At 54.2% G+C, this 118,584-nt stretch overlaps 8 protein-coding genes across 17 annotated transcripts; 5 read left to right on the top strand and 3 right to left on the bottom strand.

Moving 5' to 3' along the window:
* Window positions 1-789: 789 nt before the first annotated feature.
* Window positions 790-6,976, bottom strand: OTOP3 (otopetrin 3). Its single transcript, XM_042865221.1, has 7 exons — window positions 6,848-6,976; window positions 6,207-6,616; window positions 5,178-5,314; window positions 4,558-4,616; window positions 3,872-3,990; window positions 2,769-3,697; window positions 790-2,085 (listed from the first exon to the last, which is right to left on the bottom strand). Exons 2-7 carry the CDS (start codon window positions 6,592-6,594, stop codon window positions 1,915-1,917), a joined length of 1,803 nt encoding a protein of 600 aa, XP_042721155.1. The 5' UTR covers window positions 6,595-6,616; window positions 6,848-6,976; the 3' UTR covers window positions 790-1,914.
* A 4,679-nt stretch (window positions 6,977-11,655) lies between these two features.
* Window positions 11,656-18,395, bottom strand: OTOP2 (otopetrin 2). 2 transcript variants are annotated; one of them, XM_042865189.1, is made up of 7 exons: window positions 18,157-18,395; window positions 17,152-17,574; window positions 16,178-16,314; window positions 15,872-15,930; window positions 15,106-15,239; window positions 13,813-14,702; window positions 11,656-13,106 (listed from the first exon to the last, which is right to left on the bottom strand). In XM_042865189.1, exons 2-7 carry the CDS (start codon window positions 17,549-17,551, stop codon window positions 12,936-12,938), a joined length of 1,791 nt encoding a protein of 596 aa, XP_042721123.1. In that variant the 5' UTR covers window positions 17,552-17,574; window positions 18,157-18,395; the 3' UTR covers window positions 11,656-12,935. The 2 variants fall into 2 exon arrangements, with proteins under 2 accessions (XP_042721123.1, XP_042721124.1); XM_042865190.1 differs by having other exon boundaries at window positions 17,152-17,571.
* An 843-nt stretch (window positions 18,396-19,238) lies between these two features.
* Window positions 19,239-28,203, top strand: USH1G (USH1 protein network component sans). 3 transcript variants are annotated; one of them, XR_006177770.1, is made up of 3 exons: window positions 19,239-21,170; window positions 25,921-27,266; window positions 27,875-28,203. XR_006177770.1 is itself a non-coding variant. In XM_042865180.1 (3 exons), exons 1-3 carry the CDS (start codon window positions 21,007-21,009, stop codon window positions 27,876-27,878), a joined length of 1,410 nt encoding a protein of 469 aa, XP_042721114.1. In that variant the 5' UTR covers window positions 19,239-21,006; the 3' UTR covers window positions 27,879-28,203. The 3 variants fall into 3 exon arrangements, 2 of the variants coding, with proteins under 2 accessions (XP_042721114.1, XP_042721113.1); XM_042865180.1 differs by having other exon boundaries at window positions 25,921-27,162; XM_042865179.1 differs by having other exon boundaries at window positions 25,921-28,203.
* An 11,267-nt stretch (window positions 28,204-39,470) lies between these two features.
* Window positions 39,471-43,631, top strand: FADS6 (fatty acid desaturase 6). Its single transcript, XM_042865220.1, has 6 exons — window positions 39,471-39,837; window positions 40,629-40,795; window positions 40,989-41,169; window positions 41,796-41,983; window positions 42,381-42,560; window positions 43,158-43,631. The coding sequence occupies exons 1-6, from the start codon at window positions 39,486-39,488 to the stop codon at window positions 43,305-43,307; spliced, it is 1,218 nt and encodes a 405-aa protein (XP_042721154.1). The 5' UTR covers window positions 39,471-39,485; the 3' UTR covers window positions 43,308-43,631.
* A 939-nt stretch (window positions 43,632-44,570) lies between these two features.
* FDXR (ferredoxin reductase) lies at window positions 44,571-54,062 on the top strand. The gene is made up of 12 exons (XM_042865004.1): window positions 44,571-44,610; window positions 44,979-45,076; window positions 46,531-46,626; window positions 48,182-48,304; window positions 48,418-48,531; window positions 48,846-48,947; window positions 50,014-50,121; window positions 50,337-50,421; window positions 51,071-51,255; window positions 51,570-51,741; window positions 52,218-52,391; window positions 53,099-54,062. Exons 1-12 carry the CDS (start codon window positions 44,571-44,573, stop codon window positions 53,227-53,229), a joined length of 1,428 nt encoding a protein of 475 aa, XP_042720938.1. The 3' UTR covers window positions 53,230-54,062.
* Window positions 54,063-55,641: 1,579 nt separating this feature from the next.
* Window positions 55,642-71,570, top strand: GRIN2C (glutamate ionotropic receptor NMDA type subunit 2C). Of its 3 annotated transcripts, XM_042865287.1 has the most exons (13): window positions 55,642-55,690; window positions 62,489-62,912; window positions 63,742-64,331; window positions 64,761-64,875; window positions 65,412-65,623; window positions 65,998-66,166; window positions 66,781-66,934; window positions 67,390-67,515; window positions 67,592-67,821; window positions 68,006-68,166; window positions 68,591-68,778; window positions 69,292-69,524; window positions 69,789-71,570. In XM_042865287.1, the coding sequence occupies exons 2-13, from the start codon at window positions 62,505-62,507 to the stop codon at window positions 71,091-71,093; spliced, it is 3,891 nt and encodes a 1,296-aa protein (XP_042721221.1). In that variant the 5' UTR covers window positions 55,642-55,690; window positions 62,489-62,504; the 3' UTR covers window positions 71,094-71,570. The 3 variants fall into 3 exon arrangements, with proteins under 3 accessions (XP_042721221.1, XP_042721220.1, XP_042721219.1); XM_042865286.1 differs by lacking the exon at window positions 55,642-55,690 and having other exon boundaries at window positions 60,259-62,912; window positions 66,001-66,166; XM_042865285.1 differs by lacking the exon at window positions 55,642-55,690 and having other exon boundaries at window positions 60,259-62,912.
* A 1,654-nt stretch (window positions 71,571-73,224) lies between these two features.
* On the bottom strand, window positions 73,225-114,023 carry TMEM104 (transmembrane protein 104). Of its 3 annotated transcripts, none has more exons than XM_042865194.1 (10): window positions 113,981-114,023; window positions 113,487-113,594; window positions 111,542-111,663; window positions 109,738-109,819; window positions 108,698-108,800; window positions 108,215-108,295; window positions 104,582-104,681; window positions 103,684-103,792; window positions 88,801-88,894; window positions 73,225-77,080 (listed from the first exon to the last, which is right to left on the bottom strand). In XM_042865194.1, exons 2-10 carry the CDS (start codon window positions 113,529-113,531, stop codon window positions 76,320-76,322), a joined length of 1,497 nt encoding a protein of 498 aa, XP_042721128.1. In that variant the 5' UTR covers window positions 113,532-113,594; window positions 113,981-114,023; the 3' UTR covers window positions 73,225-76,319. The 3 variants fall into 3 exon arrangements, with proteins under 3 accessions (XP_042721128.1, XP_042721127.1, XP_042721129.1); XM_042865193.1 differs by having other exon boundaries at window positions 113,943-114,000; XM_042865195.1 differs by having other exon boundaries at window positions 103,684-103,789; window positions 113,943-114,000.
* Window positions 114,024-114,220: 197 nt separating this feature from the next.
* Window positions 114,221-117,450, top strand: NAT9 (N-acetyltransferase 9 (putative)). Of its 3 annotated transcripts, none has more exons than XM_042865155.1 (7): window positions 114,221-114,439; window positions 114,954-115,063; window positions 116,100-116,240; window positions 116,475-116,534; window positions 116,712-116,806; window positions 116,894-117,061; window positions 117,163-117,450. In XM_042865155.1, exons 1-7 carry the CDS (start codon window positions 114,363-114,365, stop codon window positions 117,235-117,237), a joined length of 726 nt encoding a protein of 241 aa, XP_042721089.1. In that variant the 5' UTR covers window positions 114,221-114,362; the 3' UTR covers window positions 117,238-117,450. The 3 variants fall into 3 exon arrangements, with proteins under 3 accessions (XP_042721089.1, XP_042721090.1, XP_042721091.1); XM_042865156.1 differs by having other exon boundaries at window positions 114,222-114,439; window positions 116,894-117,048; window positions 117,163-117,253; XM_042865157.1 differs by lacking the exon at window positions 114,221-114,439 and adding an exon at window positions 114,457-114,583.
* Window positions 117,451-118,584: the final 1,134 nt, after the last annotated feature.

The raw sequence follows: 118,584 nt of genomic DNA, 5'->3' as shown, positions 1-118,584 counted from the left end.
TAATATTATGTCTCAGAGGGAAACCTCCCAAGCCACTGGGCTTGATGGAGGCTCAGTAACTTGAACAGAGTTTTAGCTATTGTGTCATTAAAAAAAAAAAAAAATCCAGGCTGTGAGTTTTCTCATGAAGTAAATCATTCCTTGTCCTCATGCTGTCAAAAACTAGGGAGTGGGTTTGAGACTTTTTTTGTGTCATTTGTAGGGGGCGGACCTTGGCATGCATCTCCTGTAGGTACAAATTGGAATGAGAATAATAATTAACTTTACTGGAGCCTAATTTATCCAGCTGTTATTTCTCATGCCATATTTCTGTTGACACAGGCCTAAGTCAGTGGGCAAAGTTCATGCTCATGAGGTCGTTCTCACTTTTAGTTTCGGAGAGTTTTTTCACTGCCCGAAAGCTGAGTTATCAGGAGGGCAGCATAATGTGGGCAGGAGTTTGTAGTTCTGTAGTTCTTGAGTAGGGTGAAAATAATGTTGCCAAAAATGCCCATAGCTCTGATCCTAAACCCACACTGTTTCTGGGACTGATTTACAGGCAATCTGAAGTAATAATGTGGATGCATTTTGCACTGCTACTTTGGCTGTGGGTGAAGGTTATGAAAGATCTCGATGGCAAAAAAATAGATTGACTGTAAACAAGGGCCTGCCCTTAAATCTTGTCTGACCTCTGAACGCTCTGTTGTTTTTTTGAGGCTGCTCTTTGGTGAATGAAGAACAGAGAAGAGATTTCACCAGACACACATAAGTTCTCAATCTGTCTTTATTTTCATTCATCAGAGTCTGTATTTAAGACCTGCAGAATTTAAGCCCCGTTGCTCTCCTAAGTGCTTTTCAAGCAGGCATCTTCTGTGGAGTGCATACAGCTGTTGGTCAGACACCACGTAACTGTAATCCTCTGTGTGGACCTTGTGAAATGCTTGTGGATGTGCAAAGCAGCTGTGGGGATAAGTGTTGGTGTGGAGGAGGCTTGGCAGTGGGTGCAGTGGGTCTTTCTTGAACTGGCTCTGCACATGAGGATGGGACCTTTGCTAGTGCAGAGGTGAGAGCATTGTAAGTAGCATCAAGTAAAGATCAGCCATTGCACTTCTGTGGCACTCCTTACTTGAGACCATGAGCGCCTGAAAGGGGAAATAGTGTTCATTTTCATCGAGGCAAAGTAATGTTATTGCTTCCATTTTCAGTAGTGGGAAAAAGTGCACTGAAATGGTGCAAACCTGCGGACCTGTCCTGCTCTTCAGTACTGAGAGCTGCAGGAGTGTGGTGTTGCAGGGCAGCAGAGTCCTACGAGATTAGCACAAGTTGGTATGCTGGATGTCAGCACCGGGAGCAAACAGAATTAACCTCTGCTGGCCATCGCAGCGACTACCAGCATCACGATCCATTTGGATGCTGCATGTACAAAGTGTACATTTGGTTCATTTGTGAATGAGTGTGGGTGTGCTGCTGGAGTGCCTGGTGCTGCTAGGGCCTTTCTGTGCTGCGGGGTGCAAGCTTTCTGTGCTGTGGTTGGCAGGCAGTGGTGAGGCTGTGGTGGTCCTTCACTGCATTTTGAACTTACATGCAGTGTAGGTCAGCCCTTGCTGCTCTTGCATTCTTTTATCAGCTGCTACTGAAATCTCCCAGATAAAAATCCCACTTTTTAGCATACAGCATCCACTGGCAGGTGCTGAGAAGTACCAGCATGTTTCTGTACAGCAGTAATGCAGCTTGTTAATGAGTTTTCATTCTGTTCTCTATGGAGAAAAAAAGCAGCAACACAAAACCACCTCCTTTTCTTTGGAAGCTCATGGAGATGTTGTGCAAGGAAAAGTCAAAACAGAAGCTGGAGAGAAAAGGCTGAAAACTTTCACGTGCATAGCAGCTGCTTACTGCATCTTTGCCCAGTCCCATCTCGCCGCAGCCTCCGTTGGCTCAGGCTGAGACGTACACCTCCAGGAGCCCCCCGACGGAGTGCATGCGGTAGAAGACGCTCAGTGGGAGGCCGAAGTTCACAATGGCAAACCAGGTGGAGTAGCCGTAAAATGACTTCTGCAGCCCGTTCTCAAACACGGGGTGAGCCCCAAACGTGGGCATGATCCACAGCTAAAGAGGCAAGGAAAACAAAACAACATCGCACACGTCAGGGGGTGGCAAACTTGCACTGTCATCTCAGTGCTGGCGCAAGGAATTGTAGGAATATCGCAAGAGCAGCGGAGGGGTTTCATTGTGTGGGAAGAAGAGGAGAGTTACACTGCTGACTCCTTGCTACAAGTCTAACGCTGTTAAATTCTTGGGACCCGAACACTAAGCTCACTCTGCCCCAGGCAGCTTCGTCTTTCCACGCAATTTCACTTGGCCAATTGCTTTCCCTTTCTTAAAGCTGCAGTGAAAATTGATGTTTATTGAAGATTCCGAAGTTTGCTTTATTGGGTGAGTTCCAATGCTGGAGACTTGATTAAGAGGGCTCACTGCTGGTACCTCATGTTTCCCCAGCTGTTTCATGAAGCACCATTAGTGAATCTGACAACTCCCTGGCTTTTAAGGATGTATTGGCTGCCTCCTTCCCATTCCCAGGAAGCCTTGCCATGTTTGAGGTAAAAGAGGGAGCCTGAAGTTCTGGGAATGGAGCATTAATGAAGCAGCAGCCTTGTCTCAACTCCCTAGAAAGAGGAATCCTAGTGGGCAAAACTTTCCTGTTCACAATGGCGGCCCAAAAGAAAGATGCACATCTGTCTTGGTATCGCAAGTTAGCAAAGCTGTGGTGTGGCAAAGAAAGCAGTACTTACTATGATGTTGCAAAGAACCAAGAAGAACGAGATCTCCTTTAATGCTTTCCTCTTCCAACTCAGGTGAGAGTAGGTGTGGATGTAGGACAGGGAAACTCTCCGGAACTCCTGCCCGAGCTCCAGCACGCTCACTCGCCTCTGCTCGTGGGCTTCACGGCTGTGCTCTTCGCTCACTTCTTCCTCCTTGCTGGGAGAGGTCTGTGAGTGCTCCTGATCACTGCTCGGTGTTGTCACCCCTTCACCAGGCAGCTCTGGGACTGCGGAAAGCTGCCCAGCATGTGTTGTGTGCTGGGCCTCTGCTGCTACGAATGGCTGCCGTTGGAGCCCGTCGATAATGAAGATGTTTTGGGTGATATACTGAAAGATGAGGAGGACGGAATGGGACAGGATGAGGCTGTTCAGCATGTCCCTGGGGTTGGTGGCCACAATGGCAACAATGGAGAAGTAGGACATGGCAATCTGGCCGAGGGCTGCTCCCATCAGCAGCACCACATCCAGGCTGCGGGTTGGGTTCTTCAGTGTGTCCAGCTCCCTTTTTTCCAAGGTGTGGATGATTGTCCCAATAATTGCAACCACGCACATCAGGGGCAGGAGCACAATGTAGTAGGAATAATACAACACGAAGACCTGGTAATTGGGAGCTGAGCCTGTGGCCTGGATCTGGTACATCATGAAGACGCAGATCCCAATGATTACGGCGGCAGCACCCAGCAGTGGCCCGAAGACCACTCCCTGGAGCTTGAATTTGGGCTTGACATGAGCAATGTGGTGGTGGCTGATGCGTCGCCCCACGTTCTTCCACATGACGTACAGCACAGAGCAGCAGATGAGGCAGTACTCGGTGTTGAAGGGATAGAGCAGGATGTATCCCTTCTGGAAGACTTTGCAGGTGGTGGTGTTTGGGCACGCACACGAGTCCGTCTCATTGCCTGGATGTAAGGAGAGGAAGGCAGCTATTAGGAGGAAGATGGTCAACATCCGATAATGGGGGAGCCTCAGAATTCTGAGGAGCTGCTTGTGCTGTCTGAATCACTGCGACTGAGGGCTGCTGTGCTCGCCGCGTCAGCTGAACACGAGCAGGGATGTGGGGAAAGGAGCCTTGCCTGCCAGGCGCTGCTCCACCTCTCGCAGCTGAGACTCGATCTCCATGTGGATGGAGTCATTGGTCACCGCCAGCAGCCAGAGCAGAAGGTTGGTGGCGATGGTCAGCATCAGCCCGCATCTGGAAGAGCAGAAAGGTGCTTTTATAGCCCTGTCTGTGGTGATGGTTTATGACCGGACTGTGTGAGCACATGCACTGCAGTGCCGCCCTTTGCTCCTTGCTTTCACGTGTAAGGATGTGCACAAACGTCGTGCTTTTGGCTCTGCACTGTGCGTGGGCAGTAGTGTATGGCTTTCCCATTTGTGGAGGAGCAGAGCAAGCTCGCTAGTGACACCAGCTTGGGCCTGGATGCAGCTGTGGGAAGGAAGGTGGGGGGACTCCCGGTGATGGGAGCAGGGCAGCCAACCCCATGGAGGAGTCATTTCATGAGCAGTGGGACGGTGTTTGGGAACGAGAGAGGAATGAGCTTTGTAGCAGATGGGGGTGTGAGTGCAAACCGAAGGGGAGAGCTGGAGTGGATGGAAGGAGGATGGGTCTGCTCTGATCGTAGCCCAGGTCTTGTTTGTGCCCTCTGGGTGAGGGCAGGTGAGGGTCTAGCAGAGATGAGGAGGATAACAAGCAGAGAGAAAGAGCTTCTTTAGAGAAGCAGGAAGATTCTTTCCCCCCCCCCCCCCCCCCTTCTCATACCTGGTGAGGTTGTGCTGAACTTGAATGCAGTCCTTAGAGTGATGCCATAAGAAAAACGCCTGCAGATCAATGACAAGTACAGTGTGAGGGGTGCAGCTGGCAGTGCTGCATGCGGGGGCAGGGATGGGCAGTGCAGAGCCATGTGGCCGCCTGGCAGGAGCTGTGTGTGTGCCTGGGCAGTGCTGGAACAAGTGCTGCCATCCTCACGTGGCTCCAGCATGCCTGTGCTTGCACCCATGGCAAAGGAGGGTGGGAATTCTGCCTGTGAGATGCTCCTGAACACAAAGGGTTTTGCTGGGGATGTATTTGCGTGCAGCGAGGCAGGTGCAAAGATATTCCTGGGATGTTTCCTCTTTGGTTTCCCTATTTTGTTGCTGTAAACCGAACACCTGGGTCCTGCAGTATGTCACTTAGTACCAGGTGACATCTTTCCAAATCGTTTTTGTCTCTCAATCTGGTATATCAGGTGTGCACGTGGTGTCATTTGAAATGGTATTTGCTACTTCAATGCCTATGAGAACACCCCGCTTGCTCTCACTTTCCTGAGCGTCCTCACTTCCCTCACCCCAGCAACAGAACAGAGAATGTGTGAGCTGCTAGGAAGGGAGAATGTGCATTACCTGCGTGGCAACAAACAGGATTTCAATGCTGGGGAACACGATTTCCACTTTGGATTTGCAGTTGATTTGAATGACGCTGAAGCCGATCTGAAAGACGTTCAGGAGGATGCTGAAAGTGCCAAACAGCAGCAGCGACCCTGGGCAAACAGCAAAAGCAGAAGTGAATAAACAGAGATGAGTTTGTGGAGCATCCAAGTGTGGATGGGGAGTGAGGACTCCTGGTTCTGAGCAGGGCTGCTGTCTGATTGGAGGCCTCCTGATTTTGAGACAAGGGGAGGAAGGGCAGCCTGGCTGCTGAGCCTGGCTTAAGGTGCTGGGACAGCACAAGATATTTCCTCTGGGAATGCTTGGACAGCAGGTGGGAATGGAGTTTTCAGCCTTTTCTGTGCGCTCTGGAGTGATGGAGGTAAGAGGGTGGCAGGTGATTGGTTTCTACCTCCTGAATACCCTGGGGAGAATGTGAGGCTGGGGCTCTGCAGCACCGCCCTGCAGAGGTTGGGACCCTTCTGCTGCTCCCCCCTTTTCTCTCTGACTATCTGCACAAGGTCTTTAGGCAGCTTTCAGCTTTCTTCCCTTCACTTCTCCACACTTAATTATGAAGGCTTGCACTAGTTAGAATCTTCCTAATAGAGGCAGCGTTGTTTAGAAAAGTGGCATCCCGCAAAGTGTGAGAAAGCTCCCAGGGAAGCCAATGTCACTCTGGGATGTGACTCAGAGAGCAGAAACCTCCCGCCATGCTGCTCTGTGAAAGGAGAGCAGCGCAGGGCTGCTGTGCTCGGATGCTGAGCTGAGGCTGTGCTTTGAGAAGGGACTGCAGTGTGGGGTTGCTCAGGAGGATGGAGGACAGCTGAGTTCAGGGCTCTCCTGGCTGCTCTGCTTCCTCCCTGTGGCTCAAGCTGTGCCCTGGAAAAGCCCTGACTCCATCTCCTGTGGCTCCATGCTCTTAGTGGCAAGGAAAGAACTTCTGTATTTTCCAAGAGCTGGGAAGAAAGGGAAAGGCATGGGATGATGAACTAAAGCAGGGTTTACCCCTAATCCACACTGGCCCGGCATGGGTGTCCCGGTAGAGCACAGCGTGCGGCTGCCGGCTGGTGCCCAGCAGGTAGTAGATAATCCAGCACAGGCACAAGACCTTGAGGATGGACAGCAGGATCCAGACGTCCGCCAGCGTGATGGCCACATGGTTGAAAATCATGCTGCTGATGAAAGCACTGCCCAGAAACACTACGTTCAGGGCCAGCAGCCCTGAGAACAGCTGCCCTGATTTCTGAGCCTGTCTGTCCCTCTGCTGCAGGGAGCAGTGCCGGTACAGCCACGACTTCTCATAGTGGATTGTGGAGGTGCCTGGAGGGGCTGAGGCCAACCTGCTGTTGCAGTGGTGGCAAGGCTTTTGCTTGGAGGCTTTGTTGCCTGGCATGGCTGGGCTCCCTGTGTGTCACCTGCAGAGAGAGGGGTTAAAGGGGAAGGAAGGTTATAGAGAGAGTTGAGTGAGCGGGGAAAATAGATCAGGGTTTAGCCCAGGTTTGAGGGACAGAGTCGTAGAGTAGTGGGAAGAAGGTCACATTGCCAAAAGATGTCAATAAACACAGGTGTTAAAAGAGGTATTTGATGACTGCCCCACCAGCACTGGGAGTTGCTGGGATCAGAGGTGCCAAGTTTCCCATCCTCACCTTTCACACTTCCACACACAGCCCCACGTTCAGGTTTCCTCCTCTCTGTTGCTCCAAGAGTTATAGATGGGAATGAAGAGCAAACTCAGACCTACTTTAGAATTCAGAGCTGTTTGGTTCTGACTGGTGGGGACAACCTCCTCCTTGTGCTTACAGGCTCCTTATATGGCTGCAGAAATCGTGACAGAGCTGACGAGGGGAATAAAGAGTATTTGTAAGTTTATCCAAGCTGCGAGGAAAAGACCCAGCCTGGCTTCCCAGGGGCTGAGAATAGAGCAGAGTTAACGTTTGGTTTTCTTTCTTTTTCTCCTTGAAGCACAGAGCGAAAAGCACAGAGCCATGAGCTGATCCAGAGCATTTTGAGGGGCTGGCTCAGATAAATGGCCACAGCCTGGAAGCTGTTCTGTGCAGTGCTGGGAAAGACCTCGCCAGATTTGCCCATGGCAGAGCGATCTCTGGCTGTGAGCAGCGGTGGGGCAGAGCTGCTTCCCCATGGGGTCAGGGTATGGGAGCTGCTTTTGCTTGGGGCTGCAGCTGTGCTGAAAGCACTGGGGATGCGTTGGGGTGGGAACTGTGTACAGTTGTCATGGGGCTTTGATGCAGAAGCTGTCTGAGAAGGGATTTAAATTTCCCTCTTCTTTAAATTTCCCTTTAAATGTTTCTCACTTCTTTCACACACACACCGAGATGCTGTTTGCCTTTGGTCCGCAGGGTTCAGTGCACTTCTAACGGAGATGGACCCTAAACCCTTCCCTCTTTGCCGCCCAGGCTCTCCTCCTGTTTAGCTCTCACACTAGCACAGAAGCAATGGCTCTCCCCTCTCCTACCCTGCTTTAGGGGCAGGAGAACCAGAAGGAAGCGCACCGCGGAGGTCCCAGTGCCCGGGCGGCGCTGTGCACAGCAGCTGCTCGCTGAGGCCCCGTGCCCTGACCCGTGTGCCGCTGTGAGCAGCCGGCTGTCCTTACCTCCAGCCGTGCTGCTGCGATGCTCTGTGCCTCTCCTGCCGGGCTGAGGTGCCGGCAGCGCTGCTCCCCGCTCAGTGCGGCCTCTGCTCCGAGACCATTGATTTTCTTTTTCCACCTTGTTTACTTTGGGTCTATTATTGTCATTACATTAATTAGTCAGCAAGACGCTCTCGTCTCTGACAAGGGCAGCCAATGGGAAACGGCTCCTTTATGCACCTGCTGAGTTGCCCCATGCCAGCAGCCTTGGCACAGGATGTGCCAACTGGTAAAACCACAAGCCACTGTGACTAATTCGTGCCATGGCTTCAGCAAATTCAAGGCTAATCTTGTGATGTGAGCTTGTTCTGGGCTACAGAGATGGGAGCACTTAACTTTGGCTAACATCCACTCGTGGTCCCCGCTCCTTTGTTTCCAGGTAGTTCTGAAGGTTTATCTCTGGTGTACCACTTCTTTGTGTGTTTACCCATGGCACAGGTACCCCAACTGCTCCAAAAGACAAAGTTTGTGGTCCAGCCAAAGTGTGGGGACTGCATCAACTTGAGGATTTTTGGCAGAGAGGTGGCTGCTTTGGGGGATGGCTCTGAGCTGTAAATGTTGATTCCAGATGCTCATGTGCAAACCCCCTGGGCTCAGCCATGCGTTGGGAATGCTCTGGGTCCGAGCTGTGCTGTCACTGTTCCCTCTCATGTCGCATTGATTTCTGGTTGGGATTTGTGGTGAGCTGATTGCTCTGGTTGTGCGGCTCAAAACAGCAGATTGACATTTCTGAGTGAGCCTGGCCTGATGTGAGGAGGGGCTGTCTGTGTCCCGGGATGAGCCCCCAGCAGCACCTTGCTTCCTGCAGCTGCCAAACATGTGAGCTGGGAGGCGAGAGCTGGGAAAAGCTTCCAAGAACCCAACAGCGGGTGGAGTGGGTGGGGGAGCACGGGTTATCGTGCGTCGGGATGTGACGAAAGGGATGGAAAACAAGAGCAAAAGGGGCCCACTTCTTCTAGGTGAGAACGCCCACAGGTGACGGAGCAGCCGTCAGCTGTGCCTCAGCTGTGCTGGTAAAGCGGTGGTGTTTAATGTCCAACCCAACCCTCGGCTCGTGGGGCAGAGCTGGGATGCTGTCATCTGAGAGGATTTTGGGACTCCCCACGGGGAGATGCCCCAAAGCATCAGCAGCTCCATCCCGCTGGGAGGAGCAAGGAAGCGCTGCTCCGCCGCTCCCTGAGCACCATCGGGCTGTCCTGGGCTGCTGGCTGCTTTTGTGACCCCAGCTGGGGGCTCTGTAGCGAACAGGGATCTCCCAAGAGCTATTTGCTGGGCTCTCTGTTGAGCAAAGCCGATGACTCGCGTGTGGGGCATTTGCAAATCTGGCTGTTTTTCAGTACTCATCAGCCTAAATTAAACTGAGCTGGGAAATGGAAGCCAGGAGTCTGTATCCTGGGGTGAGGAAGACTGGGTGAAATCAGAGGTTCTTCCATTAAAGAAGGGCCTGAAGGAAAACACCAGGGCTGGGAGTGTCCCTGCGGTTTTCTCCAACGGGGCTGTGCGTCAGGGCTACAAAGAGGAGCTGCACTTCAAAGCCTAGCGTGTCTTCTGGCTTTGGAGCCCAGGTTAGAGTCAGGGCTGTAGGTCTGATCACAGCTCCACGCTGAGCCGTCACAGGGGCAGAGAGAGGCAGTGGCTCAAGCTGTGCTGGGGGAGGTTCAGCTCGGCTGTTAGGAAATGCTGCTTGGAAAGAGTGGCAATGCAGTGGCACAGGGAGGGGGGGGAGTGCCCTGGGGGTGCTGAGCCTGCGGGGATGTGGCACCAGGGATGTGGGGGTGGTGGGCTGGGTGGCCTCGGAGGGCTCCTCCAACCCGAATGATTCTGCGATTCTCAGAATGGCAGGTGTTTCAATTAGATGTATTGAGCCAAGTTTAACAAGAGATGCAATTGTTAAGTAAGCACGAGCGGGGCGGAATGGGAAAGGATGAGTTGAGCTGACTGGGTCAGTCCCAGGCAGTTCCAATCACTGTGTGGGAGCAGCTGCCTTTACTGGGAAGCTGAGGGCAAGCAGCTGAATGCTATCAGTGATGTTTGCCCCTCTGCTATCAACAAGCTGCTTATTGGCGTTATCTGTGCGCTTAGCACTAACAGCATCCAGGCTGGGCCAAGCGGATCTGTAAACAGGAGCCAAGGAGGAAGGAGGTTGGTGCTCAGCGGCTGTGTTTGCCCAAGGGCTTTCTGAGGAATGCTGTGTGCCTTATGGCTCCTGGGCCAGCCCACACCCTTTCTCCTTTCCCTCTACTGATAACCGTGACAGTGACGTCTCCTGCAGGGCCGGTGGGTGAGCACCCGCTGGGGTCACCGTCAGAGCTGGGCAGGTTGAGCCCTTGAGCTGGTAATGCTCAGCACCGCGTTTTCCTCACTGGTTGTGTGGATCTTCCCCTGAATCCGGGTGCTCCTGGTGGGAGATTCAGCGTGGCTGCACCCCTGCAGAGCGCTGTCCTAGCCCTGCCCTGGCCCTGCTGTGCTCCTGCTGCAGGCCTGAGCCCCACTGCGTTCTGCAGCCCCATCCTCACCCCCTGCCCTGGGACTTCTGCCCGCATCCACTTCCAGCTCAATACAGCTGGAAGCAAGACAGCAATGATTAACTTGGATTCCTCCCCTGTCTCTGACACGCCTCAGAGCAAATCACCCCGATAAAAGACTTCTTTTTCCCCTAATAAAACAAAACTCGCCCTCAAATAACAGATGATTAAGAAGCAGAGGACAGAATGGAAAGCTGTGGCAGCACTGGGATGCTGACTCAGGTCGTTGCCCATGTCCTTTCCTATGACCTTCCCTGCTCTTTTTGGAGCAGCGCTTTCTGATTTCCTGCTCTTCGCTGTCTGTCTCCACGCAGGCCCCGCACTGACCTCGGGCTGCTGGATTTGTGTTGGTGGGTTCAGCTCCCACTAAACTCATGTGACATGAGAAGCCCTTTGAAGCCCTTTGCTTTCCTGCAGCTCTTCTATTTTTGCCACTTAGGCAGCCTCCTGGAGGAATGTCCTTCTCCCCATTCAGGTGCCTCAGTGTCCCCACCTCCAAGAGTGGAAGAAGGAGCCTACAGCGGTGCTTTCTGCAGGCATCTGTCCCAGGGACACAGGAGCAAAGGACAGAGCAGCTCTCGACTGATGGCATCCCTGCATTTCCAGGTACTGCATCAGGCTGTCTTCCAGAGACAGACGCTGCTGTGCCCAGGAGCTGCAGTGTGGGATGGAACAGTTTGCAGCATTCTCAGGGTTTTGTTTATCCCAGTGGGGTGTCCTGTGGTTGGGTGCTGTGGCTCCTGCTGCCCTGTCACCTTGCACCAATCGGGTTGGTCTTTTGAGGTCCCTTTTAACTCAAGCTGTTCTGTGGCTCTGTGACTGGGGGCTGCAGTGGATCTCCCCCTGCACCCGTTCAGCCCCAGCAGTTACTGGTGCCCAGGCTGAGGAACCTGAGGTGTGATGGAGGAAACCAGTTGTGCCCCCAAGGAGCAGAGCTGTGCTTGTAGGAGGTATTTCCCCTGAGCAGTGTGGGGTAAAGCAGCGTAAGGCTGTACGTAAGAGTGACGTCCGTGCACCACGTGCGTCTCATTCCTGACGTAACCTGTGGCTCCTGCAGCCAAAATCGAGAGAGTTTTTGTTTTAGGAAAGGTAATGTTTCTGGGCAGAGATTTTATCCTTACCAGGTCAATGCTGAAATAAGAGCCAGTCCGTGGGGCCGGGAGGGGCAGTGGGGCAGCTCCCAGGCCCATGGAGGGGAGGACCCACCTGAGGAGCTGCATCCAGGCAGTCCCTGGGCAGAGAAGTTAGGAAAACCACTCCGCTCAATGCCAGGTATCCCAAACTGCTTTTATTTTTTATTTTCTTTGACAGATGCGCACACACACACCTGTAGGAAAAGGCTCAATCTCTGCCATGGCTGGAGCACTCTTCATTTGAACGATAACCACGGATGTGCTGGGGTGCAGGCAAAGCACAGCACTGCCCTTGGGGCACACACCTCTCCAGGCAGTTTGTGCGCAGCCCCAGCTCTGCTTGGGCGCTGTGCAGTGCAGTGAGCCCATTCCTACCACCTGTAGCCCTGGGTCATGGAACAGGAGCTGAGGAACGGGGTCATCCCTGAGGTCCTTCCCAACCCAACCCATTCTGTGATGCCACGGTCCACAGGGAGCTGCAGGTGCCCAGAGGTGCATGCTGGGGCTGTGTGCATGGGCCCCAAATCTTGCAGGGCTGGAGGTGCATTGCAGTCCTACCTTGAGGGCACAGGAGGTGGAGGGGAAAGTGGTAGTGGTGGGATGATTTCTGCACTGCAGGGCACGGAGGGACCCTCCAGGAGTTGAGCATTACAGTGAACATTAATAAATAATTTTGCATACAAAAAGGTTCAGCTATTAAAAAAAAAATCATCTATTTAAAAAAGAAGAGAAGAAAAACAAACCTCTTCATCGTGCTCCCTCGCCCCTATGATCTTCACGGCTCTTGAGCACTGATTCAGGAAAATGAGGGGGAAAAGTGCCAGGACAGCCCTGTGCTCAGCCCTCCCATTTTGGTGCAGCCGTCAGCATCCCACCCTGCTGTGCTGGGGGGCTCAGGTAGGGACAGGAGAGGCAGAGGGCAGACAGAGTGTTCCCAGAGCCTTTGGTGGCAGCGGTGGTTTTTCACATCTGCGGGGCAGTGGGTGGCTTCTGACTGGCCGTACCAGAAGTGCACTGGTTTCCCCTTGCCGTTCGCTTCTGAGCTGACCCCTCTGCACAGGCAGTGACTGCCCGTGTGGCCAAACACTCCTGGGAAAGTAAAGCAGTGACGTGTGGGGTGAATGGGATCGAGGGAGGAACGTGATTCTCTGCGTGAACTGAGGGTAATTACCATCATCTTACTCTGTTCCTTCTTTTTTTTTCTTTTTTTCTTTAAGGTCTAAGAACTTCAAACACACTCACGTGCACATCCACACACACATAGCAAAAATAAAATCTGGAGCTACATTGAGATGATTTTCACTGACAGTTCAGAAATGCCCCGACACTGCAGGAGGACACGATTGAGGCAGCGGTGAGGAGCCCTCGGGACGTGGGGACGAAGGTGGGTGGGTTGAGGAGGTTCTCATCTTCCTTACGAGAGCGTTCATCAGGACATGATGCAGACCTCCAGCAAACTGGCCACTGCGTGCATTCGGTAGAAGATCCCAAAGGGCAGGCAAATGTCCACGATGGCCGGCCACATGGAATCACCATAGAAGTTCAGTTCTGTGTCATTGTCAAATTGGGGCCGGGCACCAAATGCTGGCATGATCCAGAGCTGTTCGAGAAATGGGAGAAGACCCTGCGGTGAGAAAGGCGTATAGCACAGCACGAACCTGCACTGACGGCTACTGAGAGGTGAGAACCGCCTGGGCCAGGAGCGCAGGTTGGCGTCAAGATCGGGTACGGTCTGCTGTCCCCAAAGAACTGCAATCTGTGCCTCGGACCGAGCGCCAAAGCCCTCGCTGTGGACGCGGCTGGGTGCGCTGCGCTCACAGGCAGCAGCTCCTTGGGTGGAGCAGGCAGGAGCGGGGCTGAGCTGGCAGCAGCTCTGTGTGCGCAGGCTTCCAGGCTGTGGGTATTGAGAAAAGCTGTGCTGCCTTTTCTCCAGAAAGCCCACACTTTACCTCAGGCTATTCTACATAGAAACATGGAACGGTTTGGGTTGGATGGGACCTTGATGACTGTTTGGTTTCAGCCCCCAAACTAGATGTTTTCTTTGGATCCACCCAACATCTTATATTCTTGTTGTCAAGGGGTGGCCTCTGCCAGCATAGCCTAAAACACCTGAACACCAGGGCAGCTGCTATTTTAAGCGATGAGGGAATTACAGCTGCCTGCTCTCACAGGTACAAACAAACCTGCTGCTTGTGTAGTAGAAGTGCAGAAAGGGCAGTTTTTGTATGGGCGCACGGATACTCCTCCTTCATGCTCGCTTCCCTCCTCCCCCACCCCGAGGAGCTCTTCTCTCTGCATGTACTCACTATGATGTTGCACAGCAGGAGGAACATGGAGATCTCCCTTAAGAGCTTCCTCTGCCAGTTTATCTTCTTGGGGGCCACGAGGGACCGCACGATGTCGGACGGATGGGTGCCCTCAGTGCTGGGGGCAGGGTTCGGTGCCGACGCGCTGCCACTGTCGGGCACCCGGAGGGACACTGCGTTGACGTTGACGAAGGTGAGACCGTAGAGCTCCTTCTGGTGAGAGCCGTGCTTGTGGTCCTCCTTGGGGGGCTGCCGATGAAGGCCTTCAATGATGAAGATGTTCTGGAAAGTGTGCTGGGCAATCATGAGGAGGGCGTAAGTGAGGTTGAGCGCGCTGATGGCGTCCCTTGGCGTGCTGGCCACGATGGCTACGATAGAGTAGTAAGAAATAGCGTACTGCCCCAGGGCAGCCCCCATCAGCAGCGCCACGTCCAGCGTCCGCGTTGGGTTCTTGTGCCGGTCCATGTCTCTCTTGTCGAAGCGGTAGATGACAGAGCCTCCAATGCAGACAAGGGACATCAGGCCCAGACAAACAATGTTGAAGATGTAGTACATGGTGAGCGCTTGGCTATTCTTGCTGGGCTCGGTGCTGGAATTTACTTGCACCTCATAAACGATAAAGACTCCCAAGCCGCCCACCAGAATGATGAGGCCCAGCACAATGCCCACAAAGAAGGTTCTTCGGAAGAGCTTGAACTTGAGGTGCTGGACGTGGTGGGAGTGGTGGTCTATAAAGCGCCCGACGTTCTTCCACATGACGTAAACCATGGCGGAGGCGAACAGGCTGTACTCGATGTTGAAGGGGTACAGCCAGAAGTAGCCGTTCTTGAAGACCTCGCAGATTTGGCTGTCGCAATTGCATGCTTCTGTTGAGCCACTTCTCATTCCCACTGAAAGAAAATGAAAGCACAGATGCAGCGGTGTTACAGCGGGAGCCAGCACTTGTTGGCAGCCCCAGAAAACCGAATACTTTGGGTCAGAGAAAACAAAGCCAGCAAAAGAATGTGACCGCTTTGGAAATGAGGACACATCTACTTCAGCTTTCTGGTATTTGTGTTTTTCCAAAGAAGCCAGATGGGCAGCAGGTTGGATCTTTCTTTCCCTCCTTTCTTCATTCCCATTCCACTTATCCAAACCCCTCCACCTTCCTGACTCTTCCATCTGTTTGTTAGGAAACGAACGTTATCACCTGGCTGCTAACATAGCAGCTCTAGATGGGCCTTCTGAAAATGGCTAAAACCTGATTTTCAGATCAATGCCTGGACCAGCTGGCTTCACAAATGAGGGAATTACCTTTCAGGAGCCACCTGTACAGCTCCTCCGTTGTATTTTTATTCAGCTTTGAATGCGCTTTGTGAACAGATTCATCTGTCACCGCTGACATCCACACCGCTAAGTTTGTGGTCAGAGTTAGCATCAAGCCACACCTGCAGAAAGAAGAGATGATGAGATCAAGGCCGTGGCTCTATGCCACATCTCTCCCATCCAAATAGAAGATGTGCACGCAGTCAGAGGGGCTGCAGGAACTGCCACAGGAGGTTTGTGGACGCTTTAGTGGTCAGGGCTGTAAAGCCCAAACTTCTCTTATGCTCCTCTCACTCTCTTCCTACCTTGTGTCCATCTTCACGAGAATTAGCAAAGCCCAAATCCTCTTGTTGCTTTTGAACAACAGAATGGATGAATAGGTTTGAGTTGGTCTCTGGTGTTGCAAAAGTGGACAAGATCTTATTTCTTGTTTAACCTGAGGCTTACCTACTGCATCTTTGTCTTTCCCAGGAAAGAAGAAGTCAGCTATGAAGGGTTTTACTTAGTGCTAATTATTTATTTCATGCTAATCTGTTTGAGTAACGTTCAAATCCTTGAACTGGATCCCAGCTCTGCTCAATCCATCGATCATAAGCCTCAACTGCTTGAGCCGGGACTTGGGGCCTGCTGGGTGCTCAGCAGGTTGAATTTGGGCAGATGGGAATTGTCCCCTTGTTGCCTCTCAGCTGCATGAGTGCAGGCACGAGGCCTGCAGAGACCTCCTTCCTCTGCATCAAAGAGCAGCAGTGCTCACCTGGTAACGTTCAGGTGTACGTGGACACAGTCTTTGGCAGAGATCCACAGGAAGTATGTCTGGCAAGGACAAGAGGAGAAACAAGAAAGCTTAGCTGCAAGAAAATCATCATTCTGAAGCAGGGATCTCTTTCACTTTGTGGCTGTTAGCCCATAGTCCTGCCCGTTTCGTATGCTGGCTGTTCTTTCCTTGCTCCTCCTGCCCATTGCCTCTGCTCTGCCCATGCCCAAACCCTACTCCCACCTCAGTTTTGAACTCTTCCTTTGGGGTTGGAGCGTCTTCCCTGGGGCAGATCAGCCATCTCACCTGTACAACCACGAATATTGCTTGCACAATGGGGTACATTATTTTGATTGCAGACAGGCAGCTGTAGAAGCTGGAGTAATATCCTATTTTGAACACATCCATGACGAGAGTGAAAATGGCAAATAGGATCAGACCTCCTGTAGAAGAACCAGAACCAAACAGAAGATGTTTGCATGCATAGGCTAATGCAGTTGGATGAAAGGAAGAGGATGAACTATTGCCATGGAGAGGCTTTATTTCTACCTCAGTTTTCCTTTCCCACCACCCAAGGCATCTTAGCACCTCACGTGAAGTATTTCTGGCTGGAAGGGATTTTGGAAAGTCATCCAAGTCATTTCTCTGCTCTGACTGGAGCTAACAGGACTTGCAAGTCTGGGGAGGAAACCTGGTATTATAAAGTACCAAGGGCCATCGTGGATAAAGCAAGACTGGGCAGCTGAGGATCTAGGAGCAGATGATACTACTGCCCCACACAGGGGAAGGAGGTTGTGTCCCTGCTGGTTGTTCCTTTGTGTAATATTTAAAGCTCACACGAACTGCTCATAGAACCATAGAATCATTAAGGTTGGAATTGACCTCTAAGATCATCAAGTCCAACCACTGACCCATCCCCACCATGCCTGCTAACCACATCCCTCAGTGCCACATCACCACGGTTCTTGACATGCTATAGCCTGGATATGCCATCTTCTCAATGCCTCCTGCACGGATTAAGGAGGAGAAGGATGTATTTTGTAAGTACACGTTGCTTGGAGATGAGCTATAATAGCTGTGCTCAAGGAAGTTTTATGGAGAAGACGTGATTCTTGGGCCTGACGAAACTATGTAAACGGTGAAATTAACTCAGTGCTGTGCTAAATTGGAGTTCCCCTGCTGGGAAATACATTCAAAACATTTCAAGAGGTTTGAATGAGCATTAGGTCATCTCTGACGCCTCGTGGTCTCACCTCCAGCCCTCATCCCCAAGGTCCTACCTCTCAGCCAGATGGGTCCAGCGTGGGAGTCTTTGCAGAGGATGGCATCTGGGCACCGGGAGGTGCTGATGAGGTAGAAGATAATCCATATGATGACTATCAGCATCATGACAGTCAGCAGGAAGAAGACATCATAATCGTGCACGGCAATTCTCTCAAAAGCCCCACTGCTCACCAGCGTGCAGGCCAGCAGGGCTAGGTGCACGGCCAGCAGGATGGAGAACATGCGGCCGCCCTTCTTCCACACCTCCTTGGAGCCTGGAGTGGAGGGCTGGTGGGGCTGCGGGCTGAGGGACATCGTCAGGTTGGAAGCCAGGCTGGCTTTGTCATCCTTGGATCCGCAGCCCATGGAGTCGGACCGTCTGATCTCACTGTCCTTCCGCGCAGGCTCTTCGGTCATGGTTCAGCTGAGGGGGAAAGCTGCTGGGAGGAGAGACCGTGAGCACGAGGTCACTTCATTTTGAACAGCCCAGGGCTGGACCAACATGAGACGTGGTATGAGGAGGAGAGAACGCGTCAGCGGAACGCGAAAGTCTGAGACAGAAGGAGCAAGAAGAGGAATGAGCTTATATTCAAACTGTTTCTTCCCGGTTCCCCTTGCTTAAGATGCTTTTGCATGGGCAGATAACAGGTCTGTTTAACAAAGTAATGCCTAATTTGCCATGCAACGTATATACTGATGTTTGTTGATGTAAGATACTGGAAAGACACCAGCAGAGCACTCCCAAGATCAAATATCCTGGGGCAAACGTCCAATGTGGTTTGACTTCTACATGCCAACCACTAAACGTTCTGAGAAAAATTGTCATGCTGGCTCAGGAGAAGGCCAGGGAAAGGTGAGAAAACCCCGGGAGCCTTCAGAACATCACTGTGGTTTGCAGCAGTTCCTGCAAGAGTGACGTGAGCCATCTCTGCCGGCCCTTTGTGCCAGGCTCAGCACCTCAATTCCCTGTGAAAAGCCTGAAACAAAGCAAAGCGACTGCTCAAACCGAGCATTGCACCGACCTGCTTTGCTGCCTGGAATCCAATCCCTGCTCTCGCTGGGCTGCTGGAGAGGTTTCCCTGTTGCTGCAGCTCGATCAGTCAAAGAATTTATACCCGCTGGGATGTCTCCGTGATTTATACCATGGCTGGAGCTGACAGCAGTGCTTCATGGACTTCTCAGGAAAACTCACACGATCCATTTTGGGCAATTGCTGGTTTTGGGGAAGTATGAGAGATGAGGAGATAAGAGTTATTTACCCGAGGAGGGCATGAGGTGAGAGCACTGCTGAGCGTGGCACGACCGCTCGGCCGCAGGGTCACGGCTGCCATACGCAGAGCAAAGCCACCAAACCAAGCAAATTTCACTGCAGCATCTCTCATCCCTCGAGAGAAGACACTTTAGGTGATGAACTTTTTGCTGACGGTGTTGGGCTTGGTGTTCTGGTTAACTAAGCATAGCAAACACTGTGCCTCACCCTGTGCCATTCCCGTCAGCATGCTCCCAGCCTGCCCTGCACAGGAATGTTTTTGAGGAAAAAGAAGACATTTGTGTTTGTATCTTTTCGTTGCCAAGGGCAGCTCGGTATCGTCCCACGACGCCCATGAGGAGGAAGGTTTAGCACCGAAGCGGAGCAGCGGGACGGGAATTTCCGCTCCCCTCCGCCGACGCGCCGCCTTTCAGGGTGGGCTCGCCTTTCGCTGCGCGCTGGGAGCTTTTCCTCTCCCATCTCAAGGAGAAACGAGCCCAGCACCCAAAGCAGCTGGGACGGGAGCAGGCTGGGGCGGGCGGAAGCCTCCAGTGGAGCTCCGCGTGCCTTTACAGTTACATTTCGCAGGCAGACGAGGAGACGCAGCGCACAGCGGCTTCCGTTCCTCGCTAAGGAAACCTCCCCGCCAGATTTCCTTTCCTGCCGCGGCGCACGCGGCGCTGCCGCCGCCCTGCTGCCACCCGCCGGCTGCCGCCGCACCCCGTGGCTGTGCCGAGCGGGGCCGTTCCCAGCGTGCAGCCCCCGGGGCGGCGCGGCGAGCGGGAGCTGCGCGCGGTGCGCTCTCCCTTCGGAAAGCGCGAAGGGGTCGGAGCCGAAGGCACCGCTTTGTCGCCGCGCCGTGGGCTGCCCACAGCTGGGACGGTGAGGTCCGACTCCTGGCTCCGTGTAGGACCGCCTAAAAATCGGCCGTGCGTGTGGACCCACTGGTGCGTTTTTTTGCTCGCATGACAGATGCGTTCACAGGAAGTGGGAAACTTTTGTAAGCAAAGATTGAAGGGTACGCGGCCTGCTGGAAAGTCCATTGAAATGCAGATGACTTTTCAGCTGCTTTCTACTGATCCCTGCTGGTTTCATCCCGGGACTCAATGCTAAGCAGCTGCTCATGAGATGCGCTGCCTCATGGCAAGAAAACCGCTGGCTGGCAGTCAGCAGTGGGGACCATTGGAGCATTTGCAGCTGGGCTGCCCGGAAGAGGGCAGGGAGCAGGAGGGGCTCGGGCAGCTCTGCGTGCACACTGTGCTCACCTTGTCCAGAGCCTCCGCACAGCACGTGGGCACTGCAGACTGCGCATAGAATCGGAGAATGGTTGAGAAGGACCACAACGATCATCTCGTTCCGACCCCTCTACCCCCGGCAGGGTCTCCAACCACCCTCCAGGGTCTCCAGCCACATCCACCCTGGCCTTGAACGCCTCCAGGGACAGTGCAGCATGCAAGGAGCTGCACTGACAGCGGAAACAGAGGAAGGAGCGTTTCCTGCCTTGGGCAACACTCTCGGTCTCCCGTGGGAGCCACCACAGAGCCTGGTAATAACAAGGGTAGCGAGTAATAGTGCAGGAATCATTAAATAACCTCAGTAATGAATTGCAGGCATTACTAGGCTGCTTTTCACCTGAAGGATCCCGGCAGCAAATAGCTGTGTGTGCGGTGCATCCGTGACGGATGGCTGAGCGGCAGAGGACCTGCGGGTGGGACTCAGCGCCGTCAGCCCAGGCTCAGTCACTGCACCTGGTGCTGCTCTGGGCTGCCCTCCCTTTCTCATCCCACTCCCAGCCCACCCTGTGCTATGCCTGGAGCCTGGCACGAGGCTGGCAAAGAACCCTGCTGCCATAGGGCACTATGGGGCTCCGCACAGAGAGGAGCAGGAAATTCCTCCTCCCTGATGGTGTGGCCCAGGGGTTAGGATTCACTGGGTGATACAATGCGCCGCCACAGCCACGTGCCTTGGGCAACATCCGGGCTCATCTTGGCACCTCCCAACAGCAGAGGGTGCCCCGGGCCTGGGAATCCTGTGAGAGCAGATTCCCTGGCACTGAGCAGCTCCCCACAGAAATTTGGTTCAGCATGAAAGGTGTTGGAGGACTCGTGTTGCCCCTCCAACATGTTGTGGCAGAGGTACTCAGACACAAGCAGGGATGGTTGTGGGGTCCCTCCATGTCCCTGCTGTGATGGAGCTGAGCTCTCACTGCTGCTTCATCAGCCCCTGCTGACAGTGTTAAGATCAGGTGCATGGGGTGTCAGGCAGGATTCAGCCCGCAACACCTTCTGCCTGCTCTGTTAGGAGACATTCAGTCCTGGCAAGCTGTCTCAGGATGACCCTGCATCCGCAGCACTTGGCTGAGCCTGGTGCAGCAGTGCTGCTTAACTGAAACTTCCACTGTGCTGCGGAGCCGGCGGAGGTGGATGTTTAGGACCCAGGGGAAGCCCTAGAGAGCGTGGCTGGGTTGGAAGGAGTCCCTGCCTCCCTGCCTGCGCTTCTCAGGTGTCCTGCTAAGGGCAGAGCTGCACGCGGTGACGGGGCCCTTCTGGCAGCTCCCCTTCCCCATGCCCACTCCCTGAGCCCCCTGTGCACCCATGTGCTCACCCGGGAATCGCTGCCCACCATGAATGACCAATACCACCGAGCGGCCCGGGACGGCTACCTGGACCTGCTGAAGGAAGCCACCAAGAAGGACCTGAACTCGCCGGACGAGGATGGCATGACCCCCACTCTGTGGGCCGCCTACCATGGCAACCTGGACGCCCTGCGCCTCATTGTCAGCAGAGGGTGAGTGCTGGCGGCACGGTTCCCCGCGGCAGAGTAGTGCGAACGGTGGCTTTCCCCTCCTGTGCAGTTGTCCTACAAAGTGATGGTTGCTGTCCATATCGCCTTCGCTCCTGTCCCCCACTTGTCGTTCTTCTCTCCTCGTTGCCCTTTTATGCCCGCTCTGGGTTTTCCCAGCTTCTTTGGCCCTGTAACCAGCCCTTTGCTCTGTAACTCCCAGGTAGGGCTGTGTCCCCCTCTGGGAGCCCTGAGTCAGGTCCTGTAAGGACAGGCAGAGCCAAAACATTGGCACGTTGGGTCACTGCCACAAAGCCAGCCCTTCTGAATGAGGGGACAGAAGCAACGAGTTCTCCTTCTGTCCCACAAAATGCTCTCGTGGAGGAGGGATGTGTGCTGTGCCAGCTGGCAGCGGGTGATGCTTGCCTGTCCTACCCAAAGCAGGGTCGGGTTGTGCCCCACCAGAGCCTGCTTTGCACCTGGAGCTCAGGAAACCGAGGAGCAGATGACCTGGGGGCAGGGTTGCTGGGGCTGCCAAGTCTGAGGGTTGCTGGTGTGGATGCACAGAGGGAGGGACTTGGTACCAGTAGGGCTTTGTGCTTTGGTGTAGGGGTGAAGCTGTGCAAGGTCTGTGCTACAGCAAGATGTGCTGCACCTGATTCATAGTACAGATAGATTCCTTCCTGTTCTCCCCTGTTCTCCCTCACTTTTCCTCCCTCACCTCCTCCAGGAGCACACGTCAGTATTCATTCTGCATAGCTTTGTGAACATCTCATCTGAAGGAATCTGTCAGCTCCCAGGATGGCACTTCCCTGCTTGCACCCACCCTGGGCTGTGTTTGCTCCCTTGTGTGTGATCAGCCACATCTCCGCTGTTCCTGCTTTGGCCTCAACATCTCCTGACGCTTTGGTCCATTTCAGCCCAAGGGCTGCGTCCACAGGCAGAGCTCTATCATACTCGACAGCCCTTCCATTATGAAGCATTTTCTCTTCAAATTCAGAGCCAGAAGGGCTGTGTACATCCATTTTGAGAAGTCCTGTGGTGCCCATCACAACAGAGGAAAGCTCAGGATGGAATGTCCGCTGGGGAGAGGCCAATGCTGTGCTCTGAGCATAGAACCAGGAGGGGATGCACTGGGCTACCACTGGGCTGGGCACATACTGCTGCTGAAAGGATTCTGAAGATGCTCTGACAGCCAGGAGCCTTGCTGGAGGACGGGTCCAAAGCCTGCCTGGTGCTGACCCACAGATCCGTGCCCTCGACCAAGCTCAAGGGTTACAGTCCTGCACAGGAGCCTCCTTTATAAATTCGCATTCAATTAAATCCTGATGGATGTGTCTGAGTGCAGCTCGGCTGCTGTTTAATTAATGGTCTAATATACATTTGCTGCTGACAGGGAAAATAGCACGGCGGAGGGATGGTGCCCTTTAGGTGATGGATGGCAAGGCAAAGCAGGCATCCTTCTCTACATGCCCAGCACCACGCACTGAGCAGCAAAGCCTCCTCACCCCTCCAACCTGTGCTGAGGAACAGAAAAAAGAACAGAAAAACTCCCAGGCAGGGGTCCTGGGGAGGGAAAATGGTGCAGAGCACGGGGAGATTTAGGATCTTGGGGGCTCCTGAGAGTGCCCAATGCCCCACACCAGTGCTGGGCAGTGGAGAGATGCTGCAGTGGACCGTTGCCTCAGCGTCGCTGCTGGAGGGGATGGGCAGAGGGGAGGACAGCAGTGCTCATCCTTCTTGTTAGCGACACAAAAAGCCTTTTTGTTCCTCCTGGCTGGGCTCCAGCGAAGGAAAAAAACCGCAATTAACACAATGGATGGGAAAAGAGGCTGGCTGGCATTTAGTGCTGCAGATTTTCAGAGGCGGTCATTCTTCAGCACGGTCTGTTGTGCACTGCTGTGGCAGTGATGGGCGTCAGTCCAGCTCCAGATCTCCAGGAGCTGAGGGGCTCTGCCAGGAGCATCTCCTTGGCTTGAGGCAGCCCACAGAGCTGCGGGTACGTCTTTCTGCTGTGGATCCACAGGCAGTGCCGTGCGTTGTGCCCGTGGCAGTGGGGGGCAGCCTGGGGGTGAGCGCAGGAATGGGGCGGAATGCAATCAGCGCCGCAGGCAGCCCTGAGCTGAACCTCACATGGAGCGTGTGGTGCTGGGTTGTGTGGAACCTGAACTCACTGGACAAAAGCTGAATCCCTGACTCAGCAAAGCTTACAGTGCGGCACCTCAGGCTCTGTGCTGGGTCCCAAGCTCATTTTCCGGCTCGCTTCTAAGCTTTGCTTACGTCATCGCCCTGAAGCTGCTTGGTTTTTCCTCAAGCCGTGAATGACTTTCTGCTCTCCCTACAAAACACCGTCACATGCTTTGCAGAACCCAGGCTTGCTCTGCGTCCCAGTCAGAGGCCCCACTCCTTCCCACACCTGAGTGTGCCGTGAGCCAGCCCCTTGCTATGGAGGAACTCTGCACATGTGGCCAGGGGAGGACGCGTGCAAGGGCCGGGTCCTGGGCTAATTGGGGTCCCAGGGGAGAAGTGGAAGGGGAAAACCGGCAGGAAGGGAGTGAGCGTGCGTGTCACGGGGAGAACGCGGTGACTCAGGAGATGCACACGTCCACCCAAGGAGCTCAATTAACAGCATTTTTAATAGCGATGATTATGGGAGTTGACTCAGCACTCAAAAACACTTTGAAGCTGAGATGCACTGTGCTTCACACCTGTTATTAAAATGTGTTCCCACTTAGTGGACCCTGCAGTCAGCATCTGCCGATGCGCAGTGCCCTGGAGGGGAAGTTTTGGGCAGTTGGGCACCCAGCGGGGGGAGGGCTCGTTATTATCCAGATCAAACACGTCTACTTTGCGAGTCAGCATTGCTCCTTCCTTGTTTTTAGTGCCTCTGGCAGACATGTATGGGACAAAGGGACCTAGGGATATAATTCTGCACTGTAAGTTTTGCTTTAGCCAGTGGAAATGTCCAGAGAAAGCTGGGTTTGGTGCTCTTTCCCCTCATTTATTCTCGGAGGCAATGAAAGGATGAGCAAAGTAAACCTTCAGACGTGAATTCCCCAGGAGCTTTCTGTCTTTGCTCTTTGCAACCAGGTGGATGTGAGAGATATGGTGAAGCATCCATGCAGCTTGCCTTGGGCGTCAAAGCCGATCCATCTGAGCCACTGCCGCCTGCCCATCCGAATCACAGATCCTCATATGTGTCCGGCCCCTCTCGTGCCCTTGGACTCCACCACCAGCCCCAGCAGTTCCAGTTTCGCTGGCTCTTTAATCCAGCTGCATCAATAATTTACTCCTCTCTTGCAAATCATCAAATATTTATCCTGCCCATGAATTTCCCAGCCTGAACATGTCACTACAGGGGTGGGAGGGAAAGCTGGGGAGTTACTGCTCCTGGGAGCTTGGTGTTGCTGCAGGACCTCTGCTGATGCCTTGATGGCTCACTCAGCCCCGCAGCCTCCCCATCCTCCTCCTCTCAACCCCCTCATCTTTGCAGCCTTTTCCTGCTTCTATGAGAGATGACAAAAGCTCTGAATGCATAAATCCTGTAGGGTTTGTGGGGCTCAGTTCCCTTACACAGCTCTGGGCCTTTTGACCAGCTGCTGCTTAACGGGGACCTTGCGGTGAAGGGACAGTGCTGGGTTCCTACAGAGCCCCTGGGCAAGGGCAGAGGGGAGTGGGGCAGGAGCTGCGTGGAGCCATTCAGCCTTCACAGGAAGCTTTGCCTTATCCATGCTCGTGAAGGAGAGTGCTCTGCTGACAGATACTGCTGGCTGCATATCATTAGCACACACGGTCGAGTGAAAGCTGGTGCCAGCAGTGGCATGAGCCATCTCTCGTTTCAGCTGATCATAGATACAGGGGAACGGCAGAAGGATGAAGGTCTCCCAAATCCTATTCGTGTTTGTCCCATCAAGGGAGGCAGGAGGTGTGGGCAAGTTGTGCCCCAGCAGCGCAGCTGGGACAGGGCACGATGTGGGAAGAGACATTCGTGGCTTTAATCACGTGTCCAACTCTTGAGGAGTGCAGAAACCTTATATGCACTTTCTCTGAAACTGGATTCTTAGGATGTGCTCATACCAACGTGCAATCGAAACCGCACGTGGTATGGCAACCCCCCCAGAAGCCCAACCTCAAGGCAGTGCCACAGCCTTGCCCTCGTCCCCTCCTGAAGTCGTGCCCTCTGCTGCTCTGGGTTCCCCTGGCACAGATAACACAGAGGTGCAAAGGTGCAGCGCGGCGTTCAGAGCCTGTGCTGAGGATGGGGTGGCCCTTTTGTGATGGTGTTCCTATTGGGGTGGGGTGACGTGGAGTCCCATTTCAGTTGCGGTGTACAGAGGGGCATTTTGGGATGTCTCTGTGCGATCGGAATGAAGATGGCATCTGAATAACGCCTAGTGGTATGCTTGAGGTTGGAAACTCTGAGACCTGAGCTGGAGTCAGCCTTTCATCTCAGTTCTGGGCTAATCAGAACCTGGCCTGTCTCGCTCCAAAAACTGGTTTGATGCAGGAACATGAACGTCCTGAGAGCTCAATTCAAGTCATAGGAATTACTGTAGGTTTGTCTGTCAGGCACATGATTCCATGGCATTGCACACCCCATCAAAAACTTAACACCCGGCTGTGGGAGATGAGAAAAAGATTCATTGTGCAGGTACTGCTTCGCCCCGCATGCCTTCAATATTTCATTCCTTAGGACATCTCCCAGCCGTCTGTCAGACGAGGCAGCATGCTAACACTTCTTTTCCTTGCTGTCTAGGGGGGATCCAGACAAATGTGACATCTGGGGGAATACTCCTCTTCACCTGGCGGCGGCCAATGGCCACCTGAACTGCCTTTCCTTCCTCATCTCCTTCGGGGCCAACATCTGGTGCCTGGACAATGACTACCACACCCCGCTGGACATGGCAGCCATGAAGGGGCACATGGAGTGCGTGCGCTACCTGGACTCCATCGCCGCGAAGCAAAGCAGCCTCAACCCCAAGCTGGTGAGCAAGCTGAAGGACAAGGCGTTCCGGGATGCCGAGCGGAGGATCAAGGACTGCGTGAAGCTGCAGAAGAAGCACCACGAAAGGATGGAGAAAAGATACAGAAAGGAAATGTTGGATAATTCAGACACCATGAGCTTCTCCAGCTATTCGAGTAGCACCTTAAGCAAGAAGTTCCAACACATGTCCACGGTGACCTCTCTGCCGTACTCACAAGCCACCATCCACAGCACAGCCAAGGGAAAGACGAAAATACAAAAGAAGCTGGAGAAGAAGAAGCAGGTGGACGGGACGTTCAAAATCTATGAGGACGGGAGGAAAAGCGTGCGGTCCCTGTCGGGCCTGCAGCTGGGGAACGACATCATGTTTGTGAAGCAGGGCACGTACGCCAGCCCCAAGGAGTGGAGTCGGCGGAACGTCCGGGACATGTTCCTCACTGACGAGGACACCGTCTCCCGTGCCATAAGCGACCCGGGCCTGCACACGGACTCGGCCCGCTCAGAAGTCAGCACCGACTCCGGCCACGAGTCGCTGTTCACCCGGCCCGGCTTGGGCACCATGGTGTTCCGGCGCAACTACGTCAGCAGCGGGCTCTTCGGGATCGGCCGCGAGGACGCCGGCGTGCCGGGGGAGGGCGACGCGGACGGGGCAGGAGTCAAACTGCGCAGCCGCCTGCAGCGCTCGCCAAGTCTCAACGACAGCATCGGCAGTGCCAACAGCCTGCAGGAGAGGAACGCGGAGGAGCTGCCCTGGGACGAGGTGGAGCTGGGCCTCGATGACGATGACGAACCGGACACCAGCCCCCTGGAGACCTTCCTGGCTTCCCTGCACATGTTTGAGTTCGTCTCCATCTTGAAGAAGGAAAAGATCGACTTGGAGGCCCTCATGCTGTGTTCGGACAATGACCTGAAGAGTATCAGCATCCCGTTGGGCCCCAGGAAAAAGATTGTGGATGCCATCCAGAGGAGACGGCAGACTCTGGAGAGGCCAGCCGTTATTGTAGACACTGAACTGTAAGTAGGAGATGGGGCCACTGAGCGATTAAACCTTTCAGCGGGTGGAGATTTGGATAATGTAAGGTCTGCTTTTCAACTCACTTGGAAAAGTAGGAGTCCAGGTAACCTCCATGCTTCTGTGTGTGAGCAAATTCCTGCTTGTGTGGAAATGATGAGAGTTCAGAGAGGTGGCAATAGCATTAGCTCATTACTCAACAGCCCTTGTGGCTGGGCAGGATGTGAAGTCCTTGCTTTGTTTCATAACCTTTATGAATGCAGACTGCTCTGTGGTCTGATTCTTCTGAGTCCCTTAGCTGGGATTTCCAACCACACTCACGCTTGCCTTGACTCTTCACCTTTGGAAAGAAGTAATGATGGTTCCCGGTGGGAGCGGGCTGAACGCACCGCCCAGTGCCATTGGCAGCCCTTCCCCAAGAGCTTCACATCTTCAGAGATCTTTGGAGATTGCATTATCTGGGTTGGAGATGTTACTTTATGGCCTTTCCAGAGTTTGTTTGGCTTGGTTTGAATGCATGCTTGCCATTGAGGTGAACTGAAGTTATTAGCATGGTGTCCCTGCTGTCACGTCTGCTGACACCACAACCACTGTGCTCCTTTTGCTTCCCATCCTTCACAAATCTGTGTGTTTCTTCCTCGTTTTTCTGGCTTCCAGCACAACTCAGTCTTGGACCTCCAGGGTGCTGACAGGCTTTTCTCTTTCCTTTTGCAGATAGCAGCAGCAGCATTTTATTGGTTTTTTTTCTTCGTTTTTTTTTTTTAATGAAACAAACACAGTTCTAAGTTGCCAGAAATCACAAGCCAGAGACTCTCTTCCTGGGGCAGCTGAAAGCTGCAGCCATCCCCATCCACCCCTGTGCCCTGCCTCCTGTTCCCCCATTCTGCTCCATCCGTGAGATGCTCCCAGCGGTACCCGATGGAGGATGGCTGCTGGGATGGGACCAGGCAGCTGCCACCCCCTCCCGCTCACCAGCGGAATGCGTGTGGGGCTGAGAACACACGAAGCCATGAAAGGAAGGAGCAGTATGATGGTATTTTCCAAGGGACCCAAAATAAACAATCACATCTGTTCTTTCTTGAGCAAGTGGTTGATTTGGGGCACTGGGTAGAGGAGCAGGGGGCTGTGGAGCTGCGTCTCTGGTTCTCGGTCGCTTCGGTCCATTGTTTGATGTTGTGGTTTGGAAGGAAGTTTTGGTTATGCTGGTTTGGGGCTGTTCAGCTTGAGAATTGCCAGCCCTGCTTTCTGCCAGTGGAGCTCAGTGTATCCGTGAGACTGACCTGTGCTGTGGGAAGCGTGATGATCTGAAATGAAGATTCTGTTTTGTTGGGCTGTTGCCTGTTGCAACATGGGCGATGTGTCTGTCCTGTCCTTGCAGGACAGGAGCTGAGCCTGGAATTTCATCCAGAACTTCCCAGGCCTGGGGACAGAACCTGTGGGCATCACAGCTGTGTGCAGCGGGGCCCGGTCCGAGCATCCTAATGCATGGCTGCTCAGCTCCCGGTGCCGCAGCTCCCTCTGCTGGGTCCGGCCCGGGAAGCGCGATGGGCCGCGCCGCGGAGACGTGGAGTGGCTGCTGTTGTCAGGCTGTAGGAACACAGATCCGCTCTCCCGACCTGGCTCTCCTCCAGAGAGCTGCTGGGAGGGCTGAGCTGAAGAGCGATGCGCCGCCGAGGGCCGAGGGACAGGCGGGTCCCAGGAAGCCCCAGGTTTGCCGTGCTCAGAGACCAACGTGGTCACCTCCACAACTGCAGAGACGGACCAAACCTGAGCGGTGACGCGGTCGCTCTCTGAGCTCTGCTGTGGTGTTTGGCCGTGGCTTCTCTATTTCCCACCGTGTCATTTCCCACAGCCCTGCAGGGCAGGGTGCTCCATGTCCCCCGATCCTGCAGCAGGCGGCTCACCCTGGGTGCCTGCATCCCGCAAGGCTGGGGATGGAGCTGAGCTTTGCTCATCCCTGGGATGCAGATATGTGGCTGTCCCCCTTCTCCTGGCACAGCCAGGCCCTGGCAGGTAAATCTCACCGCTATGAATTGCATCTCCTCTGTGACCAAGATCAACAAGCTCCTTTTGGAGTGGGTTCTTATGAAAGCAGGGTGGAGGCCAGGGCTGGCACACCCTGGAGAACACCCTTCCATACCCTCCCAAACAGAAACCCGGGCAGCAGGCGGGTTGTCCTGGCTCCATGCTGCCTGCAAGCAAACACCAGCCACCACAGCTGGGGTGACCAGACTCAGCCAGGAACCATGAATCCACATCTCTTTATGCCCTAAATGCCAGCCCTCCTTGTGCTGCTCTTCATGCTAAATTAGCAAAAACAAGTCCCTGTGTTTGGGCATGTGTTTCCCTACCCCAGTGGTGCAGAAGACGCAGCATCCCTAATTCCCGGGTACCAGGTACCACAGTGGAAACCAGGAAAGGCCGTGGGACGTCAAGTGGGTCCCGCAGCTGGAGGTGACCCCTGGAGGCCGGGCAGCACAGCGCTCAGCCCACGGCCCTGTGTTGTGCTCCACACCGGGAGCCCAGGCAGAGGGCGGCACTGGGGTCAGTGACCTGCCAGGCCAGCGTGCGCCATTGCACACCATTTGCTTAACAATTTCCTGCCCATCCTGCTGGGAATTCACTTCCTGGATGGACAGCTGAGTAACATGGTGTGCAGACGGGAGGGGACGGCCGGGATGGAGGCAGCACTGTGGGGGTCAACACAGAGCTCCCTCTGCACACGGCTTTGCTCCCATCAGAGCACAGGGCTGGATGTGGCCCCAAATGCCACCCCTGTTGCTGGGGCTGGGTTTGGCGCTGCAGGTGCTTGGGTTGCACCTGTGAGCATGAACACATTATTTTATTTATAAATTATTTTCTAGGTCTGCTTCACACAATTTGTAAATGCTGACATGGGTTCTCCCTCTGGGTGAGCTCCCCAGTAATGCTGTTACCAGATTGGTCTGGAGGAGCGCTGAGGAACGGCATGGAGCATCCTGGGGAAGTGGGGGCACAGCACTGGTGCAGAGCAATGTCTGCATCCCAGCACCTCTCGTGGCCAGAGTGGGGCTGACAGCACTGGTTGTAGGCGGGTGAGCCTGAACTTGCTGCCTTGCAGAGGAGAGCATGGGAACCCAGCCTGATCTGAGATTTTCAGCTTTGCTGTGGCAATGGCAGCGCATGTTTGCTCTGCAGCTGTGGAGTTGTGGTTGTGATCGCTTTTCAGTCCCCATGGTGACGGTACACAGCTCTTTCTGCAGAAGCATACGAGGCTGGTGGGGGTTGCAGGGAGTTCTTTAACATTTTAAGATGCACTTCAGCAGCAATTAGAAACAATTTTCCCCAGTGCAGCACACCAAGCTCCAACTTGCATGCGTTGCCTAGTGCCAGCAGGAAGAGCAGATCACCTCCCAGCTCTCCCTGTCCCCCATTGCAGTCCCTGGGACCCCTGCCTGCTCAGGGACCTGTGCCCTGGAGGAGGTGTAAGGATGGGTTGAGCTGGGTTCAGCACCCCTTTGCTTCCATCCCATTGTCTCACTGGAACCTGCCTGGTGCGGCCGCATTGCAGCCAAACCCGCTGTGTCTGTGGGGTGCTGCCCCAGCCAGCTCAGGCTGCATTTTGGGAATGCTGCCTCTGTGTGTCCCCATCCCGATGCACACGGGTGGCAGGCGCAGGAGAGAAATGCAGAGGAGAGTGGGGCAAAAACCCTGAATGGGGCAGAGGAAGGATCCTGGCTCCTATCCTAAGCACTGTGTTCAGCCTTTCCCAGACGACCCCAATCCTTGCCCCACTCCCAGTCCCCAACAGTGGCACCAAGTGCTCAGGCAGCCCCACAGCCTTATTGCAGCCCAGCTCCATGGCATGGAGGTTGGTCCTCCAGAACCCACCTCCCCACAGCAGGGGTCTCCGAGCACAAAGAATCTTTACAAGTCTGGAGGAAGAGCTGCAGCAAAGACTCCCAGATGGGAACAGGCATGAGGCGACCGCTCACTGTCTGAGCCGCTATGTCCAACCCCATCGCAGCTCAATAACAGAGCTAACGAGAGCCGCTGTCAACAAGTCCATAGCTCCCAACCTGCGCAGGGAAGGGCGAATGAAAGCGCCGTGCTCGAGGGACGGAGGAGGAGAAACCTGTTTCACTGACCTTGCTCCATCCCTGGCGTCCTGGCACTGCTGCGGCCGTGTCGAGGTGCGGGGCTGCGGGTGCGGGCAGCTCCGATGCCCTTAGGGGTGGCACTGGGGGCAGCAGGGCCGCATGGCCGGCGGTCGGGGATTTGAGGATGCGGGGCCACGAGGCGAGAGGGCGAGACCCCGATGGGCCGATGCTGCGCCTCGGCTGTGCCTTCGCCTGCCTGGGAGCCTCGCTCCACCCCTCAGCTGCTAATAAAGCCTCCGCCACACCGGTCCCTCCTTTGGCACTGACTCACCGGCTGACCCAGCCCAATCCCTTACCTGCCCTGCACCTCCATTTTCTGACCTACAAACCAGGGCTGATCCCCACCACTCTTACATAAGGGAGTCGGACACAAACCACACAGTGCTTTGCATCCCACGAGAGACCATCAGAAGGCCCGGGGGACGACAGCAGATGCCCAGCAGCAATGCCCTGAGCTCAGTCACTCATGCTAACACACGCATGGATCCTGAGCATGTGCTCCATGCATCCTGCACAGCCTCTTAGCGTGCAGTGAACTGGCTGCCCACTGGAGCTCCAGGCAAAGATCTGAACGGGGGTTTTCCGTATTGTTCATGGCTGGGAAGAGGAAGCGAGAGGATGGGTGCTGTTCTTGGCACTGCGTCCTACCCAATGCAGAACGCCTTTGCCCTCTGCCCCAGCACCCCTTAACCCATCTGTGTGGGTCTGGAAAACATGCAGGGGCTCAGGGTTTCCATGCTTGAGGAAGATTCCAGTTCAGTATCCCCATACCAAAATTTCTTAAATTAAAAATAGAAAAGAAATTTAATACTGAATTAAGGCATCCTTTCTTTTTCTTTTCTGCTTTCAGAAGACACCAGGGATGGCTGCTGTGTGTGTGCCCTGAGAGGGAGGACACCTTTCTCCTGTCCCAGTCTCATGCGCACCCCATGGAGGTGCATTTAGGGATCCTTAGGGTGTGGGACTGTGAGTGCCGGGCCCTGGGAGCTGCCATGGTGCCGGCGCAGGCAGGAGGCAGGAGCTGACCGGATGCCTTCTGATGTAAGAGGCTACACAGTGTAGGCAGAATATTGGCAGCAGCACCAGCGTGTGTGTGACTGCTGCTCTGGGACAGAGCCTGTGAGGGCTGAGCAGCCCCTGGGGCTCAGTCATACCCAGAGCCATCCCCAGAGGGACGCGTGGGATGACCAAAGAGTGGCTTTGGTGGGAGGTGTGGTGCTGCCCATGTCCCCAAGAGCCACTCCTGGGAGTAGCAGGTGTGGGGGACAGCAGGGTCCCGGCTGGGGGCTGGAGGCTCTGCTTTGAGCAAGGGGATGAGTGATGGCACAGAAGCATGAGCACAAGGCTGGGATGTGGCCCTGAGCCCCGCTCACAGCTCCAGGAAGGCATCCACACCTTGGCAAGCGGTCATCGCCTCCTGGCATGCAGGCAATAGATCAGCCCCAAGTATTCGAGGCAGGCAGCCCAGGGCATTACTCACCCAGCCCACGGCTTCACTTGGCTCCCTGGGCAGGAGCACGATGGGCTCAGTCTGCCTCGTCCTGGCCAGGACCAGTGCCATGACTGGGGACGTGTCCCCAGCGCAGACTGGTTTCACCCGTGTGTGACGTGGGTGCTGCGGGTGCCTCTGGGGAGGCTTTGGGCTGCTGGGGAGTGAGTGGGTCCTGGATCTGAGGGCTGAATGAAGGCACCATTTTAACCTTCCCCTGAATTACTGAGAATGGAGCAACACAGCATGAAGTGGGGGCACTGACAGTCTGGCGTCTGGGAGAAACAGAGGTCATGGGGATGGTGTTTGCAATAATGTGCAGCATTTGTCCTTCTGGATTTTATGGAAGCAGTTTTCTCATAATTTGAAGCTGATGGATAGATCCTGGGTGACACACTTGGCTTCCCTGGGGTGGTCCACGGCTCAGGAAAGCCACAGCTCCCTGAGCAGCCTGAGTCCTACATATTCACTTCCCATCACCTCCACAGTGTTCAGCGTCACCCCTTTTTCCAACAGAACTCACCCCTTAGTCACTGCCCTCGCAGCAAATCGCCCTGCTTCCCAAGGACATCACCTACGCCGTGCCGGAAGGCGATATTGTGCTGAGGGCCGGGGGCGGGCCGCGGGGCCGTTCCCAGAACTGCCGCTATCGGTAAAGCCCCTATCAGCTCCGTGCCGGACCCGTGTCCAGCTCCAGCTGGCTGCAGCCCAGCAGGGCCGCGGCCGTGCCTCAGCTCCGTGCTTACCGGCAGACGCGGTGTGCGGGGCGGCGCTGTGCCGATGTCCCCGTGTGAGCCGCAGTGCTTCGGGGCAGTGCCAGCCCGGTGACGCTCGCCCCGCCGGCACTGTGGGAGGTCGGGCTTATCTGCACCGCTTGGCTCATTGTTGATTGTTCTTTCTCCCATTCAGGAAGAAAGGAGCAAAAATTATCTGATGATTTTTTTCCCTGCTATTCAGTTCTCTCTTTCCACCGTCCAGCTGCCCCAGCGTTCGGGCTTGGTTCAGGGCCGAGCCTTCAAGCCCTTTCGCATACAGGTTCCTGCAGCCCCTTTCCCCCTGCGCCCTCCAGCTGGAAGACTCTCAAAATCCAAGGGTGAAGACCATTCAAGCCTGCTGCATTGCCGTGCTCCCATGGCATCGTATTGGCTGCGCTGTTGAGGTTGGTGTGGAGGTTGCGGTCCCCAGGGCTGGCATGGCAGCCAGCAATACCTGCTCCCGCCACCCACAGTGTAGCCCTAACCTGGTTTCTATTCTGAGCCCTGTTTCTTTTTCTGGGCCTCCTCCCTCTTTTGCTTTGCCCCACTTGGCCCTCCTGCAGCCAAGTGCTTGAGCATGGCAGCTGCAGCTGACCCCAATCCCAGCCGGCTCTGGATGAAGCCAGTGGTATAATCCAGCGACAGTGCTGCCTGGGTCAGAGTGGCTCCCAGTTCCTCAGGCTGGGATTAGCACACAGCAACTTGCATTGGCCTGCAACAGCTCTAGGGGGAAAGCTAGAGAACTGAGGCTAGGGAGAATGAGTGGCTTTGCAGCCCTAGTTGCAAAATCTAGCAGTTCTGTGTTCATGTATTCCTAGGAGCTACAAAACATGGGAGCTGGGATGTCTCCTTCATCCTGCACAGGGCTGGGCCTGCAGCCGAGGCTGCCCCACAGCTTCCTGCAGGCTCTGCCAGATGTTCCTGCGGAGTGCTGGGACCCAGAGCACCACTGCTCCAAAGCTGTCATTAGAATTGTCCCTGTTTTTCCAAGCTAACTGGTTGTATGGGTCTGGTCGTGCTGATGAAATCCCTGCCAGCCCGTGTGTGAGTTATCCCTATGGCTGGCAAAGTGCATCTGAGCACCCACATTAAACACAGCCAGCTCTGGTGGGCTGTCCCTGCCCCAAAATCTGGGCTGCTCCATGAAAAAGTGGGCTGGGAGCAGCTCAGCCCAATTCTCCCTTTTGCTGAGATGGACAAGTCTTGTAGGCTGTTGGCTGCATGCATCCCTGGGGCTGCCAGCAGGCAGAGCAGGGAGTTGACAGCAGCCCTCTCCCCCGCCCTGTTACCTCTACCGTTGCCTTTCTTTGGTGGCCGAAAGATGGAATTAAGGTACTGGCATGCGAGACCTGCCGAGACTGGGACACATTCTTGGAGCCTGGTGTGATCTGGGCAGCCCTTTGGCTCCCACCCAAATTTCCAGCCTGAAGGAATGACACAACGCCTTGGCTTTCCACCCCGGCCGGGCAGCTCGCTCCCTTCCAGGGACGGCCTCCGGGGCAAGATTACATCATGGCTGTGCATGCCCTTGCTTCCCCTCTGCCGGGTGGCACCTGGCTATGGCACCGGGCACTGCGTGCAGCTGAGGGTGGCACCAATCTGTGGCCGAGCACCGGTGCCCATCCCAGGTACAGAGACAACACCAAGCGGCTTCTTGTCCGACTGATAGCTGCACGTGTGGGCTGCTCCAGGAGAGCTGGGGGTGTCCCTGTAATGGGTGGGGAGATGTTCATGTTGCAGTTATTTCTGGTTTCGGTGAGAGTTCTGTGTGGCGTCTCATGATCCCATCCAGAGCAGAGATGGAGTCAAAGCAGAGATTCCGGTCAGGCCTTGGCTTATCTCTGTGTTATTGAGACTCAGCAAACACAGCGGTGCGGCCAGGAACTGCTGGGGACAAAGGCAGTGGGTGCCAGGCAGGACGCTGTTCTACGCCGTGTCCCTTCTGGTCTGTTGTGGCCTTGAGAAATAGCCTTGTAGGGTGGCACCAGGCTGTCCACAATGGCGGTGCTGGCTGTGCCATCCCAGACTCAAGAGTGCATCATATTTGGGTGCGTCCATCTGACACTTGGAGCTCTGTCCTGCAGGGTCTGCCTTGCCCGTGTCCCTCTGTTCCAGCAGGCTGGACATGCCCCTTGTTCCTAGACACAGCTGGCAGCCTCTGCAGTATGGAGTGGGAAAAGTGTCGTGTGGGCGGCTGTGTGCCATGCAGTGCCCGTGGGGAGATGTGTGTGGCATCCCATTAGCCTGGGGACTGGGAGAGTCAGGGCCGGGTAGTGCTGTGTTTGCATGAAAACTAGGCTTAGATTTGGGGATCTGCAGCACAGATGTCTCTCTGGTGTTGCCAAATGAGTGGTCGCCTCCCCATGATTCGCCCCAAATCTCTGCAACCAAATGGAGCTGGGGGGGCGGACCCAGGTTTCCCCCTTTTTATGGACGCAGCCGTGAGCTGGGCAGCACGGCTTCGTGGAGCGGGACGGATCCTGCCCTGAGCCCTGTGTTGGGTAACACCTTGCCATGCGATGACACCGGGGACCGAGGGGTGGGGGCAAGCAGTTTCGGTCGGGGCAACAGCAGAGGCACCCAAACTAATGATCACCTGCACCCTGAGCTGCTAAGTGGAGGAAGTCTGTGATTAGTTGACACCTCCAGCCAGGCTTTTGAAATTAAGCCGGCATGGAGCAGGGGGTGGATGACAGCTGCTTTATTCACAGCTGATATATAAAACGGAAAACACGGTCTGGGAATGGCATCAGGATGGTCTGGGAATGGCATCAGGATGGCCCAGGTAAGGCACCACGGCGTTTTGGTAACGGTGGCCGCAGGGGCAGGTGGTGAATGCACATCGAGTCCCTGGGAGCCATCTGGGCTGGGAAGGGACGAAGGGTTTGGGCGATTTCCACCAAACTGGTCCAATAACCGATTGTTTCACACCCAGCTCACGATTCCACTCCGCTTTGTCCCCGCTGTGTTGGGTTTTGTTCTCGCCACTGTCCCCACGCTGGATCTGAGGGACACGGGGACCACGACGGTGACAGCACGCGGCCACTTCCAGACGGCAGAGCGCCGACAGGAATCCTCCCACCGCTGCAGCGCCCGCGAGCGCCTCGTGTCGGCAGGCAGCTCGGCTGCCCGGGGTGGCGGCGGTTTGTTGGAGCGGAGCGCGCTGCCTCGGCGCGTCCTGGCGGCGCTGGGAGCACGAGGGCGAGTGAGCGACCCGGGCCAACCCTTCCCAGTGCTTTCCACCAAAGGAACACGGGTGTCCTCTGGGACAAGGGCGGCTGTGGAGCAGCCACAGATGCTCTCGCGGTACGGGGTGGCAGCCTCGCTCTCCTTTCTGGGGCCGCCTGCAGCCGAGTTTTGGCAAAATGACCGGCTGTGCAGACGTACAGTGGAGCTGTGACTCCCTCTGGTGCCTGCGCAGACACTTCTCAAGCAGCTTCAAGGATGTTTCTTCACACCGAGGGTGGAAGATTCGGGGTGCCCAGAGGGTGTTCGCAGCTCTGCTCCCCCAGCAGCCCTGTACAGAGCTGGGGGGGCACGGAGTGGGTCTGGGGGGGCCTGAGGTGAAGCTGAGCGCTGCCTGCAGGTGGAGCTCCGTGCCCCAGGCCGGGTCTCGGGGGGAGGTTTGGAAGTGAGATGGTGAACCCCGGAGTGGCTGCTCCTTGAGGACCAGGAGCAGCTCCCAGACAAATGATGGTGCATAGTCTCTGCCTGTTGGGAAGGGGATAATGGCAATTGACCCCTCGTTAAGCTGATTGCCCACATGTATTCAGCTTCGAAGCAGGGAGGAAACCCCATCCAAAGCCAGGTGTTAAATAAGGGAAGGACTGCAGGGAAAGCTGAGCTGTACTAATGGGGTAAGTGGAATAGAGATGAAGAATTTTGTCCCTCGGCGCAGCAATTGCTGCAGTTTTTGCTACAAACTCACTGCTCAGGCTGTGAAAGCCCCGTTTGGCTGAAGAAGGCTCTGCCCTGTGTGCTCGAGGGACCCTGTGCTGGTGATGTGCTGTCTGAGGTCAGTGGCAGCTTGCAGCTCGTTACTTCACAGCCGGGGATTACGCTGATCTCTGCTGTCCTGCTGTGTGCTGGAGGATTTGTGACTCTTTGCTGTGTTGTTTTATGGTTTGTTTGTTTTATTTTTTTCCTGCAAAATTGGAGGTGTTTGTTTCTGTGGTGGGAATGGGGGCATGTTATCCTTTGCTTTCATCCCTAAAATCTTGTTGGGGTCAGTGAGGCTGTGTGGCTTGGACGTACGTAGTGAAAGCAAGATGTAAACCAGGGTTCAGAAGTTCATTTTGAACATAAATCTTTACAGGGCAGTGAGGAAGCAGATATAGGCCTGCAAACTCCAAGTCCTGAACTGGAAATCCCCCTTTGTTGAGGTCAGACGCTGTCCTGGCTCCTGGGAAGGGGGGGAGGGAGAGCAGCTAAAGGAGCTGTGCCATTCAGGTGAGCTGCTCATCTCCCTCCTGAGCTGGGGAGCCCCATGCATACCTGGGGTCATTCATTAACTTGTTGGTGCCAATCAGTGCTGGTGCCCAGCAAATCCTTGCCGCAAACAGTCCGACCTCACCTGCCACCTCTCATTGCTCCTGGACCTGATGGTGATCCCCACCTCCAACATTGCCACAGGATCCGTGCTGCCCCATCCTGCAACTATGCGATGGTTCGCTGTGCTGCAGCTCACCTCTCGCCCTCTGGCATTGAGAGCAGCTTCTCACTGTGCTGCCACCGTCCTCTGGCGGTGACACCACGAGTGGGATGAACTCCTGTTCTGTTCCTCCGGTGATGAAGGCGTTGCTCAGTTGCCCACGGAGGCTTGCTGGGTCTCCGGATGCTGAGTTTCATTTAGTGACTCTGGAAACTCCTTCACAAAGTGAGCAGAGAGCACACTGCAGAGCTGCTAGATCTTCTCTCTCAGATTTTCCCTTTTGCAGCATGTGATTCTATTTTATTTATTTTTAATTATTCCATGTGTGACACGAATCCCCTGGAGCTCAGAACGTGGTGCAGTGCTGGGTGAGGCTCACCTCCCTGTGGGTCACTGCAGGGGTCGGCTGAGCCCAGAGCCCATCCCAGTTTGGGGCCATGGCAGCACAGCATCGGGTGCAGCAAAGCAGGTGTCGGTGCTGTGGGGTCTGGGGGGAGCAACGCCTTCTTGTTGAGACGGTGCAGCTTTTGGTGAGGAGAAATAAAGAATAAATTCCAGTGCTCCGAAGACGAAGTGATGGTTGATAGCCCTTCTCCATAGGGCTCAGGGGTCTGTGCACGTGTCCCAGAAGCTTTCAGTCCCTGTGATTTCTGGGAGACAGTGATGGAAGGGAGGAAGTTCTTACAAAACCCTTGGAAACAGCACGGAAAGGAGGGGGCTCCCGTGGGTGTCGGTGCCGCAGTAGAGGCACAGCCGTGCGGTTCGTTTCCTCCTCCGCAGCTCGCTGTTCCCCGGTTTTCTCCCATCTCCCCGCGATGGGCTCCGGAGGAAAGGAAGCCCTATCCCCTGTCCCAGATGCTCTGCCTGGGTTTTCTGGTGCTGTTGCTGGCTTTCGGCTCCTTTCTCTTCAGCATCCCCTCGCGCCTCTCCGTCACTTTCCCACCTTTATCCCGGCCCTCCCCGAAATGGGCAGCGCGGATTCCTGCGGTTGCTCATCTGCATTCAGCCTCCTCCCCGGCCGGCCCCGCTCCTCCCTCCCGCACCTCCGCGGCGTCGGGAAGAGCTGCGTGCGGGGCCGGCGCTGCGCCTCCGCGCCCTCCTCGGCTTCGGGGTTACGCGATCGTTATCGCTATTTTTTCCTTCCTCGCCCTTCCCCCTGTCCTTCAGCCGGCGCGGCGGAGCCTTGCGGCAGCGCTGGGGACTGAGGGACGCGGGGGACGAGGCCACCGCCGGGGCAGCGGGGCTCTGCGCTGAGCGTCGCTGCTGTGCGCCGGCCGCGCTCGGCGGGGAGATGCCTCTGGAGGATGGTGGTGCGGCCAGGCGGAGCGGGCGGCATCCCTGCGGCGTCACCGGCTGCGAGGGGACGCGGGACGCCCCGCACCGGGCCGAGCCGGCTCCCCGTGTCAGCGAGACGGAGGAGATGGTGGAGGATGAGGAGCTGTGGCCGGAGCGGGATGATGGAGATGTGACCTCTGGACGGGGAGAAGAGGCGTGCGGGGCCCTGCAGCGGGCGGGGAGTGGGGAAGCGCTGATGGCCGAGCTCTCAGAGAGAGTGCAGGAGGTGGTGCGGAGCAGCGGCTGGTGGGAGAGGCACGGCGTGGACATCTGCATCCTCAGCTGCAGTCTCCTAGCGCTGCCAGCAGGTAAGAATCCCCCTCTCCAATAGGGGTCCCGCTGCTTTCTCGCTGCTTTCACATTGGTGATGCTGAGAGCAAGGGAGTTTGTTTGTGTTGGAAGCCTATTAGCAGCCTGTCAAGCTGTAACAAAACTGCAGTAAACCCTTTACCCGGTGCTGGGGCATCCTGACCTCGCTGGAGACCTGCGCTGTGTAACAAAGGGGAACTGGGGTGGGAAGGAGCTGTGCTTGCCCAGCAGCTGGGCAGGGAAACCCGCGGGGTTTGGGTGTGAATGCCCTGAGCAACGGCGGGTGAGGGGGAGCTGGGCTGGGCTCACGGGGCTGATTCTGCTTTTGAACACCTGGGACTACTGAAATAATCACAGAACTGCCTTTGTCCCCAGAAATATCCTGTCCTAGATGAGTCTGTAAATCTGTGTAGGCACAAAACTGCCAGCAAGTCTGTCCAACATATAGAGCGCCGTGGTTTTCACAGTGGGTTGTTCTCTCTTGCACACATCCTGGGGTTCCTCTGGTTTGCTCCTGAAGCTGGGCAGTCAGGGTGTGTAGGTTCCCTTGCTGGGATGGGAACAGCTGGGTGCCTCCCTAGCCGTGTCTGCTGCCATCGCAGCTGGGAGCTCAGCCACAAAGGGTGCTGTGCAGGGATACTGACTGGCTCAGGCAGTTCAAATACCTGTAATTATGTCTGAAAAACAAGTTTAGGGCAGCAGTCAGTTGTTTTAGTGTGGCAACACCTCTCAGTCCTGACTGTGAGCGGAGAAGTGATGACTGAGCTCCTGCCCCGGGCTTTTTCCACAGGATTTCTATGCCTGCGTTCAGCCCACACCATCCCTTTCCTGGCAGGCGTCCTCACCCTCGGCGTGGGATATCACACCCTGGCTGTGAAGGGCAGCCACCTGGCCAGCCACAATGCCCTGACCAAGTCCAGGTCCTGGGGCAAAGTGTGGGCTGTCTTCTTCATTGAGGTGAGTGTGATTTGATGGCCCCCAAAAAACCCCATCATCACCTCGCCACTGAGCACTGGGAATATTGCCCATGGAAGGGGGTGAGTGGTGGGGATGGTTTCTGCTCCGAGAAGAAATTTCTCCTAATACCCAACCTGAACTTCCCATTGTGCAACTTGAGGCCGTTACCTCTCGACCTTTCTCTCTCACCCAGTTCTGCTCAGCATTCACTGCCGAGCAGGCCAGCTACAACCACGTGAAGCTCCACCATGGCTACACCAATGTCATTGGCCTGGGGGACTCCAGCACCTGGAAGCTGCCTTTCCTGAACCGCTACGTCTATTTGTTCATCGCGCCGCTCGCCGTGCCCATCATAACCCCCCTGGTTGCACTAGGTGTGTGCCTTGGGCTGGGATGCTGGGCATGCTGAGCTCACTCACACCTCTCCTTTCTGCTGATGCTCAGAAATGCTTTGATCAAGCACTGAAAGCTCTGACAAAAGCTCTCCTGAGCTTAAAGTGCCCCAGATTTGTTTCCCTTTAATTTGGGTATCTGGGCATAGCAAGGTTTGGGTGGGTGGGTCAGTGGTGTTCGATGTGTGCACAGGGGTGGGATGGGCACAAGGAGCAGACAGAGCAGTGACTTGGAAGAAATAACAGTGCCGAGAACTGACTGAGGGAGAAGAGCCCAGGAACTACTGACAGACTATTGGAGCACTGCCCCTGGGCAAAGCTGGAAGTGAAGGCAGCCACTGGGCACTGGAGATGAGTGTGCATCCAAATGTCATAGCTCGAGTGTCCCATCACCTCCCTTAATGCTGGGATGGGGTCCTGCCATGGGGACACCTCCAACCCCCAAAACAAGCGTTATCGTACGGTCATGAGGTTGGAAAACATCACTGAGACCATGAAGTCCAACCCCAATCCATGCCTGCTGAGCCACATCACTAAGTTTGGGAGAAAGGGAGACAAAGAGCGGATGGGCCACCACCATGTTCCAGTTCTTTCTCTCCCTGGCACAGACTTGCTGAGGAACGTGGAGATGAGGGCTGCTCTCCGCACTGTCTGCCTCATGTCGCTGGGGCTGTGCTGCCATTACTGCCTGCTGCGCCACGTCTCGGGCTTCCAGTCGCCGTGGTCTGCCCTGCTCTGCATGCTGCTCACCCGCTCTCTCCTGGCCCACCCCTACATCCACGTCAACATATTCCAGGTGGGAATGAAGCTCTAAGAGGTCCCAGTGGTGCTGGGCATCTGCCTGACCTTGCAGACTGTCATCAGCTCAGGTTGAGCAATCCTGGCTGTAATCTCCATTGTGCTGATGTAATGGGAGCACTGCAGGGGGAAAGGGGAAAGCCAGGGTGGTGGAGCAGGAAAGGCTGGGTGATGTCTCTCTGTGGCCCGTGGAGCTGGGGTGTTGGTCTGTTTTGCATATGGAGATGCAAATGGAGATGCAGCTCCTGGGCTGGAGAGAGGAGCCTGGCACAACAGCTTGGGGTTCTGCAGGGGCACAGGGCCTGAGGGTGGTAGACAGGTAGACACACAGGGCCTGCGTGTGCTGTGGGCTCACGGATAGGAGGGTGGAACGACCCAGTGTGCCTCTCCTGCAGCACATCGGCCTCCCCATGTTTGCAGCCGATCGGAAGCCCAAGCGCATTCAGCAGATGAGTCTGGGTGTGCTCAACCTGCCCCGCAATGCACTGCTCGACTGGTGCTTTGGCCACTCGCTCATCAGCTGCCATGTGGAGCACCACCTCTTCCCCAGCCTGTCTGACAACATGTGTCTCAAGGTGAGTCAGTCCCTGCCTCAGCGTGGTGTAGGGGTCCTCCTGCCTCTCCACGTGGGATGCATCTCAAGTACCGTGCAAACTGTTATGATTTCACCTGGGGTCCGTGCCGGGCTCCAATGGTTTTGGTTGTGCCCATCCTTGTTGCCTCAAGGGATGCATTGAAAATTTGGAATGCTGTCCTTGGCAGGAGGAGATTCAAAGGCTGGGATCTCCATCCCATAACACCTTATTTTCAATATCATTTATGGATGAGAATGAAGCTATTGTGAGGAGGCTGCAGTGAGGCAGTTCATGTCACACTGGGGTGGGTAGGAGCGGCCCCTCGTACCTCCCGCCCCCATCACACAGGCACGAGTGGGAGCATGTGGGGCCAACCCTCATGAAAAGCCTCGTTAAGGAATCCTAATTCTACAAAGGCACGTGCCAGGGGAACTCCCTGAATTGCTGCCATTGGATACCACCTTCCTCTTAATTTTCACAGCAAAGCTGTTGCAGCTGATGTGCCCTCCTGCATCCCACTGGGGATGGCTGCCTCCTCTGGGCAGGGCCGTGCTCTGGCCCAGCCTGCAAATGCAGAAAGTCCCTTTGTCTCCACAGATCAAACCTGTGGTGTCGCAGTACCTGAAGGAGAAGCGTCTGCCCTACAATGAGGACACCTATGGCTCCAGGCTCCAGCTCTTCCTGCAGAAGTATGAGGAGCTGATGGTCCATGCACCGCCCATCACAGAGCTGGTGGGCATCCAGTGAGCTGGGGCCGACTGGCTGCAGGAAACATTCCTCCCGGTGCCCTGGTGCTGAGCAGGGGGTCATGCCCCCCTGGAGCTGCTTATGGACAGAGTTCGGTTCTACCCGCACTGCTTTCATGCTTGGGAGGGTGAAGCAAAGCCCCATCGGCTGCGTCCTCGTTGGAAGCAGCAGGTGGCAGGGCTGTGTCATCGTGTGCTGCCAGGAGTTGTGGAAAGATGTGGGGGGGCAGGGGTTGTTACTGCCACTGTGCTTTACCTGGCTGGGATGGGGGAATCTGTCTCTTCTGGGAACATGGAATTGGCAAATTCAGCCCAAGGTGTTGAAGTGGATTTTTATTTCTGCTTTTTGTCATTGGAACAATTAATGTGGGGATCCCATGAGGAGGGCTGCAGGGCAGCTGTCCAGCCTGGTGGACAGTGCTGGGGATGCTTAGCTTCTGCTTACAAAGGAGATTCCTGGCCCTGTGCTCAGCACCCCTGCTTTCTGCCCCTTTTTGTGGGTGCTGTTACTATAGGGATTGGGACAATGATGCTGAAGGTACAAATGTCCTCTGAAGCTATGGGAAGCTGCTCTTCTCCATGCAACTGTGCAAAAGGAGCATGCAATGAAGCACAGGGCCAGCTGCCTGCCGCAGCAGGAACCAATTTCCAAGATGAGAAAGCATGTGGCTTTTACAACCCTTATTAAAACTAGCTTCTAGCGGTGAAATCGGCCTTAATTGCTTTTAAAAAGCCCTTTTAGTGCTTGTCTGTGTGCCTTGGCAGCTGTACAACCCATAAGTATCTTCTGTGCCCGGTGGTGGGCCGGGCAGTGGGGCTCCTGCTGCCCTGTGCGGGGGAATGAGGAGATGAAATGGTGGCTCTCCTGCGGCTGGAGCCTCCCTGTGCTGCCGCATCCTTTGCAGGGATGTTGTGTGTGCTCTGGGTTTGGTAGCACGGTCTCTATTGCACAGGAGGATGGTTTAATAACCCGTCTCTGAGCTCTCCTTCTCCTGGACGCCTTTGCAGCTCCTCTCTCTCGAAAATAAATAAAGAAATGCTATTCAGAATGGAAACTAACCGCGCTTCCCGCCCCGCCCGGGGTACCGTGGAGGCTTTACCCATAGAGAGGGCCGGCCAGAACGGCGCCGAGACCTCCCTTCCCTCCCTTCCTCTCTATGCCCCTTCCGGCCAGCCGCACACCTCCATTGGCTGTCCGCGCCGCGGGGGCGGGTTTATGCTAAGTACCGCCTCGGCATTGGTCGGCGGGGAGGCGGCAGTCGGGATGGGACCGGGCGGCGCGTGCTGGAGGGGCGGCTGGGCCGGTGAGGGGCGCAGGGCGGTGGGAAGCGGGGCTGCGGCATCGGGCTGCGGGGCGCCGGGAGCGCGGTGGAGGAGCCCGGGGAGCCACGTGCCTCGGTGGTCGCCGTGAGGGAGCGAGGCGGGGCGGGGCGAGGGGGCGGCTCCGAGAACGCCAAGGCCGCGGGGGGGGGGCGCGGCTGCGACCTCGGTGCGGTTCCTCGGGTGTGCGGGACCGAGGGACAGAGAACGCGGCCGCGGGCTGCACTCCGCTGCACTCCGCCACCGGCGAGGCGATCGATGGCGGCTCCCGCCCGCGCGGGTGCGTGCTGCGGGGTGGGGTGGGGAGCCGCGGGTCGGCCGGCCTCAGCCGCTCTGTCCCTTCTCCCCGCAGGACTCCGGCGCTGGCTGTCCTCGCGTGCCCCGGCCCCGAGGATCTGCGTGGTGGGCAGCGGCCCCGCGGGGTTTTACACGGCTCAGCACATCCTGAAGGTAGCGGGGCCGGGGCTGGGGCCGACGGAGGGGTCTGGGAGCTCCGGGGATGTGGGAGCGGTTCTGTGGGCACTTCTCGTTACTGCGGCTCGGAGCGGCCCTGGCCCTGCGGAGTCATCCTTTCTCTGTGGGGCTGGGACGGGCTGCGCTGCCCCTGGGTCATTTGGGCCAAAATACAGCCTGGCCCTGTTGCTGTGAGTTATGACCCGGTGATGCCAAAGGATGAAATGCCTCCCTATGAGGACGGTCTGAGAAAGCTGGGTCTGTTCAGCCTGGAGAAGGGAAGGCTCTGGGGACAACCGAGAGAGGCCTTCAGTATTTAAAAGGGGGCTATAGGAGAGGAGGCAGACACCTTAGCAGGGTCTGTTGTAACAGGACAAGGGAAAACGTTTTCAAACTAAAAGAGAGGAGAATTGGTTGGATATAAGGAACAGTTTTTTACAGTAAGGGTAGTGAGGCGCTGGCACAGGCTGCACAGAGAGGTGGTGGATGCTCTTTCCCTGAAGATGCCCACAGTCAGGCTGGAGGGGGCTCTGAGCAACCTGTTCAAGCTGTAGGTGTCCCTGCTGATTGCTTTGGGGTTGGAACAGATGAACTTTAAATGTCTCTTCCAAATGAAATGATTTAAGAGTTCTATGACTCTTCTAGAATCAAATAACCAGCAGAGATCTGATTTGTCTGGAGGTGTTGCTCACCAACGCAGGTGACGTTCCCTGCCTTTCTGACTCCTTCTCCACTTGAAGTGGGGCAGAAGGGTAATCCTTTGCCCTGCAGGTGTTAGTGCTTCAGCTGATCCCTGATGGGAAATGAGACTGTAATATAAAACTGATCTGCTGGTACTGACCAGAGGTACATCAGCTTAACCCCAGCATTAAACTGCTCTGTGATGTCTGTGATATGTTTTGGAAATTAGCTGTTGCTAAGCCTCAGGGACAAATTTCAGGGCTGCCTAATCTCCAGGAAGAAGCTGACTAAAAATAAAAGATAGCAAGAGCCTTACAGCAAAACATCTGCGTGAAGCTGTGGCCCAGACCTGGAGGTGACTCAGCTCAGGGTGCCCTCAGGCTCTTGGCACATCTTAGCCAGCACAGAGGGGGCTGTGTTTGGTGCCCTTTGTCCAGCAAGGCAGCCACGAGGTCAGCATAGAGGCAGGGCTGTGGGATGAGAGTGAGGAGAGAGCCCCAGAAAAGTACTGTTACTGGCTTTACATTCTCTGTTGCGTCTTGCAGTCTGAGCTGGCAGGAGCAGGTAATGACTTGTGTGTAAAGGACCTTTTTAAGAGTCTGGAACAGATGACTTCCCTTCTCTTCACCAGTTTCTGGCTACAGGATTTTTGTGCAGCATTCCCTCTTGCCCTGCATTTCCCCCAGCAGTGGGCGAGCAGTGTGTGTCCCTCCTGAGCTGCTGGGCTTCACGAGGCCTTTCCTCATTCCTTAACCTTCACTCTCCTTTAGCACCATGACCTGGCACAAGTGGACATCTATGAGAAGCTGCCTGTTCCATTTGGGCTCGTCCGTTTTGGAGTGGCACCGGATCACCCTGAAGTGAAGGTCAGTGCTGACTTCTTCCCTTGCCCACGTGTTGGAACGTGGTGGTGAGCGCAGGCCAGGCAGCTGGCCTCATGGCTCGCTATGATCAGGGGCTGCTGTGTTGAAGTACTCCTTCAGTGTCTTCAAAGCCTTAATCTCTTTGCCCATACTGAGGCTGTGGCCTGGAGATAGACAAGAACTGGCTTCAGGGCTCTGAATACAGGGTCAGAAACACTGTCTGTGTGATGGCAAGTGCTGCTCTGAGATTGGCTCCCTGCATTGGTGGGGCTGGCCTGCAACAACAGCAAGGAGCACTGGGCTGCATCAAAAGCAGTGTGGCCAGCAGGGCGGGGAGGTGATCTTGCCCCTCTGCTCTGTGCTGGTGGGGCCTCTTCTGTGAGGTGACCTGATAGCAGCCTGCAGTATCCAAAAGAAAGCTATAGGAAAGAAGGGGACAGACTCTTAAGCAGGATATGTGGTGATAGAACAAAGGGAAATGGTTTCAAGCTCAAAAAGAGTAGATTTAGGTTGGATGTAAGGAAAAAATCTTTTATGGCGAGGCTGGTGAGGCTCTGGAACAGGCTGCACAGAGATGTGGTGGATGCCAGAGCACTTTGTGCTGATGGATGTTCATCTATCCCGCAGTGCTGCAGCAGTGGCACTGACTGCTCCTCTTGTGCTCTGCCCTAGCCTGGGTGTGCTGAGACCTTACTTGGTGTCAGTGATTGGAAAAATGTGGATCTGCTGTGGGGATGATGGAGCTGGGATGTGGGTGCATACCTGAGTGAGGAGAAGTTGAATCAAGGAGCTCTTTTAAATCAGTCATTTTCCTTTGCCTTGCAGTGAGTGAGAATTGTGTGGAGAGATAGATGTTGTATCTGAGGTGGAGGTGGTTGCAGTGGGAGGACGAGGAGAACCAGACACAGCAATATTTTGTCATGGTTACCCCATTTAATCTCAGGAGATTGTCAGACCAAAATGCATGCGTTTTTTATCTGAAAAATGGGAGGTATGGATATAAAGTATGTACATGGTTTTGGGGTAACTGTTCATTCCGCTGTCTCTGTCTGCTTGTACCAGCAGTGGCTCTGCTGATCAGCCTCAGTCACTCAGAAGAAAGGACTTGGGCTGCTTCCTCCCTTGGTGTAGTGGCTTTCAGGAAGACTTGAAACCAGTAGGGTCGGGCAGGCAGCACCCTGAGTGGAAGGGGTTGTTTGACAGGGCTCCCTTGCAAGCCTCACCTTGTGAAGGGGCGTTCTCCTACAGCAGGCTTTACTCAGGGAGGGGCTGAGGGTATTAACATGGTCCCATCTCCTCCAGGTGGGTGCAAAAAGTCGGTTTTTGTTTCCACAGGGGGAGGTGGAAACTGTGCCAAGCTGCCTCTCTGTTTGTCTGACAGTGAGTTAGTTATCTGTGAGTGCTGACGGATAAGAGCCTCAGAATAACCAAATCAAAGACAGGGAGAAACGTTTCAAGGCCGAGAGGAATGGGGGCAGCGTCCTCCTGTGAGTGTGGACCTTGGACCAGCTGTGGTCTGAACATAATGTCGCTTGTTTGATCTGTTTGATCTTGGCAGAATGTGATCAACACGTTCACGCAGACTGCGCGTTCGGAGCGCTGTGCCTACTATGGCAATGTCACCGTGGGCAGGGACGTCACGGTGGGAGAGCTGCAGCAGGCGTACCATGCCGTGGTGCTGGTGAGTGAGGAGGGCGGCCGCGGGGTGTCCGGCAGAGCAATTGCCAGAAGGGCAGACTGGTGTTCCAGTGCTGAACCCTGCACGCGCCGGCTTTTCTGTGTCTGTGTTCCTAGAGTTACGGTGCTGAAGACAACCGGGTTTTGGGGATCCCAGGGGAAAACCTGTGTGGAGTTTACTCAGCCCGAGCCTTTGTGGGCTGGTACAACGGACTGCCTGAGAACCGGGGTGTGAGTACGGCCGTTTGTTTCCCTGCCTTTCCTTCCCGTGCTGTATCTGAACGCTGACATCCAGCTCCAGATTAAATCCTGGAAGGCCTGCCATTGCAAAAGATTAGCAAGAGCCACGTCAAATCCTTCTTAGATGGTAGAAATGTGAACAATTTGCACATCAGTGAGAGCATATTAACTGGCTCTGTAGGTTGGCAGTGTATTTTGGCCAGGACCCGCACAAGGGAATTTGGGTGGTAGGCATGGGTCCAGGGGGATGGATGTCATAGAGGCCTGGTGAGTTTGCTCATGGAAGGGCCTTTTGCTCCCTGCAGCTGAAGCCTGACCTAAGCTGTGAAACAGCGCTGATCCTGGGCCATGGCAACGTGGCTCTGGATGTCGCCCGCATCCTCCTTTCTCCACTGGATTTCCTCAGGGTGAGTTGGGGTGCCATGAAGGTGGGGAGTGGCCAAGAGATCTCTGCTGGGTGGGTGCTGGACTTCTCTGGTTTCAGCCAACTCTGAGGAGAGAGAGAGAGAGCTGTTTCTGCTGAGAATATACTTCCTGAGCCCTATTTGCCTTTGGGCTCTTTCACCAGGGAAAGCTGTTACCCCACAATCCATAAGGTATGAACAAAAGTATGGAGCCATTCTAGTGCCTAAAAAGTTGAGCTTTATTTCTTACAAGAATTAAAGGAGGAGCTCCTCGCTCTTTTCTGCCACCAAACCTTAGGCTTCTTCTGTTTGCTTCTTTTCCTGCTGTTGCTGTGGGCAGCAGCCAGGCTCCCGATGGCAGCACTGGAGACTCTGGTTGCTGTGTGCTGGTCCAAGCCAGTGGGCCTCTTCTGCTGCTGTGCTCCCCTACAGGCAGCTGGTGTGCTTTGGCTGCTGTGCACAGCTGTTGCCCCAGATGTTAGCAGCAAGGGCTCTCACTCCTGGAGAGCTGCCATGAGGTTGGTTACAGCTGTGCAGCAAGTTCCTGTATTAATGTCTAAATTAAAAAAAAAAACAAAAACAAAAAAGCCAACAATACAAATTGGAGGCTCTGGCAACGAGTAGCAGTTCTTTGTGTTTGTGCTTGGAGCTGCCTGGGTCAAGCAGGCATTGATTTAAGCAGTGTATTGTAGTGGGTTTCACTTAGGTGCCTGTATATCCTGAAATGGGAGATGACCCAACAAAACTATAAGCACTCCAAAATAAAGGTCACTGGAAGGCTTTGTTAGACCCGTGGTTAACCTGCATGTGGCGAGTGGCCGGGGGCAACCTCTTGAGGTGTTGGCTCATTGCCTCGCACGGTGTAGCCTCAGAGAGTTCAGTGATGAGGGTCTAGCTGTTCAAATAGCTTTGTGCAAAGGCAGATGAGTTGCTTTCCATCCTTGTCCAGGCTCTGTACGTACGGCCTGCTTTTCTGCTGATTTTTTTCACCTTCAGAGGCTGTGCCTTCCTCTTGCTCCCTCCAGATCTGACCTCATCCCACTCTCCTGTGTATGTCTTTGTCCTGCAGAAGACAGACATCACTGAGTGCTCCTTGGCAGCTCTAGCCTGCAGCAAGGTGAAGCGCGTGTGGTTGGCTGGGAGAAGGGGGCCTCTCCAAGTTGCTTTCACTATCAAGGTAAGGCTCTCTCTGGAGGGGGTGCTGGAGGGCAGTGTTCTCCTCAGAGTTGGACCCCAGGCTGCCCTTCTCCATTGGGGAGAGGCAGTCTGTCAATGGATGTGTGAGACACCCACTTCCTGCAGCCATTTGCTGGCTCCCGGTCTGGACTTGCCTAGGGCTGTTGGGTGGCATCTCTGCATCAGAGGTAACATCTCCCTGCCTGCAATTCCCAGGAGCTGCGGGAGATGATAAATCTGCCTGGTACCCAACCTGTCCTGAACCCCGCTGACTTCACAGGCCTCGAAAATGCTGTTAAAGGTGAGGAAAGTGTGTCGTGTTCCTCCAGACAGGGACTCACCTCGACAGACAAACATTCAAGAGTGTTCTGGAGGTGCTCAGAACGTGCATCAGAGAAATTCTTGTTGTGTGCATGGCATGTGAGAGGCAGGTGGTGTGGCTTGTTCTCAGAGTGATGGGAGGCCTCAGAGAGCAGGGAGCAGCCTATTTCTCTGTTTCCACAGCAGCATTGTTTCTTGGAATATAGTAGCTGTCTAAGTGATGAGGGCAGGAGGCTTGGGATGTCTGAGAGAGCCTTGCATAAGAGGTCTCAAGGCTTTTGATTTAAAAGCCTCCTGCAGAGTGAGAAAGAAAAAGCACTGAGCTCAGGGATGTCCAGAGACTTGCTCTTCTCCACAGGCTGCTGCCTCCGAGTGTCAGCAGGACAGCAGCATTACAAGCTTTGATTTGTGTGTCCCACTGGCCTCAAGCCTCAGGAGCTCTCCTGGTCACTTTGACTTCCCATTTGTCATCTCAAAGGCGCTGAACCCCCTGCTGCATGACGAACTCCAAATGGGCATTCACACATCACTGAGAACTGCCTTGATGTGGCCATGCCGTGTCCTCAGGGGCTTTGCTGACATTCCTTTCTGACCTGAAGGTCTCTCTCTTTCTCTCTCTCTCTTCTTAGATGCCCCCAGGCCCAGGAAACGACTGACTGAGCTGATGATCAAAACGGCCCTGGAGAAGCCCAGGGAGAAGGCAGCAGTCCCCCGGCAGTGGGGCTTGAAGTTCCAGCGTAGCCCCCAGGAGGTGCTGCCCACCGCCGATGGGACGCGGGTGAGGGGCGTCCGCATGGCCCTGACCCGCTTGGAGGTACGGCTGCAGGGTCCTCCTGGGTGCCAGACTGGCTGTAGCAGAGCTGGGGATGGAGCAGTACATCCCCGTAGCCCTTGGCAGCCGTTGTCTATAAGATGACTTCACAACCTCTCGCTGTTTGGAGAGGCTCATGGTGGCTGCCTTAGAAGCTGGTTCTACCACCAAGAGCCGCTCTGTTTTTAAAGCAGCTCTTTCCCATCGCTGCTGCAGAACGGCCTTTAGCAGTTTCCCTGAGGATGAAGGGTACCTGAAGTGTCTGTGTTCTTCGTCTGGTGACTGTCTTATCGTCAGCAGCCTCTTCCCTCTCTCAGGGCTTAGGTGACTCTGCCAAAGCTGTCCCCACTGGAGACGTGGAGGAGCTGGAGTGCGGGCTGGTGCTCAGCAGCATTGGCTACCGGAGCCTGCCCCTGGAGCCAGCGGTGCCTTTCGACGCCCAGCACGGCATTATCCCCAACAGCCTGGGCAGAGTGAGGGGTGTTCCAGGTCTGTACCACAGACGCCCCTGGATGTGTGTGGAGCGTGGCTGGTGTGCTGAGGGCTTTGAGTTGGGAAGCCTTGTTCACCGAGGGCACCAATACACGGCAGCTGTGCAGAAAACAGAAAATCAGCTCCTTCTGTCAGACTTAAAAACCCGTCCCAGTCCCAGCTAACATTAGAGGCGTGCAGTTTTTAGCAAACAGCTCTGAAGGACATGTGTTTTTTTTTGTTTTATTAGGCCTTGGAGTCTTGTTACTGAAGCCGTACAGCCCATTTGGCTGCTTGGTGCTAGTCTGGAGGTGCACAAGTTCCTGTGACAGCACTGTCAGAGCACTGTACTCTGTCCCCAAAGCAGGGGTGCATCGTGCTGCTGTCTGCAGCTTGATGTGACATCCAGAGCTGGGACAGGGCAAGAACCTGCATCCACGAGGGTCCGTGGTCCCATGCCAGACTGAGCCTGGCTGCTGTGTGTGCCCATGCAGGTCTGTACTGCAGTGGGTGGGTGAAGAGAGGACCTGTGGGAGTGATCATCACCACCATGAATGACAGCTTTGACACTGCCCAGTCTGTGCTGGAGGATCTCCAAGGGGGTGTGCTGGATGTGACCGTCTCCAGAGAAGGTTTTGGGGCTGTGGGTAGCATCCTGCGTAGTCGAGGTGAGTGTGTGTCAGCCTCTAGCAGCTAGCATGAAGTGTGGCGGAGACAGATCCTGGATCTGGGTATCCTGGGGCAGTGAGTCCAACGTGCCACCTTTGGGAGCCAAGCAGGGAAAGGGGTTGTGCTGCTATTTTGCCGTTCTGAAGTGCGGGGAGAGCAGGGCTTGGATTCTCAGAAAGTCAGTGTCGTTGCTATGGTTAATGACCACTTTCTGGGAAAGGCCATTAAAAGCAGCATGGGCCATGGACACAATGTCACTGTCAGTGGTGTAGACAGTGAGTTGTTGCTCTTGAATGGTTTTCCTAGCAATCCTTCCAGGCAAATTGGGGAAAAGATTAAAATGCCTGAGAGAGTCATTTACTGCTGCAGTGTTTAAAGGCATTCAATTAAAGTGTGTGTTTGCCTCTTAACTGTCTGAGGCTTAACAGTAACTGGAAGTGTTTTCTAAGTGTTTTGTCCCCTACGGTGATGCTGTGCTCACTGGTGTTATGGCTTGCAAAGGTCTGACTAATCAGATTTGACTGGAACCCGCATCTCTCTCCTCCTGGTGCTTGGAATTATTATTCGTGTGCGATGCTAAAGTCTGACGCCGTGTTGGAAAAGGGCAGGGTTTTCATGCACGTCAGGTCCCTGCTAATGGGGAGGTGAGGCTGAACTCATTTTCACTTGGTTGATGCCTCAGTCCTGTCTCTCACCATCACCCCAGGGATCCGTCCTGTTTCCTTCTCGGACTGGGAGAAGATAGATGCTGCCGAGGTGGCGAGAGGGAAAGCTGCTGGCAAACCCCGGGAGAAGATAGTAGATCCTCAGGAGATGCTGCAGCTTATCGGCCACTGAAGCTGCAGGGATGGCCCACACAGAACTGTCAGGGGCAGCACCAGGCTGGTTGCCGACCTGGGAGCGAACGTGGCACTGGGGACCTGCTGGTAACAATGAACTCTGCCCTCCCTGAGTGAGTGACTCAGAACGGCTGGGGCTGTGGGCTGGCCCCACATCTCTGCTCCAGCTGTGGCTCCTGGGGGTGATTCGTGTTGCCTGGGTGCTTCTGGCATTGGCAGATTGGTCAGAGCAGTGAGATGTGTGCTTGGCAGGAGCCTTGGCCTCACGCTGCACCCATGGCAAGAAGCACAGAGAAACTTTCTTGTGTCTCACTGCCTCCCCTTTAAGCCTCAAGCCAAATGACTTCATTGCCTTGTCATTCATGTGTAAGCAGGCTTTTTTTTTTTTAATAAATAATAATTGTTTTAAAATAAACCTTTCCAGGAGAGACAATTTGGACCTGCCACTTGAGTCTGGCTCCTTTGTGACTGCCTTGTTCTCAGGAGCTGCCAGCCAGGTGTGTGTCTGAGGCAGCTTGTGCCAGGGACAGCCAGCTCTTCTTGTACTGTTTGCTGTCTGCCTGTAGGGAGCTCTAAACCAAACGGGCATTAATTTGCATTCTGCCTTCCACAGTTGAACCCTGACAAAGCCTGGGTTCTGGCCTGTGGGGTGAGATGGGATAACAGGTGTGTAACTGCCTTGTTTTGGATGGCAGCAGATCTGTGTGTGTTGGTACCTCCTGGAGCTGAATCGCGCAGCAGCGCCTTGCTCCCCTTCACTTTGCTCATTGTTGGTTGGGATTTTTTTGCCTGTGTGTTTTGAAGCTTATTAAATGCTTCTCTTAGCCTAAATTGACGTGGTGATGGTGTCAGGATTTAAGCCAGATTACAAGCTGCGAGCAGTAATCTCCTCTTTATCCGTGGTGCAGAGGCCAGGCCAGCACAGCCCCCCACCCGCGCCGTCCCTGGCGCTGCGGTCACCTGTGATCAGAGCTGCTCCCAGCACTGACCTGTGCAGCAGTGAGGACGGCTGTTGCTCGTGGCTGCATATAAAAACAAATGGGGCTCCATGATGGAGACGGGGTAAATCAAGCCAGGGCAGATGGCAGCGACTGTCTCAGTTCCACGCTTAGCTGCGATCTCCACATTCCCTCCTGGGGTAGAGATTTGCCCTATCCTGGTGCTCTGTGCCCGTGCCTGTCTCTGATCCCAGGCTAGGCAAGAAAGATCAGTGGCTTCTCTTTTTATCTGTATTTTTTTCCTTTGCTGTTCTATTTAAATCTTATTTGCAAGATCATTAAGAAACTCAGGAAATGTGGTACTGGGAGCTCGTACGCAAACGAGCAATAAAGCTTTTGTCGAACATCTGCTTGTGTGATGTGGCCCTCATTACGTCCCAGGGCTGATGCCGTCCTAAAGCTGAACGTTCAAGCAGGAGATTACAGCAGCTCTGGGTTCAGAGGCGAACGGGCGCTTTGGAATCGGGGCAGTGAGCGTGAAGGGCTGCGCAGAGAGCCAGAAGCAGGGTGGTGAAGGGGCTGTTGTGGCTGCCTTGAGGGTACGGGGAAGCAGCGGGCTGGCTCTTCCCTAGAGCTCTGCACGCTGCTGTGAATGTTGATGTTAAGCTGCTTTTGTAGCCGTGGCGCAGGTTGTGGTGCTTGCTCTGAGCACAGCGAGCGGCTGCTTCCAGGCAGGTGATGCTTCGGGATAAGTTTTGAGCTGTGATGACAGATTAAGGAGTGAATCTTCCATTGCTGGACCCAATGTCTTAATGCAGAAGTTGGCTGAGGGTTTGTGCAGGGCTGCTGACAGCTGTGGGACAAAGTCAGCTGGGGCACAGATGGAACCTGATGGCCGGCTGGAGGATCGTGACGATGCTGTCAATCCTAATTCGATGCTTTCAGCTGCCCCTTTTCCTGCCGCTCGCTCGCCCGCTCCCCAGGTGGCCGCTCTGCTGCATCCCCATCTCTGCGGCTCTCCGTCCGTCTCTACGGGACTGGGATGCTTCTGGCTTCCCCGGGAAGGTCCCTGTCCCGGTGGCCGTGTCGTTAGGTGGCGCTGAGGGGCCGGCGATGGGGATCGAGAGGGGCTGATTGGCCCGGGCGGCCGTGCTGCCGGCTTCGCGCTGCGGGCAGCTCGGGTCGCTCCCGGGATCGGGTGCCGCTGTTCAGCAGAGTTCATTCCGCGGGTGTTTGCTGCACGGTGTCGCTTTCAGGCTGCCTGCCTGCAGCCCTCCGGCTGCGTTCACCACCAGCAGCACGTGGACCCAACGTCCCGAGCAGCCGGGGAGGAGAAGCGGCTCCAGAGCCGTTTCTGTAGCAGGGAAGGAGCCGCGCAGGCGACGCTGTGAGTGACAGCTGTGTGCTGCTGGAAGCTGAAGTTACAGCTGGGATGAGCTCGGAGATCTTGCTGGCTTTGCTAAGGGGCTGCTTGCTGAAACTGGCCTTCTAAAATGAGCGTCGAGAGCACCCAGAGCACAGGTAATCTAGTCTGGCGTGAGACAAACCAGCTGGGGGCAGGTTGCTGGCCTGGCAGCAGGGAGGTCAGCGGCCGCTTAGAAACCAGCTCACGCCACCAAGGAAGATGTTGGGAAAAAGCCTCTCAGCCATGTGATGAACAGATGAGCCTCAGCCTGGGCTGCACCTTCCCAGCCCTGCAGAGCCGCCGAGTGCTGCACTGAGCCACGCTGGGCGGCCGGCGGGGAACAGATGGCTCCACCAGCTGACCTCAGTGCTTTGGCCCAGCGCAGCTCCCAGCAGCGTTCTGAGCCTCGGGGGGGGGGGGCTCCTCGTCTTCCCACTGCTGTCTCTGGTGGGAGTGGGGCCGAGGTTCCCGTTTCTGGGCTTCCTGACTTCCCTTCCTCTGCACTGAGGGAATGGGTGCCTCTCGGCTCAACCTCCTCCCTTCTCCAAAAGGATTCCGTGTGCATCCTTGCCCCAGAGCTCTCAGAGCGCCCACGTTTCCCCTCCTGCCCTTAAAGACTCAGTGTTCCCACTGCTCTGCACTCCTGTAAGTTTTCTGGGAGCCTGAAGCCAGACAAGGGATGAGATGCCCCGCAGGCACTGTGCCGCTAGAATGCACCCATGCCATTGGACTGAAGCTGCACTGTCCCCATAGCCATGTGGGGCACCTGCACGGGGTGGGAGGATGCGCCCCCACTTGGGGTTCATCTCTGTGGGATTCAGTGCTGTGAGCTTTGTTGATCGTTCTGTCTCTGGGAAGGGCACAGCAGCTGCCCCAGGGCGCTGCTTAGGGACGAGTGAGGCAGGTGTTGGAGGATGAGGGTTGGTTACACCTCAGGAATGAGTGATTTCCTACCTTTCTGGGAAATTTCCACTTCCAGCCTCTGGGGCAGCCCTGCGGGCAGCTGCCACCTGGGAGGAGGAATTATCCCTGTGGTGACAAAGCCCTCCCTATTTATTTCAGCTCCCTTAATTACCAAGTGGAAGGGATGTGTGGCAGCAGAGCGGGCCGTGGTGTGTGCACAGCCCTGTCCCTGCAGCCTTGCTCCCACCTCTGCCGGCTTTGCTTCACTTTCTGTCTTCATTCTGGTTTTGGTGGCCAGGATCAGGGCAGCTCGGTGTGGGTACCAAAGCCCCAGACACCTTTAAAGAGCAGAGCAGTGATCCCATGAAGGTGCTCTTCGCACACATTCCTTTGTTAAATGAGCCCTGGGGTAAAAGGATGAGGTCGGTTCCCAGTTTCAGCAGTGGGTGGGCTCAGACAGCCTTACTTTGGCCACACTTCTAGGGGAGGCTGGCAGGAGCAGGACAGGCACAGAGCTGGGACCAAACCCCCGGCATCCATCCCACGTGCCACCATCAGGGCTCCGGTGTCGGCGCAATGTTGAATGGCAAAGGGATCCACAGCTGTGCTGCTGGGGCTGCTGTGGGGTGCAAGGAGCCTGTGGTATGCATGGAGCAGCTTTGTCCTCCCAGAACAGCCCTCCTGTGTTTCTGCAGCCCTCCCTGCAGGATGTGGCTGTGCACCAGGAGCTGTCAGCGCACGCTGCGGGCAACGAGCAGCAGCAGAGCCTCCTGCAGGGCACGCAGCGGGGGAAGGTAATGGGCAGAGGGGGTGCTGTGGGCTGAGAACCTGCCGGGGTAATGCACAGCAGTGTGGGAGGGAAGGAGAAGAGAGGGGCGGGCAGCTTTGTGCCCTCCCAGCCCAGCAAAAAGAGGGGGAGCGCAGCACACCGAGGTTGGATGGTGCTGAGTGGGGAAATGAGGTTTTCTCTTAGGAGGAAATGTCAACCCATGCCTGGCAGGGCTGAGGGCTTCCTCCCAGGGTGCAGTCGGTGCTTCTGTTCTGCTCTGACCTTTATAACCACCAGGGTGCTTTTCTGGGGGGGAAATGTAAAAAGGATTTGTGTTATTCACGTGTTGAAATAAGGTGGGTTTGATGATTGTGAGACAGTGCCGTATGCTGGGGCTGTTACAGAACCTCAGGGCACAGCCATGGCAGCAGGGTGGGTGCAGGAAAAAAAGTTTATTTTATTTCAATACCTTCAGAGGAGAGAAAAGATGGCTGTCAGGCTGGCATGTGTGGCACTGTAGGCCCATCCCCGCTGCAGGAACCCTCCAGGTGTACCCAGCTGTTCACTGTGCCCGGGTGGGTGTGTGAGCCCACGGAGGGGAAGCAACCCACGGGATGGAGATTGGCGTGGGAACAGGGCTGTTCCTGCGAGAAGGACCAGCCTTCCAGCGAGGCCCAATCCAGCCCTTGGTGGAAGGGTTACTTGCAGACGGGTGCCCTTTCTGCGGTGCTGAAAACAAGGGTGACCCTTGCCTGTTGGGCAGTGGCCTGTTGCTCAGCCTCCCCTCTCCTTTTCCTGGAGCATGAGAGCGGCATCATGTCCATATTGAGCAGAGGGCTGCGCATGCCCCGAGCCCTGCAGAATCCTCACGCCTTGGAGATGTGAGCAAGCTGTCCTGGAGGCAGCAGGGCTGCTGCTCATAAATGGGTTAAAGCGAAGGCCAGGAGGAAAACACAGTTTCCATTTGTTTTGGCATCGCTTGCAAACCCCAGGGCCCCTGGCCTTGGGGAAAGGCACGCAGAGGTCCTGTGCTCACTGCGAGCAGCGGGGCTGGCGTGGGCTGAGACCTCTCTGGAAACGACCTTTCCATGAGACACGTGGATGGGCGCTGGCCTGTGTTTGGTGCTGGGGGAGCGCTTGGTGGCACGGGCTGTGATGGTGCTGCAGGTGGCTGCGGTGCCGGTGCGGGGGGTGACGGCCATCCTGGTGCCACGGGGGTCTCTCGAGGGGGTGGCCGTGTCCCCGGGCCGGGCACCTCCACCTCCAGAGGTGCCACGGGTGCTGCTGAGAGGACCCAGCGCCCAACCTGAGGGCAACGGGACCCCCTGGAGTTCTGCCCGTCTCCCCCTGCCTTTGCCGGGTCTCCCCCCGCTCTCCCCCCGAGCGGCGTGGGGGATCAGCTGATGCCTTAATACGGGCCCTGGCGACAGCTGGAGGCTGCTGCTGCCGGCAGGGGCTGCGCTCCCTGTGCCCCCCTGCGGCGGATGGGGGCCCGGGGCTGCTCCGTGCTGGCTGGGGGGCACCGCGATGGGCAGCAGGACGGTTCCCAGCGGTTAAGCTAGCAAACGGCTGGAAGGTATTTGGGGTGTACGTGTTTGGGGGGGGGGGGGGGCCGGGGGCAGGCTCTGGTTCTTTCTGTGGGTGGGCTGCAGGGGAGCAATGTCCGGGGAGAGGAAGGGGTCCTTGCCGCGGGCTGTGCTACTTTGCTATTTTTTTTTTCATGGGGGAGCTTTGCTGCTTTGGCTCCTCGCGCCCGGAGCACGAATTTGGAGGGGGGACTGCAGCCAAGCGGCGAAGTTGCGGCTCGGCAGAGGGCAGGGGCCGGGAGGACATATGTCTCGTCCTTCTGCCAACCCCTCCTTTTCCTGCCCTCCCTTCCCGTGCCCGCATCTCTGCCTCCATCCCCGATCCCCGGCCGTCCCGACCCGGCTATGGCTACCGGGGAGCCGCGAGCATGAAGCCGGGGGCAGCGGTCCCCTTGGAACACCTGCTGGCATTGACTGAGCTCGGCCCCCCCCGTCCCCGTGCGCACCCACCCCTCTCCCTCCTTCCTCCGCTCCCATCCCTCCCTCCCGCCGCAGCTGCAGCGCTTCCTCGTCCTCCTCCTCCAAGGACGAGTCTGGGACCGACGGCCGGACCCCCCCTCCCCACCCTGCGCCCCCCCCTTCGCCCTGGCACCTCGCACCCCTCGGCCGCAGCGAGGCAGGACCGTGCCCTGGGGCTGCCCCGGGTGGGGGGCGGCAGCGGGAGGAGCCCCCGGGAGCGGAGCGGGGCATGTAGGAGCCGGAGCGGCGCTGCTCCCGTGAGTACCGGGCGGACTGGGGGGGCCGGGCCCCCGACGGGCTCGGCAGGAACTTTTAGCGGTGAGTTGGGGTTTTCTGGGGGGTCTCCTGGAAATTTCACAGCCGCATCTCTCATCATCTCGAAATGGGGATGGGTCTATTTTAGGGGGAAGCGCAAAAATAAGCGCACCTTGCATAACCCGCCGCTCGCTTTTGTTTTCGATTAATCCACATCCGACTTTCTTTTTTTTTTTAAGCTACGTTTTGGTGCGTTTCGGTGTGTGCGGGGCGCGCCGGGCCCTGCCCGCAACTGGTGCTGCGAGGAGGAGGAGGGCGGCGCGGGATGAAGGTTGAAAGGAGACAGCGCTGCGTCTCCGGGCAGCCGGAGGGGACGGTCGGGGCGGTTTTGCCGTTGTCCCCCTTCAGGGGCTCACTAAGGTCCCTGTAGGGCCGCCCCTCACCTGCGCAGCACCAAACGCGTTTCCTGGCCCTATCGGTGCCCCCGCATCCCCCGCGGCTCCGCTTCGCGCTGTCCTTCCCGGCCCCTTCCCGCTCGCTGTGGTTCTCGGGCTCTGATGCTCTTTTTGAGATAAGGTTTCTCTTTCTCCAGAAGGATTTTTGCAATTAGGGATTTTTTTCCTCCCCTCCCCGAGGTCACAGCATCCGCACGGTTCCCCCCCCCCCCCTTCCTCCCCGCTAGGCTCCGGATGCTAGCGGGGAGGAAGGGACGGATAGAAGCAAAAAGAGTCTTAAAGCGAGAAGTGAACTTTCCCTGTTGCATTAAAATAACATTCCGGGAGGTGGAGGAAGACGAGGGCTCGGAGCACGCCTGGAACGGATTTCTGTGAGCCCTGAGTTGGTGCTGCCCCATCCCTCGCTCCCACATCAGCCCTTCTGTCTGCAGTCAGCGTGGGGTCCCCCGGTCCGTGGGCTCTGCCCTGTGCCACCACCCCTGTGGAGCTGCTGGGCTCAGCCTGGTCCCCGGCCCCCTGCTGCTGTTTGGTGCCTTCTCCCTCAGATCCCGTTTTCCCACCCCCTACGAGGCGCAGGCTGATGCTGCGCTTTGCCAGCCGTGCCCAGGCGGCTCCTTGTGCTCTGCATCCCAATCCCGGCCATTTTGGCATCCTCAGGGCTGCACCAGCTGCTCTGGCACCAGAAACGATGCTACAACCCCAATCCTACAGGTAATCCCTGAGCCAACCCCGCTGTCCCCCCCAGGCCCAACCTCGCACCCCCTCCTCTGCACCATCTCAGCGGCACTGCTGGGTTTGTTCTGTTGGTCTGAGCGGTGGCTGAGCAGCTCTGGGCCGTGCCCACCTCCTCGCTCTGCAGCTGTCACCGTGCTGTGGGGACAGAGCCAGGCAATGCTGCTCGACGTCGATCCCGTTTGCCCAAATCCGCCCCCCGTTGCGATATAGGTTGGGGATTTTGGATGGCAGTTGCAGCCCGACACGAGCAGCCCCTTTGGAAGCGGCGCTTGGCTTTTGGAGAGGGCTATGCTGCTGTGTGTGGACTGATGGCTGCTGGGGTTCTCCGGAGCTCAGTGCAGAACCACACTGGGATGGGGTTTGGCCGTCCCGTGCCGGCGCTGTGGGCGACGCGCGTGGCACGTGGCTGATGGAGCAAATCTCAGCTGCAGTGAAGGCCTGGGGTGTATTTCAGTGTCCTTGAGGAGCCATCAGACAGACAGAACTGCCGGGAGAGCGGCTCTGTTTGTTTTGGGTGGTGCGTTGCTCCCCTTCCTCCCTGCTCGGGTAGCTGGTGCCGGATTCCCAATGAATTATTTATCGTGGGACTAAAAATACCCGGGGATTGCGGCGAGGAGCGGCAGTGCGGGCCGGGCTGTGCCGTGGTGTGGGACACCATCAGTGTGAGTCACCGGGGGCTGTGCCTCACCTTGGCATTGTGGCTGCTGCAGGGGGCACGGATGTGGGAAGGGGTTGTGAGGCCGTTCGACAGCTCAACCCTGGCTGTGACACCAGGTGCGTGGAGAGGCACTAATTTGGGTTATTTCACATATTTTCAGCCCGAAACTCTGGCAGTGCTTTTCACCAAGTGGCCTTGTGCCGTGTCACAGGACAGAGGGGTCCCTGGGGCAGCCCCAGCACAGACCCCAAACTTTCTCTCTCTATGCCAAGGATGCGTTAAGCAACAGCAGCTTTTAATTGCGGGTGACATTTCCAAGCGCCGGCTGGCAGCTGGCATCTTGCTGCATGCAGTGCCACCATGGCTGGCATGTGGCTGATGGCCCTGGGGCTTCAAGGCTGGGGTTGGTGTTCCAGGCTGCAAAGGGCCCACCAGCCCTGCAAGGAAACCTTCATTTTCCTCCATTCTTTAGGAACTGCTGGGTACTTGAGCTGGGTACCATGCAGCTAAAGCTGGTAAGCAGCTTATGGGGCTTTTGGGGGTTTTCCTTCCAGGCAGCAGCAGGAGCTGAGGGGCTCTTCTGTCCCATCACATCCTGACCCCACTGGCTCTGTGAGGGATCCACACTGCACTGCAGAGGGTGCTCAGGGGAATGCGAGGTTTCAGCCTGTAAATATTTCAGGTGACTGTCAGCGTGGAGAGAGCCATGAGGGAGCATCCAGCTCCTCCCAGCGCCTCCTGCTGCTGTCCCTGTCCCTGCCCAGAGGCAGTGAGGAGCATCCTAATGTGGCTCAGATGGGAAGGAGGGCAAAGTGGCAGCGAAATGGTGATGGGGTTGTGGAGGGAAGGAGGAACAGGTTGGGGAAGGTTTGTGGCTCTTGGGGATGAGGGTAAGGAATGTGGCACTGGGAGACAGCACCCTGTACTCCCAAAGGGGCTGAGCTGGAGGGCACAGGCCTACGGTCATCCCCGCCCCGCATCCAGCCTCCAAGGGAGGAGAGTCCCCCTTTTGCTGGGGTCACCCAGTGCTGGGGTGGTGCATGGGGCAGTGTTCCCAAATGGATGGGTGTGAAGGGCTGTGTCCATCCTCGCAGGGACACGGCGGTGGACATGGGCAGAGCGCCGGCGCGCACTCTGCTGCTGTCGTTGGTGCTGGGCTGCTCAGCTGCCTTCACCGATGTGCTGCTGCCCGGCCCTGCAGAGCCAGTGGTCAACGTGGCCGTGGTGTTTGGGGGCACGTCCTACCCGCTGCACATCCGCTCCCGCCTGAGTCCCCAGAGCTTCCTGGACATGCCCCTGGAGATCCACCCCATCACCGTTGTTGTCAACAACACCAACCCCAGCACCCTCCTCACCCACATCTGCGACGTGCTGGCCAGCCACAAGATCCACGGCATTGTCTTCGAGGACAACGTTGGCACGGAAGCGGTGGCCCAGATCCTTGACTTCATCTCCTCTCAGACCCAGGTCCCCATCATCAGTATCAGCGGGGGCTCTGCGGTGGTCCTCAGCCCCAAGGTGAGGCTTTGGCTGCCTGTTATTTGGGGTCTGGGATTGGCATCTGGTGTTTATTGGCTGGGGCAGTGGGGCTTTCCTTGGGTGTGCAGGCAGGATTTGGTCTCTCCTCCCATACTGGCTCCCAGGGATCCCGGTGCTGGCTGTATGGATGGCACCACCTCCTCCTGCTCAAAGAGAGCAGAGGCAAACATCTGGAAGGCTCCCCCAGATGCTTGGGGCAGTGCAGTTTTAGGCTTAATCCTAACGCCAAGCTCCTTGAGCTCCCCATGGCTGGGTGGCAGCAGGTGAGGTGGCCTTGGCTGTCCTGCAGCTGGTGTATCCATAGGGTGGCACAGGGGCAGCCCCCACTGCCCAGACCCCTCTGGGAGCATCGGGAAAAAAACCCGAAGGTGGAGGCAGTCTGCATGGTGAGGCCCTGCTGCCTGCTTACGACCTTCTGAAAATGCCATTCGCTGCATCATTTAAGACAGAATCAAATCAATTAAGATTTGCTAATGAGAGGCCAGATGGCCGGGGAGGTGGGGCAGGCGATGGAGCCGGCAGCAGGTAGCGGTGCAGGAGCTGCTCCCAGCACCATGCAGGAAGCGACCGGTCCTCTGTCAGCACTGCTGCGTGGGTTTTGGTCAACGAGGTGAGAGACCTCAACCCTGTGCCATGGGATGCCCACGGCTCTGCAGAAACTATGGGGCTGAACCCGTAGGGTTGGGTGTCTCCAGACCACAGACCGCAGCAGCTCGTAGTGTGTTGGTGGTTTCCCAGTCAGCTGCAGGGATGCGGGGAGCCCCGTGCCATGGGGACAACCAGCCCCTGAGCCCTGCTTCCCCCACAGGAGCCCAGCTCAGCCTTCCTGCAGCTGGGCGTCTCCATCGAGCAGCAGATCCAGGTGATCTTCAAGGTGCTGGAGGAATACGACTGGAGCTCCTTTGCCGTCATCACCAGCCTCTACCCGGGCTACAACATCTTCCTGGAGCTCATTCGCTCCTTCACTGATGCCAGCTACTTCGGCTGGGAGCTGCAGGATGTGCTCACCTTCGAGATGAGCCAGGAGCGGAGCAGCTCCAGGACGCAGCGGCTCCTGCGGCAGCTTGATGCCCAAGTGCTCCTGGTCTACTGCTCACGGGACGAGGCTGAGTTCCTCTTTGAGATGGCTGGACAAGCCGGGCTGGTGGGGCCGGGCTACATCTGGATCGTGCCCAGCCTCACGGTGGGCAACATGGAGCTGCCGCCCACCTCCTTCCCTGTCGGCCTCATCAGCGTGGTGACAGAGAGCTGGAAGCTGAGTCTGCGGCAGAAGGTGCGGGACGGGGTGGCCATCATTGCCATGGGGGCAGCCAGCTTCTTCCGAGCCCACGGCTTCCTCCCAGATGTGGGACGGGACTGTTGGGCGCCCGCTGCTGCTGCCAACGCCAGCTTCTACCGGTGAGGTCTGGGGAGCCGCTGGCGTGCATTGCGTTGGGGAATGGGGAAATGGAGGAGGGGTGCAGGGAGAGGATGCTTGCAGCTGGAGCCTCTTGGCTTGGCTTCTTCTCAAGCATTTTGGAAAGTCTCTTGCCTTGTCCATGGGGGACCTAGGAGGGGATTTACAACTCTTTGAGGGTTTCTTCGTGCTGCAAATGCTGCATCTCGGTGCTGCTGTGGCAGCATCTGTGCTTCTGCCCATCCTCACCTGCAGCGGTCCATCCTCAGCACCTTGTTGCAAGGAGGGCTGCCTTGGCTCCCTGCTGCACAGGGGCTAAGTTGGGGCTCCTCTTCCCATCCTGCGTCTCTCTGGGGACCTGGGACCCTGGCTGGAGGCAGGGCAGCTGGGCACACGCAGGGCTTGCGCTCACTGAATGCTGTGCCCCCCAGGCACCTCCTCAACGTGACGTGGGAGCACAGGGACTTCTCCTTCAACGAGGGCGGTTACCTGGTCAGGCCCACCATGGTGGTGATCTCGCTCAACCAACACCGGCTCTGGGAGATGGTAGGAGCCCCGGGGGCAGCATGAGCCACGCGAGCCCTACGGCTGACACCAACACGTTGGTGTTGTCCCTGCCAACTTGGGACCCTGCGGGGCCCCCATGCACGCCAGCAGCACCCTTGGCTTTGTGGCTGTGGCATTTCCCCCCCACAGTTGCATCTCCCTCATCCTCAGTCCTGCCTGTGCAGCACTGCACACCTCAGTGTGCACTTCCCCACCCTACAGCTGCTTCATCCCTTGCTCCTCTGCCAGCCCCACTCCAGGCTGTGCCTGATGCTTCTGGCCACGCAGGCACAGACCTGAAATAAGCCATCTGGAGGTGCTTTCTCCAGTTTAAAAGCATTTCGAGTGAAAAATGGCTACCTCTGTGCACACAGCCCCGGGAAGAGAGAAAACCTCAGCCTGTCATCACTGGGGGAAAGCATGCATGCGTGTGTGGGTGGTGGGAGCGGGGCAGCGCCCACTGCGCTGATTGCAGCCCAACGGCGCTCTGGGTCCCCCGTACAGCGGTGACGGTGCGCTCTCCTCCCTGGGGGCAGGTGGGGAAGTGGGAGCACGGCATCATCCACATGAAGTACCCGGTGTGGCCCCGCTACGGCTCCTTCCTGCAGCCCGTGGTGGACAACCGGCACCTGACAGTGGCCACGCTGGAGGAGCGGCCCTTCGTCATCGTGGAGAACACCGACCCCAGCACCGGCGTCTGCGTGCGCAACACCGTGCCCTGCCGCAAGCAGACCAACGCCTCGGCCAGGTGAGCAGCACTGCGCCCTGTGTGCCCCAGGCACAGCTGGGAGCTGCTGAGATGGGGCTGCAGACAGAGCAGGAGAGGTCCGTGCAGCCTGCTGGCTGGAGCGGTGCTGGGAAAGGCTCAGCCCTCATCCACTGGGGCTTTGGGAGCCCATCGGCGGGTCCTTCTGCTTCGCTTTCCCTTTTCCCTTTAGTTTCCTTTCCCCCTTCTCCCCTTTTTCCCACTCCCCTTTCCCTTCCCATCCCTCCAGCTCTCCGCAGAGGACAAAGCCCACCTCACTCACACTGCTGGCGTGCACACAGTGTTGAGCACAGGAGCAGCTCAGGGCTGTGCCTACTCTGCAGAACCCTGACCCATTTTTCTTGGCGCGGTCTCAGCAGTGATGGCCTCGCAGACCCCTACACCAAGCTGTGCTGCAAAGGCTTCTGCATCGACATCCTGAAGAAGTTGGCCAAGACGGTGAAGTTCTCCTACGACCTCTACCTGGTGACCAATGGCAAGCACGGCAAGATCGTGCGCGGGGTGTGGAACGGCATGATTGGTGAGGTAGGGCCTGGCAGCTGTCCTGCCTTGGGTGGGGAATGAGGAGGAACGGCTCCCAAAGAGTGGTGGCGCAGTGGGGAGCAGGGAAGCCCCCCGGGGACGTTCAGAACCGCAGGGATGTGGCACTGAGGGATGTGGGCAGTGGGGGTGGATTTGGTGACCCGAGTGGGATTTCCAACCTCTGGTTCTGTGATCCCTACAGGAAGGGCTGAGGGAGGTGGGGTCGTCTGGCCTGGAGAAGAGGAGGTTGCAGGGAGACCTCACTGCTTTCCGTGCTTAAAGGGAGCTTATAAAAAAGATGGAGAGTGACATTCTGTGCTTTTAGGTGGTCTGACGGTGACAGGGCAAGGGGGAAATGTTTTAAACTAACGGAAGATTTAGATTAGATGTTAGGAGGAAATTCTTTACTAGGAAGGCAGCAAGGTGCCCCATCCCTGGATGTGCCCAAGGCTGTGGATTGGCCAAGGGCCACCTGAGCTGGGAGGCAGCACACAGCAGGGGTGGCGCTGTGAGCTGTGAGGTCCCTCCCAACACAACCATTCCATGGTTCTGTGACCCGGTGCCTTTGGCTCTCCTCCTCTTCCTCTGCCTGTCCTGAGGCCACCCGCCCTCCCCAGGTGTATTACAAGCGTGCAGACATGGCCATCGGATCCCTCACCATCAATGAGGAGCGCTCCGAGATCGTGGACTTCTCTGTGCCCTTCGTGGAGACTGGAATCAGTGTGATGGTGGCCAGGAGCAACGGCACTGTCTCACCCTCTGCCTTCCTGGGTGAGTGCGGGTGGGCTCAGCCCAGTCTGCAAGAGCAGGTTGGAAATAGCGCTTGGTTTTAATAACGTAAAAAAAATCCAGTTTGCAATTCACCGGGGAAGGAGGCTGAGCCGCCGCCATCAGGGCTGTCTCCTCCCTAAGTAATCCCATTATTATTGTTTTTACCTCATCGTATTTTGCATGAGGGATGGAGGTGTGGGGTCACCTTCACCAGCTCCATGGCCCTGGGATGCACAGGGCAGCCTGTCCTGCTCAGCAGGGCCGGGGCCGCATCCCGCGGTGCCACCGCCGCACCTCCCTGCTGATGAGCCCCATCCCTGCCGGGGGCGATTTGCACAGAAAAGAGTCTTGCTGTCATGGCCAGGGCCGCCACCAGGAGCGACTTGCGACCGCATGGGAAACGTGAAGGGATTTGGGGTGTCAGGCTGATCTGACGGATCCCTCTCGCCTTGCAGAGCCCTACAGCCCAGCCGTGTGGGTGATGATGTTTGTGATGTGTCTGACCGTGGTGGCCGTCACTGTCTTTGTGTTCGAGTATTTCAGCCCTGTTGGTTACAACCAGAACCTCACCAGTGGCAAAAGTGAGTGGGTAGAGGTGGGAGCTGGGAGGGGACACAGCCTCTGCTGACACCTGTCCTTCTGCCCCGTCCCCCCCAGGGCCGGGCGGCCCCACCTTCACCATCGGCAAGTCGGTGTGGCTGCTGTGGGCTCTGGTCTTCAACAATTCCGTGCCCATCGAGAACCCCAAGGGCACCACCAGCAAGATCATGGTGCTCATCTGGGCCTTCTTCGCCGTCATCTTCCTCGCCAGCTACACCGCCAACCTGGCGGCCTTCATGATCCAGGAGCAGTACATCGACACCGTGTCAGGGCTGAGCGACAGGAAGGTGAGGTGCAGGTTGGGCTCTTCTCCCCCCCGTCCAAAATTAAGGTTATCCATGTGGGGAGCCCTTGAGGGGCTGCATGGCTGCACGTGCATGGGAGGACAGAGAGTTGGCTGGGGGAGATGCTGGGGACACAGCAGGGATGTGGCCTCCCCATGACGCTGCCACCCGGGGCTCCCTGCTGCAGTTCCAGAGGCCGCAGGAGCAATACCCCCCGTTCCGCTTCGGCACCGTCCCCAACGGCAGCACCGAGAGGAACATCCGCAGCAACTACCCCGACATGCACACCCACATGGTGAAGTACAACCAGCGCTCTGTGGAGGATGCCCTCACCAGCCTCAAGATGGGGTATGGTTCTCCTGGACAGGGTGTGGGGCCCCAAAATGAAGTACGGCCCTATATGACTCCTTGAGACGGGATCCAGTGCTCCCCAGGTGGGGTATGGATTCCTCGGCTGGGGTGCAGCCCCCTCAAGTGAGCTGCAGCTCCCCAGTTCGAGCACAGCTCACCTGGAGGGTACTTTGGGGTGGTATGGTGGTGGGCTTTCCTAGTTGGGTTAGAGCTTCCTACAGCTGCCCCGGGTGGGACGCATGCCCCCCAGATTGGGTTCCTCTCCCCTGGATGTGGTTGTGACTCTCCAAGATGAGGCTGAGATCCTCCAAAGGGTATCGCCCTGGGATGCGGCCAACTGAAAGGGGCACAGCTCCCCAGAAAGGGATCTGTCCCCAGCCCGAGGAGCCCCCCCTCACCCAGCCCTCTCGGTGGTGGGCAGGAAGCTGGATGCCTTCATCTACGATGCGGCGGTGCTCAACTACATGGCGGGCAAAGACGAGGGCTGCAAGCTGGTGACCATTGGCAGCGGGAAGGTGTTTGCCACCACGGGCTACGGCATCGCCCTGCAGAAGGACTCACGCTGGAAGCGGGCCATTGACCTGGCCCTGCTGCAATTCCTGGGAGATGGTGCGTGCCCAGAGCCCCTGATCCATGGATCATCGTAGGGTAGCCTTAAGGGGTCCTTGGGGAAGTCGTGCTGCTCCTTCAAGGTGATGTTCAAGCCCATCAACACCTCTCCAGCCACAGGATGGGGTTATTCCCAATCTGGTCTCTGCTCTTCTTGAGGGCTGCAAAATCCCATATGCAAAATCTGAGAAAATTTCAGAGGAGGCCATGTGCAAGATCTGAGGGCCGGGGGGTAGAGCTGGGAATAGGAGATAGGTTGGGAGGGATGAGGTGGGAGAGGGCCTGGAGATGGATGAGCAACACGAGGGATGCTCAGTGGTGAGGGCTGAGCCAGTGATCTTTAAGGTCCCACCCAACCCAATCCACACTAATTCTATCATAGCAGCTCTGGGGTCTGGATGGATTTTATCCTCTTCCACCAGCATGGTGGGGTCAGGGCAGGCAGGGGCTGTGCTAGGGGGAGTGGTGCCCATGGTAGGCTTTTACCCCATCCCTGTGTGTGCCTGGTCCCAGGTGAGACCCAAAAGCTGGAGACGGTGTGGCTGTCGGGGATCTGTCAGAACGAGAAGAATGAAGTGATGAGCAGCAAGCTGGATATTGACAACATGGCTGGAGTCTTCTACATGCTGCTGGTGGCCATGGGGCTCAGCCTGCTGGTCTTCGCCTGGGAGCACCTCGTCTACTGGAAGCTGCGGCACAGCGTTCCCAAGTCCCACAAGTTCGACTTCCTCCTGGCCATCAGCAGGGTCTGTGCCGCGCCGCGGGGCGCCGGGAGGGGACAGCCTTGGGCACCGGTCGCTGCTGGCTTTGTGTGGCGGGGGAGTTGCCGGGGGACAGGAACTGCCCCGCGGTGGGGATGGGGCTTTGTGGGGCCAAATTGAGCTTGCAATTGATCGAGGCCAACTCCTGGCTCTTCCCACCCCTCCTGCAGCGTCGGCTCACGGTGGGGCCGTATGCAGTTCTGTGTATGCGGTTCTGCTGACGGCGCGGTCTCCCCGCTGTCTCCGCAGGGCATTTACAGCTGCTTCAGCGGGGTGCAGACCCTGGGCAGCCCCGGGCGGGCGCCCACGCCCGACGTGACGGCGAGCTCAGCCCAAGCCAACGTGCTGAAGATGCTGCAGGCGGCCAAGGACATGGTGTCGACGGCCAGCGTGGGCGGCTCGCTGGAGCACGCCACGCGAACCATCGAGGACTGGAGCAGCCGCAGCGAGCACCTCCAGACCACCTTCTCGCTCAGGACGCCGCAGCTCGTGGTGCAGAACAGCACCGGCACGCATCGGGGTCCCTCCTGCGGCCCCCCGCACCCCGAGAGGCTGCGCAGAGTCTACGCGCCCAAAGGGCCGCCCCGGGAGCTGCCTCTGCCCATCCCCGTGGACTCCCGGGAGGAGAGATGGAGAGGGCCGAGCGAGCGCACCGCCCGCGTCCTTCACCCCGTGAAGCTTCAGGGCGGCGGTGCGGCGGACAGAGCCCTCCCGGGGCCCTTCCCGCACCTCCCGGCGAAGGCGGCGCCGGACGGGGATTTCGAGGAGCACGCGCTGATGGGGAACCATATCGGCGCTCCGACGCCTCCCAGGGAGCTCCCGCCGCCGGACATCTACCGGGAGCACAAGCGGGCGGAGCGGCCGCCCACCGTCCCACTGCTCTGCGGCGACGGGGCGGGGACGGCGCCGCGTCCGCTCCCGGCGTCGAGAAGGGAGGCGGGGAACGCGTCCCTTCCCCTCGCCTGCGCCCGCGGCTCCTTCCCCAAAGCCGCCAGGACTTGCAGAGCCGCGGCAGAGCGGGAGCAGCCGAGCCGGCGGGCGAGCGCGGACCGAGCGTCGCGGGAGCGGGGAGAGAAGCGTCGCGGTGCGGGGCTGCGGCGGTGCGGGGCGCGCCCACCCGCTGCCCGCGGCGACGTCCCCGACCTCTTCCCCGAAGCCGAGGCCGCCCACGGCTGCGGTCCGCGCTGCCCCGAGGCCGCCGGGCGGCTGGCCGGGCCGGGCCGGGCGCCGGGCTCCCCTCTGGCCCGGCTGCCGTCCTACCGGGAAGCGTGCCGGCAGAAGCCCCGCGGCACCGCATGCGCGCCCTATGCCTGCGCGGACTCCTTCGCCCACCCGCCCCTCTGCCTGGGCCGTTCGTCCCGCGAGCACCCCGAGGTGCCGGGGGGCAGCCGGGGGCCGGGGCGCTGGGACGGAGCCCACAGAGACTGGGGACGGCGGGGGGAGCCGGGCTGGCCGCGCGCGGTGGGCGCGGAGTGGTTGGCGGCCCGTGGGGTGACGAGTCCCTGTGCCGGCGGGTCCTGGCGGCGGGTCTCCAGCCTGGAGTCCGAGGTCTGATGGGGGCACGGGCGGCTCCGAGAGATGTGCTGCTCCCTGCTCGCCTCCGGCCTGGGTGGAGAGAAGCCACGAGCCCTTCGCCCTGCTTCCCTCCTGGAGCGTCCTCCATCGCCGACAGTGGGATGCGCCAAACCAGGTCTGCTCACTTTGGAGGCCAAAGGAGCCTCCTCGAGGCTGGACTGGGCTCTCCCCACAGGCAGGGCTGGCTGGGGACGTGGGGACACTGAACTCATTGTCACCATGTTTCTGTCTTGGTTTCATCAAGGGACTCCAAGCGTCCCGTCCAGGTCATTAAAGAGACGTTTTGAACTGGCTGGGGACCCTTCTTCCAGTGCTGCTGCTGAGCCCCTTGCTGCCCTTGGCTTTGTCCCCTCAGCTGCAGCGATGTCCGTGGCCCTGAGCCCCATCCCTGCTCACGTCCCTGTGCCTGGCTGCCCCGGTGTGATGAGCCGAGAGCGAGATGGGAGAGCAAATGCAGTGCAGGATGTGGGGGAAACAGACGGAGCTCAGTGCAACCTGCTGGCAGCAGCTCGTCTGGTGTGTGGGAACTGCTGAGTCACAGCCTGAAGCACTGATTGAGCGCCTGGAAGAAGAGACCTGCTCAGTCCTGAGCACAGGTGGAGGCGATTCACCTGTGTGCTGGAAGGGGTGGAGCTGCACCTCTCAGTCCTCATTTAAGGGCTGCCTGCCACTGGGGAAGGGTCTCTTGCTGCAGATCCCTCTTCTGTGCAGTTTTTCTGTGAGCCTGTATCTTCGGAGATGGGTGAGCGTTTTCCTTTTTGTAACGCCTTGCTGTGCTGGTCCTGCTGCTGTTATGCTGTGCCATCGCCCCACAGCCCTCCTGGGCTCGTAGTCCCTTTCCTGTCCCAGCTCAAGGCTGGGTTGGCACCATGGGGAGAGCAGCAAAGCCCTGGGGAGAGCTGGACACTCACTACCCAAGGACAAACATGCTGGCACGGCCTGTCCATCCATCCATCTGTTTGTCCATCCATCCATCTGGCCTGGGTTACGTCCAGCCACTGTCTCTGCATCCGCCCCCAGCCTGGCTGCCATCACGTGCCAGTGTTTTAATTCCCGTGACTTATTTATCATCGCAATTGTCACTTAATTGCTTTGGCAGCCCCTCCGAGGGCCTCCTGGAGAGGGAGAGCAGTGGCGATGGAGAGTGGAAGGGATGGAGAAATGAACCCATGGTGCTGGATGGAGGGGTGGGGAGCGAGCTGGGCTGGCTGCAAGGGGCAGCTCTGGCTGATGGGTGCCCATGGGGACAGGCTGTCACCGCCGGTGTCCTGGGAAGTTTTCCCCACACTGTGGCTTTGTGGCCCAAAGACACCATGGCACGCGTGGTGTGGTAACTCTGCCCAGGCTCAGCAGTGCCCAGGGCCAGGCTGGGTGTGGGGGCAGTAAGGACAAAACAAAAACCTCCCCAGCCCATGTTTTCAATTAATTAGTTATATCCCTGGTGACTCAGCAGAGGCCAAATGCATTTCCCTCATGTTTTATTGAAGGACTTCACTGCGGGAGGTGGAGGGCAGGGAGGGATGAGGTGGCAGTGGGTGGCACGGGGTGCCTGCAGGAGGTGGCACTGGGGATGGGCGCCCGTGGGTTGAGCACGGCCCCAGAGCTGCGCTGCTGATTTATACAGTGACTGGGATGTGGAACGGCTCGTTTTAACTCCATTCCCTGTGGCTGCAGCGCTGATGTGGGGCGCTGGCAGGAGAAGCAGCCGTGGTGCTGGGGCTCGGGGCTGTGCCTGTGTTGGGTGGTTCAGCGCTCGGCGGCTTCTGAGCACTGATTTCTTGGCAGTGCTGCAATCAGTCATTCTGTAACTCAGCCGGCTCTGCTGCCCAGGCTGTGCTCCGTGTGCCCTCCAGGGGATGCACCGCTGCCCCACAGCCGTCCCCATCGCTGCCCTCATCGCACCTTTCATCCCAGGTGGGTTCTGGTGGGAACAGCGGCTGTGGGGTGGCAGAGCTCGCCCTGCCTCGCGGGATGCCGGTTTTCCTCTCCCTTCCTCCAGTCGTCCCTTTGCAAAGCGTCGCCAAAGACTGAACCCGTCCTCGCTGCCACTTTGGCCTCCAGATTTACTGCCCAAAGCCCCACATCCCGCACTGCCTGTGAGGTCCTCGGAGAGAATCGCAGCAAAATGTTTATTTCCATCATAAAGATCTGTTTTAATATTTTAACATAAATCAAGCTGCGCTTTACGGCGACAATAAATTTGTTGGCAGAAACGGCTTTTGCAGCCTGAGGCAGCAGAGCAATTCAATTTGTTTGGTTTTAAGTGTGAGGAGGTATAATTGAGAAGGGGAAAGTGGAGCTGTGTTAATGGAGCTGGCAGCAGCAGTGATGGAGCAGCAGCACTGAGGGCCTCTGCCCCGTCCCCTGAGCTCCCTGCAGGATGCGCTGTGCGACGGGGAGCGCAGGGCAGGCAGAACAGAGGAGTGCAGGTTGTTGTTTGAATCCCTTTTTATTGAAAATGGACTGCTTTCGGGCCGAGCACCACAGAGAACCTGTGACATGTCTGCATGGCAGCCCAACGACGATGGATCCGCTGGCTGAGGGGGGGCCGACAGCCCGCAGCACCCTGCTCTGCTCAGCACCCCTTCCCATTCCCTCCCATCACTTTTAAGGCATTGCTATGTCATGTTCTGTGTGAAAAACGCTCTCACCATCGGAGTTCCCTTCCCTCAATCACTCCAGTTCTCGGGACAGGTTTGTTTTGCTGCTCCAGACAGCAGGTGTTCGGGAATTCGGGCTGATTTATTTCTAAAAGCTCCCGCGCTCCTCGGGGACCACAGCTCTTCTGACTGTCTGGGTGCCACGGCACGGCCCACCGCCAGGCCCAGCAGCCACAGCGTGCCCAGGGAGGGCTGCTCACCACGGCCAGCAAGAGAAGGCACAGCTTCAGAGCTAGACCAGCAAAGGAGGCGGCCGGTCCTTGGAAGAGGTGGGGCTCACAGCGGGGCCCAGGAGCAGCTGTGCTTTGGCACAGGCAGTGGCGGCCCCAGGGGGCAGGAGGGGAGCGCAGAGAGGATGCAGCGTGCGGAGGGGCTGGGCAGCCTGAGCCCAGGCCAGTTGGAGGGCGGCCCTGAGCGGGGAAGGGAGGATGTGTGGGGCAGAGTAACGTGGGTCAGTAAGGTTCTCTGGTAGGCAACGCAGTGTGGAGACAAGAAATTCAAATCGGCCCTTGGAGGGACGAGGCTGAGCTGAGTGCCTTGCACAAGGGCAGGCAGTGCAGTAGGAAATACAGCGGCCTCCTCATGAAGCCACACCTGTGCACTCGATAGAAGAGCAGCCCCTGCAGCTCTTCCAGCCTTCTGAAGGCTGCTTTCATTAGCATCAAATTCCTCCTTTGGCTCTGCCTGGCTCACAGCTGCTGCAAGAGGACAGGACGGCCCAGCATGCCCCAGCACAGCACCTGCCATCCCCCTGCCATGCAGACAGGGGAGGGAGCAGCTGTCTGCCCCACGCCTCACACACCCCCCCAGCTCAACTGCCCACCGAATTTACTCTCCGAGCTGCACAGCTACTGCCACTCTTCCTAAATGAGACACCAGCCACCTGCAGAGCATCTTGCTCATCTGGCACCAAAGATGCCACATCAGCTTCCCTGGAACGCTAGGGGATGTTTAAATTCACTAGCAAGGGCTGCCAGTGCCTGCTCAGGATAAGCTGAAGGAAACAGGCCCCTCACATCCTCCCCCTGCAGCCTGGCAAGGACACAGGCGCAGTGCTCAGCCTGGAGAGGTGGGGGGCTTTGCTTTAGAAGCCATCGAGTGTTTTCATTCAGCTCCAGGTACTTGCACAGTCCCCCAGGAGGAGCACTTCAGGTCATATGGAAACCAGAAAGTCCTACTTGAAAACGGAGCTTGATTAAAAAGTGCCGCAGTTCAAAGCTTGCTTTAACTATCAGTAACACTTAATACTGCAGCAAGTGCAGAGGGCAAGAGGATGTATGAGAAGTGACACACACCTGGCTTTGAACCTGTCTAATGAGGGCAGGGGGAGAAAGGGTTTTAAATATTTCTGGTGAGAACTTCTGAAGTTCTTGCTCTTGTTAAAAGGCCCACACAAAACGCCCAGGAGGTCGGCAGCTCAGATAAGCTGAGCAGGACCAGCAGAATGCCACCTCCCAGCAAAGAGCAGGGAGACACAGGACGGGTTCTGCTGCTCTGTCCGTAATGCTGGGAGCTCAGCTCAGCACAGCTGAGCCGTGGCACTGCCTCTCCCTGTTGGCACCAGCCCCATCCCTTGAGTTAACACCCACCGTGTTTCAAGGCTAATTACCCGGCACAGGAGGCTGGAAACACATCAGCCTGCACAGCCAGAGCTCTTGCAGGCCTAACACGTGTCAGGACTGGGTAATGAGCACCTTCCTGGCCCACACAAACCCTGAGCACTGCAGCTGGGCTCTGGCCTGCACTGTATGAAATGGAAAAGGGCTCTGCCAGCTGGATTCACTGAGCAGCATGCGGGAGGCAACGGAAGCAAGGCTGCACTTTCCTTCCCAGAAGGAAGAGCAAAACCCCTGCACTCCTCCATGGGGTTGGAGCTGCCAGAGCAAAGGAGAACAGGGTGAGAAGTGTGACAATGAACTCTTGGCCTGGAGAAATCCAGCTCTGATAAGCGGGCAATCCTTCCCCAGAGCACAAACAGGTTAATATCTCTGGAAAAAAATAAAAACACGAGTGTAACAGAGCACAAGGCCTTCAGAGCCAGGACTATTCCCACACCAAACTCTCCCTTCCTCCCTAAATTGGCACAGGAGGTTGGCTGGCAGGGGTCTCAGCAGACAGAAGAGACTCCTTGCCCCCAAACTCCCGCAGGACTGCACGTGGCGAGCCCCTGCCCAGGGGAGGAAGAACATGGAGCTGATTACTGTAGTGAGCAGCCAAGGCCGCCTGCTCTCCTCGCACTGAAACCTGCAGCATCAGGAGACAGTCAGCGTAAGAACAGAGTGGTGCTCAAACAGAGCTGAAGGCAGAAATGGCTGGACACTGGTTTGGCGTGCAGGCTGCTTGGACACTGGGTCTGAGCACCGGGATGACGAGGCTGAGCCCGATCCGTCCGCACTCAGTGTGGAGCGAAGAAAGTCTGTGTCCAGGTCCAACCTGCACCACCGACGGCCCGGAGGCTCCCCTTCACACCGCCTCTTTCCCCTCAAAGTCCCGGTGAGGTGGAAGTCCACGGAGCCCCAGAGGGAGCACGGCCCTTACCCCCACCTCAGAATTTAGACTCGCTCAGGACGATGTTTGCAGTCACAAACACAAAGCAAGAAAAGCCCCATATGAGTACGAACACTATCCAGAAGGTGTGCCGGAAAGGGGAGAGGTGTTTGTTCAGCGCCCCGCTGCCGAAGACCAGCTGGGTGTCCTTCCGACTGCAGTACGCCAGGAAGGCTGGGATGAGGTACTGGATCCCGTTCCCAGCGTAGGCTCCCGTGATCCCCACCAAGGACTCCAGATCGTGGGTGCAGAAAGCCACCAGCACCGGGGGGACCAGCGTGATGGCGGGGAAGACGATCCTGTCCACCAGCCAGGGGTAGGTCCCCCCTTCTCTGTGGAAGAGGGTCTTCCAGTTGTTGCGCAGGGTCACCGCGATGATGGGGAAGTTGGTGCTGATGGTGAAGACGGGGAAGAGGCCCAAGAAGTAGCGAATGAAGGCGACGTTGATGATCTCACAGTTGGTGAAGTTGAGCGTGTACATGTCCATGAGGGTGTCGTTGCGAAAGCAGTAAATGGCAGTGAAGGACAGGAGGCTGTAGAAAGCCAGGATCAGGATGTAATCGAGCAGCACAAGCTTGTTGACGTGCCTCTTCTTCGAGATGGGCGTGATGAGGGACGGCAGGGAGTGCTGGCACATGAAGGAGTAGACGCACACCCCAAAGAGGTTGCGGATGCCCGACAGCTGGGCCACGGACGGGTGACCTTCTGCTTGGCCTCTGCCGATGCGGATGAGGGCCAGAATTATCATGAGGATGAAAGCTGCAGAGAGAGAACACTTCAGGTCAAGCCCAGGCCCGCGCTCCCCACAGCCCCCCTCCCGTAGGCAGGCAGTCCCGGCGACAGCTCTCCTGCTCCACAGGAGCACCTCCTTATGCTGCACCAAAGGAAAGTCGCACAGCAGCTAACCAGGACTTGCTGCCAGCGCTGCTCAGGACATGAAGCGCCGGGCTGCCTTCAGCAGGCGCCCCTCTCCCCAGGTGCTCACCCCCCACCTCTGTTTGCAGCGAGGTTACGAACTCACAAACGCTGTCACTGTGTTTGTATAATGTTTGTATAATGCTCCTGAAGGAGCCAGGGCTGAGACCATCCCATCTTCCCCACGGGTCTCAGCCCGTGGAGGCTTCTGCCACACACCTCGGCTAAACGTCACCTTTCAGAAGTGAGTTAGAGATGTCTGAGCTTTGACCTCTAGAAGAAGAAAAGCTGAAGCCCAGCTGCAGAGCCAGTCCCAGTGCCGTTCCTACGCATTCACAACTAGTATTTCCAAGCAGGTAGAAGGGAGCAGCAGCTACTGCAGAGCCTTCCTGTCCCTGCGATCTGCCAAGCACGACAGAGCGAGAACTGCCAGCCACTTCCAGGCTGTCTGTAGTTAATCCCAGGGTGGAGGAGCCAGTCTGGAAGGGACTAAGACAGCACCGAAAGACTGCTATTAAAATTCATCACTTCTAGGCACAAAGTCTGCTTGTCTACCCTCCGCTTATGTCAGGGAATAGCCTAACAACATCTCACAAAGCTTATCACAGTGACGTGCCACGGACAAAAATGAATGGAGGAGATTGGGCTAATACCCTTATTTACTCTGCTGGAAATTTGAGCCAGAAGTGGTTATTGCTAGACCATTATTCCTAGCATGGCACATAAAAACAGCAGAAAACTAATTCTGGCATCACAAAAATCATGTCGACCTGGGAAGGATGATCATCAGCTGGAGTTAACAAGGAGCAGGGGAAAAAATTCCTGTCTGGCAGAGTACAAAACAGTAAAATTTACAGCCTGATGCTGGCAATGGATGGGTTGTTGTGGCACACAGAGCTGTCTCCTGCACTGGTCTGAGGCATCAAAGCACAGCCATGAATTATCAGGTAATGAAAAAAACCCCAGAAACGCTGACACTCGTATTATGCATGACTTTGAATGTCATAAATAAAGATACAGAGAAATTAAACAGAAGAGCAGACAGCTCCATGGCCAAGCCCTAGGAGCAGCAGGAGGGGCAGGCAGGGCACACAGGGAGGTGAGGACACCCACCTGCTCTGTGCCTGACGTGGGCAGCTGGGGGCAGGAAGGCTGGACACAGATGGAACAGAAGCAGCAGTTCCAGAACAGCACCAGCATAACCATGACTGCACACTGCTCTCCCTGCACACTCAGTGCTCTCCAAAACTCAGTTTCTCCTCTCACGGCATTCCTTCCTCATCCTTCAAACAGCAGCTTCACGCTCAGCACTCACCCAGCCTCACTCTGTATTTCATCTTTTACTGCCTCTGCCTCAGGAAACCTCTCACTTCCAACTGCTTCCCAGAGAGAGGACGAGTCTAACACATCTCTGAAAACGCTGCGTGGGGAGATGACAGCAAATCTATTCCTTCGTGGCACTGAGAGGCAGACCTCCTTGGGAGTGCTGGGCACTCTTCACTTTCCCAAGTCCAGCTACAGAGGGCTATGGAAAAGAGCGATTCACTGATCTGCATGCGTGCAACTCCCACTGCCTCCACTCAAACCAGCAAGAGCAGCACCCTGTGAGAACAGCCACGGTTACTGTGCCCTCCCGAGCAAAGATGTTTGCCAGCCACATCGCACAGAGCCAGGCGGCCCCACGGCGATCCAGCTGTGCTCCCCTGGCTCACACGGGCTACAGGAGAGAGAAGGTGCCATGGAGATCAAGGCAAAGCAGGCAGGGCAGAACTGGAACATGCTGAGAGTGTTCCTTTCCCTCCTGCAGGGGGGCTCCGGCTCCGAAGGCACCCCACGCTGCTCCTGCATCTCACACGGCCGCGCTGCCGAAGCCCTGCGCCTCCTCCCCACGCCACGACCACCTGCCTGCACTGCAGTGACGGCCGGCCACTTCCATCTCCCAGCTCACTCTCACCGTTGGCCCAAACCTCCCTTTCCACACCAGTGCTAACAGCTCCAGTTCAGGAAGCTGCAGGCTCACACCCTGTTCTCAGAGCCTCTTTTCAGAGACCTCCACTTCCTCCTCTGCCCCAGTGTGTGTCTTTGTGGTAGGGAGCTGTGACAGACCAGGTTTCCAGTGGATTCCTGAAATGATGGGTATGAGTACGTGGCTTAAGAAGCCAGAATTAATACTGCCTTTGTTGTCTTCCTTTTTTTCCCCTAAATACTTTTCAGAAATTAAACCTGTCAGAAATTGAAGTTATGAAGAGTGACAGTCCATTACTATGATCTTCACCAGCACTGTTTCCAAGAAGGCAGGCTGTGCTCTGCTGGTGCGTTCCCCCTGAGAGAGGTGGTGCTGGGTACCTGGAAGCTGCTGCTGCTGCCCAATTCCAGCCCTGACAGCAGCATTTCCTCATTCCCTGCAGCAGGTGAGTCTCTCTCCTTACTGCTGGAACCAGAGAGTTAAACCATTTGCATGCCAGATTTATCTGCCTGTCCCTGGAAGGAGGCAAGCCCAAAATGAAACTCTGAAACCTAGTTATGCTGGGTGATAAATCAAGATGAAAAGAAGATGACAGGCTCTGACTGACAGACAGCTTTGAGCAGACAAGAGGCAGCAACCGCAGGCACACACAGCTCCTGCTCACATCCTCCTCTACCTGGGACAGAAGGCTGAAGGCGCTCACACCACGCTGTTCTGGGTCACCTGCAGGTGCCACATGCACTGTCCAACAGCGGTGCTTCACCAGAAAGAGCCCTTGCTAAGTGAGACATGGAGCCATTGAAGCATCAATCTACCCTGTGCATGTAGGACAAACCTCTCAGGCAACACGCTCCAGGGACAGAAGCCCTTCAGACATCACGAGCACAGCAAAGCCAAGAAGGTGACGATGGATTGTTAGCAGGTGGCACGAAAGCCTTGTTTTATACCATTATTATTGTAGCTATTTTTTTACAAGTCCTTAACAAGCAACTGAGGGTTTTGTCTGCCCTGGTTTTCAAGCTGTGAGACACTCCCAGCACACAGTGCAGACAGGCTCAACAGCCCACAAGGCACAGAGGACACTTCTCGTCTCTCTGACCACCCCCTGAGGTTTGAGCACCTTTTTAACCAAAGGATGTAAATGGGAACGTGGGGGAAAAAAGAAGGGTCTGCAAAGAGGCAAAATGGTGCCGCGTGCCATCACCACTGCCCCACTGCCTCACCTACAGACCCCTCACCCTGCTCTCCAAGGAGGAAACACCGCCTCCTCCTCTCAGAGCAGACCTGGCAGACAGCCCCTGCTTTCCTCAGGAGTTGATTCAGAGATAGGACAGCTATGCTGTGATTCGTGCAGGTGGAAGGAGGATGAATATGGATGAGAACACATCCAGATAGCAGCACTTAGGGGAAATATGGGAGCCTGGGGATATTAGAAATACAGAGTTTTTGTGAGCTTTGACAGAAAAAGCTGCACAGAAAAGCAGTGATGATAATCGAGCCATTCTGAGTTTAAGGATTGTTTTGCAGAGTCAGAGCAAACACCTTTGCAAATGGTGAATGGTGTCTCGTACACGAGCTTCATCTCTCTGCAGAAAGGCTGTTGTAGTAAAAAGTCCAAGGATGAAACATTCTCTCTCATCCACTGTGGCAGGTTCCTGGAAGAAACACTGCTCAGAATGGGCCTCTAGCTTAACTCTCCTCCATCCCTGCCAAAACACCATGCTTTTGAGATGCTTCACCTGGGGACCTACCTCTGTCTATCAGCATGCAAAAACTAAAGGAGAAGATCCAGACTGAGCCATACACGACACTGGACACCTCTGTGATCCCAGGAACACAGACCCAAGGCAGATGTCACCTCCCAGGCTCAACGGCGACCTTCAACATTCAAGGCGCCGGGTACAGGGATGTGCTCAGTGCATCTAGGAAGCATGGGGACAAACAGCCATAAACCATGCATGACCAGAAGAGACATGGAAGAAAAAAGCCTAGCAGAACAAAGGTTACGTGACAGCTAGCCGTGCTAAGAGAATCCTGCACACCCATTCACCACAGCACGTCTCACCCTCTCCAGCACCCTTCCTACTCTCTTTCCACACGGCAGCCCAGCAACACCATCACCTGCCACCCTGCAGGGCTGGAGATGCCGTGTGTGCTGCCCGTGCCTCGCTGCTCCCCTCCCCGCAGGGCCGTTGGTTTGAGCAGGCACAGCCATCCGTCTCCGCCGCCTGACGGGGTGACAGAGCTCTCCTGTCGAAGCGGAGAATCGATATGCCAGGAGATAATGAGAACGAATCGCCTTTCACAATGCACGCCACTCGCTTCCCTTTTCAAGCGTTTGGTGGCACAGTGGATTCCAAGAGAACATTTTCCTGAGCTTGCGAGGCTCATTCTCTCACCAAGAGCCCAAAAGGAAGTAAGAAGTTTGCTCTCCGTCTTAGCCTGGGTCTTGAACTTTCACCAAGCTGAAGGAAGAGACCAGTGAGACCTCATTTAATGTAACATTAGAATTCAGGAGAGGAGGCACACCAGCAAGAGCATCTGCCCCCTGCACACCGAGCAGCACAGCATCACGCCAGGACAGCTGCGCCTCCTGCATCCCTAGCGAATGCTCGTGCTGGCCACTTGGCACGATGCCTTCCCAGGATATTGTCTTTTGGTCCCCCACCTTCACAGATGCCCTGAAGTTGTAATATTAAAGCATGGATGAAGTTCATCATGCAAGCAAAACTAAGCATCTTGAAATTAAGATACTGATTCTTAAGTTCAGAAGTCAGTTATCTGATTTCTCCTGTGGAAGCTGTATCCATTCACTTATTTATGACCTCCAGCTCTCTGCACACATTGGTACAGTATGTACATCTCTGTCCAACTGATAAAGTTCTCCAACCTTCAGAGGAGATATCTGTGTGAAACAATGGTAAAGAGGGAATATGAGAACCAGATCTGCTCACTCACTTGTGGGAGCTGGAGTAGTTGAGGATCAGACTTGGCAATGACTGAGACTCAAACAGCCTCCAAGAAGATGAAGGATTTATGAGTGCAGAGACTGTGGGGAAACAAGATGGATCTGTTCACTGAAGACAGCGATTCTCTAGAGAGAAATGTCAGAAAGAAGAGGGAAATTACTTCCCACAAGAAAGGTACGATCTGAAGTTGTGGGACAGTGCAGTTCGTTCCTCTAATGGACAGCAGGGACAACCTCACCTCTCTGCTGCAAAGCCTAAGGCACAGCCCACATGGCAGGGAATGCTGCTCCTACAGCAGGGGAGCCACAGCCATATGTGAGCACACTAAGGTCACAGAAATGTGATGCAGCTTATCAGAAGGTACGAAGAAGGTGCTCAGAAATTGAAGCACGAGTCTCAGGCACTCTGTCGCCCTGCCATCTCACCCACACCACCAGGCTGTGGTAACTCCTGCTGCAACCATCTCAGGAGCTTTCTGCTGCCCCAGCTTTGGGCTGGGCAGAACTCATTCTATTAACAAATGAAGAAAAAAAGCACCGCCAGGACTTTTGGGCTGTCAAAAGTGTTCAAGCAAGGCCTCCTCGCCGTAAAGACATCACCTCTCCCTTCTCGTTGCTGCCTGGGGCAGTATTTGCAATGCTCTAAGCAAGATTTACGAGCAGCCTCCCCTGCCATGACAACAGCGCTGTGAGCAGAGCCCTGCGCTCCCAGCGCCCAGCAGCCAACTCCAGACACCAGCAGCTCACAGGGAGAAAAACTGCTCTGTACTCTGGTGTTTATCACGGATGTTTTATCTCAACGTATGGGAAGGGAAAAGCAGCCAAGGAGTTTTGCTTGCTTCTGATGGAAAAATACCCCATAGTTTATTGTCCTCTCTCCTCTGGTCACCCTGAGCAGAAGCACCATAAAGCCTGTATCAAGGATGCGTTCTGAGTTCTGCTGTTGACTTGGCCTTACTATCAGCTTTTCAGTCACTTCTCTCTCTCCATGTGAGAATTCACTTTTCTAAGAGAAAAGAGCAGCACGCACCTCAGTGTCACCACAAATCTCACTTGAGGATTTGCACGTTTTCTTTGAAAGGCACAGGGAGCAAAAGGTTCACGTCCCATGAAATGCAGACAGCCCACACCGCTTCCCCTCGCGCCATCACCAGTGAGAAGAGACCAACCTGCTCTGCTGTGAGCACCTTTCAGGTACTGGAAGAGAGCAACAAGGTCTCCCCTCAGCCTCCTTCTCCCCAGACTAAACAGCCCCAGTTCCTTCAGTCTCTCCTCACAGGCCATATTCTCCAAGCCCTTCCCCAGCCTTCTTGCCCTCCTCTGGACCTGCTGCACCACCTCGGAGCTGTTGAGGCTGGGGGCCTCGTGTGCCATTCACATACACAAAGAATCTGCATGGGCACCATCACCCAGATGTTTCTGCACCACTGGGGATGGATGAGTCCTTACGTTTCCAGCTCCTCTTCTTCAGCTCAGACCCATCAGTTCATCTCCTGCTGCCTGGATAAAGCGCTCTTTTCAGGAACACGATCAGCTCCCCGTGTGGGATGGCAGTGGTCCCATCCAGCACCGCATGTCATTCTCCATCTCCATCTGAAGCTAGCAAGGCTCTTTCACTTACACCAGCACTGCTTCACCCCACTGCCCCCCATAAACACCACTGAAATGAGCTCCTCAACTGACAAGACCAAGAGCAAGCATGACAGGAGCACTGCCTTTTAACTAACTCTTCATAAATATATTCACTTCTTGGTAAATTATTTACCTTGGGCTCTGGCAGCAGCGTTCTCTGTTCCAAAAAGGATACGAGAACAAGTTTCTTCAAAGTTACTTCATATCACAACCCCTAAGCCAGCTGAACGTGCAACAGTGTCCTGATTTACAGCTCAATTCCCTCTTCCTTGACACTCCTGTACGCTTCGTTCTGCGAAAGGGGCAGAGATATAATGGCCCCCCACTCATCTGCACAGAAAGCTCCATTTTGGATGCAGAGGCCACCCTGAAGGCTGCGGCCACTGGCAGGATAATCTCCCTGCAGGAGACTGCAAGCAAGACTTCAGGTAACTGCCACCCCCATCCTGCACCAGCCGCTGCAATAATCCCCAGTCCCCAGTGCTGCAGCTGAAGGCACGTAGCAGAGGGACTGCAGGTTTCTGTACTGAATCAACCTGTGCACGGCTGGTTAAGTCTGCTAAGGATGGCAGTGACAGTACAGCTGAGAGCTGCTCACAGAGTAATGGTCTGAGACCAGTGCTCTGCAGAGAAGTGCTGAGGAGTCCTCTAAAGCACAGGATTCTGGTGGAGAAAGAAGAGGCATCCAAGAAGTGATCAGACAGGGAAGGCAGCCTCACCAGAATGCCTTGGAGAGCTCTTTCCTAATTTCCTCCCCGAGAGACTTCTATCAAATACCCTGGAGGGGAGGGAAGAAAACACTTACTGCGTGCCTCATGGCTAATCTTGTACTTTTTCCCTCCACCTTACCAGCCAGAAAAAACAGCCTGGGGAGGAAATTTAATTCCTGGACAAAGCTGAGATCTTTGCTTGGACAGCGATGAGAGTGATCTGTCTTGAGGGCTGCAGGTCCTACAACAAATGTGACCAGGTCCAACTGTACTGCAGGGAGAGAGCACTGAGCCCGCAGCAACCAAACCCAGTTTAATCCCCTATAAAATGTCTCTTTATTAAAATACAATACTTTTTAATATCTACAGTACAGCACCAAGAGCAGTACATAGAGCAAATGTCCTACATGGGAACAGTCTGGGAACATCTGCCGCAGACCATTCAACAACAGCAGCAATAATCACACCACCAATGTCTTTACAGCCAACAGTCCCCACCTAGAGAGCTGGGCATCTCACTCTAACAGGCTGCAATTAATCAGGTTAGCTGCTTCATGCACAATAGCCCAGTGTTTGCTGCTGAGCTCCACCAAGCCATGTCCCCTCGTGGTATCTTTCTTAATCCATGTGCCTTCCTTTGATGCTGCTAGGCAGTCAATGCCCAGTAACAAAGACGTGGGGCTGTGCCCCGCTGCTTTGGGACCCCCGGAGCTCGCTACGTCCAGCTCCATTCACTGAGGGGTGAACTCCTGAAGCAAACAGCAAACACTGCCTACTAGACCAGGATTGATGGGAAGACAGAGAAAAAAATAGCAGGATATCAAGTCTCTGGAGGGAGCAGTTCATCACCACCACAGATTTAAACCCTCAGGAAGGAAAAAAGCCTGAATTCTAACCAGTAAAGTTGAAAATAACAACGGCTGTAATTTCCTGGCAGCTTGGTTGGGTCAGCCTTGACCGCTGTACCAAGAGACCTGGGAACAGGCTCCACAGCCAACAAAGGGGCTGGGGCTACCAACTCCACCCTTTCCCAAGGTTGAAAGGCGGAAGGAACCTGAAAAGGAGGAAGTTACAGTTTGGGGAAGGAATCTTCCCCACTGCAAGGAGACAATTCACACTGCTGACACACTCACCTGGTCACAGCCCTGGCCCTCTGCGGGCTCTTGGTGATGTTGCTCAAGAACTGAGTGAGCCAACAAAGTTTTGTCCCCAGCTAAGACCCAAGCTTCACCTTAAGCATCATTACCAGAATTTAAAGCAGTGATTTTCCTGACCAGCCCTTCATGCAGAGCAGGCTGGTTCCTTCTACACCTGTGCTCCAATTGCTGAGGTCTCTCCGAAGGCAGCTCAGGCAGAAGGAAAGGACCAGCAAAAGCTTTTACTGTTGGAAACGTGACAAGAGCTTGGCGTAAGCAATCAGCCAAGTCCAAGGAAAAGCAAGACCTTTAAGAACCACTAAGGTCAGCAGTTCAAGTTCCAAGTACCACACTAAACCACCTTACATGAGGCCGTAGCTGGTTTTGGAGCCAGTGATTGAGCTGTTACTCTTCTGAAGATCGCCAGCAGCTCCACACCTCTGGAAGCCCTCTGCCTGCCCTGGCCCAGCTGGGGAAGCAGATCCACCCTCTGTGCTCCTATCAGTCCTGACAGGAAAAACCTTGCAGTGCCAGCCTTGTTTCCAGATGAGCTGCGTTCAACAGGCCCAGACAACAGGAGCCCATCTGCTTGGCTCTCTAGTGGTAGAGCACTTGGGCTTGCAAGCTCCTCCTTCAACCTTCTCCTCGTAGAGGCTTCAGAGGTGCCTGTCCTGGCTAGTGCTTATCCCGGGATGAGAAACTGCCAGATGTAGGGCTGATCCCTGCTGCATCTCCACGTTCCTCAAACTGGCCTATTTTTCTTTCCAGCTCAGGCTCCAGTGTTTACGACCAAATTTTTTCAGAGTGAAATTTTTCCTGTCCAAGAGGTGTAGCGAGAGACTGCTGCAGGCTGTTGGCTGACGTGCTGCCTGCGATGAGCACAAGGCTCTGGAAAGAGGCTGGTGACATTTGATTATCACTGAGATCAGGGGAGAGAAGGAAAGCGACTTTCAAAGGCAGCGCTGACACCGTTGCAAACGCTAGCAGAAATGACCTTCACGCACAGCAAGCCCTCCCTGCTGCCAAGAACGATCCTCTCAGCCACTGTCATCTTCATCGCCGCACACCTGAGGCAGTGCAGCCTTACATCAGCTGCTGCTGCTGTGAAATCCAAGGGCTTTTCGCCGGGCTGGGAAAAAGGGTGCACAGCAGGCACCGTCCATAGAGCAGCTTTTACCCAGCAAAACAAACTGCTGGCCTGCAGCTCCAGCGTCCAGCACAAGCGCTCAGTGCTTTGCTGAGGAAGTGCCTTTAGCATCACGTGGCTGAACACCACCAGAGGAAGTCAAAGAGAAGGCACGGTTATGCCTGAACTGGAATCTCCATCTGGCCCATCAGCATTCAGGCAGGACGAGCTCAAGAGACCACAAAGCACCGGAAAGGCTCAGGCCTTTCTTTAGGACCTGAGCTCACCAAGAGCCAACTAAAGACCAATCCATGCTTAAGTCTCAGCCCAGCTTCTGGAGGAGGAGGAGGTGATGCAGCAGGTGATGTGAGGACACAGGAGAAGCAAGCCTGATAAATCTAAGCAGCATGGGACTCATCCCAGAGTCTGCAACAAGAGCTTTTCTGTTCCCTGCATCACATGACTGCTTGATAAATTGTCTTTCCTAATAAATCCATCCCTCATTGTACACATACGGAATCCGTTGCTCTAAGTAGCCACTGAGGTGCTGTCAGGGTCATTAAATATCATTATCTGGGGCAGCTGTTCGCCAGCATACTGACGCAGGAATCAATCAGGCTAAAGCATGAATTTCTCCTACACTTCTCCAAACATTGCCTTTGTCCCTCTCCATCAAGCAATAGAAAAGAGGCAGCTCTGCATTTATGCCAAGGTTTAGCAGTCCTCCTACTGGAGGGAAGGCAGTGGCAGAGCAGACAGGCATCAGGTTGTCACAGGGACAGGATGAGGTCTGACTGATGGCTGTACCGGGAAAGAGGCAACTGAGTGACTGGAAGCAGACCAGCATGCTGAAGAGATGACTCTTTTTACAAAACTTCCTTTAATAGCCCCTTAATGAGATAACCCCTCCCTCTGAAGGACATAGGGGCTTTCAAACCTTCCATGTGCTCAGACAGTAATGGGGGAAAAAATGGACATTCGGGATTTTCACACCACGCGAGGTCAGCATTTGTTACCTCAAGCTGTTCAGCATCTGAGACTTGAGGGCCTGAGACCCAACCTCATCTTGCTGGGTGATGACTGCTTAACCCCACCTCAGATATTCTCTGGAACAGGCTCTCTGTGCCGCTGCAGTGACTGCCAGCCATTTCCAAACAGGATTACAGGCCTTTGAACTCAGGGAAGAGGAATATGATCCCCGGGCTGAAGTCAGGTCAAATGTGTGTGTGGTGGGAAACAGCCTTGGAACCGACTCTCCTTCCTAAGCCAGGCCAGCGATGGGTACAAGCAGCACATCGTGTGCTCAGGTGGTCTGGGCCCACGAATCAGCAGACTTCCACCCTCCCAAAAGGCGACTGGTGCTGTAAAGCTGTCAGCCCTGAATACCAGTTACCTGTAGGTTATGCAGACCAAGACAAAGCCGTGCACACATAGAAACCAGAGGTAAGGCAGCTGGATCTCCGGATGGTAACAACACTGCCAACACTGATGTCTTATTTCCCTTCAGGGAATTCTGCCTACTCAGAAGTGCTTGGCTGCAAGATTTTGGAGAGCTAGTGAGAGTGGGGCTTCCCAAGGACAACATATGTTGGTTTAGCAGTTTTTAGACAAGCAAACATGATGAAAGGTCAGAAATTCTTACAGAAGTACTTTTAATTGTCAGACCAGAACTATGGTTGTTTAAAATCTCTTGCACGCTCCATTGCTGGAACTGTAACTAGTGGGTACCATATTAGCCCAGACACAGGAGACTCTTCCAAATCCCCTCTACCTCTCACTTAAGCCAAGTTAAAACTTCATGTACCAGATTGCATCTGATTGAGGATATTTTGTTTCAATCAGAGCTTTCATCCTAGAACAAAATTCCTTTGTTTCACTGGGGATATCGAGTCTGGGCAGCCTTCCTCAAAGACCTTGTTTTGACAGGCGCTTGCTTCCAAACAGGCGCATCCTGCCAAAAAGATGCATCAGTAGCATGACTCAGGTTCCACCTACAGAGAAGAGGTGGGGGCCTGCCAAGACTCACCTATCCATCTCATCAGAGACGTCACGATCTGAAGATACTTGGTCTTCTGCACATTGAAGAAGGTAAAAGGACCCAAGAGAAGAGTGAATGCTGCCTGGAAGGACAACAGAAAACATGCACTGGTTAAAAAACAAACACTGTATTAGTAAGATGAATTTATCAGTAAAGCGAAGCTTGCCTTGAAAGTTCACCTCCAGACACGTCCGTCTGTCACGGAGCTTTCTTTGTCGCTTAATTTTACAGCTAGGTTGGCTGCAATACAAGGGGTCAAGCAAACTGCTTGGTATCAGAGAACATGCCTGAGGCAGGAGCAGAGCATGGGATTCTCTTGGCACTCAGCTGCCTGCTATCATTGCTACAGCATGTCTTTACTGACACATTTCAGTATAAGCTCTCAATGCAGTTTTATGGAACATAAATATTGAATGGTGGCCTCTCTGTCCAGGCACACGCTCAGTTTAGGTCTGGATAGCAACAGCTGTGACCAGACTGCTTGCATTAACATAGACAGCTAGCTTTGAGGTGTCTGAGGCTGAACAACAATGGAATAAAAAGGTTTTCCCTACATTGTTGCGTGCCTTACAGCAGGAAGCTTACAGCTTAACAGTTAAGCTGTTGACTTGGATGCTGAAAGCCTGTGCAAAGCAAAGAGGAAAAAAACCAGATAGTCGTAAGAACTTCATCCAATGAAATTCAGCATACTGATAGGAGTCTCTTCACTGCCCTTGGATGTCTGCTGAGAGTTCAGCGAGTCTCAGCAAGCTTAACTGGGGAGCAGCACAGCAACCCATCTGCTGCACCTCTTCCAGCAGGGTTGTAAAAACCATCCATTAGAACTGGAAACATCGAGACTGATATCCTGCACAAGCTTTGTTCAGCACTGTCCTGCAGCACACAACACATTCACGCCGTCAGCCCACACCTGGAGGAGCAACACTCCATGCAGCATCCAGAGCCCACCTCACCCAGGGTAAAAAGGGGAGAAAAAGCTTTACTGCAGGAAATGACAGACCTTAGTTCAGTTCAGACTGAGGTCTGAACGTGAACTAAGAGAAGCTACGTGCAGACAAGAGACAAGATGGGTGCTGCAACAGAGATGCCTACCTGCAAGCCGTGGATTGGACTACCAGCTGCCACAGCTGTGAGCTAGCAATACACAGCAGGTCCAAAGCAGTGGGTAAGCAGTATCTAGAAGGCCACAGTGCACAGCTGTGCAGTTTCGATCAGCATTTGAAAGGGATTCCAAAGACAAACGCTCAACTTTAATATTTACACACAATTCTTTTTCATGACTTCTTACAGCAGTTCCCAACAAAAGGTGTCACCAGCAGGGAAGAGCTGCGACTCGAAAGGGCAGGCTGCAGAGCCCCAGGTCTCTGTCGACCCCAACAGCGTCAGCAGCAGAACAGAAACCAGGCTATTTTAAGGCTAGCATGACCCCAGGAAACTTCTCTTGAGACTGTCTGAGAACATCTGCAAGGCAAATTGGAAACTCCTCACATCACAAGTATTCTCAGATGACTCAAGTCAATCCAGGAAGGGGAGCAAAGGAAAGAGCCCGCAGGTCTCACTCACTGCTCGGTCAAGACATTCTGACCCGGGGCCATCATTGACACTTGGTTTTGGTTGTTTTTTTTTTTGCAAGCAGAAAAACAGAGACAAAACACATACAGAATTCTGATTAGTGAAATAATTCAGGCTCCAAGGAGCAAGTGCTGAAATCACACACAATACAGCATTATAGGCACGCCTGACGAGAGGAGCCAGAACAGCCTGAACTACCGTGACATTTCAAAGGCACGTCAGTCAGTTACAAGCCTTCCATGCTGCTTCCTCCTCTTGTTCCTTTCTCTCCTAAGCAGGAACTCAAACTTGCCATTCCTTCCATCCTCTCCTACAGACTGCCACAGTTGGTCTCAGGGTAGTACACAAGGACAAACTTCAGCCTACAGAGATGCAGCTTAAGGACCGAGAGCAAACCAAAGCAGATGGAAACCAGAAATTACTCTCAAGTTTGTGATGAATTTGTCCCAAACTCCACCTCTCAACATGCACACACTGCTCCAAGCCTCCTTCCAGATCATGTTATTAGCTCGCACATCAGAAGGAGCTGAAACAGGAGACAGAGGAAGGATGATGATAATTAAGGAACAGGTGTTCCCAGCAAATCAGAATGCACCAGAACCAATTGGCAAAACAGCACCTCAAACCAAATCAAGAATTGACAGATCACCGAGCACCTAACAGCTGGGGCTTCAGCACTGAAGAGAGAATTGCATTAGAGGAGATTTGGGGCTCAACTACTGAAGAGCATTAGAAGCGTTGTTAGTTGCTGGAAGAATTGAGGTCTCCTTTACACTCCAACTACCATCAAAGTAGAAGGAATTCCACTCCACTTTCTGCAATTATCTTCAGCAACCTCCGGAGCTCAGCATGTCCTGAACAGCCAAATCCACTGAGCAGCTCTTCCAGCACTCTCTCTTCTCTGCATGCCCTGTGACTCGAGGCATGGTGGAGGGGAGCAGAAAGGTCAGGTTCTTCCCACATCCTTTAAGATGAGCAGTGTCTTCTCTTCCAGATATCAGAACTGGTCCTAAAGAACCAACTGAGAAATGAGTTCAAGTGCAACAGAAATATATTATCTTTTCCACTTGATGCCTATTAGGGAACCAAGATGGGTACTACGGATCAATGCAAACGATGCTAAGGCTTAGAAGGAGATGAGGCTGCACTGCTCTGCAGAGATTGTGCCACCCACTTTTAGGAAAGGAACTCGCAGCACACACTGAACTGTTGGAGAGGGGAAAGGCAGAGCAGAAGATGCCATTAAACATCAAGATTAACGTCCCTTCAAAGTGAAGTTGTGTACAGATCCAGCACAGGTCAGGAGGACGACACAATTCTTCTTCAATATCCAGGACACGTGGGGCAAAGGCTCAGTCCCTGCATTAGACTGAATCTCATCAAACCTCAGAAGCGTCCCAGGGCCAGGAAGCCTACTTACAGCCATCACTAACAGGGTGAGAAGAGTTGCAATGCCTCCAGTGAGGACATTTAATTTCTCTGCCTTGCTGCACCAGACACTGAATGCTCTTCCTGCTTAGGAAGTCAATTAGTTTCCTAACTTCTCCCCAGGGAAGAAGTAAGCCCAAATAAGCACCTCAGACATATACCAAAATTTCTACCTGATGTTTTCTAAGCTCAAGGTTTTCTCCAGAGGAATATAATTAATGGAGTGCTTCATTAGATGCACAATTCAAACAACTCGATGCCTGCCGCACCAGGTAGCCCTGCCAAAAGTCAAGTACACAGAGCTCTTAGATTGAAAAGCTCTCCAGACTTTTCCAGCTCTTCAGCTAGCTTAGACATTACAGAGTTTATCCTTCTCTTCCTGAACTTCAGCAACTTAACCCAAGGCAGAATGAGCACAGTCTAAGCTTCCTATGTTTTCACCCATCGCCGGAGTTCAGAACCATTCCCCAGTCTCTCCTCCAGCCAACAGGCAATGCCAGACAAGCAGCAGGCCTGCTGCATGGGGTGCACAGAATGCTCATAGAACAAATAAAAGCAACAGATGTGGACGTGTTTACTTCTTCTTCCTTATGCTGGTGAACAGTATGCAGGTACAGCACATTAACTGCAAGTGTTTCTCACTTTCACCAGTGTTTTCAGCCAAAACATTAGCAGCTGACTAGCACAGAACAGCAGCTTATCCCCAGTTACACTCTGCCCTGCAGGCTACCAGGGCCATGAGCTGTACATCACCCTGCTTGTGCCCTTAGCAAGCTCTTAAAAACCAATTCCTCCCACTGAGCCAAGGCACACAGACGCAGCAGGCACCCCAGCCCCGCGCCTCTCAGCTCTCAGTGCTTCAAACTGAGATGCAGGCTGGGCAACTCGAGCCGTCTCGCCATAGGGAAAGCTGGCTGGGGTTTACCATTGCCCAGAATGCATATTCTTGAAAGTATATTTATAGAAGTGTGTTTTATCAAAGCTGTTGTGTTAAAACTTGACTACCTAACCTTGCTTATTGGGTCATCTCAAAAATGCAAGAGTAAGATCAAGCGTTAACAGGACATCAGCCTGTTGAATCAGCTCAGCCTCAGCCAAGAGGCCCGCCGCCACAGCTCTCAACCACGAGGGAGGTCACACACCACCAAAAGGCCTTCAGCCTGCACAACTGTGCTTTACACCAAATTCAGGGGGCTGTATTGACTCCACAGTTCTTTATTGACCTGAAGAGCACACACATCACCCCAGACCAGTACAGTTCAATAGTTCAGTGGCTTCCATCTGCTTCCCAGAACGTAGCTGTTACACAAAAAGCCAACCCGGCTCAGGAAGCGCAGTCAGCAGCCAGGCTGAGCCGATCCACGCATCAGATGCAGCAGTTCAGGCACAATGGCCTGCATACATTTGCAAGAGTACCAACTAAAAGCCAGCTTCTTTCACTACTGCCATCAGAACTTGCTTGTTCTCAGGCTCCACAAACTCATCTGCAAGATTAGCATCTGCACTTGATGCTTGCTAAGCAGTGAATTAAGAACAGTAGCTACTGTTTTCTGTCGATTCAGAACCTGGAAACTTTCAGGCAGGCTCAGTAGAAGCAGGATATTTACCTGAGAAAAGTGTAACAGCGAAGACCAACGTCGCTGAAAGAAGCAGCTGCTCCTAGAGCAGGGTAAAAAGCGTTGGAGAATTTTTGGACAAATGTACACTGAGTACTCAATACAACTTGTATTTGAGTGGCACAAAGCTGTCGTACCGGTATGAAGTGAACAGGTCTCAGGTATTGGCTAGGACTGCTCAGCTTTAACACGGGGTGACAAATGTCACAGCACTCTCTCCTTCAATGCCTCCCTTCAGGCTGAGGCCCCAGCCACCCCTTCCTTCCTATTTCTACCTGCTCCCCCTCATTCAGCAGAGCTTGCTCCAAATTCCCCCTTGGAGGCTTTTGCTTCTCCTTGACAGCAGTGCCAGCATCTCACAAACTCTGCTCAATGCACAACGGTAACAACTCCACCTCTCCAGACAGCAATGCCTACACTTCTTAAGCACCGAGTAACAGTGCTGCTAGCCAAAATCAGTACAGCTAATAGCTTCACTCTTCTGGTGAGCATTTAAACAGCCACTGGTTTAAGTAAACGGATCGCTCTCCTTGGAAGACTTTGTCACCTTGCTTGGAAAACTGAACGCTTCATGCAGGATACGGGTATGGAACATCCCTGTAAAGCAAGATAATGACAGATACAGGCTCTACTGAATGAGCACCTCCCAGAGAAAGGCTGCTTTGATTCAGTGCTCAGACAACACAAGTCTCCTTGAACACTGTAGGAAAAAGCAGACATTTCACATGTGCTGTCAGAAATGGCAATTCTGACATCCCTTCTGCTTCTGCAAGAAGTCCCTGAGCTCACAGCTATTCCACGACCCAGATGAGTTCCAGAAGGGACAAAACAATACGAGAAACCAGTCTGCTCTTTGTACTTATGCAAGCAAGATGTCAGGAGAGCCCAGGGGCTCTGCTCTCTGTCAGGTGCTCTCCTCCACACTGTCTACAGAGACATCACTGGAGGTAAAAACCACCAAACCCAAAAGCCATTTTGCCTGCACTGACACAGGTCACAGGTTTTACTTTTTGTTGGAAGCTTGAACCAGCCCTATTGTCTTCAGCAGAAGTAGTTCCTTATGAATTGGTGCTCCTATCCACGTCCTTGGGGAGCTGCTAGGGCTGACTTTGGACAGAACCGTTAAATCTGAAATGCCTTCCTCACTCTTATTTCACTTTGAAATGAAAAAAGCACAACTTTAAACTCTTAAGGTCACCTGCAACTTCACCCACGAGCCTCTCTGCAGCTGCTCTGCACACAGTTCAAGTTGTGGCAGTCACTACAACACCCAGCAGCAGCTCTACACCTAGCAGTCACTCACACCGAGGCTTCCACAATTTTCAGCTGAAGCCCAACAAGAGCGAGGGGTCTGGAGCACAGCAACACGTTTTCCCCTTCTGCCACCTCTCCTCCCCTTTGCTCCTGTGACAAGAGGCCACATTTCTGCATGAGCTCATATCTCCACAAAGGAGCCAGATGGCACATCACTGAGGGCTGCCGTCCAAGCTTTCGTTGGTGAAGCTTTACCCCTTGCAGAGAACAGTACAAATATAAATACACGAAAGGAGCCCGATTGGTCAGGAAGGAGTTTTTTAGAGAGCCAAAGAAATATAAAGCTGAAGATCCACAACCTCTCCAGGCTGGAAGCTGGGACTGTGTGACAGGCAGCGTGCTATCAGCAGATAAGTGATTATGGAGCTCTTCAAGTTGGTCAAAAAGAGAATCCAACAACACAACAAGGATCGCTCAAAGAAGCTGAGACACAAGAAGGATTTTAATTTCCAGATCCCTCCACAGAGCAACGAAGTCACCACGGAAGGAGGACTCAGCTGCCAGACATCCCACAAGCAACATTTATGGATAAGGAAAGAAGGCTGGTCACGCTTTGACTGCAGCAGACATCTGCTGCCACAGCGGCTCCAGCAATGAAGGCGCCGCTCCTGGACACCCGGCAGCAGCTCACATCCATCCCTCACGTGGAGCAACTGCCCGCACCAGGAGTCCTCACTCGCCTTTCTCCCCAGCACACTAAGGCAGGAGCAGGTATCCCCCGAGAGCCCAGCTGCTGTCACAAGTTCTTGCCAGCAAAGGCAGTGGCATTTCAGCCACCCGCAGTCGCGGCGCCCTGTAAGCCACACACCACCTCCTGTCATCCCTGCGGCAGCGCTCTCAGTGCTTTTTCCAAAAGGAAGACGTCCTGCAAAACACAAGAAAGCATCTCCAGTTCCAAAGCTACTTAGCTGGGTGGAAGCAAGTACATGGCAATGCTTTTTTCTCCCTGCTGACTCATGGCAGGGCTTCAAAAGCTGGCCCAGCCTTGCTAAGAGCTTTAAGTTTTTCAGCCTGGAAAGAAAATCCTGGAAAAATAGTTATTCCTCCCCCTAAACTGAAGAAATCCAGGCTCAAAGTCATTCAGTGCAAGGATTGCAGTCCCTGGCACACCTGGATATGTAGGATCGTAGCCAGCAGCAAGCTTGCATGCACTCTCGGGCAGATACAATTCCATAATCATTTCTGCAAAAGGAGAAAGATGGAGGCCAGCAACAACCCCGAGGTGACTGGCATCTAATTTTTCATCATTGCAGTATTTATGGCAACACCATTTGCAGCATCTTGTAATCACTTCAGCTCCTCCTTGACCCCTGGCTCTCCCTTACTCTGCATCTCCTAATTGCATCTGAACAAGCAGGAGGGAAGCAGCAAAGTGGATGGATGCAGGAGAGCCGAATGGCTGCTCGGTGACACTTGGAAGGACAGCAGTGGAGCCGCAGAGCCGGGGCCGGCTGCACCCCATCACCAGCCTGCTGTGACCTCTCACAGGCTACAAAACAGGCATCCTCCTCCTCCCGACACTGGGGGACTCAAGGTTACCCAATTCCCAATTTAATGAGTTCCCACCGATGAAGTCTGAGGGCATAATCATTACTAAACAGAGACTGCGCCAAATCCCTGCATATTCACTGCCTCTTCTTTCAGAGTATTGGCAACTCAAACTGTGTTTGTATCGACCCCAAAAGCCCCTGGGTTAGACAGCACACATGCAGAGAGACGCGGGCCAGCACGACACGGATGCACAGAGGGCCCTGCAAACGCATCGATCCATGAAGTGCCAGGGTGACAGGGTGTGTGAGACCAGCGAGGTCTGCTCCTGAAGGCCACCAACCCGTGTGCCACAGTGCAGTGGGTGGCTCTGTCTCAGCCATCACGTTCCCTTTCCCCTTGACTTTTTGCCCCCATGAACTCCTTGAATTTCACAGAATTCTCCAGCTGCCTGGAGGATGCGATTTCATGGATAGCATCATCCCAATCACTGTGCATTGCCAGGCAGGAATTGCTTGGAGGAAAAGGAAATGTCCCACACTTTAACTGCTCTGCAGCAGCACAAAAGCAAGAGAAAAAGCCACGTCGCTTGGGGCAAGCAGGCAGTCTGCTTACTGCCAGCCTGTGCCTTGCGTGAGCCTTGCAGCATGCACCAAGCTGGTGCAACAGGCTTCAGAGATCAGATCTGCCTGAGAGTATTATACCGAGTTCAACTTACAAGATAAATCCCAGCTGCATTATTTGTATTTATAGTCCTGCTTACAGAAGCATGAGCCACGTGTGGGATTTGCTGATGCAGTCCAAAAATCCACATTTTTGGACAAGAACGTCAGTGATCTCAACCAGACATAATGTGCAATTTAGGAGGATGTTAAGAAGTTGTAGACTTATTTAGGAGCCTGAAGAGATATCATTCTGTTCAGAGCTTCATCCCTCCGCTGCCTCTGGCAACATTTAGAGTGGCATAACTGCACAGTTCTGCAGCCCTGGTAATTTCTATCTGTATATTAAGGAATTAATGAAAATTTCAGTGGAGGAAAGATCAGGACTGCTGCCTTACTTGATGAAAATGCTGATGAAGCCAGGCGGGCAGCAAAGTCGGCGCTCTGTTTAGAAACAAGACTGGTGTTAAAACACCAAACAAAATACTGGAAAATATGCTGTTGAAAAGAAGGCCTGCATTGAACCTCCCAGGGTAGTGCTCAGTCAACTGAACACGTCTCCTCCAGCCCTGGGCTTCAGATGTTGTCACTACCACTGCACAGCATAACACTGCACAGGGGAAAGCATTTATAACTTGCTTTCCCAAACTGACAGATGAGGGAACCTCCTGCACCAGCCCAGGACAGGAATCTTAAATGGCCCTTTTAAAACCCTTCCACCTTGTGCAGAGAACCGGTGATCACCAACAGATATCAGTTCTGACACCTGCCCCATTTAGGAGAGACTGGGCTCCAATACCCAGAGAACAGCGCCAGCTTTGGCGCCTTGCTCCCCAGGTGAGCTGACTCCAGAGGACAGCTTTGTTTAGAAAAGCAGCATCATGGCCTCTCAGCCTTGCTGGGAACATCTCTGCCGGGCAGCAAGGGCTGCAGTTCAAACACAATGAACAGCTTTGACAAATTCAAAACCGCAGAAGTGCACAAAAGCAAACAGACGTCCAGAGCGACTTCTTCACCCAATTGGTTCACAGGATTTGCTACTAAGGCTTATCCCACCATCCATCACCACATAAGCCCAGTCAGGCACTGAAGAGTGCAGAGTGCTCCTGTACGTGGGAGCAGAGCACGTGTGAGCTCAGCAGGGGCCTCCACCAGTCGCACCAGCACTTCCCTTGTGCTGGCAGTGCCTGCAGCACACCGACCAGGCGCACACCCTGCATCTGCACATGGGGAGCAGCCCAGCAGCACTCCTTCCTCCCACACAGTCCTTGCAGCCGTGAAGTGAGCAGACAGCTCTGTGCAGAGCACACATTTCAGCCCCCTACACTATTGATTTTGCTGTGAAAAGAGACAAGCTAATCCTTTAAAGTTAGTTGCTTCAATCTTGCCGTTTCTCCTCCATTATACCAAAGGCTGCTCTCCTCCCCAGCTGTAGCAGCAGGGAGACTTGCCTCCTACCAGATGTTTCTTTTAGTCCAAGTTCAGCTGGTTACAAGAAAGGTGAGCCCACCCACAGCAACAAAACAAACACCCACGCTCCAGCTGACCTCTGCGTCACCAATCAACTTTATATTCCCCCTCCACAAGGCTATGCTCCTTTCACTACTCCTCCTGTCAGGCCAGGAAAAACCTCTTACTTGTAAGACCGGTTACCACCTGAAGTCCCCCAGCAGTAGGAAACACAAAGTATTTGGGAAACTGTGAAACAGCTGGTTTGCGTGCCAGAGGCACATGATGAGTGAGCAATTGAGAGGATTTATCGACAAGCCCACAGAAGAAGAACAGACGAGGATGAAGGAGACAGGATTTATGCCATATTAACAAGGCTGTGCGCCAATTTCAACCATATTAGTTTCACAATAAGAACGCTGAGAATTGCCTTCCTATCCCACACCCAGACACCATTTATTTTAAACAGAATTGGCTCCTATCTTTCCTCAAAGAAAAGTAACTAACCCACCTCCTTTTTCAGAAGCTGAGAAGCATGAGAGGACTTTAATCAGCCCTCAAGACCAGGCTTGCAGCCAAGCCAAGCTGTATTTTTGAGGCATCTGTAACAAACAGTTAGGGTTACTGGTATTTATGCTTAATGCAGTACTTGTTCCTCTCCTCCACAGTAACAGCTCAAAGCCCAGGTGCCTGCACACACAGAAATGGCACGGTACTCTCGATTCTTTGGAGGAGATTCCTTGCTTTCCAAGCTTCCAGAACAGGATTTACACATAGAAGAAGTAGTCATTTTTGCACATTTGTTTCTGTTTCCATATCAGTATCATAATAAAAAACATTAGAATGTTTGTGGTAGGGAATATAGTGCAATAAATCTGGCAAGAAGGTCTTACTGTGAATGACTTATTGTACAATACACTGGGCAACGTGCTAATAGCATCCCAGCTGCATCCTTATCCTTACTGTAAGCTGAAACACCACAGTATGAGATTTGTTTAAACAAGATGATGGCTTCCTACCAGTAGGGTGGGCTTCCAGCAGCCTGTCTTCCCTTCCCCTATCTTACCCTGGGAGCTCGAGGCGCCCCAAACCTTGACTGCTGTGCTGTGCTATCAGCCCTTTCTGCTCCAGACATCTCACCTGCCACTGAAGCAGCTACCTCCACCACTGCTGGTTCTCAAGGGCTCTAGACAGCGCAACCTGTAAGAATAAATATCCAGGAGACGGCAGCTGTGACCCATTTACTACCGGATGCTGCTGCAGGGCACAGCTGAGGAAGGCAGGACAGAGGAAAAGCACTTGCTGCAAAGAGAACGAGAGGAGCAAACCCAGGTGTCCTTGGAAAACGCACTCCGTTTGCAGCACTGCTCCAGCTCTGCTGCTTCAACTCCCTGTTGGCCAGAGATGGTTTACCTCAAGCACGGATGTTTGAGTATCACCACGAGGGGTCCCTCAGAGCCGCTGGGAGGTTCAGACGATAAAAATTCTGGGTGCCTGTGCTCAGTGCAGAGGAGCAGGCTCACATGAGGCGCACCCAGGGAGGAGAGAACCTGAGGGGAAAGCAAGGAGCTCCCGCCTGCAGCCGAGGGCACATGGAGACAGAGCTACATCAACACTTATCAGTTCAGCCTTCGCATCTGCCGATCAAGTTCTGCTGGCACCGAGCAGTCCTACGTGTCCTCATCCCACCTCCTGCCCCCCTGCACGGCCTCACGTGGCTGCAGCCCGGCATTCCGATCAGAGCGCCAGGCTGGGTGACATTGTCCCCTTCTGATGAGGGATGGTAAGTGCCGGTGAGCTCGCTCATTTTATTCACTGCAAAGCACGTTTCCAACTGGGATAATCTCCATTAAACCATCTGCGCTCCCATCTCCGCCCTGCCCACACCCGCTGGGCTGCCTGCGATGCTGCAGCATCCGCGAACCTGCAACAGCGGATGCTGCGTCCCTTTCCCAATCAGCCACAGAACCAACAGGGACGCAGACAGAACAGATGCACTGGTAGCTCTGACACACTACTGAGCCAGGCTACGGGGGCACCCGTGCCAACGCCTCTTTCCCAAAAGGTCTATGGCTTCCCCTGAGAATAAGCCATTTCCTTCCCATTATGGGAAGACACCGCATCCCAAACTGCCAGAAAAGGAGGGTTGAGTGGAGAGTAGAGATTTTAGCTACAACGGCTGCCCCGGTGCAGAAGTGCGCTGCTTGCCAGGTCGTGAAAGCATTTTGGATCAGACACTCTGAATGGCTGCTGATTCCCAGGATTAAATCTTTTATTTCAGTATCTGCTTTCTAGAAACTGCAACAGAAAGACCAGAAGTCTCCTAGAAGAGAGATCTGAAACTTAAACCCACTGCCCCTTCCCCTCAAGTCTACACAGAAGACACTCAGCTGACCTTACAGAGAGGATGATTAAGAAACTGCACCGAAGCATGAATCCAGCACAGAGGACTGAATGCTGCCCTTAGCACTGGCACTCGACAGCCAAGGGACTCAGGACTCAGCTATCAGGAGCACGACAGAGTTGAATGATCTGAAGCGGAGCTGGAAACCCATCGATCTGCTTTAACTGTAATCAGTGCTTGCCTTCCCCAATGTCTCTGGGCCATGAGACACGTGCCTTCCTCCCATCCGACTGGCCCTGCATGCTCTGGCCCTGCCAGGCTTGGAAGCGCCCTGCAAAGCCTTCAAACCTTCCAGGACTCCTGAGGTGCAAAGGGGAGGCAAACAGCAGCAGCAAGAGATGGGTTGCGAACAAGAGATTATTCCAGTACTTCCTGCACTCGCCTCCACTTATTTACTTTGCAAGCCCTTATTTTCCAAGGCAATTTACAAACAAGTAGCAAGTTAACCATTTGTTCAGACAAAGGTTAATAGGGGTCTAGTGGTCTCTGAGGACTCTGCAGACACACTGAGGTGAGAAAATTTGGAGCAGCAATAAAGACGCTGCGCAGACAAGCAGATCTCAGGAGAAGGCTTTAATCTGTCTAAATATTCTCATTATGTGCGTTCTTCAGCTCCCATTCAGTGATCAGAGCAGAGACCGCTTCCAGTGGCTTTTTGGGACAATAAACCATGAAATAGGATTTTTACATCAGTCATCCTTCCTTTCTCCCTGCAGCTGAAGAGTCAATGTTTAAAATAGTTTTTGTTGTTCTCCTTATTAAAGAGAAGCCAGTAACGGGAGAAAAAGAGTCAATAGGATGAAGGCAGGACAGATCCTTGGCAGACCGAGGCACTTGGCACAAGAGAGCTATTGGCACCATTTTTGCAGAAAACCTCAAATAGACTATTTGTCCTGGTAGTCCAAAAAAGGGTTTCTGGGGGCCTTGCACATGGTGAGAGATACAGCACTACATCCACAGACCTGCTTCAGAGGGAACAGATTCTAAATACGATCACCCATCGTGCTCCTACAGCTGCCCCAGACCTACATACAGGACAGGGCAAAGTGAGAGGAGAAGAGGCAGGCATCTGGGACAGCAGCACCGACCCAAAACCTCAAACGCTTTCTCTGGGGATCGCAGGGTTCGTCTGCCCCCTTGTCGTGGGGGAACTTGGCCTGCAAAAAGAGACTTTGTCCACTGAAACATGGAGCCAGAATTATTCCAACAAAAGAAAATGTTAAGAAAGTGAAGGCCAAGAAAACAGAGCAAGTTCTCTAAAGGCTGTGATTCCCATAGGGCCGAAGCCTAGTAAGATGCCCTTGATGCATCCCACCCCACCTCACTCCTGCAATCTCTTTTCCACCACAGACAGGCAGGCTGCAGCTTCTCCTGCACGTTCCAGACTCCACTTCTATACATAAGCAGCTCAGACAGTTTGAAGACAGACACAGTTCCCTGTGCTGGAAAGAACAGGGAGAGAAACTGCGGCCTTGCTTATAAATCCGAGAAATATTTGTCAGACCTCTCGTTCTGCTCCCACATCAACCCATCACGGAACGCGACGCCCCAGAACCCCACGCAGCTCCCAGGTAAGGCTGAGCACCGGCCGCCTGCTGAGCGCGGTGACCCTGGGACAACCCCTCCCCCCGTAATCCACCACAGACTTATTTCCTCCCACAAGCAATCCATCCCCACTTGTAAGAAGGAGCACAAAGGCACCGAAGCCCTCCGCTCAATTACAGGGCAGGAAGGATTAACCACTACCAAAAGACTCTGCAGATATTTATTCTCCAAATCCACACAAGGAGACAAACAGGGAAACGTGCCTCCGAGGGCTGTGTACACAGCCAGTACATCCAATGCTTCCTTTGGTTGGGCTTTTTTTTTTTTCAATTTTTCAGGTCTTAACAATTATCTTCATGAATTATAGACATAATATCTGAGAGACACAGGCAATAATTAACACACGCCTGCTTTCTCTGACTAGCTCATTCTGCTGGGTCAGGCAGAGTTATTGAGATTCAGGGAAGAAATCCTCAATCTTGTGAAAATTTTAAGGAAGGAGATCAAGACAATTTAATAAAGCAATAATCTTTCTCTTAAATAATTAACTAGGCTTTGACATTCAGTAATACTTCTGAATCCCAGCTCTTACTTTTGCAATAATGCTACACTCAGATGTGATCTGCTGCACGTCCAAAACGCAGCAACTGCTAAATGGCTGCACACAGCTTTTGCCCCTTTCTCCGCACACAAGGCATCTCCAAACACAGATTCCTTCCTCTTTCTTCTTAAAACTCCCACTGAGAGCTCTAACACCACTGTCCAAAGTGCACACGAGGCACTGCTTTACACCTTCTTCTCATTTTGCTCTGCTAACACTTATCCCCAGGTTTGAGCACTCAGCTTTTGCCAAACACGAGTCCAGCAGTGTTTGTTACCCTTTGGGAAACCCCTGGCTTCGGAGCAGAACCACAGCTCAGGAATAGATGCTATGAAGAATCCTGAACTAGACAACCAGCTACTACTAAAGCAGCATACAGCATGGGTGTTAAGTGGTCTGTTTACATCACCTCTCAAAAAGCAGATTTTCCAGCAGCGTAAACAATTTTATTCACATAAAGAATGCACTCAAAAGACGTGAACATACTTGAGTACATTGAGAACAATCATCTCAAAACAACTACTTCAGCCAGCCACCAAGGACACCCCATGGGCACAGACACATCACCCACTCAGGCAACATAATACTAACCATCAAGAACAGAAGCGATGAGCCAACTGCAACACAGCCATGTCTCGTGCTAGAGACAAAGTGCTTAGCTAACAAGGCCGGACTGAACGGAAAGCTTCACATTCTGTTACTCACATGCACATTACCTCAAGGAAAAGAACCCTACCCAGCAGAAAGAAAACTGTATGGGAAATAAAGGTCACAGCACTTTCAGAAACTTACCAGATACAGCCTGTAAGCATCAATCCTTCGAATTGGCCCCCAGCACTTGTCTGTATCATTATACTTTGTGCCATCTCCAACACTGCAGGAATGGTTGCCAATGGCACTGCTGGAAAAGGAGGAGGGAGAAACAAAAGACGGTAATTAATTCCCAGCAGATGCCTTCCCCTTCCCTGCATTCATGAAAGAGGAATGGTCAGAGGCCCAAACTGCATGCTTCTCCCCCCCCCACGAGGGCATGCACTCCTCAATTTCTGGGCTGTGTAACACAGCAGGTCAGTGTACACTGCGCGTTTGAAGGCAAACCCCTTGATTGCGCCCAGACACTTGGACACTCAGAATTAGCAAATCTCAAGCTCACATAAGGGTCATCAAGCTTTTCCGTTTCCAAGTCTTGAGACCAGGGGCAGCCCAGCCCAGATTCAATCCAACTACTCTCCTTCATTGGTTATTTTTTAGCAGGAGGAAATTGGCTGCATTTACTCAGTGAGCTCTGGGCTTCAGACAAGTAGTGTCACAATGATCACAGGGTTGATAAGCATCACACGTCTCAGCTCATAATCAGAGTCATAAAAGGTAAAATACTGCACAGGGAACAGCAATCAAACCAGAGAACAACAAGTCCCATGTCTACAAGGTGCAGAAGTTAGCAATACTTCACAGCTGAGGACTGAGGAAATCAGGTCAGGTGCTTTTCAGACATCCAACAACAGCTAAACTTGGAGCAGGCTCCTGTACGTGGCAGCTTCGCCTTCCCAGCCACGAGTCATTGAGTCATTTGTCTGCTCCAGCCCTCAGGAGGCAGAACTGATCCCGGTCAGACCTATCATCCCATCAAAACCAAAAACCTGCTCTCCTTTCTGGTACTGCATAACTGCACAGCAGCCAGCACACTTACCAGGTCACCTGCATGAGAGAGACTGGCACAGCCGCTGCATAGATTGCCAGGTCCCCATAGAGGTAGATAATGATGCAGAAATAGAAGAGGTTGACACCCACTGCAGGAAAAGGAAACATTTTTACTGACTTACAGTACACAGGGGTTCTTGAACTTTACACTCTAAATTAACAGTCCGCAGAACTGCTTCTCAAGGTCTTGAAATCACAATTTCCCTCCACAGTTCAGTTCTGCAGCACGTTCCACACAAGGGTCACATGAGCAGCATAGGGAACTTCGCTGCAGCTCAAGAACTGATAAGAACCGATGCCTCAGCGCTGAACCACCTGCCTTCACACCAGGCACTCATCTAAGCCCACCCTGCAGTCACCAGTCAAGGCCAACAGGCCTCACCCAAGTCATCTGCCAGGTGAAACTGTCAACCTGGAACAACCACGGGCAAACATCCAGCTGACGGCAACAGATTTGGTGAGAACGCAGCTTGAAGAACAGATAAATGAAGAAACACACACTTTTATAGCGTTCCACTGATTCCAAACCCTGTGCTTGCAAACCCTCAGTTCCTTCACATTAAGGTTTTGGCCCTGCAGAGATCCATTTCCACAGGGCTGAAGTGGAACTGCGTTTGGGAATTCCTCAGCATCACCATCCTGACTCAGACTTCAAACCTGCAAAGCAGAAAAGCACTCTTCCTGCTCCCTGGTCTTTTGTTTTCTTATGTCTGCTCTGCATTTAACTACGAGAATTAGAAGTTCTTACATGGGAGACAGAAAACAGCCTTGCCTGGACTCAGGGAGACACTGGCATGGAGAGCTGAAATCAGCAGCTGAAATCAGAGATGATTGATGAGACTCTCAGATTCTTTTCTTTCAAGAGAGCCCCAACGTTTCACCGTGTGTTTTGCCATCACATTTCCCCTTCATATACAGTCAGGCAATTCCGTATAGGTTCCCCTTTGTCTTTACCCCCCCAGCTCTATGAAAGATTCTGGATGACTGCACAGCTAAGAAGTCTGCATCATTCTGAAGACAACAGCAAGTTCCATCAGCTTTCTCCAATTTCCATTAGAAAGGGTTGGATGTTATAACAAGTTTCTGATGTAGGACGGACGTCGCAAGATCCACTAAGCACGGGAACAGACAGGCCTGGGACAGATTCTGATTTGGGGACCTGGATGTCAGGTCTCAGACACTCCCTGGAGGCGTTAAGGCTCGCACAAGCCGTGCTGCAGCACCAGCGATCCACCAGCACTGCGCTCCTGCTGCAACACCGGCTGTGCAGCCCAGATGACGGCCCTCTCACAAAACTCATCCCTGCAAAGGCAGGAAGACTTTATTGCCAATTCTTTTATAAACTGCTACTGATCCTCCCTAATCAATACTTTCATTACTAGACAAAAAATGGGAAAATCAATGACTTCCTGTGGGGATACAGCATGATAGATGTGTCCAGAATCCATTACTGCAATAAATGACTGCTCAGTCCCAGAAGAAAGCACCCAACACTGCAAATTAAAAAAAAATAAAAATGCACCACACCAAAAAGCGTCCTTCAGAGCCAGCTCTATGGAAAGAGCACACAAACCATCACAGCCTGAGCTGGTCAGCTCCCTTTAAGAAAGCAGACAGTCTGAGATGGAGATTTATCCCCAGCTTACCTCCCAGGACTGCAGATTCAACTCCTGTCAGATTGTTTAAGGGAAAAAAAGCAAGAAAAAAGAACAGAGAACGATAGATATCAGAGGCTTTAAGGTCTGTCGCAAAGCCTTCCTCAGCCTTCCCTCTGAAGGCTGCCCAGACACAGAGGCCTTGGTTTTGTATCCACACTTTGCATGTTGTGGGAAAAGCCCGCTCACTCATGTGGTAGCTGTCAGAGTGCAGAGGTTGGTGCCTGGAGCCAGGACTCCCCAAGCACGGCCCAGTTCCTCAGCACTATGCAGCAGCAACTGGTCACTGAGCAACTGTCCTTCGTCAGGGCCTTTCTGTGCAACCCTCAGCAGAAAGCACCTCAGCAAGGACCTGCAGAGGGAGGGACTTTGCTCATCCCTTCTTGCAACTGCACAGCAGACCAGAAAGTGTCTCTGAATGAGGGCTCAGCAGCCGCCCACTGCTAAGCACAGAGGAAGGCAAAGCAGCAAGTGAGTGACAGCTGCCCCATGCCTTCACTGCACACAAGTGTCATCTCCTCTCACAAGCTATGTTTCAAGCCATGGTCTGCTGCTGTTCCAGCTGACTTCTTGCAGATTCATCCCTTGGCATTGGGCTGAGTTAGTCCCAGGGAAGATCCTTAACACAAAAGTCAGATCACTCACTAAAGCAACATTAAGAAGAGGGATTAACATCCAGAACACTAAGCAGTTTATATCACTTTGCTAGGAAACGTTTCCCAGCACCAGAGGCCGTGTATTTCCAGCACCCTCTACTGGTTGCGATCACCTAGCAGCAAGGCAGAGGGCAATATTCCAATACCTGGCCCTGTTGAGGGGTCATCCTCACGTCCTCCTGAAGCGCCTGACAAGAGCCTTCTGAAGCTTGCTTACAGGAGCCCTACCGCCTGTGTTCCACCAGCCTGTCAGCAGCTGAGCAAGCCTCCATAGCCGAATGCCCAGTGACACTGATAAGCCACAACATACTTTCTTTCAAAGCAAGACCTAAATACTGCTGCTCCTCAGATGACTACTGAGGGGTAGGGGAGCATCTGCAGCGTTTTACAGATGGCAAGGAACACAAGAAAACTCATCCAAACTCAGGGTAACTCAGTACAACAGGCAAGATTAGGAACAAGATGCTTCTAGATCTCCAAGCACACGGATAAGTCACCTCTCTTCCACTGTGAGTAGAAAAGTAGCACTGATTCAGTGTGGGTTTTGATGCTTGAGTGACGGAAGCTGACAAAGGAAGCAGAGCATACAGGGAAGTCAAGCTTATTTTCAACCAGACTCCGAAGACCAGCAATAATGTAGCTCCTTGAGCCCAGCTGTCCCTCAGAGAAAGTCTTACACTGGTATAAAGATGACATAAGGCAGAGGAGTAAAACAGCCCACCATGCCTCTGTAAGGTGGCCAGTGAGCGAGGGAAAACGTTACTTTCCACAAGAAATGGAGCCTGACAGGCTTAAAACGGCACATCTATAATGTCTGATGACTTTCTGGCTCTGCACACCATTTCAAGTGCACTCTTCACCGAGTTTCAGAATTGTAGCTTGCATTTCTATTACACACAGCAGTGGATATGGCTTTATCGCAGTGCAGTTACAGGCTTGCTCCCTAACATACAATCAAAGATACTTAACAGCAAAAAAAGACAACTGCCTACCAGATGCTCACCAGAAACCTTTCCAACCCAGCAGCTCGTTCCCTTGCAGCTCTCTTGGTGTCAGCCCCCCACCAGACACACGTAGTTCTTAGGAATTCTCCCCAGAAGCCTCCTATCCTTCAGATGGAGGTTTACAGGGCTCAGGGAGGACCAAACATCTTGTTCTCAGGTGCTACCAAGATGGAACTAGTGACCTTTACTGCTGTATATAGCTGAAACTCAGGATGCAAGCTCACAATGAGGAGCACTCAGATTTGAGGAAGACATGTACACAATACACAGCAGGACCAGAAAGGACTTAAAAACATGAATCACTTACCTTTATTGAAGAACATGGAAGCCATCTGGCCCATCTCCACTCTTTCTGTGATTTCAAAGATATTTGGTGATCCGCGTCTCTCTGAAAGTTAAAAACAAGAAGTGCTTCAACCAGACCCTCCAATAAGCCCAGAGGCCAGGCTGCCTGAAGACACTCAAGCAGCTCTACGAACAGCATGAAGGTCAGTACGTACTATCTACCACTGCACAGCTGCAGTCACTGGTCCAATGACTCTGCTGAAGTCAAAGCGTTTTCAAAGTAAGGTACTCTCATCTTAGCGACTTAGAAAGAAAAGATCTTTATCAGACTGCAGAAGGTAAACTGAATTCTCAATGAGTCTTATCTTGCAAGTGCTAAGGACTTTGGGATGCAAATATACAGAACTAAGGGCAAAATGGACAGAAGAGCCCTACTGCACTTCCTAGAGCCCACCAGAGCGCAGTCTGTGAAGACCAGGTGTCAAAGCACAGAGCAGGTACTTACGAACGGACAGGATGGGCCGCGTCTCTGCTCGCTCGTAGCTATCTCGGAGGAGAACATCACTGTCAGACACTCCAGAAGAAGAATCCTCATCCTCATCATCCTCCTGGAAGAAGAGATCAGACAGACCACTGCTGAGATTTCCTCCAACCACAACAAGAGTTACAGCATCACCAGCACCGTGGTCTCACTTCCAGTATCTCAAAGATCCCCAGCAGGGCAGGACAGGCCAGCAAACAGCAGCAATGCCAGGGAGCTGGCAGCCCACACCTGGGATGCTGCAGAGAGCAGAAATGAGTGCTAGCAGAGCAGGCGAAGGTGAGTGACACTCTGCTGTCCTAGCAGGCCTTACACACAGCAACACTGCCCAATACACACTGTGACATGTGGCACAAGGAAGTAAAAGAACCTGTCAGATCCACACAGTTGCAGAACTGGTTTAAAAAAAAAGTCCTGACGTTTTTATTGCCACAGCCAGTCAGAAGAGAAACACCCATCTCATAACTCCAGCCCACTAACATACAGGCAGGAACCTAAATCACTGCAATTATACCTTGCCCAGACCCAGAAAAGCCACTAACGCCAGAATCCAAGAAGCCACAAGTCAATTTTACAGCAAGGACATTCCTCAGGACTGTCCACTCCCTAGAATACATCCTTACTGGCAGCAAGGACATTCCTGCCTGTCCCAGTCAAATGACCTGAGATAAGCAAGGATTTACAGACACTCCAAATGGCACCACTACATTGGCTGCCACCTCTCCACACTCACTGAGCAGTGCTTCAGGGCAAGGAGAGCACAATCAGTGAGAGATGAGAGCAGCACAAGGGATTTTTCAAAGCTGGAGCAGAAAATCCTGCCTTTAATGAGCAACCCCACAGGGAAGCAACAGCCATATTTTACAAAGCAAAGTTAACTAGAGTAGAAATTTATTCCTTTAATGGAGTTACTAATGAAGCGAGGCAAAGACAGGAAGGAATCTCAGGCAAGCCTTATGTGACACAAGAACTCCAGAAAAATGGAAAGTTAAACCCACACAAACCTTGCGTTTTTCCATTCTCTTCCATCGCAGCTGGGCATTTGCAGCAGCCATGGCTTCCACCACAAAAGTAGTAGTCATATAGCTTGAGAGAGATATTCAGTTAATATCAACCATAGTCAAGCAGTACTGCTGAAATGACAGTAATTTTCAATGCTTGCAGGAGTAAACAAACCAAACAGCTATTTCCCCCAACCTTACCCCCTGCACACTGCCTGTTTCATAAGGAATTTCATCAGCACCAGTGCTGCTATCTCCTCTTGTTGTTCTGTGTTCAACCACAGAAAAAAATGCAGTAAAAAAAAATGCACGTTTCTTTAGCTAAAAGGAGACATTAAACATCTGGAAAACACCTCGCTAGTGGTGTTAGGAAGAAAAAGAGCTTTTCCTTTGTTAGAAAGCAAGCCTCCTTCCCTCTTTTAGGAATTAGGGCCTAAGAGTAGCACCATATTATTACAAAGTTTATCCACTGCAGCCTTTGGCAAAGGCACAACCCACCCTACAGATGTTACAAATGGCATTAGGAGCAAAGCAGCAGCACAGCACAAGGGGAGGCCACAAGTGCCTGCACACAGCTGGCTGCAGCCACACGGCCCAGGGGCACTGTTACAGCATCCACAGAAGGAATGTCATTATCTCAGCTTAACAGTCCTGTAATAAAAAAAGTCAAATTAATCTTATTTAAGGCTTTAAAGTGGTTTTCCACTGTTTCACAAACGGGACTCATTTATCAAGCTCAACTTTGCCAGAATGAAAGAAAGCAGCCCTCTCCTGAGGCCCACCCAGCAATTTCCTCTTGCACTGAAGGGTCCCCAGAGGGCAAGGGGAAGTCACAAGCACCAGCACTGCAACGAAAGCAGCAGGGCAGCACAGCTCCCACGGATCCTAATACTGCCATCTGTGTTTCCAGTTTATTTTGATGTGGTTTCAGTACCCAGGAAGGCTGTGCTCTCCCGCTGACCTTGAAGGCTCGTCAGCTATTGCTGCACTTCAGAAGATAAACTGACATTTTTCAATAACTCTCCAAAGGGATTGCTTCCAAATCTACCAGTCCCTGGTTCTGCCACGGTTTACATTTTAATCAAGCCTATGAAACATGCAGCTTTGAGGTGGGGAACTAAGAAACAGTAATACAATTAGTATTGAGCGTGGCTACCTCTACAGAGCAGCACCTAACAAATCTCAAGAGCACTGCCTCCAGACCAAAGGCACGTCCAAGCTGACAGAACTGGTTATCCACAAGAAAGAAACTTCTGAATCCTGATTCTACAATCAGCAGCAGGGGGATTTTATTCTTATTTTTAAACCAAGCCAGAAGAAATTCTATTAATAACCAGAGAATCTCAAGCTATTTGGACATCACTGCTCTACCAACAGTCTTCAGCTCCACCTGCTGTTCCAGCAAGGAGACAGACATCTGGGCAGAAGCTCATGGCAAGCCAGCACGAAAGTCATGAGACCAGCTCCAAGATCTCAGTCCAGCAACAGGCGAGGGGATAAATGGTCCAGTGTGCAGTGGTGATCAACTTATGCAACTTATAAATGGTTAATGTTTAGGGAATTATCAGTGACACAGGCAAGCACAGGACATTTCCAAAAGACTCCAGACTAGAGAAAAAGTCTTCATCAGACAAGACATGGGCCTTAGCATCCCTCCAAATAAGGTCCGCAGGCAACACAGCTGCAGAGATCAGGGCTCAAACAGCAGGGAGACAGGATAACTCAGAAAGCAGCATAAGCCTCAGCACTGATACAGCTCCATCTAACCAACCCCCCCGTGTCCTGGAGACACACACTCACATCCTACCTCATAAAGCCCAGGAACATGAGGAGAACGAGGCTGACGAGCCACCCTGCAGTTGCAAACGCCTTTGGCATGGTTAGGGCTCCTGTCCCAACAATGAGGTTGAACATGTAAACCAGACCAACCTGCAATCATCCACACAGTGCAACGTGAATTTACAGCTATGCCAGAGATCATCCACATCACCTCACAAACAACTTAAATAGAGAGCAGTCGCTGTGAGCAAGTTAAGTGTGAGCCCATGTTAGAGGTAAACACAGGAGGACACTGATAACCACAGAGAACAAAGCAAGTTACAGCACATATTTGTGAAACTGATACCCCTCTGTTTTTCTAATTCTTTAAGTACGTTTCTACCTTTCAAAGTTAGAAAGCACATGAGCTTTTCGTTTGTTTTCAAACCCATTGCCTTTTACCAGAAGAGTTCTACAGCACGGTTTTGGGTCTCTCCTTATTTTCTGACCTCAGTCTAACTAATTATGGCTACACACAAAAGTTCCCTTTCAGAATGCCTTATTCTCCACTATTCTTAGGACACACTCAAGCAGAACTGTAATTTATAGCTTGCTTGTCATTTTACCAGCAAGCTGATCAGCACACTCTGAAAAAGGTAACGTGCTTCTGGAAAGGAAAGTATTTCACCATCCCTAGCAAGCATTTTTCTTCTAGTCAGGAGCAAAAACAGAACTGTGTACCTGGAGAAGACATCTCAGACTAAATTTAGCTGAAATCAGGATCAAGAAATGCCCCAACATTTGTTGGTTTGTTGTTGTTGCTTTAAATATAGGAGGAAACTCCAGAGCAAAGAGTTAAAGAGCTGCATGTGAGCGCATTTTTTTGAGTGTGGAGAAATGAACACTGGGAGAACTATTTCCTACAAATCCTGCAAGAGCTCCTGTCCTACATTTACTAACAGTACAGCAGAGTCATCTTTCAGTGGTTCTCCCAGGATAAAAATCAGCCATCACAGCTTGTCAGAAAGCCCTTTTCATTCAGCCAGCACAGCCATCATTCCCTAAGCACAGCTCCTGCTCAAGTGCCCAGGGCTGTGACTTACATCACTGAAGGACTCTAAAATAAAACACTCAGGTGCTTCTGACTTTGGTCAAGTAGGCAGAGATGGGACTGCTGTGTACATGGAGTAGCTGGGTGTCTTCAGGGAAAAATGAGAGTGCTCCACACTTTGAGATAGCATTCTGTGCGATTCCTGGAACACTAACAGGATGAAAGAGTTGGTGACATCCACCCTTAGGAGCCCAGATGTCCCAGTTACTGTCTTGTTCTCTGTTCTCCCAGCTGTGGCCTATTTCTGTAGCCTAAACTCCAGTCACTCTAAATTCAATCATTAATATAAGGATGAACACTTTAGAGTATTTGAAAGCCAACGATGTTGATTTCAGTACTAGTTCTATATTTAGCAGTCTGCGAGTTCATGTCAGCAGGGGAAAATGTGTTTGCAAGCACTCATTAAGAGCTGACACTACATGAACACTTGTGGCTATGAAAATCATGTTTCTGGCAACATAGCAAAGGAGTAACTGGTTGTGTGTATTCACAGGACATTACAGCAGAAATATCGTGTCTGATTATTTTAAGTGAAGGGGATTAAAGTGACTGAAAGAACAGTTACAAATAGGTAGAATTCAGTAATCTGATGAACATCAAACAAACCCAAAGCTCAGACAAACCCAGCATCATTTCCACACGACAGCTTCCCCTTTTAAGGAAGCTTCACGTGACAACGTGCGCTGATGGAAGCAGAGTACGAGAGCAGCAGGCAGAAGAACACAGAGATATCGGCACAGCGCCGCTCTCAACGCATTTCAAAACGTATCTCAGCACACAGCAGCCCTCGTGGTCCAGGATGCGTCTGCGCTCTTATTTTCAGGCAGCCCGCAGCACTGAGGCCGCACGCAGGGCAGCGGTGAGCCCCGAGCCCGGTACTCACATACGGAGAGTAGAGCTCTCCCGTATCCGTGATGCCGCCGGCCATGGCGAGACAGCTGGGAGAACCGCAGAAACGAGGGCGGCGTTTTCAACCTCTGCTATCGTTAACCTGGGAAAACCACAATGCGGCGTCAGCTCAGCAGAAAGAGCGGCACTCGAGCCGGCCTCGGCCACGCACAGCTCGGGGCGCTCCGCCCGCATCGAGCCGCTCCGAGGCGCGGAGACGAGCCGCACTACGGGCGGGGCGGCGCTCCGGGAACCGCGGCTCCCAAAGCAGCGGCTCCGGGGAACCCGGCGGGATCCCGAGCGGCACCGGCCAAGCGCAGCCCTCCCCGCCGTCCTCACAGCAACGGCCACACGCCTCTCCTGGCAGAGCAGCGCCCTGCGGCACGAGCAGAGGACGGCGAGGTTGGCACAGCGGCACAGCCGCCCCGTGAGCCCCGACCCACCCCGGTACCTCAGCAGCCACAGCTCCCGCCCCCACCGGGCTCTTACGGCGCACGCGCGGCCCGCCGGGGGCTCCTTCCGCACACGTGACCGGCCCGTTTCCAATGGGGAGAGAGGGGTGTAAGCAGCTCGCCTGCGATTGGGGGATGAGGTGCGGTCACGTGCTCGCCGAGCGGACGCGACGATGACGATGAGGAAGGAAGTGGAGTTTGTGCGCATGCGTGCGGTAGCGGTCAGCTGCCGTCCGCGTCGACACAGCGCCCCCCTGGGCCCCGCCGTGCCGCGACACCGACAGGGCGCTGCGCTCGCAGGGAGGCGGCTCTGAGGGCATCGCTACGAGCCGGGCTCTGTCCGTTACGAGTCCGTGCCGCCGAGCCGCCTTCCAGAGCGCTCCTCCTGCCCTGGGCCGCCCGGCGATGGCAGCGGGGCCATGAGGATCAACCAGAGCACCGCGCTGCAGGGCGGGAAGGTGACGCTGGTGCCGTACGGCCCGGCACACGTGGCCCGGTACGCGGCTCTCGCCCTGCTACTCTGCGCTGTCCGGCTTCGCTTCTGCGCTGCAGGAAGATGGCCGCTCTGCAGCGCGCGACCCTCGCCGCTCCGTGTCCGGATGTCCGCTCGCTGATGCCGTTCCCTGCCGGGGACGGCTGGGTGAGGAGAGGCGCTGTGCGGGCGGGCTGTGTGCAGTTACTCCGGTGTCAGCAGAGCGGTGATGCTGTATGAAATCAGTATGAGATGCGGTGGGACTTGGTGCTGCTGGGTCCGTGCTCTTGGCTCAGGCTCGCGTTACGGCGCTCTTCAGACAAAGCTGCAGGATCAGCAGACGTTGCTGAATGTCCAAGGGGAATGCCCATCCCTGTTTTATATTAAAAAGAGATTTGCAGATGCTTTTAAGGTGCTGTGGATGCCAGGCTGGCATTTCTAGACCAGCTTGCTGACAGGTGACGGGCAGATCCTCGGAGCACTTGTGGAAATCTGACTGCAGTACCGTCATTAAGCCTGGTTCTGGGTCTCTTTTCAGGTACCATGAGTGGATGCAGTCAGAGGAGCTGCAGCGCCTGACCGCCTCAGAACCACTGAGCCTGGAGCAGGAGTACGAGATGCAGCGCAGCTGGAGGGATGATGCAGACAGTGAGGGTCTTAAATGTTCTCTGAGGGCGGGTGGAAGGGCTGACAGGGACCCTTTCAGTGCTGGAAGGGACACGCAGTGGGCTGGGAGTGCCTGCTGAGTGGGCTTTGCCAGCAACCAGAGCAGAGGCTGGCTTTCTGTTCAGCAGACAGCTTTGCCTTAGTGCTGCAGCACATTGGCTTACTCTGTTCATCTTTACAGTTTCTGTATTTTGTGGGTTCCTTCATTTTCAGTATTTGGAGTGAATAATGGCAGTTTAAAGCAAGGGGAGCACAGCTGTGGTGACTTTCTAGGGAGGCCAGGGCGTATTTATAGCCAATATATGCTCAGTGAATTAGAGAACATCCAGGGCTGTTGGTGTCCTCCTTCTGTGGTTTTTCAAAGATAACTGATTTGCTTTACGCAGCATTATCTGATAATGCTGCACAGTCACCACTCCCCAGTTCTGACTGTCATAAAAGCATGGAAGGGAGTTGTGTTTTTCCCTGAGAAACGGAATGGCTTTATAATTACCTGGTTGAGATGTGTTGTCGGAATTGGTTCCCTGGCTGCGTTACAGGTAATGAATCACTGCCCATAAAAGCCTTGTAGAAGTACAGTGAGCAGCAAAATACCGAGGCTGGTGAAGATCTCAGCCTGGAACGTTTGTCTCAGCTGGCATTAAAAGCCCTGCTGAAAGCAGCAGTTTGACTGGTGAATCACTAAGTCTTGATGTCTTGTGCACCAAACAATTCTTTGCCCAGACTTGCTGCAGAAAGAGAAAGCAATGAGACCTCCGTCAGGGAATGAGGATTTCCGTGCTCCTTCCATGCTTGTTTCTAGTCTTAGTGCCTCCATAAGCAGTGATTTCTAGTGATTTCCATTTCTAGCGATGGGAGTCGGTGTGCTGGAGACGGAAAGTTCAGCTATTACCACTTCCTCATTGTTAACATGTAGAAACTGCTGTCACTTTGTCCATTGCACGGCTTTACTTTCAGCCTTCAGTACTGCGTAAGTAACTCTTAACGTGCCCTAAAAAAGTGTTTTTGTTCTCCCCAGAGTGCACCTTCATCGTGCTGGACGCAGAGCGGTGGTCTGAGCAGGCGTGTGGGGATGAGGAGTGCATGGTGGGGGATGTCAATCTCTTCCTCACTGACGCTGAGGATCCAACTTTGGGCGAGATTGAAATAATGATTGCAGGTGAGGTTTTGCTTGCTGCCTCGGGTCTTTGTCACCTTGGCTAAAGGCCGCTACAGACAGATCACAGAATCACAGATATGATTGCAGTGTTTTGTTCTCATTGCATTACCTTGACTGTTCAGCCCTGGATGGCATTCATTGCTGCTCTGGGTCACGGTATTTTCTGAAAAGCATCCAGCACAGATGCTTTGTTTCGTGTAACGGGATGCTGACTTCTGCAGCTCTGTCTTTCAGAACCCAGCTATCGTGGCAGAGGATTTGGCAAGGAGGCGACTCTGATGATGATGTCCTATGGTAAGGATGGCTCAAGGCAAGGGTAAAGTTGTGCTGTGGTCAGGAGGCGCAAACTCCTGGTGATGTACACAGGGTATTAAGAGGAGTATCTGCCTTAGAAGTTGCAGCCCTGTGTCTTTGTAGATATGGCAGCCAAGCAGGTAACAGTAATTTTTGTCTTTCTGGTTTCTTTTGTAGGAGTGACAGACCTAGGCATCACCAAATTTGAGGCGAAGATTGGTCAGGAAAATGAAGCCAGCATCTGCATGTTCAAGAAGCTTCATTTTAAGGAGGTGTGTTGACAGCCTAGCTTCTAACCCCAATGTGAGCAGTGTTTGTTCTATGGTTGGAATGGAGCTCTATTTCTTCTGTGTGGACAGGTTTCTGTGAACAGTGTTTTCCAAGAGGTGACACTGAGGCTGGATGTCAGTGACCAAGAGAAACAGTGGCTCCTGGACCAGACAAAGCATGTGAAGAAGAAAAGCTACATTGAAGAGAAGCTGCCAGCTGGGGTGCAGGAAACTGACAGAGCCAGGTTTCAGGGAAAGGTTGGACCTTGTGAGGTCTGACTGTGAATGACAGGGCTGCACTTGACTGTTTTGATCTGTTTCCTTTGTCATCTTGTCACTTTTCCACTTTGTTGCAATAGCTGAGAACGCTGCCTGAAGTTTGGACCTGGAGAACAGCCGCTAATTCACAGACTGGATTAGGAACAACTCCATGACTTTAACATTGGGATCCAATGGGATCACCAGCAGTTAATTGATTCCTGGCACAACCAGTTTCTGGACAAGCAGCAACCCGTGTTCCCACTTCCTCTGCCCTCAGAGCAAGATTTGTCACTGTTGCAGAGGAAACCTGAGTGCTCAGGTAGCTCCATCTGTCCTCTGTTAAATAGTGATTAAAAAATAAAAATCTCAGGTGCCTCTGAAAGCAATCTGGGAGCAGTGGGGCTTTCTTTGGCTGGTGAAAATCTAGCTGGAAGTTAAAGAAGACTGCAGCAACTCTTTCAACCCCTTTTAATGGGGTGTGGGGTGAGCACGATCAGAAGGAAGGCGCTGGTTCACCTCTCAGCTCTGGAGGATGATCCAGAGGGGATGGGGAATCAGTGAGGAGCACCTGAGTGCTGTGCTCAGCTGAAAGAGGGCCAGGAAATCATTCTTAGAAGCAAAGATGACACAGTGCAGGGAGATGGCACAGCCCTTCTGAGCCCACCTGACGGCCACTAATTGAACATAGGAGTACAAAGAGGAGTTGTCAAACTATTAACATGATTAAAATCGCTAATACAAGTCAAGCGAGAGCCGAGCTCAGTCTCTGTGATCTCTACAGAAGGGAACTGGCAGCTGCAGGAGGCTTTGGAGACAAAATCTCTTGCTCAGCTCAGAACTGCTTTGGCACGCTGATGGCTGTTATGTGTGTGGCCCTGGAGACCTCAGGCCATCAGCAAAACGATGCTCTTGGGTCTGCTGTTAGTGCAGCAAGAAGAAAGACACACCTGAAAGAAGGCAGAATGGTGACTTCCTTCCTTCAGGCGGCTCAGGACTTCCTCTGCAAGGCCTGGAGCAGCCTGCTGCTCTCCAGTGAGCTGAGGGTGAGGCAGCACTGCTACTGGAGCAGACACCTTCAGGGGAAGTCAGCCTGTGATACTTCAGAGGCCTGTTCCCAAAGAAGAGGTGCTTGTCTGGCTAGCACTGGACAGACTTTTAATGCAGTTATTTAACCTGACCTTTCCTGCCCCACTCAGCATGCTTTCCACAGCAGGGAAGCTAAAAGAAAAGGTAAGGAGGTTAACTGCTGCTCCTGGGTGCTTTCCCACTGTAACAGCAGCCAGAGAGGCTAATTTTAGACCAGAAATGATTTGTTCCAGGTATAAGGTATCAGATAATGACATCCCTGTGCAAATCTGAAGGCTATTATCTGGTAGACTCTACAGTTTTTAGTGTTACTTTGTATTTTTAGGACCTGTGAGTTGTAGTTTCCCACTTTTAGTTCATTCAAATAAAATCATCCTGTGACTAATGTTAAAACCAAGTGCAGGAACCAAGCGTGTGTCGTATTTTAAACCACA

This window comes from Lagopus leucura, unplaced genomic scaffold (assembly GCF_019238085.1).
Source record: "Lagopus leucura isolate 7727_CA_CO unplaced genomic scaffold, USGS_WTPT01 Super-Scaffold_797, whole genome shotgun sequence".
In the NCBI taxonomy this organism is placed as follows: Eukaryota; Metazoa; Chordata; class Aves; order Galliformes; family Phasianidae; genus Lagopus; species Lagopus leucura.
The sequence above is the reverse complement of the archived record's forward strand: the minus strand, read 5'-3'. Positions and strand labels throughout refer to the sequence as shown.

Excerpts from the sequence above, each read along its gene's own strand:
- USH1G (XM_042865180.1), top strand. The coding sequence starts at position 21,007 with ATGAATGACCAATACCACCGAGCGGCCCGGGACGGCTACCTGGACCTG. Across the intron at positions 21,171-25,920 it reads CGCCTCATTGTCAGCAGAGG|GGGGGATCCAGACAAATGTG; the intron begins GTGAGTGCTGGC and ends CTTGCTGTCTAG.
- NAT9 (XM_042865155.1), top strand. The coding sequence starts at position 114,363 with ATGAGGATCAACCAGAGCACCGCGCTGCAGGGCGGGAAGGTGACGCTG. Across the intron at positions 116,241-116,474 it reads GATTGAAATAATGATTGCAG|AACCCAGCTATCGTGGCAGA; the intron begins GTGAGGTTTTGC and ends TCTGTCTTTCAG. Across the intron at positions 116,807-116,893 it reads AGAAGCTTCATTTTAAGGAG|GTTTCTGTGAACAGTGTTTT; the intron begins GTGTGTTGACAG and ends CTGTGTGGACAG.
- OTOP3 (XM_042865221.1), bottom strand. The coding sequence starts at position 6,594 with ATGCCAGGCAACAAAGCCTCCAAGCAAAAGCCTTGCCACCACTGCAAC. Across the intron at positions 5,315-6,206 it reads CGGGCCAGTGTGGATTAGGG|GGTCGCTGCTGCTGTTTGGC; the intron begins GTAAACCCTGCT and ends CTGTTTGCCCAG. Across the intron at positions 3,991-4,557 it reads GTTCAGCACAACCTCACCAG|ATGCGGGCTGATGCTGACCA; the intron begins GTATGAGAAGGG and ends CTGCTCTTCCAG.
- OTOP2 (XM_042865189.1), bottom strand. The coding sequence starts at position 17,551 with ATGACCGAAGAGCCTGCGCGGAAGGACAGTGAGATCAGACGGTCCGAC. Across the intron at positions 15,931-16,177 it reads CAATATTCGTGGTTGTACAG|ACATACTTCCTGTGGATCTC; the intron begins GTGAGATGGCTG and ends TGTCCTTGCCAG. Across the intron at positions 15,240-15,871 it reads GTACACCTGAACGTTACCAG|GTGTGGCTTGATGCTAACTC; the intron begins GTGAGCACTGCT and ends TTCTTTCTGCAG.
- FDXR (XM_042865004.1), top strand. The coding sequence starts at position 44,571 with ATGGGACCGGGCGGCGCGTGCTGGAGGGGCGGCTGGGCCG. Across the intron at positions 48,532-48,845 it reads GACTGCCTGAGAACCGGGGT|CTGAAGCCTGACCTAAGCTG; the intron begins GTGAGTACGGCC and ends TGCTCCCTGCAG. Across the intron at positions 50,422-51,070 it reads CCTCGAAAATGCTGTTAAAG|ATGCCCCCAGGCCCAGGAAA; the intron begins GTGAGGAAAGTG and ends CTCTCTTCTTAG.
- TMEM104 (XM_042865194.1), bottom strand. The coding sequence starts at position 113,531 with ATGGCCGGCGGCATCACGGATACGGGAGAGCTCTACTCTCCGTAT. Across the intron at positions 103,793-104,581 it reads TCTCTCATGCAGGTGACCTG|CAGTGCCATTGGCAACCATT; the intron begins GTAAGTGTGCTG and ends CTCCTTTTCCAG. Across the intron at positions 77,081-88,800 it reads GTCTCTGATGAGATGGATAG|CTTTCATCCTCATGATAATT; the intron begins GTGAGTCTTGGC and ends CTCTCTCTGCAG.
- FADS6 (XM_042865220.1), top strand. The coding sequence starts at position 39,486 with ATGCCTCTGGAGGATGGTGGTGCGGCCAGGCGGAGCGGGCGGCATCCC. Across the intron at positions 39,838-40,628 it reads TCTCCTAGCGCTGCCAGCAG|GATTTCTATGCCTGCGTTCA; the intron begins GTAAGAATCCCC and ends CTTTTTCCACAG. Across the intron at positions 40,796-40,988 it reads GGGCTGTCTTCTTCATTGAG|TTCTGCTCAGCATTCACTGC; the intron begins GTGAGTGTGATT and ends TCTCTCACCCAG.
- GRIN2C (XM_042865285.1), top strand. The coding sequence starts at position 62,292 with ATGTGGCACTGGGAGACAGCACCCTGTACTCCCAAAGGGGCTGAGCTG. Across the intron at positions 66,935-67,389 it reads CTCACCCTCTGCCTTCCTGG|AGCCCTACAGCCCAGCCGTG; the intron begins GTGAGTGCGGGT and ends CTCGCCTTGCAG. Across the intron at positions 67,822-68,005 it reads CAGGGCTGAGCGACAGGAAG|TTCCAGAGGCCGCAGGAGCA; the intron begins GTGAGGTGCAGG and ends TCCCTGCTGCAG.